Genomic DNA, 114842 nt, shown 5'->3' on the forward strand with positions numbered 1-114842 from the left:
AAATTCCTTGCTTTGTCTCGGGCAGCATCTGTTTCCATCCACTGCTCCATCTGCCCCTGTGCGGCCCTTACTCAGTCATCATCTCCTCACCCGAAGTAAACTGCCAATGCATGATTCAAGCCCTAACTCCCTACTAGCAGGAAGATAGGAAAGTAGGGTGTTTGAAATGGCTGCATCGTGGTCAATCTGGTTTCCCTCCAGTACTGACAAGTGACCCAGTCAGTGGCACATTCCATTCAGCCGGTGATTCCTATCGAAATTGAAGTCAGTCAGAATGCCTCCGTTGGCTTCAGCAGACTCATCCCATTTGACCCAAGTCCACTCACTCCAGTAGACTTCTTTCAACAAGGAAGTCAGGGAATTCCCTGGTGGTCCAGTGGTTAGGACTCAGCGCTTTCACTGCTTTCAGCTGCTGGGGCCCAGGTTTGAACCCTGATCAGGGAACTAAGATCCCCCAAGCCGAGCGGCATGGCCAAAAAGACAAAAATCAAGGAAGAAGTCGAAACTCTTGCCTAAGATAAAATGAAGGATTTCCTGTGGAGGACATTGATGCATATGATCACTCTTTTCACTCTGGTTCAGATAACTGCGTGTCAGCTGTGTGTAGACATGATTTCAGGAATATATCAAAGATACGATACCACTTTTTCTGGATACAAGCCCCTGCTTTTAAACGAATCAGTTTATTTCCGATGTCTGCTAAACTTACCATCTGGGCCCTTCCGATGCCCAAGAATATGGCACTCGGTGCAGTAAAAAGCAAGATGCAGATAATTGTTTCTGTATTATAGCAATAAAAACAAACTCATTTGCAAAACTACTAAATGATCTTCAAATGTGGAATGGTAATAAAAGGCAAGTCCGAAATATTCTCCAGCCCTTACAGTATAGTAGCAGATTCAGGGCAAGATTTCAAGTGTCATAGGACATGACATTCTCAGAACACTGCCTATAATTAGGCATAAAAGCTAGAAAAATTGGGCTTAAGTCTGAAAAAGATAGACTGTAGTATAAAAATATGTGTAATCTCTCTTGAATTACCAAACTTGCCTTCAAAAAAAGGGAAGAGATAATAAGTAAATGATATCCAGTCCTAAGATTCCAGAATAAAACACGTAGGCACACAAAGTTAAAGCTGTACATATACACAAACATGTTTGCAAAATGTGATGTATGGTTCATGCCTATGTATGGGCCACACTGAAACTGAGAATGTTATAAAGAAATTCCTCAGTTAGGGCTCAAATTCTCTTACATAAAAATTTTAAATAAATATATTAGTGATTCAGTTGGCCTCAAATAAATTCTTCCTGTTTGTCTTAGTATCATATAAAGGATAGAAGTTCACCTTGGATATAAGTGCTGTCCTCAAAGATAAACAGAAACAAAGTAGACAGACCTTTCCTGATTCTTATATTTAGCTGAAAGTTGCTGTTGTGGGACAGGGGTCTGCAGACTATACAGACAGTGCAGCCAAATCTGGCTTGGTGCCAATCTGTGTAAATAAAGATTTATTGGAATACAACCATGACTATTCATCTACATATTGTCTATGCTGCTTTTGAATAGTTGTGGCAGAGACCATATGACCCACAAAGCTAAAACTATTTATTATCTGGTCCTTTACAGAGAAGTTTGCAGGCCACTGCTGTTGTGTCAGCACATTCTGTGTTCTGTCTTTGGCTGAAATGGAGAAGTGCAAGCCACCAAATTTTACTTCCTTATGTATTGAATAATGATGAGAACTTTTTTGGAAAAAAATTAAAGTTTCTCATTCTCAGGTTCGCGACAGTCATTTTGCTTTAATCTAACCCTTTTGGCGTCCAACCCACTTGGTAGATTTAGCTCCTTCTCTGAATATTCTTAAAATCTCTACCAAGTGGAGAAGCCCAGTATGGGAAGAGAGATGAACATTTCTGAACCATCTATCAGGAGCTTCCACAGAGGGACTCCTCTTTTAAAACCCAGAACTCTGTGAGATGGGGTCATTTTTGCCATTCTTCTGAGGCTGTCTCCTGTTTTTAAACACTTGAGAAAGCCGAGAATCAGAGAGCTTAAGAAACTCAGCCAAGGTCACACAATAGCATAATAATATGCAGAGGCAGAATTGGAATCCAGGTCTGTCTGATTCCAATGCACATGCTCCTTCCAGCATACCTTGCTGCCTGATCAATGTATTCATTTATTCACTCAGTGAATAATCACTGAGCACTTTGGGGGTATCTGCTATGTTCAGTCATTATGTCAGACCCCGAGGACACAAAGATCACGAAAAACAATGAAGAGGAATTGACCAGGGTTACATTTCAAATAAGATTGATGTGACCTCCCACAGGTCAGAATCCTCTCAATCCATAATTTAATTTAAAAAATTAAGAGTATCCATATCCTTATGAAAGATAGTTCCATGATTATATCTTCCTAAAAGATGTAGTGTTGACTAGTTAGATTGTAACCCTGAAGTATAAGCATAATATATAGACTGTTGACATCATATCAGAGAAGTTGCCTGGCTCATGAATTAAAGCAATTTCTCAAACCAATTTAGTTTTTAAAAATCTAGATTACCTTTGAATTTCTATTAACCACAATACCAGACTTAATTCTGGTGTCCTGTTGGCATGGTACCCACCAGACAGTGATGACATACATAGTCACTATTCCCTAGTCTCTAACTTGGGTGTCTTTATTTCTTCAATGTAGTCTTGGGCAATTTTTTTTGGTCTAATGCTGAAGATATTGGAAGTTCATTTTACAATCTTGACAGAGCATCTTTAATTTCCAACAGCTGCTCTGGTTACTTAAGGGATGATTATATTATTTCTTTCCACTGAATCTTCATAGCTGTATGAAGCCTTTCATAGAATCCTCAAAGTGGTAAAAAAAAAAAAAGTATTATACACATTGCAACTCTAAATAGTGTTTTATATATAAATAGTGAAGATTCCAGTAGAAACAGCAAATGTGAATCTGTACTGGAACAAGTGACTGGTATGTGGTTTCACACAGTCAGAAAGGTTGTTTGTTTTAAAAAAGCAAGTAGGATGGGAATTCCCTGGCAATCCGGTGGTTAGGACTCGGCGCTTTCACTGCTGAGGGCCTGAGTTCAATCCCTGGTTGGGGAACTGAGACCCTGCAAGCCAGGTAGTGCAGCCAAAAAATAAAATAAAATTTAAATAAATAAATAAATAAGCAAGTAGGAGGCTCAACAGTGAATATGTGAAATCTGATCATCACTGCATCAGCAATCTACTGACCCCTAATGCTCAAGAGCTGTCTATCTTGAAACTGTCAAACAGTTGGCAGGAAGTTATCTATACATTTGTTATTCTCAAACTAAGCACAGTGACAGAACCACAGTTACAGGTAAACCAAATCCTCCCCACTCACCCCAGAATAAGTCACATATTCCAGTGTGAAACTGACCAATTATTAATTAATGGCTGAAAAAAAAGACTAAGGCTCTTGTGCAACACTCCACTTTGAACTCCTTACAGCAAAAACAGGAGTAAATATCTTGTAAAATCAACCACAGTAGTCAGGACAAAATTATGCCTAGAGACAAAGCAGAGACGGTTATTGGCAAAAGTCCTTACCAAATGACAGCATAGGAAGTCTCGTAAAATTGGTGGGACATACAAGAGGAAGGAGCAGCCTGTATTGTGTGTGTGTGCATGATAGAAGTTTCTTCAACTTAGATTGGGACAAAACACTGCAAAATGTAATCTAACTGTTGACACAAGTGTGGCACATACACAAGGGAGAAGCGCTCAATGACTTTCATGGAGCAGGAGGAGAGATTGTTTGGGCAGCTCTGTTGTAAACTAGAAAACAAGTGTTGGGTCGGGGCTAATGGAGCATCAGCCACACCTGAAGCAAAAAAGAGTATTTCTGTACAGTTCAGGGCCTGCTGCTGCAGGCCAGTCCATACACAGCTTTATTGACAGAGGTCAGGCAGTGGTCATCAACATGCCATCTGGTCGGGGTATCATGTCAGGTGAGCCACTGAAAATCACGAGCATGATCAAATCACAGCGACTTAGCCTCTGCCCTCTCGGCATGCTGTGAGAAGAAATCGGCAACAAGAATCTGTTTTTCATGATTTATATGAAACATACTCAAGTATGATAGCAGTCAAGAAGAGGTGTGCTTCCATTAAATTATGGAGAGGAGGATGAGGTTACAATAATGGTTTTTTCATGTCGCTGATAATGTAAAGAAAGACCTCTTCTGTGATTCCAAGTGGCAAGTGTCAGTGACATGCTTAGAGACGGTTGAGCTTCTAACCTCAAACCTCACAATTGTAAATATTGAAAATAAGATAGGGGAATTCCCTGGAAGTCCAGTGGTTAGGACTCTGTGCTTCCACTGCTGGGGGCTCGGGTTTGATCCCTGGTTGGGGAACTAAGATCCCACATGCTGTATGGTATGGTCAAAAAAAAAAAAAAAAAAAAAAGAAGGTATCAGAATTTCACAAGGAGGTTGAACTGTGGTACAAAAGACTCTATCACCAAGTAGGATTTTTTCCTCAACAATTATTTTCTTCATTCATCAGAGAAAGAAGTCAATATATTACTGAACCTGTTAAAAAGTCACATTCAAACACTGTGCCAGACCATGAAGAAATTCTTTCCTGGGCCAAGTCAATCAAGGGCGGAACAGGACTGCAGGCAGTGTTCCCTTCCAGGCTCAAACATTCACCCTCCTGGGATCCTAATGCAGTGTAACTGTCGGCCTAGCAGCCTTGGAGTACAGCCTTCAGTAAGAAATTGCTCCAATATCCAAACCAATTAACAGAGCTATCAATACACCTTCTGGTGTCCTGTGTGCCTAAAATTATGATTTAGTAGAAGAAAAGAGTTAGAAAAGAAAACAGCTGGAGAGTTAGCATGACCTACTATTCAAGCTGGCAGATATAGATACCTTAGTGAGGGAAAAAAAAAATACTCTTCTCCTAGGTGATCTGAAACTATTATTATTAATCTTGAGTTTTTAATGTCTTGCTTTGTAATATTTGAAAGTTGTGATGATTTTTTTGAACCTAAATTTGGTAAATGGTGTGATCCAAATTCCCATGAGTTGTCTAAATTTAAAAATAGAATAAATTCTCAAATAAGCATATTAAAAACAAACAAAAAGCAACTGCAGCATAGCTATTTTTGCATTATGAAAGCAGGGCAGCCATGGCTGCGTCTGGATAGCCATTGTTCTGTGTGTAGTCCTGTTCTTTGTTTTTCACACTTGTATAGAACTTTTCCAGTCTGAAATTTCAAGAATTTTGCAAGTGTTCCATGAATCTTTAGACCATCCCACTTACACTGAGAGTAGGTGGAGAACAGGAGACCCAGGGAAATGAAAGAGCCTCTTCTGTGTCAGAGAAGAGAATAAGGATGGGAAAAAAAATGTCCTAACTTTGTTCTGGTTCATTTTTAATAATGTCATTTCTTGCAGCATTTTAGCAACAAGAAAATTGGGGGAAAAAAAAAACAACCTTAGGGGTTTCCCTGGTGGCGCAGTGGTTGAGAATCTGCCTGCCAATGCAGGGGACATGGGTTCGAGCCCTGGTCTGGGAAGATCCCACATGCCGCGGAGCAACTAGGCCCGTGAGCCACAACTACTGAGCCTGCGTGTCTGGAGCTTGTGCTACACAACAAGAGAGGCCGCGACAGTGAGAGGCCCACGCACCGTGATGAAGAGTGACCCCCGCTCTCTGCAACTAGAGAAAGCCCACACACAGAAACGAAGACCCACCACAGACAAAAATAAACAAATAATTAAAAAAAACAAAAAACCAACCTTAAATGATCCCTAAGTTTCAGAGAAGGTAGAAAAATGTAGATTTTTTTAAAGCTATTTTCAGGAAAGCATTTAAAAATCACAATTATCTAACAAAGCAAAACTGATAATTATATAATTCCACAGCACTTGGCAGCAAGATAACTTTTGTTTAAAGGGACAGGCGGGATTCATTGTATTCCTTCCTGTCTACAGAACTTGGTGCCTCAGACCTCTAGAGATCTCTAGTGCAAAACAAGGTTAACATCAATCAAATGCCTTGCAGGAACAGACACTATCTTAGTCTTTAGGAAAACAAAAGTTGAAGAGTACAAATGGAAATTAATGGTAATGAAAAAGTCAAGACATGGTTGAAAGAAGGCTTTCTCTAAAAAATGAAAGCAAATGACACATAATCAGTGACAGAAGACCTGGTTCCCAGAAAGATGGCACTTCCTACACCTTGAACTTTAAGAAGGTATCAGCAGGTCTTTGGAAGAGGTGTTGGGACAGGAAGACTTGATTGAGAAGTGATGAGCACAGCAGGGAAACTGAGGCCCCAGGAGTGATGGAGACGTTTGGGAGTAAGATCAGAAAAGACAGAAGGGAGGCAGAAGGCAGAGCTCAAAGGACAGCATTTATTACCGCTCCCACGCCCCTGCCAGCCAGTTGTCCAAGCTCCTCCAGCACATGCCGCATCCTAGTTGACCAGATGACTAAAGCCTTTGGTCCCCTTCAGTCAGCCAGAACTTTCATCCCAGGCTCTGCTCTCTGTGACTTGACAACTGAGGCTAATGGTTCAACCAAACTCCTTCTTCCTCGAGTGGCTCAGAAAAGCTGATGCCGTAACCTGGTCTATGGGCTAAGTTGTGTCCCCCCTCCCCAGATTTGTGTGTTAAAATCCTAACCCCCAGTACCTCAGAATGTGACTGTGTTTAGAGAGAGGGTCTTTAAAGAGGTGATTAAGTTAAATGAGGTCATTAGGGTGGGCTCTAATCCAGTAGGATTGGTGTCCTTATAAGAAGAGGGAATTTGGACACAGACACGCACAGAGGGAGGACCATGTGTAGACACAGGGAGAAGACGGCCGTCTACAAGCCACGGAGAGAGGCCTCAGGAAAGACCAAACTGCCAACACCTTGATCTCAGACTTCGAGCCTCCAGAAGTGAGAATATACAATTTCATTGTTTAAGTCCTCCAATCTGTGGTACTTTCTTATGGCAGCCCCATATAAACAGACTAATATACCTGCTTATCATTAGTGGGGTGACAGCCCTAGCCAAGAAGGGCTCTAGTTCTCCTCTCCATATGTAGAAAAGGCAGCCGCCTCTGCAGTGCACACAACTCCCCCTGCCCCTCCCTGACGAACCTACCCCACACACCTACTCCTATCAGTGCAGGGTGAAAAAAGGGTGTGTAGACCCTTCAGATTGCAGGCTCTCACTTGATTTTTTAAAATATCTCCTGTAAAAAGGGTAGACAAACAGTGTTCATCCCTTGGCAAAGACTCTTTCTCAGATATATTTGCGGATTGCCATTCACTTGGACTAAACTGCGGTGGCTTCATTCCACCTGGACACCCCCAGTCAGCCTATGCACTTTTTCTTCCTTTGAGTTAAATACAAAGAAGGAACAGAAGGGATGAGAAATTCAGCCACATGCACCTTCTTCCTCCATGTCCTGGTCCCTATACACACACACACACACGCACACACACGCACGCACGTGTCCTGCCTACTCACAGCTGTGCCCTTGGGGCTAGGCCACATTCCCCCCTCCTGCGGCACAGACAGCCTGACAGACTAACATCTCCAGAGTCTACTTTTATTCTAATAGGATTTCTTCTTCTTTCAAAATTTTATCTGAAAGCCCTTGATAGGAGGAAGATTAAGAGTTCTTCCAGAAAATGCCTGAATTACAAACTCAGGTGTCCCTAAAAACTCTAACCTGACTTGGGTCCTTAAGAGCAGAGTTTTGATGAGCTGAGAGAATTGATGATCAAGGTCACCCATCCTGTGGTTGATTCCAAGGATTCCGATGTTTGGCATCAGGCACACTGCATCTTCTCCCTTTTGTCCAGCTGTTCAGACATCTCGCAGTACCAGAGGGAGGGATAAAGTGTTTCCCCCTCGCTCTAACCCAGAAGCTTTGAGTAAAACGGAAAAAGTCACCAACCAGGTCTGTTGTGTTTCCTCCTCTGTAAAGTCAGGAACATTCTACGTGAGAGGCTCTTTCCCTCCCTTGGATATGGCTGAGCCCTGTACTGGCCCCGGGGTCCCACTCCGGGGCCGATGAGACCAAAGACATGGTGGGAAAGAAGCCCTGAAGCTCTCACCCAGGGAAAGGAACTTTGTGAGCGGTGACAAAAACCAGATGCTCCCCCCACCGCTGCCAAATTAGCACCTGAAAGATCAGCAGTCAGAATGGTCAAAGGACCCCAGAAAATTGGAAACACGATGACATCTGCATGAAGGAAAACTGAAGGGAGGAGGAAATTGGTGGACTAGAAGATGGAAGAAAACTTTTTATTTCAAGAAAACTTCTACCCTTTTTATCTGTGTACAGTTCAAACAAACTTACCTGTGATCCCCACGGGCTAGTGCTGGAGAGGACAGTCCTGAGGGACAGGGCTAGATGGAGCTCTTAGAGCCTCAGTTCTCATCTGTGTGATGGGTGTGATCATGATATCTCCCTCATGGGGTTGCTGTGAGTACTCACTAGGGTGGTACCTGTATAAGCCACCACTGAAGTACTCACTTACTAAACGACAGCTGTTCTTGTTGCTGTTTGATCTGTCTCAAGCCCCATAGCTAGGTGAGTGTGTCCTTAGAGCTTAGGAAAGAAGCCAGGGAAGGCAGCAGGAAGATGCCATCATTTGGGAGACTCAAGGGCAAGGATGCTCTCGGGGAGTATCCTTGAATTAAGATTACTAAGAATAGGACATAGCAGGGTCAGGTGATAAAGTTCAAGGTGTAATCGATGGACAACCTTAGAAGCTGAGGTGCCCTCTTATTTACTGCTGGCTGCAGATGCACACCAGTTGGATGGGGATCAGTTGGATGAGAAGCATAGGACAGAGTTGATCTGTGAGGCCTCAAGGGGTGTCTTGAAGAGCATCCTTTCCTACTGGATTAGCATCACCTCTTAATATCGCTTTGTAAGCACCTGAGTCGATGGGGGTCAAATTCTTCTCTGACTGCCTCTTTGAGCAACAAATATCTGCCCTCCTGCACCTCTCTGTTTTGATCTCCATAAATATCTTTATTGTTTTTTGTGACCACACGTAGACTCCAAACTATTTTTAAAATCCCACTTACAGAGTACTCAAGATCACCATCAACAATTTGGAATTAAATTTTTGTTTTACAAAAGTGGGTTGAACCAAAGAGCCTCCTCTACATAGCTTGAGTTTTCAGGGGGCAACTGACCTTCGCCACATTTCCATCTTTCTAAAACCCGACCCATATTCACAATGTTCAGCCACACCCCAGCTGAATACTTGAGTTGTCTGCAATTTTGTGCTCTCCTGAGGCTCCAGAAGTAGACATTTATTTGGGCACTTGTAGGAATGTTTCGCTAATAGAAATCCCTAGGGAATTCCCTGGCAGTCCAGTGATTAGGGCTCTGTGCTTCCACTGCTGGGGGCATGGGTTCGATCCCTGGTCGGGGAACTAAGGTCCTGCAGGCCACAAGTCACGCCCCCCCCCCCAAAAAAATAAAAGAAAATCCCTGGGCTTCCCTGGTGGCGCAGTGGTTGAGAGTCTGCCTGCCGATGCAGGGGACACGGGTTCGTGCCCCGGCCCGGGAAGATCCCACATGCCGCAGAGCGGCTGGGCCCGTGAGCCATGGCTGCTGAGCCTGCGTGTCCGGAGCCTGTGCCCTGCAACGGGAGAGGCCACAACAGTGAGAGGCCCGCGTACCAAAAAAAAAAAAAAAAAAAAAAAAAAGCCCTAAAAGTAAAAATGCTGGTAATATACATACAATGGAATATTATTCAGCCTTAAAAGGGAAGGAAATTCTGCAATATGCTACAACATGGATGGACCTTGAAGACATTATGTTGAGTGAAATAAGCCAGTCACAAAAGGACGAATACTGTATGATTCCACTTCCCTGAGGTCCCTAGAGTAGTCAAAATCATAGACACAAACAGTGGAATGGAGGGTGCCAGAGGCTGGGCGGAGGGGAAGTGGGGAGTTGCTGTGCAATGGGTACAGAGTTTCAGTTTTGCAAAGTAAGAAAGTTCTGGAGATGGATGGTGATGGTGGGCACAACAGTGTGAATGTATTTAACACTGAAAAATGAAGACGGTAAATTGCGTGTTGTGTGTATTTTACCACAATTTAAAATGACAGCAATTAAAAAACAAAATGTAGGAATGCTGGGTCCAAAGTTGAATCCATTTTTAAACTTAACAGATACTGTTGGCATGGCCTCCAGGAAGGCCGTCCTGGTTTCGTTCCCGCTGCCATGGGTAAGCCCACCTCCTACAGCCTCATTAGGGCGGGTGTCGCCCATCTTTTCTCCACCATGATTTGGTTTTGGCAAACGGAATGGCAGAAAAATGGAAAAGAGGGCAGATATTGACTCTCAACTTGAAGTGTAAAAAGGGATGTTCATCTGGGGACTTCCCTGGCGGTCCAGTGGTTAAGACTCTGTGCTCCCACTGCAGCGGACATGGGTTCTATCCCTGGTCGGGGAACTAAGATTCCTGTATGCCGCGTGGCACAGCCAAAAAAAAAAAAAAAAGGGTGTTCACCTGCTTGGCCCCTCCAGACACTCTAGAGTAGCCACAAAGGAAACGTCTTGGGAGTTATTCTCATTCTCTTCCCCTATCCCACTCCCTAACCTTAAAATGACTCCAAATACCACAGGGTGGCTGACACAGTTGCCTGAAACAGCTGTCCTGCAGAATTACAAAAACTTGGGCTAAAAATAGTCACAGTCTCTAAAAAGGTTAGGCCCCTGGGAACAAAGCCCTCTCAGGAATGTCCCCACCTCCGTCCAGGCATCACAAAGCTGACCCAGCTCTGTCCCCAGAGCTCATCATCCTTCGTGACCACCCCTCCCTGCCCCGGAAATAGATGCCTGGAATCTTTTTTGCATTCTTGGTCCCACTAGGGAAGGGAGGCAGGGGAGGAGGGAAGATAATGTAATTACATGCAAGCTCCAAGCTTGTGTCATTATTTCCATTTTATAAATGCCTGAATGGGCTCAGAGATTTTAAATAACGTGTCTGAATGCCCATGGAGAGTAAAAGAAGCCAAATTTCAATCTTAGTGGCTCACTTCCAAGATCCCGTGATGACAGTTCTCCTTTTAGTGCAGCCCATCCTCCCACAAGGTCCTATCAGATGCTCAGGTCACATCACCACTGAGGAGGGTGAGATGCTGTGTCTTAAGCAGAGAACATAGGATTCTGAGTACAGTTAGGATTCTGCAGAACCGGGAGGCAGGTCTGTCAACAACAACCCACCTAAAGAACACCCAGTACCTGGCTGATGGCTTTCCCTCCCCCTTAGCAGGCGAGGAGACACATTTTTCTGGGCGGCGGGTGGGAGTGAGGCTCAGCTCTCTACTGCTGTTGGCAGGCCTGCTGTCCCTGCTGTGGTAAGGTGGGCGGGTCTGTCAAGTTCAACAGGGAGACCCCTCCGTGGACGTTCGACCTCTCGGCTGCTACGGGGGGCTGCTGGGTGGGGAGATGGCTCCTGGTGTCCCCACCTGCCTTGCACTCTACAGGCAGAATCCCCGAAGCATGTTTAGAGGGACAGGATCGGACAAAGACAGTCTCAGGGCTGAGGAAAGATACTTGCGGCAGAGGGAGAGCAACGTCACCTGCTGTGTTGATTTACCCAGCCTCTGGATCAGGAACTTAAGGACGACCCAGGAGTGGATTTCTGGCAACTACATGGTATCGATCTGGGAACACACTGCAGGCAACTCAGACCCTGAGTCAGCCTGTTGGAGACAGCCAGGGAGAAGTGAGTGAGTGAGTGAGTGAGTGAGTGAGTGAGTGAGTGAGTAAGTGTGTGTGTGTGTGTATGTGAGAGAGAGAGAGAGAGAGAGAGGAGAGGTTAGGCATTGAGATTAAGATGGTGTCACAGCTGGAGAACCCATGAATGCCAGATTCCCATCTTGCAAAAACCCTGAAGGAGACAGATGCATGAGGAGAAATGACCAGCACAAGAGGCACAATGCTGTGTTGTTATTAAATATCGTGCCCCAAACCTGCCACACCAGATCCCCAGTCCCTCGGGGGTGATGCCACATTCTAGCCCTCAGGGAGTGTGGACCGGGTCTGACTTGTCCCAGGCTATACAGCTCCTTGGGGCAGGACCAGGATTCAATTCCTGGTTTCCCATCTCCAAGGGAAATGTTCTTGTTATGGGGCACGGACAAGACCCCTTCCAGTCCACACCCTGCCTGCTTGGAAACACCCAAAGGGAAAGAATTTACACAGGCAGGCCCTCAAGAGATGGTGCAGTCAGCTGCAGCTGTGGGCCCCTGGATTTCTCAGTTTCAGAAGACACGGCAAGCTTCTGTCCACCAGCTGACCAGAAAGAACCTGCTCCATGATTTACCCCTTTACTCTCTAAGCAGAGATGAGAAATAAACAAGTGGAGAGAAATGTAAGAGAAATGATTTAACTTTATAAAAATGTGATAATACAGCAAGATTTGATTGTTTTTTTTTCTTGGCAAGCAAAGTTTATAAAAACACCTGGAATAAAAATTAGAACTATAAACTAATAAAAATTAGATACCATACATTTCAAGGAAACAGAGTCATTTAGAAAGACAATGAAGAAAAAAACAAAGAGCAGCCAAAGCAGCAGCAGCATGGGGAGAAGGCTGGTTCTGTGGTGATGATGAAACAGCGACGGACCAATGCGAGCCTGACCTTTGGCACCAGGCCGGGCTGAAGGGTGGGGGACAGGGAGGGAAGTGACCATGAGAGAGGCGGAAGAGCTTCCAGAAAGGGACATACCGATGGCTCAGTGGGCAGCAACGGCCTCCTGCAAACAGGCCCACGGCCCCTTCTTCTTCCCAGGCCTGCTGGCCACAGGGCAGTGATTCATGGCCGAATCCTTATGGATGGGCACCAAAAGGCTGGCTTCTCCTCTATCTACCTGTCCCCAACCTCCAGCTCTGCAGGTCCCGGTGCTCCCGTGGAGAGCTCAGTGGGGGAAAACTCATCGGAATGTCAAGCTAAGCTAGGACAGCTAACTTGCCAGGGAGACCCAAGGAAACTAGACGTAGAGGGCTACATACAAAACACTGTTTGGAATGTCTGCACCAGAGCCAAGGTAGAGTTGGGACAACCTTGGAGAGACAGGCTGGGAACCCCCTGCAACATCCCCCAGCCTTTCATTCTAGGGGGCTGGTCCTGAGGCCGGCCGCCCAGAAAACAACGGGGAATTCTTGACTACGTTCTGAGGTAGTCTAATCGCGACTTGCACGGGCAGCTGAGGATGGTCTCAAAAAATGGGGGGAAGGCAGGCAGAAATGTTGCCACCGAGAGAAAAGGCTAACATATATAGCAGAAGGATTTAAGCCACAGGTGGGCTCAGAGATGACCAGAGTGTGGCCTGGGGTCAGGGGTGGCCAGCAGCATGAACAGAGATGAGAGGATCCAGGGGCAGTGTTCCTGGGCCAGGGCAGTGGCAACACTGAGGCGAGGGATGTCCCTGCTACTTACTGACCAGTGTCATGGTGATGACCAGCCAGAGAACCTGGGGGCCTCGGGGGGAGGATCCCACTGTTCCCTCCAGCTATGACTCCTCTCGCCTGAGCCTCTTTTAGGGGGACCTAGTACTGCTGGACTTGAACTTGGAAAACACTTAAGAGGCCCCTGCTCTGAGGGAGCAGTCAGACCCTGAGCCACCACAGAGAGAGAAATAACAAGAATGATAAGCAAAGACATTGTTAGAGCCCTCCTGCCACTTCTTATGCTAATGTATATTCTTCTCCTCTGCCCCAGCACTCGGGATTCTAAGTCAGGATGGAACGGTCCTGAAGGTTTAGGAAGCAGCAGCCGTGTGAATGTTACTACTTTCTCTGCTTTGCACATTTCCGAAAACGCCTTCTGGGACGGAGCTCACCAAAGTCTTCCACTTCATTTTCGTAATCATCTTCTTGAACGACACCTGTTTAAAAAGCAAGACAACAGAAATGAAGTGCAGGATGGTGATCTTTTCCACTCTACTGCAACATATAACATCCTAGTAAAACCTGATGTCTCTGTAACCGTCGTTTTAAATTACAGAAAAAAAACCCCAGCCAGAGCCAAAGTAAACACCCTTCTCCAGAATGTTCTTTTACAGGCTAGTTCTTCTGGCCTTATTTTAGAGGCCCTTTAAATGAAAAATTTGTCAAACAAAGCCTAAAATCAACCACAGCCTTGAGTTGGTATCCCAGTTATATTCTCCTGTTTGAAACAATCACAAAAATCATAGTGTCAGAAGTGACTATAATCTAAAGATTTTTTATTGGCACAGACACTTGTGTCAAGTCCTTTCCAGTTTTCCCCAGCTCGGGGGTCTGGATTTTCCAGCAGCCTCTGGATTATGAGGACTCACAGAAGGGCAATCTGGGGCAGGTGAGATACTGGGAGGAAGAAGAAATAAGGTCTCCCCAAGAGGGGGAGACTTTCCAGATCAAATAGAACTCGGCAAGATAAGTCTGACTGTCAGGAAAGAAACCCAACTCACTATACACCAGCCTTAAACCCTCTGAAGGAAGATGTATGCAAGTTTCCCCAGTGATTTTATGTGTTTTGTTCACAAATTTGTTTTATATCCCCAAGCCCAGAACAGTACTGATACATTCTAGACACTCAATACATATTCATGGATTTACATGAATGGTTTGCACAGGCAAACATTTATCTAGGGATGGCTTTGCAACACTTTGCCCACCATGGGAGTAGTGACAGAGCATCACTGATAACAGCTCATGAGTGGCAAACATTTTTGGAAAAGCAACTGGCACAAGCCCTGAATAACAGCCCTCACAGTCAGATGGGGGAACCCAGCCACTCTATCACTATTGACTTGAGTCACTGGGGGCGGTGCTTCTAGATGGTGAGCGACCACTGCTCACATCACAGGCGGCCCTACTTCAGACTGACCTGGGAGCCAGCAGAATCAAGGACCACAAGACCCAGAGCATCACCCTGGGGTGAAGGACTCCTCACCTTCTTCCTTCAAGTGCAGCTCTGTTTTCCTCAGCCACTCCCGCGCATCCCTGACGGAATGGATCAGGACGCTGACCAGCCGAGCCATGACCTCCTCCGCTAGGGAACCAAAGAACGAGAGCTCTGAGTGAACGGGAGGCTGTAGGGACCAGGACACTCAGTACTAGAGCCAAAGCCCTCAGCTCCTGGGAGCTCGCCTCTGCTTTCCCTGTGGAGAGGGGCAGCATAAGACCACTGTCTGCCACCAGGAGCAGAAACCACAAGTAGATGCCAGCCTGATTACCAGTCCTGCCCGTCTGGAGACACTGCCAGTAGCAAGCCTTTCGAGGAAGCTTTTGTTCAAACTGTTATTATCTTAAACCAGAGTGTCTGAATTCTAGAATGATTTAAAAATATGCAATTTCACTGATTTTATACATAACTTTCATTCAGCATTGCTAAGAGGTAGTTAATAAGGATGTCAGAGGAAATCTGATTCACAGACCACATAAGAATTCTTATTAAAGGCTCACACTGGGTATGGTGTGAGGACCCTCCTAAAAGGAAGAGACCAGCTACACACGTCTAGATCTTAGTCAAGGGTTCAGCACATAGTAGGTGCTCAAGAAACGATCACTGAATGAATGAATCAGGGGACGTTTAAAGAGTTTCCTCAGACTTGAAACATTCCCCCTCTATCCTCTACATAGAATTGGTTAGCAAACACTTTTCTTGTCTGTTGTGCCAGGGGAAACCATCCTGACCCAAGATGATGACACATTGTTAACTGTGGGAGGGATGGTCCAAACAATGGGGCTTTGCTGTAACTGGAGAACGCATGGTCCTCACTTGTATTTCTGCTAATGCCAAGATTCCATCATCCCCAGGTCAGACATCACTACAAAGGACTGGAGTCGGACATGTGTTCTCAAAGCCCGGGTTCTGACACCATCTGCACCCCACTTCTGAGGGCCCTTACCACCAGCCCAGGCCTTCCGCCTGTAGAGGTCCTCCACCATGTCCGAGACCTTCTTGAGGTTCTCCTGGACCTTCCTCTGCAACACGTGGCTGTGCTCTTTGGAGCCCAGGTGGCTGCCGACCCACACGTTCTGCTCCATGTTCTGCACCACCAGCTTGCCTTCATCAATAGCGGGGTCCACCTTCTTGTGGAAAAAGTCTGAGTACTTCTGGTAGGCCGCTTGCTGCCTCTGGTGGCTTTGCAGGCGGATGTGCTGCTCGTAAGACTCATTGCTCCTCTCCCGACCTTGCTCGTCTTCCAGCTCGGCCCCGGAAAGGGCCACAGCCTCAGGAGCCGCTCCCTCAAATGCCTGATCAGGGCTGAAATAGTTCTCGGGCCCGCGGGTGAACTTCACCCCACACAGGTCGCACTGGGTCCTGTCCACATCGGCCTTTTTGAAGCTCCCAGCCCCGGGTTCTCTGCCCTCCTCCCTGAAGTGCTCGGCCTGGGCCCCCACCCTCCTCATCCAGCTGATGCACAGGGACACCACCAGGTACGCCCTCCGCAGCTTCCGCTGGATGAAGGCCTTCCGCTGCTTCTGCGACAGGATGGTGGCAAGGAGGTGGTCCCGGTCTTCCAAGGCCAGCTCCTCCATCTCGTCCTGACCAACCTCGCACTCGGGTTCGACAAAGCAGCCCATGGGGTCCACGGAGAACAGGCGGTTCAGTCTGACCTCCTCGTGGTAGAGGCCTCGGACCGTGGTCCCTTTGGCGTGCCCGGTGTCCCACTGCCAGTGGCAGTCCATCAGGTACTCTTCATCCCGCTCAAAGAGCAGGTCCTGCAGCGCCTCCGCCACAGATTTCACGTTGACCGCCAGCTGCACCCGCTTCACCACTCTGAGGAGCCTCTCGGGGACCTGACCTGGGAAGTCCATGCTCATCAGCTGCAGCCTGGCCTCAATCTCCTGGAAGTGGCTTGACAGAAGAGGCTTGCATGACGGCTGCAGCACCCCCTCAGTGTTCACGAGCATCACCAAGCACAGCACCAGGGTCCGCTCCGCCTCCCCGGATACCACGTAGTCAATTTCACTGAAGGCATCGAGCAGGACATTGAAGTTCTCGTTCTTGCGGCCGCAGAGCACCTTGACGAGGTAGGACAGGTGGAACCGGAAATCCTGAATGGCTCTGGTCACGTCCTTGGGTCTGTATTCCTGAATGATGGCGAACACATCCCCAGGCTCCCGGTCCTTCTTGCTGAACAGGAACTCCCAGTAGTGCAACAGCGCGATGTAGCTCTTGGGGAGGCACAGGACGGCGTTCTTCCAGAGGCGGGCCAGGACCGCCCCGCAGTGGACGAACTGGAGCTCCAGCAGGGCCACCGTGTTCCCAATGCTGGGGATGAGTGGCTCTTTGCACCTCTTGACAAGGACGTTCATGAAACGGAAAAAGCGCCTCTTGTAGTCTTCTGGGTTCCTGCACACGTAGAACTGGTGGATGGAATCCTCCAGCAGCCGGATGAAGCACAGGTGGGTCTTCTCCACGCTCTCCTCATCCTTGTTGGGCGTCAGCATGCCAAATTTCCCTTCTATTCCTTTCATCCTGCTGCCTCTCCCCCTGCCCCTTTCCTCTTTTTCAGCCTGGAGGGCTTTGAGTTCCTGGTTGTAGCGGTCCTCCTCCTGGTGGAGCAGCTTTTCAAGCTCATCAGGGTAGCTAGAAGAGAGAAGGAAAGCCTGCATGGCGCTCAGCCACAGGTCCGTGGACTCCCGGCGGCTTTGAGCCCTTTCGTTTTGAAATAGGACATGGATGTACTCTTTCAGAGCAGACCTGTAGGACCGGAAGGATCTGTAAAGTGGTTTCAGGACTTCTTTGCATGCCATGGGGTTTTCTGACAATACTCTCTGATGGAAATGCTTAGGGAAGAGGACATTCAGCAGGGATTTGCAAAGGCCATATTTATCCGGAGACAAAATATAATCGATTTCTTCAAGTTCTTCAGCTAAGACTTTAGGGAATACTTTTTTGGCTTCCAAAAGCAATCCGTTGATCGCCACCAGGTGTATTTTTGTCTGAACCAAACACTTGGCCTCATGACGCCGCAAAGGCTTGTGGAAATCTTCACAGTGTCCATCCTCGCATTTTAAGCCCACGATAAACTTCGTGCAGACGCCCAGGTAGGTCTTCCCAAGCAGGCTCTGTGTGATCTGACACAGCCTGCTCAGAAGGTGTTTGTTTAAGGCTAATTTCACCTGGTCCGTCAATATCAAGAAATGCTCTTTCGTTTTCTTCTCTCTCAAGTTCAAATCCAGGTCAGAAATGATTCTTGATATGGGTCCGGGGTTGTTTTGAGCTATCTGGCAGTACTTGGCATCCACCTGCGAAATCCCAAAAAACTCAAAGCAAGACTTGACCATCTCCTTCTCGGCGTTGTTGGTCACTCTTCTGAGGGCCCTGACCAGACTGAGAAGGACCTCCAGGCCCGCTGGAGCCAGGGCCAGGACATCTTCGGGCTGGGCCTCACAGTGGCTGGCGGCTTCGTAGAGTGCCTCCACTGCCCCTGCTGAGTGGTTGAGGGTGTCAAACCTCAGGAAGGCGTCCTTGAGCTTTGGAAAGTCTCTCAGGATCACCCCCTGCAGGAAGTGGGCCTCGGCGATGCCGGATGCCTGATTGGTCTGATGGCAGAGGTCCAGGGCTTCTCTGAGGATGGCCTTGGTGTGGTCGACATCGGAATCCCTGGCCACATTGAGGCGGGCGGCCGCCAGCAGACATGAGGCCTGGAAGTCCTTGTCGGCGGTGAGCCTGGCAGCCTCTAAGAGGCAGCCATGTTGCTTCATCAGCAGGGCGGCCTCTTCCCTCCGACCTTCCCTGTTGAGCAGGTCGGCAGCCTCTGCAAGCCGCTTCCGAGACTTCAGGAACACCAGCTGGTCTTCCGTGTCGAGCTTTGAGAGCACAGTCATCATCTCCTTCATCTTATTCGCGCTCAGGTACTTGGCTGCAGCTTCCAAGTAAAACTGGCTGGCTGAATAGGGGAGCTTGGAAATGGGATGGGTCTTGGCCCTTAGCATTTCTTCATACCTGCAATGACAGACAGACATCACCAGTGTCAACTCAGTATCACCCAACAGAAACTTTACAAAATGCAGCACAGAACAACTTATCATAAAATGACCACTTGTAGATAGGACCTGCAGAATAGGACCTAAAGTTATCCAGCATCTTTATCAAGGCTTCATTTTACACTGTTAAAATTAATTCTTTATTCCTTGAAGGAACCAAGCAATAGTATGCTTAATTAATGAAATATAGTGGCGTTGCAGAAAAAGAAAAAATACTAAAAACAAAAAACAAAAAAGAAACACACACACAAAAGAACAAACCCCTCCCAAAAGCCAAAAAAAGAATAAAAATAAAAAACAACAACAACAAAAATAAATAAACAAAAAAGAAAAAAAGAAATATAGTGGGGTTGCAACCTAGGCAAGTGACAATTACGCTGGAAAGTCAATCTGTAAGGCAGAAATTATGCATAGCCAAAATCATCCTTGAAAAAAATCCCTTAAACTTGCATAAAAGCTTGCTAATCACTTTGGGTACACAACCCTGTTGAGTCTGATACCTGATTAATGAGAAAGAGTGGAGATGGGGGCTGCAGACACACCAGCCATTACATCAATCTTCCTCTTATTAACCAACCTGTGACTTTTCTCTTTTGCCAGGAATGTATGCGGTTGAGTTAGTGTGAGATGAATGAAGCCCCGAAGTCCCCAAAGTCAAGCTCCTCTTGACTCTGCTGATCAAAGTGAGTATAACCCACATACGAATTTTCAAGGCACTGGGCCAATCCAATGAAACATGCTTACTTTTGAACTCTCACAGGAGACAAAACACATTTCCTCACAATCAGAGAGGTGCCCAGGGACCTCCTGCTGCCCCAGGGTCATCCCACAAATATCAGATCCCTTCGTATAACAGGCCCTCTGTGAAGGGGTGTAACTGAGGATGAGCCTCTCTTGTGAGCTTTGGCTGATGGAGTAGGGGGTATTTACAGCAAGTTTAAAAATTTTTTGGGACCTCCCTGGTGCTCCAGTGGTTAAGACTCCATGCTTCCACTGCAGGGGGCCTGGGTTCGATGTCTGGTCAGAGAACTAAGATTCCTCATGTCACGTGGCGTGGCCAAAGGAAAAAAAATTCTTAAACTAAGAAAATTTTCTTAGGTATTTTCTTTTCAAATCTAAAATGTCCTCATTACATTTTGAGTCAGGCCAGTTAGCAACTGAATTCTACATACATTATGTAGAGCATTCAAAAGACACTCAGAAAAATCAAGTGTGAGGCTCCAATTAATCCTGACGACATTAGATCTCAGCTCAACATATCATTAAAAAGAGTCAGTTGAATACCTCAGGAAAGCTGACAAAGATAAACAAAATTATGAGAGACCCCAAAAAAATGTTTCTGGGGAAAATCTATGATTATTCAATGCTCTCCTGGAAAAGTGAGAACAGATTAACTAAATAATTGAAAGCACAATAAAACCCTCTCAGGTGGTCTTGTCATATGGACTCACAAGGGAATTGGCCTGGTTGATTACTCAGCGTACAGAGCACCCAATCAATGTCACAGGGGGCACCCTGTTATGGATGACAATTTGTGTCCCCTAAAATTCATACGTTGAAGCCCTAACCCTTAGTGTGGTTGTATTTGGAGATGAGGCCTCTAAGGGAGTAATTAAGGTTAAATGAGGTCATAAGGGTGGAGCCTTGATCTAATAGGATTAGTGTCCTTATAAGAAGAGACAACAGGGAATTCCCTGGCAGTCCAGTGGTTAGGACTCTGTGCTTTCACTGCCGAGGCCCGGGTTCAATCCCTGGTCGAGGAACTAAGATCTCACAAGCCGCGCAGTGTGGCCAAACAAGAGAAAAGAAAAGTAAAAACAAAAAAACAAGAGACACCAGAGAGGGAGCTCTCTGTTGCCCACAATCTCTCTCTCCCTCCATGCTTAAACACCAGGGGAAGTCCACATGAGGACATAGCAAGAAGGCAGCTGTCTGCAAGCCAGGAAGAGAGCTCCCACCAGTAATCCAATTGACTAGAGCCTTGATCGTGGACTTCTAACCTCCAAAACTGTGAGAAAATAAATTTCTGTTGTTTAAGCCACCCGATCTATGGCATTTCATTATGGCAGCCTGAGCTGACTAATACATACACACTGTGTATATCTTCCACATAATGGAACCAAAGATCTGGATAAAGGAATATGCTCAATTACCAACCTTGGCACTAGACACCTTCTTTTCCATTTCCAAAAATAAAACTCAATTTCTTTATCTAGATGTTGGTTACACAAGTGTATTTACCTTGTGAAAATTACATGCTTTTAAAAAATATATGATATACTTTAATAAATGCTAACTTTAATATAAAGTGTGAACACCTGATCAATCATGTTCATTTTGTCACACGTATAATTTGGTAGAAAGCAAAGAAAATACAGAACTAAGCCACAGCCTACTTTTCCGTTACACTCCACCAGGAAGACCTCCAACAGGCATCAACCACATGCTGTTTCTAGATTCCTTGTCATCCATTAACCCCACCCATCTGCACTTCACCTTTGGCACATCAGTTAGGCTGAAGGCTCAAGGAGGCTCTACTGGGTCATGTATGAAACTTGTGTGTCCTACAACTGAGGGCATGTGTATATACATATCATACATATCATACACATATGTATCAGGGCCTGGCTGGGCATCTGCCAGTAAATCACGATGAAGCAGAATCCTGACCGCCCACTAGTGCTCTGACCTCTATCCATCCACACATCAGTGAAATCGTCAACTCAGCAGGTAAAGGTGGAGAGGACAGAACTATCAGTAAGCACGAAATTGCTGGGCATGTTATAGACACTCGTAACGCATCCTTCATCTTCTTGTGCCCCTTCTCCTCATGACGCTGTATTCAAGGAGTTCTTGACTCAGCACGGAGGCCACCACCCAAGTGGAAGGAGGGTGACGGGGTCAAGTCACTTCAGAAGAGCAAGACAATACCTCCTCAAGGAGCAACAGGAGGGCAGGGCTTGGGGGGATGTGGGGGAGAAAGGAAGAGAATAAAACCACTTACTTTTCCACTGCCACAGCAGCTTCTTCAAAAAGTTCCTCTTGGCAGTACATTTTGAGGGCTAGATCAAATTCCTGAATCTGCTCAAAGCACCTGAAAGCATCTTTGTAGCACTGGCTTCGCTTATAGAAGGAGGCGGCATCTCTTATCTAGGACAGAGTAAAATTTTACTCAGAGTATTTATAATATAACTTTTCATCTTCAAAGTAAACCAACACCATGGATAATAAAGAGGATGTTCCTATGTCTGCGGTTTATTAGAATCTAGTGAAAAACACTAAAACATAGGTAATTTAGGAAAACTACTGCTTTATAGGGAGAAAAATAAAGTGAAATCCCAACCTCACCATACACAAATGGAAGCTCCAGATGGGTTAAGGGTCTAAATGAGAAAGCTATTGGTGGAGAATGTATGAGAATATCTTTGTGACCTTGAGGCAAAGAAAGTCTTCAACAAAACTCAAAACACATGAACTTTGGGGGAGAAATTGATGGATTTGATTACAGTTGACCCTTGAACAACACAGGTTTGACCTGCACGGGTCCACTTACGCAAGGATTTTTTTTCGATAATAAATACTACAGTGTGACATGGTCTGCAGTTGGTTGAATTCCTGATATGAAACCAAGGATACAGAGGAACCTCGGCTATGGAGGGACAACTATAAGTTATATGTGGATTTTCAGCTGCACGAAGGGTCAGTGTCCCAACACCCGCACTGTTCAAGGGTGAGCTATACATCAAAACTGTTCAACAAAGAGCACATCAAATAAAGTTAACAGAGAGAAGACAAACATTAACATCTAGCCCAGCACTGTCAGACAGAGCCTTCTGTGAAGATGGAAATGTTCTGTATCTATCTATCCAATATGGTAGCCACTAGCCACGTGTGAACAGTGAGCACAGGAAATGTGTGGATAGTGTTAACCGAGGAACTGTATTTTTGATTTCATTTAATTAATGTTAATATAAATTGCCACATGTGGCCACTGGCTACTGTACTAGAGTGGGCAGGTCTAGAACATAAAATGGATTCCTGCAAACTCACGAAAAAGACTTTCCAGAAAATTAGGCAAAGGGTATGAACTGGCAGTTTGCAGTGGGGGGAACTTAAATGACTAACAAATAAACAAAGATGCTCAACCTTGCTAATAACCAGAGAAATGTAAATTAAAGCCACAGTGAGATACATCCATGAGGTCTGCAAAAATTAGAAAATCAGAACCCTCTGAATGTGGTCATGGATATGGGGCACAAGGTCCCCTCATGCACGGAGTGGTACAGCTGCTCTGGAAAGCAAAGTGGCTTTCAACTTTCACTTGGTGAAATTAAACACATGCACCCCCTGGGGTCAGCAAAACCACTCCTAGCAGTTCACAGCACTGGAAGGGGATGCGCTGTGTCATAGTACTTGTGTGTGGCAGCTGGGAGTTGGTGGCGACTCAGATGTTCACCACTAGGAAAATGGGTAAGTCAAACGCAGTGGATGCCCATTCTGGAACACGAACAGTGGTCAGAAACCTGGCCGGACCTTAACACCATAGCAGAGGGTGGAAAAAGTAGCAAACAGAACAAGATGCTATTTAGATAAGCTTAAAACAAATATGTACAGAGAATACAATACTATTTATTCTTCAGTTATGCACGTGGATGGGGACATATATTAACTGCATTGGAATGGTAGCCAACGAGAAGAGAATGGAAATGGCCATGAGGAGGAAGAGGATGAAGAATATAAAACGATGGTGGGTTTGCGTGAACAGAAGAGTATATTGCACTCCTCTTCCTCTCACGTTTCCTGCCCAGCTTATCAGTTAATCGCGTTGGCTTGGCTCTCCCAACATTTCCCAGACAGGACCCCTTCCTAGCCCCTCCACCACCATGGAGGCAATCCAAGCCATAGCATCTCAGCCTAAGCCACTGTTCACCCCTCCTAACTGGCCTTTCTGCTTCTACTTTTGCTGCCTACAGAGCTCTCCACAGAGCATCCCAATAATTCGTTTCATGTCACCCCTCCAATCAAAACCTTCCACTGGCTCCCCGTCAGCCCGGAACAAATCCAGTCCCTACCATGGACCACAAGGTCCTACCTGATTTGTTCCTGCCACACTCTCTGGCTCATTTTACCCGTTCGACCCCACTCACTCTGCTTTGGCCAAACTGGCTTCCTTGCTGTTTTTCAAACTCGCCCATACGCTCCCACCTTGGGGGCTTTTATCTGCAGTGTCCTCCGGAGGCAGCTGTTCTCATGGTCTCCCTGCAGAAGTCAGCTCCCTGACCCCGCCTACACCTAAAGCAGCAACGCTTGACACCCTCTCTCCCCTCCCCCAGCCCTCATCCCCGCTGACATCTTCTGTACTATTGGCTCTGTCACCTCTCTCCCACACTAGAAAGGAAAACTACAAAGGCAGAGGCCCCTGCTCTGCTGCCTGTTGGTTGCCACACGCCCACAGTGCCTGGTACACACTGGGGGGGCAGCGGGGGGGGGGCTACCTATTTGTTGAATATTTCACTTCCTAACTCGACTGGCTGCACCTGACATCCAAAGAGAAAACAGAATCAAAATGGAACAAAACAAAATGCATAAGCCAGACTCTCTACTAAATCTCAGCTGCGTTTTATTTAACAAGACAAGCTACACGAAATGCCAAAATACGAACAAGATCCAGGTGTGAGGTTCTTCTATGTCCAGAGACCTCACAGACCAGGGAGCTACTAGACCCATTTTGCCACATCAATCAAACCCCATAACCACAACCCCTAGCCACCTTTACCTCTCCTTGACAAGGCTGACTACTCAGAAGAAAACCCCCAGGGTGAACGCAGGCCCCCTTAGGTGCAAGTGTGCACCCAACTGGGTCGAGAGAGAGGAGGGCTGGCTCTAAGCAGGCCCCCTGCCTGGATCTCTGGGCTCCTGCCGCCCAGAGCAAGGGCCCTGAGAGGTTTCCAGGGAAACCAGTGTTGACCTCTGGAGAGGCAGGAAGCAGGCAAGGCAGAGGAATCCCTGAAAGGAAACCTTCTGCTCCCACAGCCACTTCACAAACCCTTCTCCCCAGGGTCAGCACACGTCTGGGGACTGTGAACAGGGAGGCGGTGTGGCCTAAGGATTTTGCAAAGGGTGGTCAACTTGAATCATACTGGCTAGTTTGGTGGGATGACCACAAGAGGTCTGATGCTGTCTGAGGGTTGAATATCCTGCCAGGGAGGGGCCTGAGCAAAGAAAGGGACCAGACTCTTCCCTAGCTGGGGCTCAGAGCTACTGGAATGTGCTGGCGAGAGAAGGCGGAAGGAGCTGGCACCGGTGGTCAACCCTGGGGATGTGAGGAAGGCCGGCAGCCTGTGTCTCCAGGACCAGGGAGGCCTCCATATCCTGAAGGCACTGAGGTCCTGGAGAAGGGAACGCGGGCCGGACATCTGGCCTGCTGGGCCCCACCCCGCTTTCAGAGGTGGAGCTCAGTGGGCCTCGGGGAGGCAAGGTGAGCAGACAAGGAAGGGGGCTCTGGCTCAGCCGGGATGGGCGCTGTCAGGCAAAGAGGGAAAAGCAACAGGTTCAGCCCTGTCCCCTGTCGCTGTCACTGCTTAGGGCCCAAGGGGGTGCCTTGGAGATGGAGGCCGGGGGACAAAGGAACATGGAGAGTTCAGAAACCATTTTAGTTCCCGGAATCTTATGACCCAAACTTCCTTCCCACACTGAAATCCCCATTCCACCCCCTTCTCCCACATGCTAACTAGTCACATCCCATACTAAACATGGGGCACGGAGGGCAGCCTTGGGACGGCCTTATCTTCTCTGACACTGACTTGGGGCCACACTTCAAACTTCCCAGGAAGTCCCACCCCCACCCAGCCCAATGCCCAGGGTGCTCTGAGGGTCCAGGAGTTCCTCCAGTTCACATACAGACATGAACAACCCCCTCCCTACTGGATGGTCATAACACCTGACGCAGGAGGAAATGCAGCAGCTGCAGCCAGGAACCCTATAGCAGTGCCCGTGGTGAGGACTAGATGGTTTGACGTCCAACCCACCATAACGGATATGGTAAAAATGAACTGCTTCGTATTATTTACGATAGCCAAGATATGGAAGCAACCTAAGTGTCCATCAGCAGAGGAATGGATAAAGAAGATGTGGTACATATATACAAGGGAATACTACTCAGCCATTTGCAGTAACATGGATGGTGAGTACTGTGCTAAGTGAAAAAAGTCAGACAGAGAAAGACAAACAGTGTATTGAATATTTGAAAGTTGCTAACAAAGTAGATCTTTTAAAATTTTTATTTATTTTTGTTTTATTATTTTTTATCGAAGTATAGTTCACTTACAATATTATATTAGTTTCAGGTATACAACACAGTTATTTGATATTTGTATAGATATTTGTATAGATAGATATTTGTAACGCTATACAAAGTTATTATAAAATACTGGCTATATTCCCTGTGCTGTACATTATATCCTGTACTTATTTATTTTACACCTGGTAGTTTGTACCTCTTAATCCTCTTCACTTATTTTGCCCCGACCTCCACTCCTCTCTGGGAACCACTGGTTTGTTCTCTGTATCAGTGAGTCTGCTCCTGTTTTGTCATCTTTGTTCATTTGCTTTATTTTTTAGATTCCACGTGTAAATGAAAACGATCTTAAATGTTCTCATCACAAGAAAAAAGATCATCACTATGTGTGGTGACGGACATTAACTAAACTTACTGCGGTGATCATTTTGCAATTTATGTATATATTGAATCATTATGCTGTACAACTAAAACCAATTTGATATTATACATCAATTATATCTCAATAAAAAGAAGAAAAATGAATCACTAAGAAAATCATCACCTCTCGGATGTCACAGCAATGCCAAATTGCCATAAAAATCTGTCTACTTTCCTCTTTGGAGTTTATCTTGTTGCGGATGATATGAGTCTGTGGCCTGTGCCAGCCTGCAGACCACACTGTGAGCCCTGTGCTCTGGACCAGAAACTCTGTCCACTAGCGCTTCTAGAACAATGGAAATGCTCTATCACAACATGCACTTGAGATGTGGCTAGTGAGACTGCGGAAGTGAATTTTTGACTTTATTACGTTTTAGTTAACCTAAATGTTTAATTAAGTAGCTACATGTGGCTAGTGGCTGCCAGATTGGTCAGTGCAGATCTAGAGTAATTGCTGGGACACAGAGAAACCACCATGTAACTGCCAGACCGTCCACCCAGGCTGACTCCAGACTGAACATGGAGAAAGAAAAGGCAGGAATATTCTAAAACCCGTCTTCCCTTTGATGTGAACATTTGGCCTCCCTGTGGTTAATAACGGATCGCAAACATTCGCAGACATGGACACGGACACACACACACACACACACACACACACACACACACACACACACACAGAGTCCCTGAAACCATCTAAATGTTTGAGCAGATGGAGGAAGAAGGGCCACCCACAGAGTTGACAGGGCCAACCTCTCCCTCTTGGGAGGACGGAAGCCCTTCCTGACACAGGCAGAGGGTGGGGGCCACCCTTCCATCTGCCCCACGGAGCCCAGTTCTCCTAGGAGCAGCTGTGGGCCAAACATACCTTTCCCAGCCTCTCGCATAGCTGGGCACACAGCTGGAACTCCTTGGCGTAGCTCAGACACTTAAGAGACAACTTTGGCTCCTTGCACTCCAGATACGTCTTGGCCAGTTCCAAATATTCCACCTGCTTTTCCCTGGGAGGGGGAAATAGAACAGAGTTTCCATGGAATATGATACCAGTAGATTGAACCGGCAGCTCTCTCTCATCAGAGCAAACCTGAAATGACCCTCGAGGCTCTTACTTGGGGCTGACTTTCTTGGATTTCATGTTCAGGGCGGTGCTGTGGGCCAGAGCCAGCTTCTCCTTTTCCAACGCACCTCCCTTTTGGAAACACTTGGCTGCAACCTGGAATAGACCAAAGGTTTCTGTTTCCAGCAAGGTCACGGAGGTGACACAGGAACAAGAGTTAAAGCACGCATTCCATGTTTGCACGGACAAAGCACTGGGTCTCACCCCAGCCAAATCCGAGAGGGAGGGGCAGGAAGGTGCTGAAACACTAAAGAAAACAGCCTCAATTGGGGCTGACATATACACATTGCTACATATAAAATAGATAACTAATGAGGACCTACTGTATAGCACAGGGAACTCTACTCAATACTCTGTAATGGCCTATATGGGAAAAGAATCTAAAAAAGAGTGGATATATGTGTGTGTATAACTTACTATGCTGTGTGCCTGAAACTAACACAACACTGTACATCAATTATACTCCAATAAAAATTTTTTAAAAAGAAAAGAGAAAACAGCCCCAGAGGATAAAGCCTAATTGTGTTACCAGCTAACACTTTGGACTCAAAGCTTCCCTTTGGAAACACCTAGGAGCCATGGAAAAGGCACACCAGACATATTTTTACAGGTCACCATAATAACACCCTCATCTGATCTTCAATAGCCGCGTGAGATGTTTCATCCTTCCCAATGTATTTGGTAAAAACCTCAGGTCAAGGACATGGAGAAACTGGCCCAAGGTTGCCCAGTGGCTTTTCTGTGCTCAACATAGGTCTCCTCTAGTTGGTAACAACCAAGGCTAGTGGGCAGTGTTGGTGGAGCAGCAGCAATGCACCTATTATGGTAGAAACGGGGACAGAGATGGTGTCCCAACACATCCCAGAAGATGACTGACCAGATCCTTGGCACATGCAGACCTGTATGTAGCAAATAGAAGATGGGCAGACAAGTGTCCCAGGGGAGTCAGCCTGCTCCCTGCTCCCCACCAGCAGAAAGCTGCTGACATCATGTCTCCAAGTACGGACTACAGGGCAGAAAGTTCATGTTCTGCCCAGCATGTAGAGATTAGGCCTCAGTGTGGGCAAGAGAAGGATTAAGTGGCACTTACTGATAACACAGACGGAACGGCATCTCTGCCCCCGGGCTCTCTGTTCCAGCCTCCTCAGCCCCGTGGGCCTCTCCTTTCATTCCTGTGACATGCGAAATGCTCCTTTCTGCCACAGGGCCTTTGCACACACTCTTCCCTCTGAGTGAAATGCTCTTCCATCCCTCCTCTGCCTGCTTAACTTCATTTACGCTACAGGTCTCAGATCAAGGCTCCCACTCAAAGTAGCCTTCCCTGGCCACACCGTCTAGGACAGGCGGTTCTGGAGGCAGCTTATTCACACGTGACATCAGGAACCGCCGGCACTGTGACCTTTTCTGTACACCTGTCCTGCCCACTGTCACATCCCCATGACCTAAATGCAACGCTGGGCCCACAGCTCCACAGGATATACTGAATGAATGGATCTCAAGGGTTTCCACTTGTACAGTGGTTCTGAGACACTTACTGACATGCAGCCAAAACCAGTAAACTTCCTGAGTCCCAAAGCCCTTTAGCGGAGTCAAAATAAAGTCAGGTGAGGAGGAGGCTTTTTGTAACATTGTCATGTGTGCTACTCCCCTCAAAAGACTTTAGATTCAAACATTCAAAAGGTATCTTTCAAGGGATAAAGAATTGGAAATCCATGGGCAATATGTATAACACCAGCTGTGTTCTGAAGCGAGAAAGGGAAAGACTTTATACGTTTCTAATTTCATACCCACACCTGCTGCCCACACCTGCTGCCCACATTGTCCCGCTCGACCCCCTCTCTGAAAAAAAAAAATCTTGGTTTTATAACAACAGCCAGGTGTTTAGTATTCCTTGCCAATTACAACAAGGATGGGCAGTGAATACAGTGCAGGACTCAGTCACCTTCTGCAGCTGCATATTTATGGAAACACTATCCCGACACGACTAAACACACGACAGTGCAAACTGTTTTCTCCTCCCTTACACCTGATTGCAGGGGTGACCACAGGCCTTCACCCCTCTCTGTATCCATCCTAGCCCCCTTAGGGAGCAACTCTGCAGCTTCCCCCATCGGGAGTGCAGCCTGTTCCCCATCCCTCCCGACAGAAGGATTCCTCAGCGGGCAGAGGCCAGGACCCTTCCTCTTCCTATGATCACACGCTGGCACTTGGCCAAAAGGCAGGCTTGTCATGACCGCATGGGGGTGGTGGGGAGCGGTGGGGTGCATGGCGGGTGACCTGATGTCACAGAAGGGGCAGCAGCACAAGTACCATGACCCCGACCCCCGCCCCGTCCTGGTGACAAATGCAGCGATGAGAAACCTGCTGGCGAGGCTTGACGAGGCCACAGGTCACCCACACCTCTCTCTCCTTACCTTCCAGCACTGGTGTTTAGCATAGTAATCTCCTTGGGTGATCCACTCCGCAGGGGTTGAGGTTTTAACAAACATGCTATCATCGAGGTCTAAAATGAAAGAGAAATGTGGGTTTGCTTCTCTGGGGATCCCTTCACTGAAACCTGTTGTTATGGGCTCTATTTTGTTCCCCTACACCCAGAATGTCAAGTGTTGAAGCCCTAACCCCCAGTCGCTCGGAATGTGACTGTATTTGGAGACAAGGGTCTTTAAAGAGGTGATTAAGGTAAAATGAGGTCATATGGGTGGGCCCTGATCCAAGAAGAGGAGATTAACACATATGAAGAGACACAGGGGGCTGACACAGAGAAAAGGCCATCTACAGCTAAGGAGAGAGGCCTCAGAAGACATCAAACCACTGACAGCTTTATCGATCTTAGCCTTCTAGGCTCCAGAACTGAGACAATAATTTCTGTTGTGTAAAGCCACCCAGTCTGTGGTATTTGTTATGGTGGCCTGAGCAAACGGACACACCTATGTTGTCTGTCTAGCGTTCATGTAAGGTAGCGTGTAGCTTACCAAGCCAGGTTGTGGTGGGTTTTGGGAGAAGGAGGTGGAGGTAAGGAAAGGTGCTGTGTGATTTTTGAACTTTGGTCTGCCTTCCTTTCCTAGAGATACGAATTAGAAGAGAGACAGCAAGTTCCAGCTCCTCCTTGAAAACCCAAGGCCATGAAGCTCTTGGCAAACTCCCATGCCGGGGCCTTAGCAAAGGGAAAGGGCGATAGGATGTGACAGTATTTCCAAAGCGGTCGGACACAGTCTGATTGGTGGACGTTGACTACTGCCGCCACCTGCTATTGGTTCCGTCTGTCAGCCTCAGCAGCTGGCGGTGACCGTGCTGGCCCCCCTTGCCGAGGACCCCCGAGCACCACCAGCGGTGCTGGGGGTGGGGGCGGAGGCGGAGGCGACACTCTCTGGGGATTCTGAGCCACAGCTTCATGAAACACACGAAAGGCTGAATATCAGGACGACGCGGAAGCCAAATCTGAGCCGGAAAGGTCAGGGTCCCCTCAGCCAACAGATGTCAACCAGAGGGGCCAGGCAGACAGGCCAGCTTTGTTTAGGTGGTGCAGAAACACACGCCGATCCTTGTAGCCCTCCGCACGCACTGTGTGCAGAGCTGACTTTGCAGCATCTTGTTCTGGTGCCGTGTGCACTGTGAGTGTCCAGCTGACATCTTATTCCCACAGCAAAGCCCCACACAGTATCTCTGTCTGGCCCGTGACCTCTACTGGTGCCGCGTTCAAGAGACCCCCAAATGCAAAGTCACCACACTCATCCCCAGCTCCCCAGAACAGTGAGAACAGATGCCCTCAAAGACTTTACTACGTGCAACTCGTAACTCACAATTAAGACGGGACTTTTTCTTGCATTCTTAATGCAAACAAGAGATAATATGAATTGTAATCCTTTTTCAGTTTGAATTTTTAAATTAAAAAAAAATCGTCAATCTTGATCTCTTATAACGGGTTGCCAGAACATACTGTGAGAATAAAAGGACTCGGAGCTGCGGGGAGGAATAAGAACCACCACGGTAGGCCAACGCGCTCGTTTTCCTTTTAGTAGGGGAAGTGGAGGCCCAGGGGGAGAAAGTGGTAGCTGAATTAAGTCCCATGGCTGCACAGGTGGAAAGTTCTAATGAGAAGCCAGGTTAACCCCAAGCCTTAGACTTTTCACATTACGGCACCACAGTCAGGTCCCAGGAATAGAGCTTCTAATCCTGGTCCCCAACTGAGCCACTGGCTGTAACCAGAAACAGTCTCCATAAAACTGGCTGGAAAATGCTCAGGAAACCAACAAACCTCTCTGCAGCCACAGAGCCGGGGCTTTCCCCCAGCTTTGGAGAAATTCACCATGGCCTGGAGCAGCCAACTCAACAGCTAACCCCCAAAAAACAGAACACTTTTCTCCTTCGTGAGGGCTGATTATTTATCTCCCAGTTATCCCATCAGGAGACCTTCATTCCATTTTTTAATTAGCTAGCTTTTGTAAATTATAAAAAACGATACATAATGATGTTGGTTTTCTTTTTTTAAACACTGCAAACAGCACAAAAATGGTGAAAAGTTAAAAAGAGGTCCACATCTAGTTAACAACCTCACACTCACTGGTCCCAGCACCAGAGGAGCCACTGCAGACACTTTCACCTTCATGGACACGTAAGTCATTTTTAGTTTCTTATCATTACAAACAGGGCTGTAATGAGTGCTCTCGTGCATGTTATCTTAGAGATTTTATAAAAGAGTATCTCTGGATAGATCCTTAGAAGTAGAATTACTGGGTCAAAAGGTATGTGCATTTTTTATTTTGATAGATATTGCCAAACAGCTGTCCAAAAGCCCACAGTTAATTTGTATTCTCCCAACAAAGCCTATTTTGTCTGTTCTTTGCCCATGATCCTTACCTTTTAGGACAAATAAAAGTTCTTCCCTGAAGGAGTTAACCCTCCCAATCTCATTACAACTTCAGTCTCCCACACACTTTAGCAATAAATAGGAACACTCATTTCTCAGAAGAATGTGGAAAGAAAGTGCTTTCCAAAAACTATACCCTTTACCTTTGGCCATAGAGCAGCTGAGAGTAACATGCTTTCTGTCCAACAGCCAGAATAGTTTAATGGGCGCTTACCTTTATTTTCATCCATTTTCACGACTTCGACAAAATTCCTTTTCATGAAATATTTGAAAGCAGGAGCCCGCTTCTCTGGGTTTTCGTCAAAGATCCAGAGGTTGACCCGAGCCCGGGTGATGGCTGTGTAGAGCTGCTTCAGCTCCCCGTTCAGGAGCTAAAGACAAGATCAGGACAAAGGCGTGAGCCTTCAGGCTACAATACAACGTGTCTCACTTCAACGGGCTTATTCTGATTTTGGAGAAATATTCAAAAAGTAAGTTTTATGAAGCATAGCCCAGGCCTGAGCAGGACGTGGGGAGCCTACTGCGGCTGCAGCACAGGGAAGCGAACTCTAGCGAGGGGGGCAGTGTTAGTACAGGCCCACCCTTGAATCTGCTGTACTTGTCCACTTTGAAATAATTATAGATCCCTAGGAGGTTACAAAGATACTGCAGAGAGGTCCCACGTACCTTTCACTCAGTTTACCCCAAAAGTCACATCCTACGCAATTACTGTAACTTATTTTTAAAAATTGGAGCAGTGGGAATTCCCTGGAGGTCCAGGGGTGAGGACTCCACACTTTCACTGGCAAGGGCCAGGGTTCACTCCCTGGTCAGGGAACTAAGATCCCACAAGCTGCACAGTGCGGCCAAAATTTAAAAAAAAAAAAAAAAAAAAAAAAATTGGAGCAGTCCCACGCTGCTATTGTGACTATTATTAGCACTATATTACTCCTGACCTACCCCATGACTGAGGACTCTGGGTATAAGGGGACTATGTCTTAGACCCAGGGAGGACCTCCTTGATTAAATCATGCACATTTCAAAACAACAACGGATTTGTGGCTACCCAGGGGTCTGCACGGCTTGGCGATGATTTAATATCTATGTACAGAGCCTTTCAGGTAGTTACAGAAATAGCCGGATAACTGCTCTTCTGTTTATTTGTTTTCTACTATGTAGGAGACATAAAACTAGGACAGTAGTTTCACCCAAAGCTTTTGGTTTTTGCTGGTTCGGTTTTCTGTGGCATTGCCCTCACTCTTGAGGCCTCTGTCGGCCTTCGTCGGTCTAGAACTCCACAGAGCTTTTTGGCTCTGGCCTACTTCTCGGTGATGTAGTGGGACGCCCAGGGGAAGGGAGACAGGGTCCCTTCACAGACAAGGCTGGAAGACAATGGTCTCCACTGACTACAGTCACGGACTTCACTTCTGAGTTCCCCATCAGCAATGTCAGAGTTTCTGAACAGAGCTCCAGAGGCGAACAGAAGGTGCCACCCTCCCCCTTCACCCCCTCCAACATCAAGCCTGGCTCTCTGCTGAGAAGAGAGGGTCGCCAGCGTTGAGCCGACCACATTCCCTTTCCCATCCTCCACCCCCCAGTGCTGACAGACAGGAAGACCCGCAGCACAGGCTCTGTCTTTAACCCCATCTTATCGGCCAAGCCCTGCTTATTGGCTCCCTGTCAAGCAAGCTCATGGACCCATGGCTGAGGACCCGTGGCTGATACTCACCTTGTACATTTCCAGATTCACCATGAGAGCCCTGCCCTGGGAGGAGCTGCATTTCTCTAGGGGCACCTCAATCAGCTGACGGCTTTCCTCTCTGGACTCAGAGGATGAAGGGGTAAATGAGGAAATGATCTTCCATTCCTTGTAAGCCTGAACAACAAAGACAAATGAAAGACCAGCAGAATATGCTTCTGCAGTGCACACGCAGCCTCCCTGGGCCTCACAGAGAACTGAGCCCCCTTTGCCTGGCACGGCGACCAGGCCTTCAGCACCAGCTGTGAGGAGGTGGACATCCTATGGCCTCAGAGTGGGGGTTGGGGCCCAGGTGGTGTAGGCAGGGATCAGGGCAGCTACTGAGAAGACCCCCAGACACTCAGCTAAGACGGCCAAGAAGCAGGCACATATGCTCACTTCTAGCATGAGTGTTTAGGGGCTGGAGGTTCCTATTGTTGAAAGAATGTCCACAAGCAGAATGGAGAGAGAAAACCAGTGTCCTCACCTCTTTTCACAATGTGTTTAAAAAATGCCACTTAGGGTCAGTCATTAAGACACATGTGATGCTTAGGGTGGTACCCACGGTGTCCATCCATGTTGTCACAAATGGCAAAATATCAACTCTATGGTGACAAACGGAAACTAAAATTTTTTTTTTAAGGTTCACTTTATTTTTCCTTCTTTCCTTCCTTCCTTCAATTTTTTGGCCACGCCACACAGCATGTGGGATCTTAGTTCCCTAAGTCCCAGAAACTAAATTTTTGGTGGTAAGCATGCTGTAGGCTATATAGAAGTAGAAATACAATCTTGTATTTCACGAGCGACTTATATAATGTTATAAACCAGTGTTGCCTCAATAAAAAATAAGTCTAAAAAATGTAAATACAAAATAATTTGTGTTAAGCTTTGGGTTTCATATGACTAAGAGTCACAAATAACCAAGATAATAAAAATATAATTACTGCTGTTACATGTGGATAGTTTAGCCATGTTTAGCTGAGTAATAAAGATGTAATAATTCATAAATTATTTTTACATCTATTCTATGAAATAGAGTCTTACCCTTATGTCAGCAAAATTACTAGTTGTGTTATAACGGAATTTTCACATAATTTGTGTTATATTAAATGCCCAGGATTAAGAGATGTAATTGCATTCAAAGTGTAAATAATTTGAAACATTTTCATTGAAAATATGAATGCTAGGAAATATAAGAATAAAGAATTAAAATTATTTTCTTATGATTAAAAAAAAAAGACACGTGACAAAATTTCCTAACCAAGTGATCCGATCAAGGATGGAGCTCGGGAATTCCTTGGCAGTCCAGTGGTTAGGACTCTGCACTTCCACTGCAGAGGGCCCAGGTTCAATCCCTGGTTGAGGAACTAATATCCTGCAAGCCACAAGACACCCCCACCGTCCCCCCAAAAAAAGGATGGAGTGAAATTCAGGAGCCGTGGGGTATGCTGTGCAAGGTGGACTCTGAGGTCAGATGGAACAAATTAAATCCCAATTTGTCCACTTATTATGTGACCTTGAACAAATGCCTCTTCTAGGTCTCATTTTCCTGTTCTGTAAAATGTGGATGACAGAACTAACCACATTTGTTGGAAAAATAAAAGGAGAAAATCAATGTCAAGTGTCTCTACAATGCTTGATAAAGAGTTGACATTTTAGCCATTTTCCCCTTTACCCAAATCAAACCACAAAACCACGGTGACTTGTAGATCAGGGTCTGTAAATTTTTTTGCTAAAGGGTCAGATGATAAATATTTTTGGCTTTGTGGGCTATATGGTCTCTATTGCAACTACTCTACTCTGCTACTGTAGAGCAAAAGCAGGTCTAGTCAACAGTAAATGAACGGGCAAGTGTGATGCAATGAAATGTTATCTTGTGACACTAAAATTGAATTTAATACTAAATTTTCACATGCCACAGGATATGATTTTCCTTTTGATTTTTTTAACCATTTAAAAATGTAAAAACCATTCTTAGCTCACAGGCAGTGAGCTAGGTTTGGCCCCCCAGGCCATGGTTTGCAGACCCTGGGGAGGCAAACGTGACCAGATTATACACAGTATCTAGAGTGAAGAATTCCCATGAAATTTCAGATTTCATACTTTATTGTGTGTCTTGGGGGAGTAGGTAATCAATTCTCCTATCCTTCAGTTTTTTATAAAATGGTGCTACTTGCCACCTGTGTATCTTTTCAAGGATGATGGAAAGGTGGAGTGGATACAGTTCATTACCTCCCTTCAGTTCCTCTATAATGTAAACTCTATAAACATTAGGTTAGGGACTTCCCTCGTGGCTCAGTGGTTAAGAATCTGCCTGCCAATGCAGGGGACATGGGTTTGAGCCCTGGTCCTGGAAGATCCCACATGCTGCAGAGCAACTAAGCCCATGCGCCACAACTACTGAGCCTGCGCTCTAGAGCTGGTGAGCTGCAACTACAGAGCCCACATGCCACAACTACTGAAGCCCGCACACCTAGAGCCCGGGCTCCGCAACAAAGACAAGCCACAGCAATGAGAAACCCATGCACCACAATGAAGAGTAGCAACCACTCTCCATAACTAGAGAAAGCCCGCATGCAGCAACGAAGACCCAAACACAGCCAAAACTAAATAATAAAATAAAATAAATTAATTTAAAAAACCACATTAGGTTAAATGCTTTAAACACTATCTATTAAATAAGAGTGGTTATGCTACTAACCAATTAGGGAATTAATTAATCTCTTCTCTCTGAGAAGAGATGTGAGTCATGTAATCAATTTTAGTAGTTGGAAGTTAAAAAAAAAATCTTCAGGACACATCTGTGACTATCTTTTCATCTTTGTAAAGCTGTTTACACACCTTAATTGTTTGCCAAAGAAAGCAGGCAAGAGACACACATGCTAACATCTGAGGAGGTTCGGCAGACAGCAGGAGGTGCAGGCTGCCTGAACTTGGAAGGGCCAGTGAAGCACCTGTATCTTTTTTTTTTTTTTTTTTTTTTTTTTGCGATACGCGGGCCTCTCACTGCTGCGGCCCCTCCCGTTGCGGAGCACAGGCTCCGGACGCGCAGGCTCAGCGGCCATGGCTCGCGGGCCCAGCGGCTCCGCGGCATGTGGCAACTTCCCGGACCGGGGCATGAACTCGTGTCCCCTGCATCGGCAGGCAGACTGTCAACCACTGCACCACCAGGGAAGCCCAAAGCACCTGTATCTTAAAACTGCTCGAAGGAGATGAAGAAGCTGCTCGTATGGCTCACGACTAACCTGTCTCCATGAATAAAACACATTTCACTCTCAAGACAGAGTCTCCTAGGAGAGAGCACATGTGTTTACGGCAAGAATATAGGCCTGCAGCACTCCCAGCAATAAAAGGAAGAAGCATCTAGAAGTCTTCCAGCTTCTTCTCTGGGGATTAATAATTATGAAGGAAAAGGACTTAGACTCTACCAGCAAGGCTTCTTTTGTGGGGCCTGTTCTCTAGGTTAGTTCAGCAACTCTTAAAAGTTGTGGTTTTGAAAGCCTCTCCTGTCCTGGTCACACATGAGTGTGAAGGAAGGGACTCCCCACTGGGGCAGAGTGTCAATGGCAAGGACCCCTCCAAGTTCCCATAGGAGGAGAGTTTGGAGGTGACCAGAGAATGACTGCCCCTCCCCCAAATGAGGCAAAATCCTACAAGAGAAGGCCTTGACATAACCATTCCTTGGTTCCTTTCTCATCTCAGAAGATGACCCTGGTGTTCATGTGGTTGAACAGGTAACAGTGAATCCTCTGAAGAGAAAAATCACAAGCCAGGGCAACAAGAAGGCACACACACACACACACACACACACAGCACCTGCCAGACACATAAACGGGGGTGGAAGCGGAGGCCAGGGATGGAGAGAGGAGTCCTCTACAGTCTCCCATGTCAAACAGCAAGTACTGTTCAGCAGCCTTCACCTGTCACCCCCAAAAGAAACCCCATGTGAGCAGCCAGACCACAGACGCATGGGGACTTCTGTGACCTCTGTTTTTCCTCTCCTTTGATTGTAGCATCTCCTTTCATTTGCTGACTGGTGCCTTTTGGTCCTGTGGTTGTAAATGATAAACTGAGGGTGTGCTTTGTGCTGGGGAATGCACGATTCCATTCCCTGGTAATTGGGAAGCATCACATCAGAAGTCTTTTTAGAATTCTCATTCTGTGTATAGGATGAAGCAGATGTTACCACAAGACTTAATTTGTGATTGTTTTAATTTCATGCAACTCACTGACCCATTGGTGGGAGCTTAGGGTCAAGGGATCCAGGATTGTGCCATTCCAGGGTCAACGTGAGAGAGAATTAAGTAGATTTTTCTTTCACAGAGTTGACCGCAAGTTACCGATCCATAAGTCCAGAGCTCCTGGAGCTTCTTACTAGCACAAGCATATAATTGGCACTTAATAAAGGACATGAACAACAAAGTCTTACCCTTTCCTCTTTTAGGAGAGCCTTGGTCCAACCATGACCAACGGATGTATTATGAGAGAAAAAAAGTTAGTCCTCGGAGATTAAAAATGGTTCCAGGATTAATGAGAGTGCATCTGATTTTATCAGAAAAGCCAATAGAAAAGGAGTGCACTTAAGGTATGGTAATGATATATTCATCGTGGAAGGTTCTGGAAGCCGATTTGCATGCAGGGTATTAAAAGGAAGGGAGTACAGTGGAAAGATCTTGAGATTTGGAACTCAAAGCATCTGAGCTCATCTCCGAACTCTGCCACCTACATTACGACTACAGGCAACTTATGTAACTTCCATGACCCTCAGCCTTATGTGTAGAATGAGGGTAATAAAAATACACACAACGTCAGAGGGTTGGTGGAGGGTAAATTGAGACAATGCCTTCAAAAAGCACTTTATAAACTGTAAAACATCCATAGCAATATTAGTCATAGGTATTATCGAGGCAAATGTGACATTTAAAAAAAGACCAGAAAAAAAAAAAAACCCAAAGGACTCCATTTAAAGGGTCAGTTCTGGGGCAGATTTTAAGGAGTCAAAGCTAACAGTGCTCATGACTTGGGTATGAAAACAGCCCCTTCAAGCATGCACTGTGCGCAGCGGGAAGTCTGCAACGGGGACCAGGGTACAGCCAGCTAAGTCCCCAAAGGAGACCCCACAGCATGGTCAGCAGCCAACCTGAGCCTCCACTGAAGACAGTGGTGAAGAGAAGGCAGTGGCTATGAAACTGAGGACAATGGCCTTGAGCTGGCAGCTCTATCTATAATGTACTGAGGTCGGGAAGAAAAACCATCACAAGGACTCAGGAGCCAAGTCAAAACAATGGGCTGGCACAGGGACTTCCCTGGTGGCACACTGGTTGAGAGTCCGCCTGCCGATGCAGGGGACACGGGTTCGTGCCCCGGTCCAGGAAGATCCCACATGCCGCGGAGCAGCTGGGCCCGTGAGCTATGGCCGCTGGGCCTGTGCGTCCGGAGCCTGTGCTCCGCAACGGGAGAAGCCACAACAGTGAGAGGCACGCATACTGCAAAAAAAAAAAAAAAAAAAAAAGGGCTGGCACAGAGGTCACTGGGGTCAGTCCGGGGACTCTTTTGCTGCCATTGTGGGCAAGGGTGGCAAGCCGTGGTAGCAAAACCATGCCTGGAGGGAGCTCAGGCAGGATGGCTGTTCTCGTCCCCTGCATTACCTGATCCTGTGGGCAGGAACCAAGGCTCATGTGTCTTCCCTCAGTTATCTCCCTATGAATGACCTTGCCCGGTTCTGTCCTCATAGGGTGGACACTGCTAACCTTGCCTTCATTTGTAAGGCTCTCCTTAGACCTTGCTCCAACTTGAGGATCCTTGGGAGTCAAGGATAACAGTAGCTAGTGAAAACCGGAGCTGGCGCTTGGGTACCAGGCATTCAGAAAAGATGAATACAAGAAAACAGGGAAGGGCAAGGCACGGGGACAGCCATCCCACAACACACTATGAAACAACCCACAGACATTGTCAAAAGCCGCATCCAAACACACAAAACCCCACACCAAATGGATGATGCTCCAAAAGAGAAACGGTCACCTGTGACAAACTCTCATCTACTCAGCTCCTAAATTCTCTTTCCTGGAGTGGAAGTAGAGCTCATACACACACATGCGCTGTGAGAAAAAGAATTCAGTATGACATACCTCAGAATCAGTGAAAAAGTTGTAAAGGAGGACGTCATCAAATTCTAGGCCTTTGGCTTCGTAAACTGTTAGCACAAGCGCTAATCCCAGCTCTTCTGGAATTTTCTCCTTTGCCATTTCATTGGCTACAAGGATTACCTAGGAAACAAAGGGGGATAGAAGAGAAAAAACTTCACATTGTACAAAGAGAAATCTAGTAAAGCTGAGTCTATTTCTGTGGGAGGCAAGTAATGTCTTTGAAAAGGAGCGGCCGTCGTGGTGGGAATATTAATAACACTTAGTCACTCACCCATCTCTGAAACTTCCTCGTTCTGGGACAGGGGCTACTGAATTCTACCTTGTGGAAGAACTCGGCTTCTCAAACCTTTTTGCAACTGCAAACTGCCTTTTATTTAATTTATTTATTTATTTTTTGCGGTACGCGGGCCTCTCACTGTTGTGGCCTCTCCCGTTGCGGAGCACAGGCGCCGGACCCGCAGGCCCAGTGGCCATGGCTCACGGGCCCAGCTGCTCCGCGGCATGTGGGATCTTCCCGGACCGGGGCACGAACCCGCGTCCCCTGCATCGGCAGGCGGACTCTCAACCACTGCGCCACCAGGGAAGCCCCTGCCTTTTATTTTAAAACATACAATCTCAAGAAACTCACCTGGTGGGCTCCAAATTCAATGGGCTGGGTTTTTCTTTTGTTGCCTCGAAGCAATATTGCCAAGTCACTTACACTACAGGACTCCAGGACAATTGGTCTGGGACCATCAAAGAGGCCAGAATCCCTTGGAAGGCGATCAAAAGATTCCGGAAAATAGAACTGAAGTAAATCTACCACTCCAGATGCCAGGTTGAGGATTCCTGGGATAAAAAAAAGTCAGATACTGTACAACACGCCAACATGGCTGGGGTTTTTGTTTTGTTTTGTTTTGTTTTGTTTTTGGCCACGCCGCACAGCTCGCGGGATCTCAGGTCCCTGACCAGGGACTGAACCCAGGCCACGGCAATGAAAGCCTGGAATCCTAACCAACTAGGCCGCCAGGGAACTCCCGTGCATTTTGTTTTCTTATTTTGGTTTTGCTTTGCTCCTGAGAAGCAGTATTGGTCCTGAGAGTACATACAATTGCAGCCAATTTCCAGATCCTGTTAGATTATCACTTTGGCTCCGAGCTGTATTACTCCGGGTACCACGGACAAAGGCAGAGATGTGTTTGCTGTCCTAAGAAGGTTTTGTAAATCTCATTCCTGGACTACATTCATGTGAGAGAAAATGACCTCATGAAGAAGAGTCAAGGCAGAAATGTAACTAAACACTTAGAGCTGTTAGAATGCTAATACAGGGGCTAATATACAGTTAAAAAACAAGAACTATCCTGTCCCCTGTCGTTGGTACTTAGAGCACTGGAAACAACATTACATGGTAAGAGCTGGATGTTAGGTGGGGCAGCAACCTCGACTTCCATTGCCGTTTTCCACCAGGTTTATACCCAGCAAAGAGAGGAGTATACTAAATAATTGTCAGAGCTGGATAAAGGATTTTCCAAAGAGCTTTCTCCCTGGGTCCCATTTTTGTCTAAGTGCTGAAGTAACACTGACAATGATGTCGACTAAACAAGAGGCACCTTCATAAAGATTAACCTGTTTAATTCTCACAACAGCCCCGTGAGACAGACCAGACAACCCCACTTTTACAAACAGGGACTCCAAGGTCCGAGAAGTTAGTAAACACCTCCAAAAGAAGCTGGACTGAATACAGATCATCCTGGGTCTCCCACTATTCTTAGGGGCCATGTGCTCTTTTCCCAACACCAGCTAGAATTCTATGAAATGGGCATATGTGTACCCATTGCTATTACCAAATAGTAAAGGGAAATTTTACTATCCAATGCTATTATTATTAACACTATGCAATATAAAGAAATCAAGAATACAAGTGGAAACTGTTGAATTTAAGCAGATCAGCTGCGACTGTGGTTCAGAGATGTACATTAACGAGAGGATCAGAAAAAAGCATGGAAGTGTTCATTTCAGTGAAAAACTGGAATCCACTTAAATGCCCTTCTAGGGAACTAGATAAAATTTTTTATACAAACATGCTCAAAGAATAAAAGATGGTTCACCTATAAAAAGCAATGAAGTACTGATACATGCTACAATATGGAAGAACCTTGAAAACATTGTGCTAAATGAAAGAAGGCAGACATAAAAGGTCACATATTGTGTGATTCTATTTATATGAAATGTCCAGAATAGGCAAATCCACAGAGACAGAAAGTAGATTGGTAGTTCACAGGGGTGAGCAGGGGACAGGGGTGAGGAGGGGATAAGGGTGACTGCTAACGGTTATGGGGTTTCTTTTGGGGGTGATAAAAATGTTCTGGAATTAGTGGTAATGGTTGCACAACCTTATGAATATATTAAAAAACCACTAAATTGCACATTTTAAACAGGTGAATGTTATGCTATGTGAATCTCAATTTAAAAAAGAATAAAAGATGGGGGGAAGTATTCACTAAATATTCATTAAATATTCACTAAATTATGATTGATTAAACAATGTTAATCAATCATAACATTGATTATGTAAATACACATAATCAATCAATAAATGTGTGTGATAAATGCATATTTGTATATGGCCAGTAAAGAGATCAGAAGGAAATGAAACAAAATGTGAGTAGTGAGTAGCCTTACAGGGGGCTTGAATTTTTTTTTTTTTAATGTTTTATGTGTTTTCTAGTCTCTCAAATCTAATACATATTATTGGGGCTTTTTCTGGTTTTGTACACAGAAACATTTATGCACAGTCTTCCCTCTATCCTGACAGGAGGTGGAAAATGGAGTTTATGTAGATTTCATCTGGGTGGGTTGCTTACTACATAAAAAAAAGAACAAAAAAACAACTGCTCACAGGACAATTCCCTTTGCCATACTCTATCTTGCTGATCATAAAGGCTGCTGCCCCAGACCAGTGGTGCTGAACCCACGTACACCATCAGAATAAGGGGCTCATTCAACTACTCATGCCAGGTCCCCTCTACAGAGTCCGACAACAAAAAAGGGGGTGCCATCTGGAGCTACCCCCTGGGGACAGAGAAATGTGAACGTCTTGGTCACCAAGCCCCCACACAGTGCCAGGTAGGGGAGGAGTTCAATATATGTTTCCTGAATGGATAAAATCTCGTATTTCCTGTTAAGAGCATAAACTTCTTTGTGCCAGTTTTTCCTACACAGCACAAGTAGAAAGTCATGGAAGAGCAAGAAGCTAAGCTGCTCAGACCCAGGCAGACCCTGTAATTGACGGGCAACATCAGGAAGACTGTGAGAGCCCTGGAAAGCTGGGCTGAGTTGTGTGGTGTATGCTACACTCTGGGAGGCCACCTGGCTTCTAATTGTTTTCTGAATCCTTGGCTAAACAAATCAGAATGTTAATCTACTTTTACATTGCAAGGGTGTTAAGAGTACCAATGTGTGTGTGTATGTGTATGTACGTGTGTGTGGCCTGTGTGCTTTCTCTTTTCACCAAACCATAGCCTACCTGAAATGCACCCAGAAAAAGAGAATCTATCAAAAACCTACAATAAGCACCAGACTTAAATGGTGAAATGTTAAAAAAATATTCACATTAACTTCAGGAACAACACACGGATGCCTGTTACTGTTTCTGTTTAAGGTCCTAACCAATAAAATATAATACAAAAAAGAAATGACAAGTATAGAAGAGAAGATCAAACCTGCCCTTACCTGCATAAAAATGTCAAAATCTAAATGGTAAATGTAGTAAGAGTGTTCAGCAAGATTCTGAGATATCAGATCAATACACAAGAACCAACAGCATCCCTCTATACCAGCAAGACACGGCTAGAAAATTTAAAAAGAGAAAAAAGGCACAGCCATGATAGTAACAAAAAGTATAAGGTTCCTGGGACAAATCTAACAGCTGTGTAAAATGTCTGGAGAAAATTATAGAATATTATTGAAGGCAGTAAAAAAAAATCTGAACAGAGAAATATGCCAAGGTCATGGTTCAGAAATCCCTACAATGTAAAAATGTGAATTCTTCCCAAAGAGTGAGAACTTCAATTCCAATCAAAATTACAAAGAGTCACTGGAGAAATTTGATAATATAGTAAATAAGACAGTGTGATAGTACAAAAATAGACAAATTAGACAAGTCAAAAAAAATAGTGAGCCCAGAAACAGACTCACAGATATTTGAAAAGGAAGAATTGCAAATGAGGGGAAAGGATGGACCATGAGGTAAATGGCATCAGCACAACTGTTTATCCCTATGGAAAAAAGGAAAATTAGATCACAGAAGCGTTATTTCAATAAAGACAATGTCACACTACACATACATTTTAAATTGAATCAATTAAATTTACCTAAATTTTGACACCTACCTAAATATAAGGAGCACAATTTAAAACCATTAGAAGACTATATAGGGGGTTACCTTAACCCCAGGTCAGAAGGATTTAAGTAAGACAATCATCAGACCACCGATGACCAGTTTCAAGATGACTGTCAGAGCTGACAGTGCCGTTTCTGCATGTAGCCTCCTCCCGCCCTCTATAAAAGCCTGGAGGGGTGGGATGGGGAGGGTGGGAGGGAGGGAGATGCATGAGGGAAGGGATGTGGGAACAGATGTATATGTATGACTGATTCACTCTGTTATAAAGCAGAAACTAATAAAAATAAATAAAATAAATAAAAAAATAAAAGCTCTTGCCCACTGATTGGCAGGGTCGGGGGAAGGGGAGTTGGCCTTGGGACGTGAATCTGACCCCCCAGCCCCGGGTTGCGGGTCTCTGAAATAAAGCAAACTTTCCTTTCCACCAACCTTGCCTCTTCATTGACTTTTTTTTTTTCCCCGGTACGCGGGCCTCTCACTGTTGTGGCCTCTCCCGTTGCGGAGCACAGGCTCCAGACGCGCAGGCTCAGCGGCCATGGCTCACGGGGCCCAGCCGCTCCGCGGCATGTGGGATCTTCGCGAACCAGGGCACGAACCCGTGTCCCCGGCATCGACAGGCAGACTCTCAACCACTGCGCCACCAGGGAAGCCCTTTATTGACTTTTGAGCAGCGAGCACCTGGACCCACTTGCAGGAAGTTTTTGACACCCAACGTGAGGATGTGCTCTCGCGATATCTGGCTTCCGGGGTTTTCCTGAGAAGAGCTGCTGCCCTGAAGAAGCACTGGGATGGCGGTGAGGAGCCCACTGCTCGTGGCTCACTGGATTCGGGAGGGGGATTTGGGGGGATGTTCCTAGCAGCTGCCCTAACCATTTGTTTCGGAGATCCTCCCTGTTTCCTCCCTGCTCGGCACTGGCTGCCAACATATGCTTTTCCTTGGTGCAACGGAAACATGCATCTGGACGAGCTGACGAGCTCCAAGACTGAGTAAGGGCACCGGTGGGCACATGGCAAACTTTTCTTTTGAGCATGAGGTGCTATTTGGGCATTTTGCCAGTTGGTTCTGACGTGTGTCTGACGTTGAGGACCATCTGTGTTGGGAAGTGTTTGTCTGGGACTCCGTATCGGTCATCCTCTCAGTGCATTTTTGACAGTTCTGCCTTCTGGTGTGTGTGTGTGTATTCCATTTGTGTGATTGGTATTCTTGTTGCTTTTTGTAAAATGGGAAATTCAGGTTCAATTCATTAAGAAAAATTTTGGCTATGAACCTATGACTAAGAAAAAGACGATTTTCTTTTTAACACTGTGGGCCAACAGTATTCTTCAGACCCCAGAGAAAATTGGTTAAGATGAAACTCTTCTGATACTCTAAACTGGTTCTTTTTTGCATATGCAGTTAGAGAAAGCTAGCTTGATAAAATACTGTTTTCAGAATTCTGACCCTGAGAGAACAAAAATATGCCTAGGAGAAAGCTTGAAGTTAACTCTTATCATGTCCTTGAAATACAAACACAGCCCACTTTGCCTGAGACTTCAGCCTTGGGTTAATTAGCAGAACTACAAAAGGTGTTTGGGTTCCTTAAACAGCATCTTGTACCACATTAAAGAGAAATTGTGCTCTGAGAAAAATATATGTTTTTAGAGTTTATGGAATATGTTATGTTCTTAAGCTTGCCAATCAGAAAATGCTGATATAAACAAACAGCTCAATTACTTGTTTCTTGGTTTTGTTAAGCTCTTTTAAGTTAAAAACTGTAATATGTAAAAATGATAAGGGAAGCATTTCAGTGTGTAAAGCAAGTAGGATATGCGTTGTCAGCAAGAGAAGTAAAAAAAACGAAAATATTTTTGTTGAGGGATAAAGGAAGAATAATTTTGCTGGAAAGTGGATAACAAAGTGTGGTGCAGTCATGAATTAGATTACTAACAGCACTGAGAAATGCATGGACTGCAGCTCCATGGTATCAACATGCAGAAATCCCAAAACATTATTACAAGCAAAATTACAAAGTTGCAGAGAGGTACATCTGGTATGAGTCCATTAAACAAAGTTTTTAAACATGTAAAATAATACTCTATGTTGTTCATGGACACATGCAGGACATAGGAGGTGAACTGGTGACCATTCTATAAACCACAAAGGAAGTATTCTTTGTGCCTCAGTTTCTTCCTTTGTAAAATGGGAATGATGTCTACCTTGTAGGGTTTTTGGGAGGATTAAAAACAGGTACCCATGGGGGTTCCCTAGTGGCCTAGTGGTTAGGATTCCAGGCTTTCACCCCCGTGGCCCAGGTTCAATCCCTGATCGGTGAACTAAGATTCCACAAGCTGCACAGCATGGTCAAAAAAAAAAAAAAAGCAGGTACCTATGTCAACTGCCTGGCATCCTGCCTGGCACAGGGAAGGGGCACACGTGAGGCACAAATTAAAAGCACCTGAGAGTGCATTATCTCCCACCACCTCCCGCCCCCACCCCCATCTTTTCTTGCTTCTCTTCAGAAGAAAAGCTGCTTTCTTTCAGGATTGATGACTTATAATTGACGTATTACTTTACATTTTAGAAGCAGGTGCTTCCAAAGTGCTTTAACAAAAGTTCTTAAGCAGTTTAAATGTTCCCCTGAAATGTTTTCATGTCATGGCCAACACCTTAAGCTGTAACTACTTAGAGGTTCATTTCCATTCAACCACAGCTTAAATCATCAACCTAAGAATGAGTAGTGATGACTACTGAACTTAATGGTTACCAAAGGGGGAAGGAGGAGGGGATAAACTAGGAGTTTGGGATTAACATATACACACTACTATATATAAAATAGATGACCAACAAGGACCTACTGTATAGCATAGGGAACTATACTCAACATCTTGTAATAATCCATAAGGGAAAAGAATCTGACAAAGAATATATATATATATATATATATACATATATATATATATATATATATATATAACTGAATCATTTTGCTGTACACCTGAAACTAACACAACATTGTAAATCAACTATACTACAATAAAAAAGAGAAAAAAGGGGAATTCCCTGGCAGTCCAGTGGTTAGGACTCTGCGCTCTCACTGCGGATGGCTCGGGTTCAATCCCTGGTCAGGGAACTAAGATCCCACAAGCCGAGTGGCCAAAAAAAAAAAAAAGAGAGAGAGAGAAAAGAATGAGTAGTGGCAAAAATCATAAGATCTCTTGTTCATGTGGGTAGTTACTAACAAACTCCAAAATATTATCCTTAGCTACAAGAACCCAACAAAAGCTAGGCCACAGCTTCAAAAGTAGCCCAAGGTCAGTGCCCAAGCACCTCCCCTGTAGGGAGAGCCCAAGGCCTGGACGTACCTGAGTGGGACCTGTAGTTCTGGTACAGCTGGTAGATCTTCTTGGGCTTGCGCACTGCATACCGCTTGTCCATGGTGTTCTTGCTGGCATAGTGGAACAGAGAGCGCAGATCACTGAAGCGGAAGGCCACGCCCTTCATGATGCTCTGAGCCGTGTCCCCGGTGAGGAACATGGCGTTGGGGTCATTGATACATTTCATCAGCAGCGCCAGCTCCGCTTGGGTGAAGTCCTGGATCTCATCACCATAGAGCTCATGGATGGACCATGGGAGCACCTTGAGCTTCGACAGCCTCCGGGACAGGTTGTATAGCACATCCTCTTCATCAAAGTACCCTTTCTGAGACCTGATCTGCTGATACAGGCAGAAGAGGCCATAGATCTCACTCCGGTCTTCCTTGAAATTGGGGCACCGCTTCCGCCCTAATTGCTTATATGCTTCTTCTGTGAGTCTCCCCTGGGGGCAGCTGAGGGCCTCAAAAGACCCCTTCAGAAAAGACTTTATTTCTTGCCAAATCAGGGCAGGGTTGTAGGAAGTTTTCCCTTTGATCATTTTGGGCCATATTTCATTGGCAAACACCTCAAATGTCACGTACACCCGGGGGTCACTGTCACATGGGCGTGTCTCCACAGTTGTTTCCTCCTCACCATAGTCCCCGTCTGCCTCAGCCTCCTCCTCATCTTCCTGCCAGTTGGTGACAGTCAACTCTTCCTGCATGGACCATCCTACGATGGATCTTTTCAAGCTGCCGTCTTCATTTCTCAGAAAAAATGGTTTGGGCAGAGAAGCATCAAGCAGGAGGAGCAGCTGCTTGGAAGTGACAAACAGAGGAAAGTTCTCATCCCGCAGGTCCTGGAGTTTGTGGACATTGGGTTCCAGTGGTTTGTAGTGACTGGTGGCCTTGGTAGACTTGGAAAGCTCAATGAAATTCCTCTGCACCTCCTGGCACAGGACGTGGTTCTTGGTCACGAAGATCTGATGTAAATGCTCCAGCTGGTGGGGCTGTTCTGGGGTGGGTCCTTCCACCCCTTGTTTGGGGTCCCCTGGCTCCCCACTGGCTCCCCCTGCACAGGCTTCACTCTCCTGCTCCTCTTCTAGGCTGTCCACTGTTTCCACCTCAGTGGGTCCTTCCTCCTCATCCTCGTCCTCCTCCTCCCCACCTGGACCCTCCTTTCCGGGCTCCAGTTCCAACCTTCGCTTCAGCCAGATCTGCCTGGCCAGCAGTGGGCTTCCCGCCTGCTCGGCTTTCTCCCAGTAACCGTGGAATTTCTTCCACAGCCTGTACAAGCAGCAAGTCGTCTTGCCGGTGCCGCTCCGCCCAATGAGGATGATGGTTTCCGGTGGCCTGGGGTTGAGGTCGATCACCGCGTACTCGAGCTCGCCCACCCGGAAGGGGTACTCCACCGTGCCCGTCGTGTCGTTGAGGATGTTGGAGGCCATGCTGGTGCTGAAGCTGTGGAACTTCATAATGTTATACTCTGTCTCCACCGCGCTGGCAGGGGGGAAGTACTCAGGATCCACGTGCGCCCCGCCTTTCTCGGCCTCCGTGTCCTCCACGTAGCAGCGGGGTATCCGCTTTTGGATTTTCATACTGGCGGACACCTGGTCCTTGTTGATACCCTTCAGCTTCTTGCGCAGGATGCAGGACAGGCCCCGGTTGTAGGCGCTGCAGATGGCCCTGATGGAGTCCGACAGTTTGCTGTGATCTAAGATGATGTCCCAGATCCGGATGATTTCCGTGTAGACCTGCCTCGCCTTCTCGGTGGGGTGCACGCTGTGCTCCGCAGCTATGATCTTCTCGGGGTTCTCGCTGCACCGCGGGGAGAAGTCAATGGCGAGCTCCCACAGCATCCGGGCCCCTTTGTCCAGCTTGGCCTCAAAGAGCTGGATGCTTCCTTTCAAGTTCTTCAGCCGCTTCCGCAGGCCCCTGGTCCATTCACCATTGCCGAGCTGCTGGATGGCAAGGATAATTTTCTTCTTCATGAACTTGGTCATGACCTTGCTGGACAGCTTCTTCAGCATCTCCGAAGTGCACTCGATCTCCCACGTCATGTTCTCGAAGTCCAGGAGGCAGGCCTCCATCTCCGGCACGTTCTGGTCGTCCTGGTCGTCGCTGCCCTCTGTCCCCCTGCGACCAGCAGGCACGAGCTGCGGGGTCCCGAGGCCTGCCTGCGCATGTCCCTCTGCAGCCTCAAGGACTGCGGGGTTGTTCCCGCTGCAGTCAGAGCCCCCCGCCCCCAGGGCGCCCTGTAGCTCCTGTTTCTCTCCTGCAGTGCCAGCTTCTGTCTCCAGAGGCTCGGAGTCCTGTGGACAGTCCTCCTGGAGGGACGGATCCAATTCCACCTGCTGAATCAAAGCCGTGATGTCCTGCACAAGGCGGTCTCTCTGTGAACAGGGCCTGGCAGCCCCGGGCTCTGGCCTCGTAGTCTGGGCATCCGGCAGGGTCTCCCAGCTTTCAGGGACCCCGGCTCTTCTGGGTGGGGCTCTTGCAGTGCCGCTGCAGGGCAGTGACTTGAAGGAGCCCTTGAGTGGAGCCGTGTGAGCCGGGGCTGCACAGCGCGGGGGCTTCCCTGGGTGGGCGGCAGTGTCCTGTCGGCCCCGGCGCCTGCTCTCCCCCAGGGCTTTGTTCCAGGCCAAGAGCAGTGCGTCGTTCTTCTTCACCCGGTGCCGGGCGTCTCTGCCTTCCTTGTTCTTCAGGTTGAGGTTGATGTCAAACTTCACCAGCAGATCTATCAGCTTCCCCATGCGCTTCAGCATGCCCTTCTGGAAGAGGATGTGCATCAGCGTGTTACCGCTGTTGTCCTGGATATTAGGGTTGAGGTAGTAAAACTCGGTGGGCTTGGACCAGAACAGATCCAGCAGGTGGCTGAGGAAGTTAAAACCGATGTCAGCTGAAAGACACAAAAGTCCTGTGAGTGCTGAACAGCTTTTCTGGGCAGCAGAGATGCCAGCCGGGGGTCCTCAGAACACAGACCTTCCCCAAGGATTTGATAACCCAGTGGTTCTCAACTGGGGGCGATTTGCTCCCCAATGGACAGGTGGCCGTATCTGGAAACATTTTTGATTGTCACAGTTTAGGAGGTGCTACTGGCATCTAGTGGGTGGAGGCCAGGGATGCTGGTAAATATCCTACAGTACACAAGACAGCGCCCCCAGCAAAGGATTTATCCTGCCCAACTGTCAATAGTGCTAAGGTGGAGAAACCCAGAAATCACCGTAAATATTCCAGTAAGAGCCTTTAGGTCAGGACCCTTGAAATGGTGTAAATAAATGGAAAGTATTTGCAGCTATGGACAGCCGATTCTTAAGTTTGGAACTTAAGAATCCTCCTCCATCAACCCACCCTGACTGTTCACCGTGATGGTCACTCCTTCCCATCAAGCTATGGGTGAGGGGCCAGGAGATATAGGCCTGGCCAAGAAATGGGCCTTTTCCAGATGGTTAGTTTTCCCAGTAGGAAAGACCAAGGAGCACAGCATCCATTCTAACACCCAGCTTCCTCCTCAAGAAAAAGACTGCTTACAAAGTAAAGGCCTACCTTTGATATCTAGAAAGATGTGGAGCGCGGCATGCAAAGGAGTGTCGCCTTCCGTGAGAGAAATGCTACGGGGGTCTGCACCCTTGGTCAAGAGGAAGAAGGCCAGCTCAAAGTCCCCGTGCTTCAGGCACATGGCAAGCGGCTGCTCCTGGCTGCCCTGGAGACCCTCGGGCGAGGCTGGGGGAGGCAGAGAGAAGGGCCCGGTGAGCAGCATCCCTGAGCCAAGGTCAGCAGGGCCCACCTGAAGGGGGCGGTACCGATTCTGCCCTTTATTCCAAATCAAGAGGGGGTGCTGACCTGACTTCTGAGAGCCTCCTGCCACGCCCCCTTTCTGGGAGGCAAGGGTTTCCCAGTGCCCTTGGAGGGAAAGCCTGCCCCCTTCAGGTGTCCTGTCCCTGGGCCTCACCTCCTCTGTCTCTCCATCTCCCTCTCCCACTCCGCCATGGAACCACCATCAGCACTGGAGTAGGGATGGCATGAACAACGGAACTCCCAGTGTTTGCCCAACACAGTCCTGGACATACACTCAGTGACCAGGACGTGAGCGTGCTTCCCACATCCTTTGCTTCTAGGAAGCTTCTTCCCGAGAATGCCCATCGGCCCTGATTTGCCACGTTCCCTGACACATCCCCACTGCCACATTACCTTCTTTTTAGCTCAGTCCACACCTCCCCTCTGCGCTGCAAGCTCCCTGACCTCCACCCCCTGAGGACTGCAGCCCTCCTGCATTGCCACCCACCGGCAGCCATATGTTCACTGTCCATCCTTGGGCCCTGGCACCTGACCCCAGAGAGGCCCTCAATAAGTGCTTGCTTCATCAGGAACAAAACAGGAATTCCCTAACCGCCATCGTTTCTGGGCAAAGGTAGTAACACTCCATGCAAGGAATGGGTTTGAAGACATAAACCACAGGCGGCCTTCCATCTATCTCCTGAAACCCGTGGGTAGAGCCAACGCCTGAAGGCGTTGTAAGTCACTTTGAGAGTTGGGACCAATGTGGCATCACTCCTTCTGAAGGTCATTTCCCCTTAAACGGCAAGGCAGGCGGAAAACCACACAGCCAAGGCGCTCCGCCAAGAGTCTGCATCCATGAATTCATTGAATATTCAAAACAGCTCTTAGAAAGGGGGACTAGTTTCATTCCCATTTTATAAATGAGGAGACCGAGGCATAAATAGCATGCCCAAGGCTAGTTAGTAGTGGCCTAAGTGGCGGGGGGGTAGTGGGGAGCGTAAGGAGGAGGTTAGTGCTTCCAGATTCGTTTTAAAATAAAACCTGATCCAGCAAGACTTGTGCACACGCCAGACATACATCCAGCCAAGTCTGATTGTGCCGATTAAAACAGCAGATGTTTCCACCCACCCATTATTTGGCTGTTTCTTTAAAAAACAAGCATCACAGGGCTTCCCTGGTGGCACAGTGGTAGAGAGTCCCCCTGCCGATGCAGGGGGCATGGGTTTGTGCACTGGTCCGGGAAGATCCCACATGCTGCGGAGCGGCTGGGCCTGTGAGCCATGGCCGCTGAGCCTGCACGTCCAGAGCCTGTGCTCCGCAACGGGAGAGGCCACAACTGTGAGAGGCCCGCGTACCGCAAAGAAAAAAAAAAAAAGAAAACAAAACCCCCCCCCCCAAAAAAACAAGCATCACAAATCCCAATCCAGGGATCAGAAAAGAATATCACAGAGTTTGACAAGGACCCATGCGGCATACTGAGTGCAGGGAAAAGTCCAGTCAGAGGTTGGGAGGAAATGACTGCTGTGGCTACACCAGGGCCCAGGCCCCCTCCACAGGCCTGAGGTTTCTTACACAAGAGAGAAAGGGAAGAATTCACAAAAATGCATCAACCCTATCACTGTTTCCAATGAGAAGATAGGGAGGAGGAAGAGAATGAGGCAGAATTTAAAGGAGTCTCTGAAATCAAGCGAAAAGCCCCATGAACTGCAGCACCTGGACTCCCCTAGGATGTCCCCCCGGTGCTGACTCAGCATCTGGGACTCACCTCCGTGGTCTATCAGGTGGCCCAGGAGCAGGGTCCTCCGCTGGTCCCAGGTGCTGAGGTGGGGGAGGATGGCACAGAGGTCGAGGTTCGAGAGGTCACAGTCTTTGATGAGACAGTCCCCAAACGGTGGCTCCCCGCTCACTTTGCGGGTCAGCAGCAGAAGCACTTCAGGCCATTTCTGTTTTTCCAGTAGAAACTTGATGAAGGCGTTGGCACAGTCACGGTCAATGTCATAGACCAGGTCGGGAGGGATTTCTTTCAAAAACAAGAACACACCACACTCCAGAAAAAGATTCACGTGATTTCTGTCCCCAGCCAAAACCCAACACACAGGGACATCATCACCCCAAGTTACGGATCAGTATTTTTAAGACGTGGGGAAACCATAAACAAGTACTTAGTTATTTGGGTCATGCTACTCAACCACGGGTGAACCTCAGTGTCAGCACTGATGTGTGAGCTTCTTGGGAAGGTTGGAAATACCCAAGGAGTGTAGAGTGCTAGCCAACAGAAAAGAGAAACATCTGTGGTATTTTAAATAGGATAGTATATGCAAATTCCAGGAGGCTGCATGAAAAACTAATAAAGAGGTTGCCTCTGAGGATGAGATTTAGAGACTGAAGTTCAGGGGTGGATGATCGACTTTTCACTGAAGAATGTTCTGTGTTGTTTGAATGTTTTACATGTAGATCATGACATTTATTTTTTAATCAATGTTTAAACAGATAGTAGAAAAGAATTTTAAGGTGCATAGAGCATCTTTGAACACTTCTGAAGGTTGTGAGAAACCTTACCTTGCCGAGAAGAAAGAAGGCGCAAGAACCTCTGAACCACTTCTTGCTTCAGAAATTTTTTCTGCAACAAGGGGCTTCCTGAATTCATGTATGTCACTAGCTGCTCAGAGGCCTTCCGGAAAATGTCGCCCTCGCTAGCTGGTGCCCCGCCATTGCTCAGTCCTGCAAAATACCCCCGAATGATGCTTGTGACTGCAGAGATCACAGCCCCGTAGATTGCAAGGATGACCACACCTCTCCACTCCTCTGTGGAGCCAGGAGACTTTGAATTGCCTGTTCTCCTCCCCGACCCTGACTCTGGCCTGGCTTCATGACCTGCTGTGACCAGGAGAATGCAGCAGATGTGATTTTTGTGCCAGTTCTGAGCCAGGGCCTCAAGAGGCCTTGTTTAGTTCTCTTCAGGTCCAGGCTAGATAAGAAACATCATAAAACAAAGAGGAATCAGTTCAGTTGTCCAAACTGAGCCCCATAGATGTGAAAAAGCCCAGCTAAGATCAGCAAGAAGCAGACACTTGAAGGAGTTCTGTTAAGGCTATGAGAACTGCCCAGCCTCAATGGCTGAGCTGCAGGATCATGAGCTAAATAAGTGCTTGTTGCTCTAAGCCACTAAGTTTGAGGGCTGTTTGTTATGCAGCAATGGATAACTGATACAACAGTTCAGGGAAGTGATGGCAGGAGGGTGGCTAACTGCAGCAGCAACATCCATCTACATGCCAGCCACCCATGCATCTAACTGGCAAGTGGAAAAAGCCAAGAGTAAGGAGCCACCTCTCTGGCCATAAGAGGGAAAACATTATCCCCTTGGTTCAATTTACTGAGAAAGTAGTCATGATTAGAAATCAACCACTGAAGAAAGGTTGAAAAAGGGCAAATGTTTTATTTGGTATCAGATTATACACTCAGAAAGCTCTCTTGGTTAAAATGGAATCCTACTGAACAGATAACTGGACATCTGTTTTCACACCCAATGAGATGGGCCTGGCCCACAGCATAAGTGCTATCATGTGATGAACAGGTGAACGCATGTTCAATGTCAAGTTCTAACAGAATAGGAACACTTTAGGGATGGAAAAATAAAAGCATCCCATTATCAGCCACGTCTCCCACAGCAGACCCTGAGGCAGGGATTTGTGTGCAAGTAGTTTATGAAGGAAGAGACCAGTGAGGGTGGGGGGGATCAGGTCAGGGTCGGGGAGGAACCAGGCAGGGTGTGAGCTCAGGCTGAGTCCCACGGGGTGGGGGTGGGGGTGTGCCTTGCCTGACCCCTGGGGGGATCTGGAGTGAGTCACACCTCAGAGCTGTGCCATCCAAGGCAAGAGAACCCGGGCTTTCAGATTCTCACCTCTTTCTGCCACTGGCCACAGCCTGCCTTGGGAGGATGTAAGTTCCCAGGCACTTCTGGTTTGAAGGAGCCTGAGCAAAACAGGCGCCATAAACCCATAGGCTGTTCTCCTTGAGAACGAGCCTTAGGTGCTGGCTTTGCAAAGTGAAGGCACACCAGGGAGCACACAACAATGGGAAAGGACCCAGGGGACCCAAGCAGAGTTCCGATGTCAGCTGCTTGCTTTCCGATACACACCTGGATCACCTTTCAACAGATCAGAGCACCGGAAACACACACTCCCACACACACACACCCCAACTTCTGGGGCAAACGCCCACTGCCCTCTGATCAAGAGACCTTCCGGTGCCAGATGGAAGCAAGAACTAACATTAACCCTAGCACTAACCTCCAGAGAAAAGGAAATGGAAAACCTTGGCAAAAGAAGACTATATCACCTCAGTGAGCTGCCTATTCTGAGGCAAAGAACATGAACTGTGTGGTGTAACAATGATCGACTAGCACCCCTGGGTTCGGCATCCCACCTTCATCCTAGAATGCCTATGAAGACACAGAAAACAGTGAAAACTCACGAATCAGGAAAATAGGACGCTTGGTAAAGGAGGAACTTCCTTCACCACCAGGCAGATGCAAACCTGCCACTTGTCCCCCTGCCTCATGCCTCAGGGCATCATTCCTCCACCAGGGCAGTTAGTTTAGTACAAAAGTCACTTGAAACTGAACAGAAATATACCAAGCTTGACAAAAGACACAATTAGATGCAGTTGTATACTAAAGGCATGGTTGTGTGGTTCAGAATAATTAAGAAGGTGGTCAGATCAGAGAAGGGTCCTGAAATCAGAGAAGAAACCAGAGAGTGATATATCAACAACATAAAAAAGCACAGAAGGAAAGGTGTGAAACACTGACAATGGTAGCCCTGAGTCAGCATCTCTGGGTAGGTACCGGTGATTTGTTTATTACTCTGAACTTGTCTGTTTTTTTTCTTTTTTTCCTAAATTTTCTGTAAGCTTAATAAGAGAGAAAAGAAACATCAGGATATAAAATTGCTTATACATGATAATCACAGGTTTTTAAAAAAAGATGACTACATAAGTACTGAACAGCAACCAAAAGACTGGATAAAAATATGCCAAGGTGTAATTACAATAAATTTTTGTTTTTATATAAAATGAAATTTTTACAAATTTTCTACAATGATCATATTTAGTAGATATATACAAGCAGATTTGAAATTAAAAATTAAAACTACAAGAGATCTTCCGAAGCTGCAAGCACTCAGAAGTGTTAGAAAATAGAAATAAATCATTTCAAAGAGATTTTGTTTTTGCATGAAATCTTCCTTTTGCGCTAAAAAAGGTGAAACTGGTAAGTTTTATTACATATATTTTATCAATTGAAATTTATGTAACCATCTCATTTTTATAAAAGAAAATAAAAATGTGTAACTATAAATGCATGGAATAAGAGTAAATGACTAAATCACAACTATACTAATTTTTTCAGGCAGGTGGGCTTATGCAGAATTAATATTTTCTTGTTTTCCTTTCCTACATTTTGTAAATTTTCTTTTTTAAAAAATAATCTATTGCTTTATAATGAGGAAAAAGTATCATCAATACCGCACATCTGCATTTACTGAAAACAGGGCATTGTGTGGTGCTGAGGGATTTGAGGATGACACACCATGGCCTCTGAGTCACAGGCTCCATTTATTTGGGAAACAGACACACACAGAAGGTTCGCGTCCTCTTAGTGCAGAGCTAGAGGCCCCTTAACAGAGCAGAAAGCAGCTGGCGCCCAGGGGAGGACCAGAGAGAAAGGCTTCAGAGGCTTGGATTCGTTCTTACTCTGAAAGGCCACGCACCAGTGAATCAGAGAAAATCACAAACAACGAGAAAAACAAAGACTCCAATCTTGTTGGTCTTGAGGACAGTCGAGCATCAGCTGCTGGAGAAGGTGGACATGCTGCCATCTAGTGGTGGCTGTGAGAGGCCGGGAAAGACAGGTAACCCTGACCACTCAGGTTCACACCCCCACCCTGCCCACTCCCCGTGGGGTCTGGCTTCCCCCAGCAGCTAGTGAGAAAGGCAGAATCAGCAGATATTTAAGATTCTATTATACCAGGAAACTGAAAAAAATCAAAACTTTAAAAACAAAAACAAAAGTGCATGACATGCTAAAGTCTACAGCATTCTAAGAATTAAGATTAGAATTAATGGGCCTCCCTGGTGGCGCAGTGGTTGAGAGTCCGCCTGCCGATGCAGGGGATACGGGTTCGTGCCCCGGTCTGGGAGGATCCCATATGCCGTGGAGCGGCTGGGCCCGTGAGCCATGGCCGCTGGGCCTGCGCATCCGGAGCCTGTGCTCCGCAACGGGAGAGGCCACAACAGTGAGAGGCCCGCATACCGCAAAAAAAAAAAAAAAAAAAAAAAAAAAAAAAAAGATTAGAATTAATGAACAATCAATTTGCAAGCGCATCAGCCATTTTCTACCATTCAATGGTGGTCCTTCTCTAAAAGCTTATTTTAAAACCTTGAAATTCATCGGCAGAGAAATCTGTTTGGTTAGTTTCAATTTCTCAAACAGTAGAAAGCATCCTGAAACTGAGGTTACAGGTATAAGCTCTCAGGAGGCCTCTCACAGTAAGTTATTAATTACACCACCTCACAGAATTACAATTCCTTAAAGCAGAAGTCATTTAAAAACTAAACATGGGGCTTCCCTGGTGGCGCAGTGGTTGAGAGTCCGCCTGCCTATGCAGGGGACACGGGTTCGTGCCCCGGTCTGGGAAGATCCCACATGCCACGGAGCGGCTGGGCCCGTGAGCCATGGCCACTGAGCCTGCGCGTCCAGAGCCTGTGCTCCGCAACAGGAGAGGCCACAACAGTGAGAGGCCCGCGTACCGCAAAAAAAACCCCAAAACACTAAACATGACATATCACAGCTTTAAAAGAACATCCCAGAAAAACAGGACTCTGCAAATACATTTATTCCCATGTTCTCACAGAAACAACAGGAGATATTTTAAATAAATGAATAAAAATTAAAACATAGATGGGGAAACAGGGGGCAGTGTTAAAGGAAAAGCAGCTTCAATCTCCCTCACATAAAACTTTCCTGATCCTGAAAATTGCCACGATCCCCAGCCTGGAAGGGTGCCTCCCAGTCTCCCCACCACACACACCCCATGTGCTGCCTACAACCTGCCGCCTACTCACCCATTCCAGTGGGGGAGTGTTTCTGGAGAAACACATCCAAATAACTTCAATAAATGCACACTAACCATCTATTAAGTATTCATAAGTCTAGTTGTTCATTCATAAATACAAACCATCCAAAGATCAGAAGATAAAATAGGAAAAGCAATAGCACAAAAGAGAAGCAAGAAGAGGGATCAACTAAGCCCCCCAAAAACATAAATAACTCACAGAAGAGAGGACAATGGTCTTTAAAAAAATTCTCACCATTCTTTTTTTTTTTTTTTTTTTGCGGTACGCGGTCCTCTCACTGTTGTGGCCTCTCCCGTTGCGGAGCACAGGCTCCGGACACGCAAGCTCCGGACGCGCAGGCTCAGCGGCCATGGGTCACAGGCCCAGCCGCCCCGCGGCATGTGGGATCCTCCCGGACTGGGGCACGAACCCATGTTCCCTGCATCGGCAGGCAGACTCTCAACCACCGCGCCACCAGGGAAGCCCATTCTCATCATTCTTAAAGGCCATTCAAGAAGAAGTGGCAAATGTCAATCAAGCACAAGTTGTCACAGGTAGGAAACAATCAGAGAACCAGAAAGAGTTCTTAGAAATGAAAACTGAGTTTCCAAATTTAAAAATGCAGTAGGCAAGCTGAATTATAAAAGGAAAAGCTAAAGTCCTAGTTAAAGATCTCGAAAGAAAATGTTAGGGAAAGTAGAGAGATGTTATAAATTCAGGAAGCTCATCCACGTGAAAGTGGTGACAAAGAGATGCTGGAAGTGAACGAAATTATAGAAAATAGTTTCTCTGAGCTAAAAAAAAGTTAGATTGAAAGAGGCCAGCGGGTACCAGACAAGAAGAATGAATAAGGACCCACATCTAGACACATCCCAGGGAAATTCCACAACTCTAAGGACAGAAAATTCTAAAAGGGAAAATGAATGAAACTGACATCTAATCAGTAACGGAGGCTAGAATACAAAGTTGTAAGGAAAGAGGTTTTACAGAGTATTTCATAAGTCTAAGAGACCCCAGATTGTCAGACACACCAGAAAACGCTGCCATTAAACTGTGACACGTCACTGATTGTGAAACACATTCCAGTTTCAAAGATGGCACAATGTGGGGGGAAAGTGCAACTGAGGATCGATAAAATACAATGCCTAACCTATCTGCAGACCAATTCTCAATCTAAGGATAAAGACATTTTCAAAAACACCATAAGTCTACTATGCATATCTCCTCCATGAAAAACTTACTGGAGTTGGTACCTAGCAGAGTAAGAGAAAAATCTAGACAGACAGTGTGAGCCACAAGAGCCACATATGAGCGCAAGAACTAAAAGAAGCATAATATATATGTGCTGGGGCTACCGTCTAAGTTAAAGTCTAAATAAAGTCTAAAAATATATGTGTGTACATACATATATACACATATACAATAATGTGTATGTATATGGTTCATCAAGCCAGGATGCTCAAAGAGTATCACATTTAAAGAGCAAAGTTTTCGGGGCATTTGGTGATTCTTTTTTATGGGTCCAACTATGCTACTATTTGTAGAAATCATACTACCATGTAAATGTGATTTAATGGTTTTCAATGTTCAGAATCAATCTATAGATGAAACACAGAAAACCCAGAGTTAAGGAATAGGATGTAAATGACAGAAATAACTTTACTAGACAAAATTCAACAACGAGGGCTGACTTGTTGCACTTTACCTTATACAGCAGTTAGTCCATATATGCCGTCCCAAACTGACAGATCAAAAAATAGAGCTATAGGGCTTCCCTGGTGGCGCAGTGGTTGAGGGTCCGCCTGCCGATGCAGGGGACACGGGTTCGTGCCCCGGTCCGGGAGGATCCCACACGCCATGGAGCGGCTGGGCCCGTGAGCCATGGACCCTGGGCCTGTGCGTCCGGAGCCTGTGCTCCGCAACGGGAGAGGCCACAACAGTGAGAGGCCCGCGTACCGCAAAAACGAAAAACTATACTTATAGCTCTATTTTTTTTTTTTTTTTTTTTTTTGCGTTACACGGGCCTCTCACTGTTGTGGCCTCTCCCGTTGCGGAATACAGGCTCAGGACGCGTAGGCTCAGCGGCCATGGCTCACGGGCCTAGCTGCTCCACGGCATGTGGGATCTTCCCGGACCGGGGAACGAACCCGTGTCCCCTGCATCGGCAGGCGGACTCCCAACCATTGCGCCACCAGGGAAGCCCTATAAGTATGGTTTTAATTGTTAGCTATGGTTGTTTCTGAAAAGTGGGCTTGATTTTTGTTATCTCATGTTCTGTCTGAATTTTTTCTTTCTTACTGTGTGCATGCATGGGAAAAAAAAAATCACCCTTACTGCCCACAGGTAGACTTGCCAAGTTTCCAGAAAGTGGTAGACACTCTCACAGTAAAAGTTGTCTCATTCTATCTTTCAAAAAAAGCAAACAAGGTTTCCAAAGATTGAGGGTGGTGGTGCTCACTTCCATCTTCATGTACCAAGAAAAGATAAACTGATTTATACCTGATGGCACAGAACCAGTTTTGCCCCCTCTAAAAAGTTAATTCCCTGGAAACTGTACCTGAGAGGTCCTTAGAACATGCTGCCAGCTTTGCCAAGTGACTGCTGATTTTCTCAATGGCTCTGAAGTTCTTGCTCCTCTTCAGGACATCCACGGCAGACTGGGACTGTCGATCCAGCAGAGTGGGGTCTGCCCCAAAGCTCAGGAGCATCTGCACATCGTCTGTTTGTCCTAAAGCAGGCCAAAGTGAGAAGCGGGGTGGGGTTTGTCATGGCTTCTTCCATAAGGAGACGTCCCCATGAGTGCACTTCCTCCCAGTTCCCGGCCTGAGCAGCCTGGGGCAAGGGGACCAGTGTCCCTCTCTGCTTATAGAAACTGACGGCCTTGGGCAATTCAGCCACGTCCCCAGAGCAAGGAGTCCTGTGTGGAGTGGGAAGGACAATAGCTTTCAAGAGGTTCAGAAGTGCGCTTCTCTCTACCTTTCTCCCTTCTCCTTGGCAGCAAGCAAGGAGAGGGGGAATCTGGTTACTAGGCAACAGTTACAGCTGTAAGGATGACAGCAAGCTGTGACTTCAGATTTCTTTATTCCCTAGAGAGGAAACAGAATATACTCCCAGAAAAAAAGCCTGTCTGAAGACAAGAGAAGAAAGTGGCAATTGTTTTTGCATCAGAGTCTTCTTGTCACTGTTTCAACCCTTGCACCTCCACCTCTGGCTGCCAGCTCCATTTGCTGCTTTGACGTGTCTATTTGCCAAGCATCAAGGTGTCTCTGTGATCACAGGTGCAACAGATTTCAGAATGTAACAGGTGTATCCCTGGAGGTACCAAGACTTATGTGAGCACAGAGGGTTAAAGGAATCAATGCCCAATTCCCAGCTTCCATACCCGTGCTTTCCTAAAATTCACCACCTTAACAAAGCACCTCCACTCCAGGTATCGTCCTGCTGGTGATGCTCTCCTTCCCCATCTCCCCAGTCACAACTGCTTTTCTCCCATTTTACAAAAATAAGACAAAATTAAAAAGTCATACTTCTTACCCATCAAGTACCTCACTGTGATAGGCAGAATTCTCAAACAGACCCTGAGATTCCCAACCCCTGGTGTACACACACCTTCTCCCAGTTACCCATTTAATACTAATCTAAACTCTGCTATGATGAGACTTTGCAAATGTATTTAAGGTCCCAAAGCAGTTGACCTTAAGATAGGGAGATTATCCTGGCCTGATCACATGAGCCCTAAAGGTCAAAGGTTTAGAGGTCAGAGACAGAAGAGGGCAGAGATTCAAAGTATGAGGAATCTGATGCGCAAGAAGTCTTCCCCTGCTGGCTTTGAAGACAGAGGAGGCCATAGGACAAAGAATGTGTGCGATCTGTAGAAGCTGACAGCCAGCAAGAAAACAGGACCTCTGTCCTACAACTACAAGGAACCGGATTCTGCCACGATCATGTGAGCTTGAAGGAAGGCCTGGAACTCCAGATGAGAATGCAGCCTCAGCCAGTACCTTGATTACAGTCTCAAGAGACACTGAGCAGAAAACTCAGTCAGATCATGTCAGACTACTAACCCACAGAGTTAGAGTATCATAATAAGCCACTAAGTTTACGGTGATTGGTTACATAGTATAGAGAACTCATGCAATTACCAAAGTATTGCCCCAAAGGAGGTGAAAGCTCCTGACCTCCAGAGTATCAACCTAAGGGAAAATTACATAGCTGCCAAGCCCCTTTTAAAAGGCACCATGACACATCCTTCTCTCACCTCCCTCCCAAATTACTTTTTTAACAATTACTTACAGAAAATTTAATATATTTATGTTGCTTTGGTGATCTCTGTAGTAATAATAATTTTGTAATAATTAAATCCAGAAAAAAATTAATGCTTAGAGTCTTAAACCACAGAAAGTTTTTTAAAATTTAAAGCTACGTAAGTACTTTTGCTCAAGAAGAGTATCACTGGATAAGACTTTCAAGGATAAAATATATTAGAGTAAACTTCTTTCTGAAAAGCAAACTGAAAATATGATCCAAAAAAAAAAAGGAATGCATAATTTGGTATTTTTGACTACTAAAGCCTGTCACGGATGGCACGGGTAAAGCGGTCAGTTGTGTGGGTTCCCAAGCACCTGAAGTCACTCCACCCACAGCACAGCTCTGAGTGGTGCTGCCACTTACGCTTGGCGAGGTACCCTGGGGAGTGGGCGGCAACCACGTGCAGGACAGTACGGCCATCCTCGTCCTTCTGGTTGATGTGACCTTTCCACTCGGGCTTGTAGTCCATTAACCACTTGAAAAGATGGTTTTCCCCTGAAGGAATGAGTTACTGATGTTATTTTCAACACACAGAAGAGCTGCAAAGCAAATCACTGTGCACCACACCGAGGGAACCCAAGGGGCATCCAACACACATTGTCACTTGCCACAAACAGGTGTGGAGACACAGAGTCTGTGCATTGAAAGGATGAGTCATATAAAGTTATTCATAGGAAACTTAAGTCAGATTCCCTAGAAGCAGAGCCTGAGACAGGGATTCTTGTACGTGTGATTTATTGACAGAGGGAGAAAGACGGGGAGGGAAGCAGGGCAGGGCAGGGGATGAAGGCAAGCAGAGATGTGGCCTCAGCTGAGTCGGCTTCAGCCTGATCCCACAGGGAGCTGTGGAGCAGGAACTGCACTACAGTGCTGACCCACCTTGAGGCAAGGGCACACCTTTTGTACCCCGGTGTCAATCAATCCAGAGCTACAGAACCGCCTCCAGAGAGGGAGATGGTGCCTATTGGCAAAGAGCAGCTCCCTGGCAAAGGAGGCAGCTGTGGTGCAGCAGGTGGTGCTGGGGGCACTGTTCATAAAGAGGACCTGGGCAGGGCAACAATCATTACCCCACTACATGACTATCAATAGGACAGAGATTTCAAACTCTTTCCCCAGACTCCTTCCTTGTAAGTCCTGGAAAGCCACATAATTCTGCCAACTCTGTGGACACCATTTGTCACCATGTCAGTTTTCCTCTGAGAGACGAATCGGGGATAAACTTGAAGTCTTGATCTCATCCACACCTGCCTCTAACCGCAGGAGCAAACTTAAAAAATAGACACAGAGAGGAATTGTGAATTTCATACCCAGAGGCACACCTAATTTGAAACTGGGAGGATTGGATCAGATTGCTTTTAATCAGACTTCATACTTTTAAATGTTTTATCCACTGTATAAGAGTGAAACCTTTTATGGATTCTCCAATAGATGAAATGTACAACAGGGCAAATCTGGCTGAAGTAAAGATGGGGGCTCAGGTCTTCAAGCCACTGGCCACCCCCACTCCCATCTTGAGGAGATGCTACAGCCTAAAAGAGGAAGACAGTGTAGACAAGTTCTCTTGGCTCCTTCTGGCTCTAAGATAGTGTGGGTCAGTGTCCAACAGTGAAGCTACATATGCTTAGAAAAGAAAAACAGACTTCTATCTAAAGTGTAAATGTGGATATTGTATGTGTGTGTGTTTTAATGATAAAAATATTTTAAAATTCAAATCCTATAGCCAGGTGGTGAAGACTAAAAAAAGAAAAATTGTATATACATATATGAAAATAGGATTCCTTTAAAAGAACCACAAGCAAACTGTATCAGCAATAGCCAGTGTTTCCCTTGGGGTTTCCCCCCTCCCACTCCCCACAGTAGTTGGTCCTCTAGTCAAGAGAAAATGAACTCGGAAAAAGACCATGGCTGCCTTTGCCACCGGGAGGAAACTCCCTCCACAGCTTCCCTGAGAGCTCTGTCCAGCAAAGGCTGTCTGTCCCAAGGCCTGTCCTTGAATCCCAGGGCTCCACTCTGCTGCCAGGATCTGTCTGAGAACACAGAATCCTTTCAGTGTGGGCCTCTAGCTATGAGGTCCCAGGAGAAGGAAAAATGATGCTGTTTCCCTGCTGCCTTCATTTATCTGAATGAACAAATCATGAACTATTCAAATCATCTGAATATTCCACATTCTGGTTTCACTTGAGCTAAGCGCAGTCCCTGAGGTCCGAGCTGGAGGGCAACGTGGAGGGCGTTCCATCAGGAGAGAACTCACTGGCCTGGATGCAGAGGCGCATGAGGGCATGCAGAGGGTACGGTCCTATGGTCTCGATGCTTGCACCCATGGAGATGAGCCACTGGACTAGCCTGGGCACCTGTTCCACTTTCTCATAAAGTCCGATGAAGACATATTTCTGGAAAAAAAAAACACAGGAAGAATTATGGCAGTTGCCATATCAATATGAAACTTCAAACTCCTTCCCCATAAAGTTTGGGGTTCTTTTTCTTCCAGTTTTATTGAGATATAGTTTGACATACAGCACTGTATATATTTAAGGTATATAGCAGAATGATTTGGCTTACCTACATCGTGAAATGGTGACCACAAGTTCAGTGAACATCCATCATCTCATATAGATACAACATTAAATTAAAAAAAGAAAAATTCTTTTTGTGATGAGAGTGCTCAGGATTTGCTCTCTCAACAACTTTCATATAGAACATACAGCCGTGTTCCTTATATTCATCATGTTGTACATGACATCCCTAGGACTTATTTATCATATAACTGAAGTGGTTACCTTTTGACCGCCTTCATCCAATTCCCCCTTCTCCCACCCCCCACCCATGAAGTTTAGAATCAGTAAAACCCTGATTAGCTGTGGCACCAGCCTAAGATTACTATAAATAACAAATTTGCAGTGAGATGGCTGAAGGGGAAGGTCCCAAACACCGCAGGCCGGAAGTGGCCTGACTTGAAACCGTATGTGTCAAGAAGCCACCTTACCTCAAAGAGACATTTCAGTGATAAATTTGGGACGTGGAGATTTCTCGGTAGCCGGTCTTTTCTCGCTGACAGAAGTAGAAATGACTGATGAAAGGGGAGAAACAGAAAAAGCTGGGACAATAATGGTCTCCACATGGGTTATTAGAACAAAATTAATCTTAAGCTTTAAAACACAGAAACAAAATAACAGAACAAGACACCCTCTAGCCCTGTCTCTTTTTTTAAGTCACCTGCCAAGCTCTTCAGCCTGAGCCATGATAACCAAAGTGTCTCTGTCTGGCAAACTTCCTGTTGGTGCTGAGAGCTAAGCTCTCTCCACCTTTCCTCAAAGCCTGCTGAGGACAGGAGCAGCCGATGGCAGGCAGCATTGGGACAGTACAGGAGCAGGGAGGTAAAGAAGTAATTTCCTGCAAAGTTCTTAAAGCTTAGCAAGTAGAAGAATCAAATCCTTTTGAAATAGCCCATCCCAATTAATTCTTTAGCACATTACTGCTATTTGGGGTCCATGAGACCCTATCGAGTGGTGTGCTGGGGCAGCTCCTATCAGTGAGAGCTCACTGTGCACATCTCTTCCCAAATCTGAGTCCTCCAGTCAACTTAGCAGCTTGAAATTGGCCGCTGAAATCGAGAAAATTTACACTACAGGAAACGGCAAATGCTGCAGATCACGACTTTTTTTTTTTTTCTCAGAAGGTCCGTTGTTAAAACACTGACCCTAAACTGAATCCCAGAGAAGTTAAGCACACAGAGAGGTCACACAGAGAGCAAATCCTGAGAGGCCCCTACTGGGATCATCCAGGTACGCCAGCTGGTCCAGGAGTTCTAGGCTTGGCATGGCCATGACTGGAGGCCCAGTCTCAGAATCCACATCCCTGACATATGTTCTTGTCCAGTGGGCGTGGCACCACAGGAACTCAGTCTACGGCTACATCTTGCTTCCAGCTTCTTTCAGTTTGATGCCCACTCTTAACTGCTCACCCTAAACAGATCCCACTGCCCAGACTCTCCCAGATGACAGGTTCAGGGCTCTGACAACCCTGATGGCTGGCCTGGCTTTTATAAGGTGCCTCCGTCTGCAGTGTTTGAAAATGGCCTAGGCTCCACTGCTGGTAGGATATGGGACCACCACTTGGGCTGGATTCCTGGGCCTCCATGGCTGGCTGGGTGATAGCCCGCCAGGAGCTACTGGGCTCCCACTCCCTCCCTCCCCACATAGACTACGGAGCTCTATTCACGTTCATCCCACGTGGGGAACAGGGGACGTAAAACATTCTTTCCTGGAGGCTGTAAAAGGAACTACTTTCCTGTTAATGAGGCCTAGGGCCTCCCATTCACAGATCTACCCTAACACTTGGAATCACAGAATTTTAGCACTTTTTAAAGCTAGAAAGATCTCTTAGTTTACCCATCTTATCGGAAAAGAGAAGATCCCAGATTTCTTGTTAACAGGGCCCCGGATTTCTGATTCCTGGTTCCCCAAGAGTGCAGCCTGCTTTCTGCCCCCTCACTGCCACCTTCTCGAGACTGTAATATGGGGATGTGCTTCTGGGAGCCCGTGGCCAGACTTTAGGGGGTTCCCATGAACTCCCTGAAGCTACACTCGTAATTGTGTGTATGTGTGTGTGCAAAGAGAGTCCCATCGATTTCATTAGATTCCCAATAGCACCTGTGACCTTCTCAAAAACCAAAGAATCCTGCATCCTACAGTCATCCAGCCTTCCTGGGTCCAGAGTCCTTACAGGCTGCCCTTGCTTTTGGTGACTTTTCTGGACTACCTGGCTTTAAAAAGCCTGCAGGCCCTTTCTAACCAAACTCCCAGCCTGGGCCAGCCCATTCTCAAGGGCGCTTATAGGCTGCCGTCAATGACAGCTACTACTCATTGGGCACTGAGCATACAGGCGCCAGGTGTTATTAAACCCCTTTGGCTCAGTGTCTGGCACACTGTAAACCCTCAATGAACATTATTATCAGGTGCTTTTGGTCCATTATTTCTAATCCTCACCTCAACGGGGAGGGAAAAGGTTTATATCCTGCAACTTCCAAATGAGGAAATGAGGCTCAGAGAGGAAGGAATTAGCCCAGACTAGACTGGGGAGGATTTGGATTCAGGGAGGCACCTGTGTGGCACTGAAGCCCAGTTTCCACAGTCCACTGGGCTCCTCCATCCTATGGATTCCTGGCTCTGGATTCAGGTCCTACAGCCTTGCTGCTACCTGAGGGTAACAGTCCCTTGAAATCATACAGCAACCCTCTGAGAAGCACAGGCACGTTATCAGGCCCTGGCTAGCAAATGCCGCATAAAGAGGATTATGAAGATGAATAGGCAATTGTTTATTTCCCTCATTCCACATCACCATTAGCATCTGGACTTTACACTTCTTTGATGACAGTGGAGACACAACAAAGAGTGAGGTTGCCACAAACTGTTTTCCTAGCTTAAAAAATGGAAACTGGCGAACTAATATATCTCGGTGACTTTTCATCTTTAATGAGGTTAAAGTTTAAAAGTTACTTTGGCATCAAGATAAGCAAGTACTAAATTATAATCCCCCAGTGCCAGCAGAAAGAAATCATTTAAGCAAGAATGTACTTTCCCCACAAGAGAGCCATCTCCTTTCACTTACATGCCATAATCCTTTCTTTGCCAACTTTTCCATTACAGATTGCCACACTTCAGTTGAGAATCCAGTAGTGAAAATATAATCAAAGCAGGGCAAGAAACTTTGCAAAACAATAGGGTCACCTGAAAGAAAGTTCCAGAATTTAGAAATTTTAACTTAGGGAAAGTCTAGAACATCTAGGAAAAGGTCCTCCAATTAAAACCACACATAGACAAATGATAAATTTAAGATATCAAAAAGAAAAGAGAACTGGGAATTCCCTGGTGGTCCAGGGGTTCGCACTCCATGCTTTCACTGCACGGGGCAAGGGTTCGATCCCTGGTCGGGGAACTAAGATCCTGCAAGCCGCGTAGTACAGCCAAAAAAAGAAAAAAAAAAAAGGAGGGGCCATATAGGGGTGGGGGAGTGGGAGGTACAAACTATTGGGTATCAGATAGACTCAAGGAAGTATTGTACAACATAGGGAACATAGTAATAACTGTAAATGGAAAGTAACCTTTAAAAACTGTATAAAAATTTTTAAAACTTTAGGGCTTCCCTGGTGGCACAGTGGTTGAGAGTCCGCCCGGGAGGATCCCACATGCCACAGAGCAGCTGGGCCCGTGAGCCATGGCCGCTGAGCCTGCGCATCCGGAGCCTGTGCTCCTCAACGGGAGAGGCCACAACAGGGAGAGGCCCGCGTACCGCAAAAAAAGAAAGAAAGAAAGAAAAAGAAAGAAAGAAAGAAAGAAAGAAAGAAAGAAAGAAAGAAAGAAAGAAAGAAAGAAAGAAAGGGGTGACAAATATCATTTTCATCCAACAGTGAGAAACTATGAGAAATGAGATCAAGCTTCGTGGCTTATCGTGCCGGTAGTTCATGACAAAACCAAGACGGGAACCCAGGTCAAGCAGCTCTTTGAGTCAATTTGCACTCTTTCAAGCTAGTGGCCTTTTGCATTTCATGACCCTGCAAACTCGTGGATGAGAACATCCAAGGCGACAGTTCACAGGCCAGAATAACATGGCACCTCTTCTAGGATTAGCAAGTCCCAAAAATGAGTAAATAGCAAAACAAACATATATTGTATAAAAAGGATACACAATTTTCATAAATACATTTTTCAAAATTTAGAAATTGGGCCATGGGCATAACATTCATCCTCCAAACAGGTATACTTTGGTAGAAAAGTCTGAGATGCATTACCCTAAGAAATCCTGTTAATTGACCCCCTCAGGATCCAGATTTCTTAGAGGGGCAGTCACCAAGAGACAGTTGTCTGGAATTCCCATAATTCTGGCCTGGCTTCTGACAGAACAGTGGCTTTTAAAAGACACAGAGAACAATGAGGAAGTATAGGGAATGGGTCAAGCCATCAGGTTCAGAGGAAAGGGAAGCAGGCTTTAGTCACTATCGGCAAAAGGCTGACGGGAAAGCTGCGACCCATTAGCACCTGTCTGGACACCTATTTCTCTGCCGGGAGACACAGCTGAGCCCACCTCTAACCCCTTCCCACCCACTGCCTGACACTGCTCTCTCCCCTTCTCTGTGCCGAACTTCCCAAAAATCTGTAGGATCCCATCCACAGAGCACAAAAGTTGCTTTCCCACAATTGCAATGGGAAGAGCTGGATCTATATCAGTTGAATCTATCGTCGGCAGTAATTTCCCCATTTCTGAAGCTGAGAGCATTTTCCAGCAATTCTAACATGTGTCATTGTTCACATTCTACCATCTCTAGAATCAGGGCATGTGCTGCTATCAATGCTGTCTCAATGGCAGAACATAAATTAGTGGTGCATCTTAAATTAGTGCAGTCTTAAATTTGACCAAACACAGTATTTGAAAACAACAGCCTGACCATTGTCAGAACTTTAGACTGCGCTGTGATAACCAGGGAAAGAGCTCCTTTGTCCCTGGCAGGGAGCATATTACATTGTGTTTCAGAATTGTCTATTTTTGCCAATTCCAGGCCACTGACAAAGCCATCTCACAGGCCAGGTCTTCAGACTAATAACCCAATAAGTGATGCAAACCGCCACCCCCCGCCCAACCTGGTGTGTCCCTCGTAGACTGTCAGCTTCCACAGGCCCCTCCCTCAGCCTTTTCAGATTGTTTTCATAGCAAACAGGAACATTTTCTCGACACACTGGAGAGATACATGCAAAAATCATGTAAAACACGTAGTATAAGCAGGGAGAAATCCCTATGGCTAGCAACACAGAAAACTTAAGAAGTTTGAAACAAAACTGGAAAATTGGGACAGCTTTAAGTGATTTGTGCAAAAAGACCCAGTTGTTTTCACAAAGGCCCCATACAACAAAGCTTCCCATGTGCTTTCTAGTGTAAAAACCAGTTTCATTCAAGCTACATAAATAAGCCACAAAGAAAAACACCCTGTAATTATCTCCCCAGAAACCTGAGTCCCCAGGAAGCTTTCAAAGAAATCACAAGCACTTTAAAAGAAAGAAAGAGGGCGGGCCCACCCCAGTCCTGACTTACTGCCCATCGTGGTGAAGACTCCCACCAAGAAATCAGCAACCTGGGTCTGGTCCTGGCTGCTTTGCACGAGTCGCAGACCCTTGAAAAACATGTGAGCAGCTTCATAAGGCTGGAGCAACTGCAGCAAGGAATAACCAGCTCGGTAGTATCCCTGCAACGAAGAAAAGCAAAACCGTTAACACACCCATCTTTTCTGACCTGCTGCTGAAGGCAAGATTGAGGCTGTGAGGAAACAGACTGCAGGAGTCTGACTTCTAGGTACATACAGATTTCTAACAAGCTCTGGATACAGGATTTCCACATTGTTCCTGCCATTTTTTAACTGGCAAGAAAATAATCCCTTTGGGCTTCCCTGGTGGCGCAGTGGTTGACAGTCAGCCTGCTGATGCAGGAGATGCGGGTTCGTGCCCCAGTCTGGGAAGATCCCACATGCCGCGGAGTGGCTGGGCCCGTGAGCCATGGCCGCTGAGCCTGCGCGTCCGGAGCCTGTGCTCCGCAACAGGAGAGGCCACAACAGGGAGAGGCCCGCATACCGTAAAAAAAAAAAAAAAAAAAATCCCTTTCAAGTCCATGACATGTACAGCATCTAACATAGGACCCAGAGAGAAGGGACCAGGCCTGGTTCCAATGACATGTGTGGTTTGTGTACTCATGCTTCAAATCGCAGCCTGGCCAAGAAGGGAGGAATGAACCAATCCTACGAATACAATGTTCTGGAAAAGAATGAAACTGTCGTGTCAGCACAGGAGTTGTTCCCTGCTCCTTTCAATCAAAGTAAACACAATTTCCAAAGGTAATGACAAGCACCGAGGTTTACCCAGCCCCACATTATAGGCAACATACACCAGAGGCCAAAAAATTTTTTTGGTTTCTGGAGAAAGAGGAAAATTACAATGATTAATACAAGAAAATGGTCAGTTTTGCCTGTATACAAACTGTCAAACTCTTGAGAAGGAACAAAATGATTCATACTGCTTTCCCCACTTTAACCATCAAAATGGATCAGTATCAAGAGCTACCAAAACAATTTTCTGTCTAAGATAACACAAGGTGTTCACCAACTGGGTTCATAAAAAAGCAAACACCTGAAATTCCACTTAATACCAAATCTCTGATTATTTACTTATTTGTTTTCACCATCATTTAAAAGTCTAAAATAGTAGATAACAATCAGAAAAAGGAAAGAAAAAAAGGTGTTGTGTTTTTTTCCCCCCCAACCAAGCAAGCTGGTACAGAATTTCCCATTTCTTTGCCTTCCTCAGTTCTAAGTTTCACCTCTTATTTTGGAGGAAGGTGAAGGGGATCAGAATACATCACCCCAAAATGTGACACTTTGGCATAAGGATTCTTTTGAGCTGAAGGCATCTGAGATTCAACAGATGCAGAAAGAAGCCTTCCTGGGACTTCCCTGGTGGCACAGTGGTTAAGACTCCACACTCCCAATGCAGGGGGCCGGGGTTCATTCCCTGGTTAGGTAACTAGATCCTACACGCATGCCACAACTAAGAGTTTGCACGCCACAACTAAGGAGCCCACCTGCCACAACTAAGGAGCCCACGTGCCGCAACTAAGGAGCCTGCCTGCTGCAACTAAAGACCCAGCACAACCAAAATTAGAAGCAGAAACTCCAAGAAATATAGATTGCCATAAATCCCCTCTCCCGGAGAATTCTTATGGCCACAAAGAAGACAGTGAAACTTGCAAACTGCAAAGAACATGAACAAACTATGAATTTTGGTGCAACTACATCAGAACAAAATGAGCTCCACCAGGATCTCCACTGGACTCCATCCGCCAAAAGGCCCGGCTGCACTCTCCCCTGCAAATGCCTTTCAACACTTGGCCACCGTCCTTCTTGCTCTTCTCCAGATACAGCACGCATGCTCTGTGCACATCTGTCTTAAGTGCAAAGGAAGTTGAATGAGAAGCACTCCTAGCATTTCCATTTTAAAAAGAAGGAAGGGAAGAAGGCAGATTAAGAGGAAGAGGCAGCAGCCGCAGCATCTGGCGGCCACCATACCTTCACGTAGGTTGGATCCCACTGGAGACACTCCTTGGCGGCCAGGTAGGCCTCGTTCCATTTCCGGAGGCTGTAAAACGCATTGGATTTGTTGCACAGCAGCACAGCCAAGTCCCTGGGGGGAACTCTGTGAGAAAGGACAAACTGGTGGTCAGTAAATAGTTCTTTCGTCCTGCAAATACAGAACCTTGAAGGCCACCACTCTGGTGCTGGTTGCTGCCATCGTGATAGGGTTTCAGCAGGAAGTGTCCCAATGATGCCTATGACATCTGACCCTCATAGCCTGGAAAGCCTGGGATGTTTGCAATGTCCCAATCTCCCTTCCTCACTCCCAAATCCTGTTCCCATCTTTTCGTGACAAATGTTCTCAACACCTTGGGTCTACCTCCTCCTGATCTCCACAGGTCTTTTTACCCTTTAGAGACCATTGGAGAAGATGCTGCGAAAGGATGGAGAGGATGGGAATTCCCCCCGAGCCCTCGCAGAGAACAGACACCGTGGGAGCCACCCCACATGCACGGAGGCAGAGCTCATCAGAACACACGACCACACTGTCCCCACGGGCCCTGCGAAAGATGCAGGATGAACGCTGTTCTACTACATAGGCAGGGCCATCCAAATGCGTGCAGAACCCAGGGCCAGAGTGCAAAAGGAGGCCCTCACACCATGTGGCTAATCCCTGTCTGATACAGTAGCCACAGGCCACGTGTAGCCAGTTAAATTAAAATTAATTAAAATTAAATAAAAATTAAAATTCAGTACCTTAGTTGTATTAGCCACCTGTTAAGTACTCAATAGCCAAATTCTCTACTATAGAACTTTTTTTTTTTTTTTGCGGTACACGAGCCTCTCACTGTTGTGGCCTCTCCCGTTGCGGAGCACAGGCTCCGGACACGCAGGCTCAGCGGCCATGGCTCACAGGCCCAGCCGCTCCGCCGCATGTGGGATCTTCCCAGACCGGGGCATGAACCCGTGTCCCCTGCATCGGCAGGCAGGCTCTCAACCACTGCACCACCAGGGAAGCCCTGGATACATTTTCATCATCACAGAAAGTCCTATTGGGCAGTGCTAGTGTAAGTATTTGAAGGCCATAACTCAAGCTTACAAATGTTCAATAAAATATCTTTTAGCCTTCTACTTCATGATAACTGAAAGGCAAGCTTCAAATTTAGAACACAGGCACTGTCAGGGCAGGGTGAGCCAAGCTGGCACCCCTGCCCACTCCCTCTTCTCTTTCCATCTCAGCCTTCATCCTGCACTGCAGAAGGCACAATCCCAAGCTCTGTCCACACTCCTGACCTTGGACAGCGCTCCAAAGAATGGACTGCAGGTAAGAGGCCTGTGTAGGCCCTAGGAGCAGGGTCCATGGACAGGAATTCCAGGGGCCTGGTACCCACAGTGTGGACGAAAGAGGAGGCAAGGGCTCTGGCTGGGTAAAGCCCCTGGCCCCAGACTCCCACCTGTGGGGAGGGTACAGATGGAGGACGGCCAAAGCAGGCCTGTAAAGCCTGGCAGGGCAGGGCCCCTCCTGCCTGGGTCTAGGGGGTCACACAGCTGCAAGGTTAGTGCTGAAACCAGGGTGCAAGAAGCAAAACACAAGATATACCATGAGGTCAACAGAAGCTCAAGTGCTGTTGCATTCAAGACACACAAGGTGGAAAAGCAAGGCTTATGCTTCTTTTTTTTATTGAATACTTTAACTGTAAAAATAATACAAACAGAAAAGTTAGTTAATATAGATACCCACAAAAATAAAGCAAAGCAAAAATCTCCTCTACTACGTCCCTACCCGTAGTGCTTGGTGTATCCGGCTCCTCTCACTGCCCATCATTCCCTCTCAGTGAAGCATGAGGACCCAGAAGCACAGAAGAAGCAGTGGGGCTGTCAGAGGGTAACTGACAATGGGGCCATGGCCACAGCATAGTAGTTGCCATGTGTCCTGCCCAGACACCCTGGCCAGTGCAGCCGACCCCAGCAGGAATGAGTGTTGGCTGCAGCTAGGGTCTCCTGACGCTCCGTTCTCCAGAGATTTATCCTCAGCCTAATGGGAGCTGCCTTCTCCCCAGAAAGCTACACCCCCGTTATGGACTGTGTCCCTCCCCCAACAAATTCATACATTGAGGCCCCAGCCCCCACAGTGATGGTATTTGGAGAGGGTGCCTTTGGGGAGGTGATTAGGTTTAGATGAAGTCAGGAGAGTGGGTCCCTCACAATAGGATTAGTGCCCTTATAAGAGATGGCAGAGGGTTTCCGTTCTCTCTCTCCACCATGCGAGGATGGATTGAGAATGTGGCTGGCTGCAAACCAGGAAGGGGGCACTTACCAGGAACTGAATTGGCCGCCACCTGGACCTTGGACTTCCCAGCCTCCAGAACTGTGAGGAATAAATTTCTGTTGTTGTTCCACCCTGTCAGTGGTAATTCGTTACTGCAGCCTGAGCTGACTAATCCAGCCCCACTTCCTAGGACAACCCCTGGGGCCAGACAACCTATGACCGGTGACTGACTGACATGGGAATTAAAAGGTCAGCCTCCTTGTCCTAAAGTGGGACGGCTCTGCAGTACAACTCAGGCTCCAGCGCTCCCCAGGGGATCAGGCTGCAGCTGACTCCAGCAGAGACACCATCCCTGCCCCATCCTGCTTCTCCCTCAGTCCCCTTCTCCTGAGAGCACCTGCTCAGTTAACCACAAGTCCCTAAACCCCTATGTCAGCTGGCAGCAGCAGGAAGGCAGTGATGGGCACGGGGAACTGTGTCAGGAAGGTCCCATGACAGGCGACATGTGAGGGTGCAGGTGTCCCGTTAGTGGTCACACAGCTTGTAAGTGGTGGCGCTGAGATCTGAGTACTCACAGTGTGGTCAGTCTATGGCCACAACCACGACACAACATTAACTTTTCAAGAAAGGTCAATGTTTTCCCCCAAATGAGGAGCTCTAGGCCCAGCTCTGACACAGCTCTGACCTGCACCAAGAGGGGGCAGAATGACAGAACTACACAGGCTCAGGCCAAGTACAGTCAATTCAAGTCCAGCTGGAGTGTAGACACCAAGGAGGGAGGAGGTGGGAGCCATGTGTCGGGAATTCAAGTCAGTGCCCCTCCTCGGTACACGTTTAGGCTGCATACACCCTACAAATGCCAACCTCTGCTTCCTCTCTACTACAGCTGTCCCCAGAGTATGATCTGGGAACCTCTGGGGGTCCCCAAGGTCATTTCAAGCAGTTCCCAAGGTCAAAATATCTTCACAATTGTAGTTGGCTGAATAATGGTTTCCAAATGATGTTTTTTTTGTTTTGAATTTTTATTTTTCTGTACCGCAGGTTCTTATTAATTATCCATTTAATACATATTAGTGTATATATGTCAAATAATGTTTTCTTTTATGGCAAAAGGAACTCTGGAGATGGGATTAATTTAAGGATCTTGAGAGGAGGAGATTATCCTGGATTACGATACAATCCCAGAGGTCCTTATAAGAGGGAGACTGAGAGAGCCGGCCACAGCAGAGGATAAGGAGATGTGACGACAGAAGCAGAAGCTGGAATGATGCGCTTTGAGGATGCAGGAAGGGACCACAAGCCACGGATACAGGCAGCCATTCGAGGGTAAAAGAGGCAAGGAAATGGAGTCTCCTCCACAAGGAACCAGCCCTGGTGACACCTTAATTTTAGCCTCGTAAGACTCCTTTTGGACCTCTGACCTCCAGAAGTGTAAGATAATAAATGTGTATTGTTTTAAGCCACTAAATTGGTGGTCATTTGTTAAAGCAGCAACAGGAAACTAATACAACAATACCAAGACAGTGTGTGCCTTTTTCACACTCATTCTCTCACACGTGGACAGGGAATTTTCCAGAGGCTACCTGGCGTGTGATATCACAACAGACTAAATGCAGAAGCAGGCGTGAGAAGACAGACATCTTCCATTGAGACAGACATTAAAGAGACTTGCGAAAATGTAAAACTCTTCTCACCAAATTTTTCATTTTGAAAAATAGTTATTTCTCATAAAAATGTTGCTTATGTTAACGTCATGGGTTTATTACTGCTATTTTAAAAAAGATGAATAAATACATATTTTAAATGTTTCTCAGTTTTGAGTTCTCATACGGGCTTTATTGATAGTTACAAACTACATCAACAAAAGCTCTTTGGGGTCCTCCCTGTAAGCAGTCGTGATCCTGAAATGTTTGGGAACAGGTCTGCTAGAAGTTGAAGGGGCAGTGGAAGAGGTGAGGCTTAGCTCCTGGTGGTGTGCCCTGCGGCCAGGGGGGTGATGGCACGGATAAACAAGATGAAATGAATGACAAGGGAGGGGCTTGGGGGCTTCAGTCATCCCAGGAACTCTGATCCTGGAACCAGACAGAAGGGGAAGTTTGTAACGTTTATCAACAGTCCGCTGCGTTTCACTTTCCGTTTCCTGAAATCCTCTAGTCTCAGAGCTAACACTGCAGAGAAGATAAATAGAAAGTGGGAGGAGAAAGGAAACAGAAACTAGGTGGTGTGGTAACAAATGAGAAAAAAACAAAAGGAAGAGAGTGAGTCCCCCTTTACTTAAAACAACAACAACAACAAACAAAAGGCAGGGAGAAAATCCAAACACTTACCCGCACCGGTATAAGTGCAGGAGAATCTGGATGGCTTCATCGTACTTTCTGATGGCCAAAGAGAAGTTCCCATTCTTAAGAACCTGGTTGCCAGATTCTTTCAACTGCTCAGCGTAAGCTATGGGGTCCATCCTGTGAGGAGACGGAGGAAAGGCTGGCTGCCCGCCTAAACAGGGCTCCTTCCTCTCCACATCTGCATCGCTGAGTCTGGAGAGGCAGGTTGTTCATCCTGGCCCCTCCCACCGGCCTAGGTTACACCCTGACCACACCCCTCACCACCGGGGAACCAGACTGGGTGTCTGCTCTGATGAGACGGTTTCTTCCTCAGTTCTCTTCTGACCTCAGGAGCAGCAGACAGAATGATTCCATTTATTCTGTGTTAATGACCAGCTAGGCTCTGAGCAAGGAGGCTGCTTCCATGCACAAGCCGACATAAAGCTGGCAGGTAGTGGCAGCTCTTCCCATAACCGCCACTTGCATTACTCTCTGATTTACCCATCACAGCAGCCCAGAAGGAGGCTCTGTCCTCAATGTTCAGATGAGGAAACTGAGGCTCAAAGAGGTTCAAGTCACTTGCCTAAGGATCTGCTAATGGCGTTCCCCGATTCTGACTCCAATTCCAAGTTTCTGCCCTTGACCCTGTCTTGCATCACCTACTCATACAAGGAGCTGACAATCCTTCCACTCTCTCAGAAGGAGGGAAAGGGGAGGGGAGGCACAGTCCTAAGGGCCTCAAGGGGCTAGGACACGGGGCCACCACCACTGCCTCTCCCACCCTCCTCTCTTCCTAAAAACACTAGTAAAATAAGCCTTGGAGTACTTGTCTCTGAGACCGCCGCTGCCTACTTACCTGTCTGCATCCCCCAGGAAGCACCTGCCTCTTTCATGACTCTTGTTTTATTTATTTTGTAATGCTGTGGCCTAACACAGAACGAGTACTTAAATATTTGTGGTGTAATGAATTTGAATGCCAGACTCAGACAGACTCTCTGTTACTGATTCTCTCTGGTGCGGCCTCTGGGTGGTTGGAGAGAAGGGCCTGGAGCCCTGCCCACCTGATGGGCCTCAGCAAGTGTTTGTTGAACCAAGGTAGTGGAGAGGAGAGGCCTTGGAGAGCCCTGAGAAGCAGCTGCCAACGAGGCAGGGAACAGGTGGGGGTCAGAGACTTCCATCACGTCATTTCATTCCTACAGTCCAGTGGTTAAGACTATGTGCTTCCACTGCAGGGGGCACAGGTTCGATCCCTGTTGGGGGAACTAAGATCCTGCATGCCGCACACTGTGGCCAAAAAACAGGTAGGGGTCAGAAGAGATGTCCCTTAGAATTTTCTCCTCCCAAGATGGTAGCAGCAAAGGCAAGGCAGTGGGGAGGGTCTTAAAAATGAGGACACTTCAGGTGGCTGCATAGGCCCTGCACCTGTGGGGTCATACAATTACCAAAGGCCTTCTCCACCAGCACAATTCTTGGATAGAGAATAATTCTTATTGTTCTTATTTCAAATCTTGTCCAGAGGCTTTGGGGCTGGGGAAGCAGACTCGAGCAGATAGAAGTGGTGGCTTATTTTAAACCCATGTGAGCTTATTGGGCTTTTGAACTGCATTCCTGCATTCCTCAGGCAGAGCTGTACCAGAATGAGGCATGTGATTACTAAACAAGTCAGAATATGAAATTCCACCTAGACTTTGCATTAAATAATCTCTCAATTTTATGGCTCACATTTATACAGAGATGACAGAGTAGAACATGAAAAAAATTTAAAGAATTGATTGAATAGAGAATAAAAACATGTTTCTCTTTCAAATATTGCAGGCCAGTGTGTCCAATAAATAATTTTAAACTGGCCATTTTTGGACAGCTAGAAAAAGGAAATGGCTGTAACAATTGACAAAGGGTTAATACCCCACCCCTTTTTGTTGGCCACACCACTCAGCTTGTGGGATCTTAGTTCCCCGACCAGGGATTGAACCCAGGCCCACGGCAGTGAAAGCGCTGAGTCTTAACCACTGGACCGCCAGGGAATTCCTGATACCCCTCTTTTATAAAATACCTTTTCACTGCAAGAAAGGACCAACAACCCTGACCAAAATGCGTAAGGCCCTAAACAGAAAATTCACAAAGGAATACAAGTAATTGCTAAATACACGGAGAGTGGATACCCAGCTCCACCGTCACTAGTAAGCAAAGAAATGAATAATTAAAATGACAAGGTACCACTGGGAAATACTTAAAAGAATGACCCCAAATGGTGGGAGCAGTCACAGCCTTTTTACAGGGTAAATACGCTACATCGCTGATATATTTTTAGCCTCATGGGTGTTTGCCACAGTGAAAAACCAGAAATAACCCTAAATATTCCATAATGTATAACGGATTTGAATTAGTTGTACAAGATCCATATGGTAGAACACCACACAGTTATTTTTAAAGTCATGTTGTAAAAGAACACTTAATGATAGGCTAAGTTAGTAAATGAAAGATATGGGCTACATAAAAAGGCGTATAATCCCAAATTAAATTTTAAACACATCTAATGTATTGAAAACATGCCAGAATGTTAATAGCCACACCATAGGGATTAGGCAGGGTTTTAATCTTCCTCCTCATGCTTTTCTGAATTTCCAGTTGCCCAAGAATGTGCCACCTTCATAATCAGACCATAAATGTTATTAAAATGAGACTCTTTAAGGGCTTAATTGAAGAATTCAAACCCAAAACCTTTCCACTGTACTTACAAATACAATAAAAACTATTCACGTCAGAAATTTTTTTTCATACTCCTCTAGAAACCAAGAGTGAGCTCTTAACGTTGTGAGTAGACATCAAATGTATTAATCCACTTACATCTCTATTTTTTCTTGGTGCAATCACGTGACAGGGGAAAGGGAGATTGCCAACCACAGGGAAGGCTTTTTGTTTCTCAGTAGGATTTATTTACAGTTACATCCTCATTGCAGGGGAGAATGCTTTATATCTCTGCCTTCGAATACTTAGGGCTCAGCTATTGAGTCTTCTTTTTAACAAGTGAGCAGTCTATTTATAGGATGAAACCGTTAAATACAAGTGGTAATAATTTACCATAATGTCAATACCCTTGAGAACAAATATGTAGTTAGCACCTGCTACATGCTTTACAACATCACGTCATTTCATTCTTACAAGAAGCCCCAGGAGGTGGGCTTGACTGTGTCCCCATTTGACACAATATGGCGAAACTGAAGCAAGGAGAGGTAAATGCCTTGCCATAGTCCCAGGGACAGTGGTAGTGCTGGAATCCAAACGTAGGTGGGCTGACTTTGGGAGCTCGACTCCACTCTGAAGAGCCAAGGCAGAAGCTAAACGGTCAGCAGGCAGTCAGACCCCTCAGAGTGTGACACTTGCTGGCACCGAGTGATCACACCCCTGCACTTTCTGTTTTGTCAGTGGGGCTAAAGCTAAAAGATTAGAACGTAAAGGCAGTTTCACAGGGGTAGAGTTGTCTTCTGCTCAGTTTCACTACGTCCCTAGGAGGATTCAAGGTCCAGTTGTTGGGAGGTGGCCAGGGCTGCCTGGCAACAATGCAGGAAGTAGATGCAAGAAAAATGCAAACGCACTGGGGAGGTTCTGAAACAAGCAAGTTTGAAACAAAGCAGATGCAGGTTGTTGTAGTTTTGTGTGGGGTGTGTGTGTGTGTGTGTGTGTGCACGTTTGTTTTGGTTATCGAAGGATAGTTGATTTACAATGTTGTATTAGTTTCAGGTGTACAGTAAAGTGATTGGGTTACACATATATATGTATATATCTTTTTTTTCAATTCTTTTCCATTATAGTTCCATTGTGTATATACACATGAAGTTTTCTATAACTGACTTGTAGGAGCAAAACTGAAAACTGGGGTGGGCTCGGGGCAGCTGAAAGGGGCAGAGAGACGCTTTTCCCTATCTCTTCTCTGGGTACGACGTGACATCCTAACAGCAAATGTGTTTACTTTTTTTGGTTCTGGTGGTGGTTTCTTTTTTTATTACAATTCTTTCAAAACACCCCAAAATTAGTGGATGATCCAAGATCAACTCTGGAAAGCTGGGTGCAGAGACAATTGTAGACTGAGGCCAGAGACAGCAATTCTTAAAACCGACTCCTTCCTGCTCCCCACAGGAAGGCGGGTACAGACAGTCTGGGATAAATATCAAAAGTCAGAACTCATTCTGGGGACTCCAATTTGTTTTCTTTGTTTTTCTTTCTTTTTCTCTTGGGGGAAGGGGTGCAATTTCCACGCTCCTTGCATTATCTTATTCCCACCTCTGAGCACCGTGCTGTCTTTCTATCCCACACAACATCTAACACATTGGGATGAATGGTATCTGCCATCAGGAGCTAAGTTCTCATGGAATTACTTCTGCACCACATTTCGGCATAGAACGTGGGGTCACAGGTTGCCATATATCCTCCGTTTAGTGGCCGCAGTAGTAGCTCACTGTTCCATAGCTTCCCCATAAATACACAACCTTAAGTTTCCATCATACTTATTCCCTTAAACAGAGCAAAGATGTGCAAAAGCAAGATACAAGTCAATTAAGCTGTTATTGACCTTGCGAAGCAAGCATAAAGAAGAAAAGGTTCTGACATGATTTCATGAAGCAGCTTGGTTTCTGTCTGAGGGGGACAGAATAGTTTTAGTCCACTATTCAAGTTTGATCCCTACTGTTCAGACCTGTCAATACAGCCAACTGAAAGTCCTGTTTCCCCTGATATTCATATTAAGACTCGATTCACCTCAGATTGACTCACTCCTGTCCTGCAACTAACCAGTACTTCAAAGCATGTTTTCTGTTAAATTCTCGATTACAAATGGAACATGTCACTAGGTGCAGAAAAGCAGAAGCAGGACTCCTGGGAAGTCAGTTATATTTACACTGCTTTACAATTTGATGTTTACAGGCTTAAATTAACACAGGACCAAAAAAAAAAAAAAACCCATATAAGCAGAAACAAAAACCTTGTATCTGTCCAACCTGAGGGAACAGACACAGATTTTCAAAGAAAAAACAGAGTAATAAGAAAAATTTTAACTAAAAAATGTAAGTATATATTACACATAAAAATCTCATAGAAACTTAAAAAAAATCTCCTTATAAAATAGCCACTAGCACTCTTAAAATTGCAAAACTGATATGGAAAAAACAAATAAAACTTTACTCAAAAAAAGTCTTGAATTTTAACTTTTAATACTCAACATTATTCTGTCTGGAGAAATTCACTATTATAAAATATCAAATCCTCTCTAAATTAATTAATGTATTTTCAACAAAATTCCAATTAAAAAACAGGATATTTAAAGAAATTAATGCAAGAATTCTCAAATTCATCTCAGAATACACAAGACAGAATAGCCAAGATATTCTTAACAAAAAGAAAAGTATCAAGAGAAAAACCTTCTCTAACATTTTTAAATGTATTTATAAAATTTAACTAATTTTTTTTTTGAGAGCATTAAAAATCGTAATTTTATTTTTGCAATGACTGTGTAACTAAAAACGATGGTATTTAAGAGCAAATATTGATATTTTACACAGCTATTTTTAAAAGCTAAGGGTTTCCCTAAAATATAGAGAAAAATTAAATCTTGTCTTTCTGAAAGGCTGATACACTCAACAAACTAAAATACTCCTATAAAGAGCAGCTTTATAATATCTATTAGAAACATTATTCTACCAAGACACTTCAGAACCAAATCTCAGTAATCTTCAGGGAAGATAGTAACACTGATTCCTGGATCATCATGATCATCATTGTCAAGTTCTTTATTATTTTCTTCAGTAATATATTTGCCACATGCTTTTTCTGGGTTTCTTTTTTTCTTGTGAGTATATGATGAGTTATTTTTCTCTTTGATTTTCTCTTTGGGATATGAGGTCATAGAAATAGTTTTTTTTTCCAAAGCATGTTGTAGGCAGTTGTAAAACCGACAGGTACATGAAATAATGCTCAATGTCACTAATCATCAGGGAAATGCAAATCAAAACCACAATGAGATATCACTTCACACCTGTCAGAACGGCAATTATCAAAAAAACAAAAGACAACAAGTGTTGGCAAGGATGTTGAGAAAAGGAAACCCTTGTATACTGTTGGTGGGAATGTAAAATGGTGCAGTTCCTGAGTGACTGTTTCTCCTTTATGCCTGTTGCTGGTAGTCACGTGTCCCACTATCCTCCATGGAGCTTCTTCCCCTTTATGCTCCATTTAGTACCCATTGCAGTCTGGCCTACTCTCATCAATTACTTGCATCATCTTAATTATTCGTGATAAGGCTTTCAATTCTCTTCTTGTTTTCCTCCATTTTTTGATTTGCTATCTTTATCAGGAAGTTGATATATTCCTCTGTCACCATCAGTTTTCCTTTATGGGTTAATGGAACTTCTAAGCCATGTGTGCTCCGGACAGCCAACATAGTCTTTCCTCTCTTTCCCACTGTTATGCCGGAGTTCCTGAAACCAGAATCTATTGCCACTGAATGCAGAATCTGTGCATCCTGCAACTGTCGACACCGCACATGAAGAACAAGTGGTTCAAATTTCAAAATGGCATCGCCATTCGCTTTCTTTAGGGCTACAATCACATCATCTTTCACACAGGGTTTGTGTGTAACCAGTAACCAGCAACAGTTTTGTTTCTGAACCTCAGAACCATTTATATCCCGGTCTAGGAGGATGATGCGGCCAGCGCAGGAACTGGTGGTGAAAAACTGTTCTCGCCCATTTAGGAGCTGCACAAGCTCTACCACATCCTCGTCCACACTGCCTTTCCGGCTGAGGTCCGCTTTGCTCAGACACTGCGCCTTCCATCTTCTGAACTCTGAGCTACGATCCATGCGACGAGGGAGTCAGGATCTGTACTTTCACGTTAGCCTCACCTTTTCCTGGGGGCAGCCATATTGAAGCCAGTGGTGGCCGGAAAGGTCCAAACTCCTTCCTTAACTAATTTTTAAAGTTTGATACTAACGTGAAAGCAAGCAGATCAGTGGAACAAAACAGAATATCCAGAAATAAACATACACTATAAAAGAATTCCATGTGTGAAAAAGGTAGCTTTTAAAATAGGGAAAGAATGAACCCGTTGGCACAACTGGTGAAATATCTGGAAAAGAAGTCAAATTGATAGGCCGAATAATAGACACACACACACACACACACACACACACACACACACCCTCGCCCAAGGATGTCCATGCCCCAATCTCCAGAACCTGTCAATGCATTGTGTAGCAAAAGGGCCTTTGTAGATGTAATCAAGATTACAGACTGTAATACAAGGCTATTATCCTGGATTGGGTGAGCCCAATCTAATTACATGAATCCTCTAAAGCAGAAAACCTTCTCTGGCTGGAGTCAGAAAGATGCTGGGGAAGAGGAAGGCAAGAGAGATGCAGCAGCAGATGTGAAACCCGAGAAAGACTAGCCCCATCACTTCATGCCTCGAAGATGGAGGGGAGGCATAGTGGGGAGGAATGCAGGTGGCCTTGGAAACAGAGAGAGGCTCCTGGGTGACAGGAAACAGGAACCTTGGTCCTATAGCTGCAAGGAACTGGATGCTGCCTACAACACGACTGAGCTTAGAAGAGGATTCTTGGGGAGTTCCCTGGTGGTACAGTGGATAAGACTCTGTGCTCCCAATGCATGGGGCCCGGGTTTGATCCCTAGTCAGGAAACTAAATCCCACATGCATGCCACAACTAAGGAGCCCTGGAGCCATAACTAAGGAGCCCACGTGCAGCAACTAAGGAGCCCATGTGCTACAACTAAGGAGCCGGTGAGCTGCAACTAAGGAGCCTGGCCGCCGCAACTAAGGAGCCAGAAAGCTGCAACTAAGAAGTCCATGTGCTGACACTAAGGAGCCCACGTGCTGCAACTAAGGAGCCCACCTGCCACAACTAAGACCCGGTGCAACCAAATAAATAAATAAATAATTTTTAAAAAAAGAAGAGGATTCTTGGCAGACCCTTCCCGTAAGAGCCCGGCCAGCCAATACCTTGATTTCAGCTTTGTAAAACCTGCTGCGCAAACCCGGATGTCTCACCTACAGACTGTGAGGTAATTAATCTGCATGATTTTCAGCCACTGTTCGTGGACATTTAATATGGTAGCCGTAGAAAACGAACACATCATATACCAAAATCCGTTTAAGTCAATGAAAAAAATGCTACTGTTAAAAAGACACTATGGCAGGGGCTTCCCTAGTGGTGCAGTGGTTAAGAATCCGCCTGCCAATGCAGGGGACACGGGTTCGAGCTCTGGTCTGGGAAGATCCACATGCTACAGAGCAACTAAGCCCGTGCACCACAACTACTGAGCCTGCGCTCTAGAGCCCATGAGCCACAACTACTGAGCCCGTGTGCCACAACTACTGAAGCCCGCGCGCCTACAGCCTGTGCTCCACAACAAGAGAAGCCACCGCAATGAGAAGCCCGCACACCACAACGAAGAGTAGCCCCCGCTCGCCACAACTAGAGAAGGCCCTCATGCGGTAACGAAGACCCAACGCAGCCAAATATAAATGAATAAAATAAATAAAAAAATTTAAATGTTAAAAAAAAAGGTTAAAAAATAAAAGACCCACAGCAATAAAAAGAAACTGCTGGCACAAACAGCAACGTAAAGAACCTCAAAAACATTATGTTAAGCAAGAGAAGCCAGACTCGGAAGACTATATACCGTGTGATTCCATTTGGCTGATGCTCTAGAACTGGCATATCTAAGAAAGCAGAAGAGTGGTTGCCTAGGGAAGGAGGGAGGACGACTGACTGGAAAGGGGGTGTGAGTGCACTTTCTGGGGGATGGAAATGTTCTCTACTGTGATTGGGATGGTGGTCACACAGGTATATACATTGGTTAAAGCTCATTGAACAGTACCCTTAAAATTTGTGCCTTTTATTAGATGCAAATATCTCATTTTTTTATACCAATGCTTTTAAAAAAAGCATTGAGAGAAAGAAACCACAGCTACAAACTTTAGATTATCTTCAACCGCTCCAGGAGGAAACTTGGTCAGATCTAATCAAGTGCCACATACATAGGGCCTTCGACCCAGCAGTTCCACTTCTGGGAATCAATGTTACAGACCGATTTCACACACAGGAAATGGTAGATGTACAATGTTATTCACTGTCAAATTGTTTACAATAATAAAAGACTGGGACCAGATTGAATGCCCATCAACAGAGGACTGGTTTAATAAATTATAGCGTAGCTCCCCCCTACAGTGAAGTATTACACAAGTTTTTAAAAAGAAAGAAAGAAAAAAAAAAGAAAGAAGATGCTTTGTATTTACTGATCTGGGATAATCTGCAAAATATATTTGCACAAAGCAAATGCAGAACAGTGTGTACATTATGTTCCATTTTGTGCAAAATTTTTAAAAGACGGAGGGGAGGGCTGAATAAGAATATATATTTGCAATTGCTTATATATGCATAAAGAAATTCTGGAAGGATGCACCAGAAATAAAATTATTTATCTTTATTGGGGTATGGGATGGAGGAGGGAGCGGGGAGACCTAATCCCGCCTTTTCATTGTAACCTTTTTGTATTTTTTGATTCTTGAATTACATAAATTCGAAAGGTTTTAATGCAATGAAAAAATTGTATGTAATCTTCACATTTGAGAAGGCCATTCTAATGATACCAAAAGCAGAAACCATACAGTGATAGCCATGAATTCATTAAAAATTTAAAACTTCTGTACATCAAAAAGCCCTGAAAACAGTTTAATAACACCCTAAGTAGCAAGATTATGGGTGGAGAATCACTCTCACATACAGCTAAAATGGCAAGATTAAGTGGTGCAGCATCTGTCTTCAGAAATGCACAAAATTCTCACACAGCCGCTCGGAATTTATTCTACAGACCTATTTCGTTCAAGTACATGAGGATGTTAATTGCCTCATTCTTTGTCAAAGCAAAAAGGATACAAATCTAAAAGTCCAACAAGTGGAGACGTTTATATAAAGAATGTACAGCTCAGTGGAGAACACTACAGTTGTTCAAAATATAAGGCTGGGCTTCCCTGGTGGCACAGTGGTTGAGAGTCCGCCTGCCGATGCAGGGGACATGGGTTCATGCCCTGGTCTGGGAGGATCCCACATGCCGCGGAGCAGCTGGGCCCGTGAGCCATGGCCGCTGAGCCAGTGCGTCCGGAGCCTGTGCTCCGCAACGGGAGAGGCTACAACAGTGAGAGGCCCGCGTACCGTAAAAAAAAAAAAGAAAAAGAAATGAGTAAGAGTGGTGATCTTTGAGGAGCGGATCTGAAAAAAATGGGGAAGATGCTCCTGAACTAGGAGAGTATACTTTTCTGTCAAGTCACCCAGTTTGTGGTTGCACAATGACTTCCTGCAGGCCTAGGAACATAATACAACACCTCTCTGAATATATTCCCAGAATTATATAAAGAGAAAGGATTTCAGAAAGTGAGATGGTTGGACTAAACTTTCCAGAGCAAGGAACCCCAGGCTCAGAGATTCGGGGGCCTGACCACAGTCACACTGGGGTAGGCACCAGGGGTGAGACCCGGGCTGACTCCTGCCCCGACCCAGCACCCTGGGCCACACTGCCTGTGGGTGGGCAGGAAAGCCAAGACCAGAACCTGGTCTTGCCCCCAGTTCAGGAAGGTTCAGGTTAGCAGTATGGGGCGTGGTGATCCCTGCAACATTTACAGAACCTTTGCTTTGTTTACCCAGCAAAGAGAAAATATTTTGTTAAAAACATAGCCCTGGGGCCATACAGAGTGAAGTAAGTCAGACAGAGAAGGACAAATATCGTATGATAGTGCTTATATGTGGAATCTAAAAAAACAGTACAAATGAACTTATTTGCAAAACAGAAATAGAGCTACAGATGTAGAAAACAATCTTGTGGTTACCAGGGGGGAAGGGGGGAAGGGATAAATTGGAAGATTGAGATTGATATATACACACTACTGTATATAAAATAGATAACTATTTTTTAACATCTTTATCGGAGCATAATTGCTTTAAAATGGTGTGTTAGTTTCTGCTGTGTAACAAAGTGAATCAGCTATACGTACACATATATCCCCATATCTCCTCTTGTGTCTCCCTCCCACTCTCCCTATCCTACCCCTCTAGGTGGTCACAAAGCACCGAGCTGATCTCCCTGTGCTATGCGGCTGCTTCCCACTAGCTATCTATTTTACGTTTGGTAGTGTATATATGTCCATGCCACTCTCTCACTTCGTCCCAGCTTATCCTTCCCCCTCCCCGTGTCCTCAAGTCCATTCTCTACATCTGCGTCTTTGTTCCTGTCCTGCCCCTAGGTTCTTCAGAACCTTTTTTTTTTTTAGATTCCATATATACGTGTTCACATATGGTATTTGTTTTCTCTTTCTGACTTATTCACTCTGTATGACAGATTCTAGGTCCATCCACCTCACTACAAATAACTCAATTTCGTTTCTTTTTATGGCTGAGTAATATTCCATTGTATATATGTGCCACATCTCCTTTATCCATTCATCTGTTGATGGACACTTAGGTTGCTTCCATGTCCTGGCTTAAAACAGATAAGTATTGATAATCAGGACCTACTGTATAGCACAGGGAACTCGACCCAACACTCTGTAATAACCTATATGGGAAAAGAATGTAAAAAGGAGTGGATATATATATATGTATAACTGATTCACTTTGCTGTACAGGAGAAACTAACACAACATTGTAAATCAACTATACTCCAATTGAAAAAAAAATATATATATATATATACACATACACACAAACATATATACATAGCCCTGAGGGGAGGGGGGGCAAAACCATAGCCCTAGGATTTGCCGGTTTTCACAGGGGTTCCCTGAAATTACCAGTTAAGCAGCTGAGAAAAATCTGTGATTCAAGGCCTTGAATGAAGGGTGAGAGGGATCAGCGGTGTCAACATCTGAAAATGGCCCCAAATCTTTCTCTACTGGGATTGCTCCTTTATTTATTTATTTTTTTTTTACTAACGACATGTTTTGATTTTTATTTCTTAGAGTTCAAATGTCCACTATTCACCTTGGTCTAAGCTTAAGGAACCATTCAAGGGGATACAATGCAGATGGGAGGAGAAAACAGAACCCTCACACAAGCTGTGCCGTGTTGCAATCAGGCTTCCATTTGAAAAATAATCTTCTCTATAGCTTTAAAGTGATAACTTCGTACCGGCAATGCTTCTTGTTTCAAACTGATTTTCTCTGGCTCTTCCTGAACACGTTCTGAGGAATCATCGACCTCTTCGATTTCTGAGGAGGAAGGACCCTCTACTGTCACAGTCACAGGAAATTCTGATGGACCTTTGTTAACATAGTTAAGTCTCTCTCTCTCAGAACTAGCCCATTTAGCTCCATGTTCCTTAGCGCACCCGACGCACTTACACAGCATTTATGAGCTTTACACAACTGGAAGGTCACATCTTTATTTCTTATCGCAGGAACAAGACTTCTGTAAACTTTATTTCTGACACAACCTGTCGCGCCAAGCCGTGGCTGGAAGAAGCTCTGGATACAGCTCAGAGGCAGAGGGTCCTCAGGATCGGCGTCCAGTCCACCCCGCGGAGGCAGTCGGCGTTAAGTCCAGCAGGCCCTCCCGCAGGGAAGCACGCACGGAGGGCAGAGGTACCGACTCCTGCAGCGCGCACAGGTCCTCAGAGCGCGAGGAGTCGGCCGTGCTGTCCGGCGCAGCTTCACCGAGCGATCATGGCCCGAATGCGGCCTCGGGGACGCTGACTGCGGATACGATGCCCACACCCGCCTGGGGACCCCGGTTCGCCTCCTGGCCCCTCGGGCGCCCACCGCCCGGCGGCTGTGGCCCCGCAGCGTGCGCAGGACCGGCGTCGCAGCCAGAAGACATAGGGCCACGGGCCCCAGCTAGGCCGGCCCCTCCATGCCGCGCTCCGGAGCCCCCGCATGGCCTGGTGTTGGCGTGGGCATCAACGCCCTCCGCACCGCGGGGCTGCGGTTTAAGCCTCCCAGCGGGCCCGTGGGGGCGGGGCCAGGATTGCTCCTTTGAAAGGATGGGCCCAAGTGCGTGGAGGGAGCCCCAGGGCCTCGACTGGGCTCTGGGTGCCAGACCTCCAGGCCAGAGAGTCCCCCTTCCTGGGAGGGTTTGGACTGGAACTTCGGGAAAAGTTCCTCTGGTGGCGGCCGCTCGGGTAGGAGACTCCAGAGGGGTCTGTGTGGCCTTACCCCCAACCCAGAGAAGAAACCACTCTGGGAGAAAGTTGACAGTTCCTATACCTGGAGAGAGGAGAGGGAGAGAAGGGCCTTCTGGGGGCCCACAAGTCCACATTCCCCTGCCTCTGAGGCCCAGCAGCAGCCCTGCACCTTCCCTAGTTGCCAAAGACAGCAGCAGCCTTTCAGAACTTTCCATCTTTGGCCTAAGTCGTTGGAGTTTTTTCTTTCATTCACTAGAAAGGAAGGAAGGGAGAATGGCTTGCCTAGTTCACCCCTCTCTACGACTTCGCGTTAGGCAAGCGTCCCTATCTGGGGTGCTGCCCCTCCCACCTGATGCCTCTGGTCACAGTACTCATGCCCGCAGGGCCTGAGGAGGCCTCAGAATCCTTTTGGCAACATTCATTCTAGGTGGCCACACTTTCATGCCCCAGATGAATCCTGTGTGCCATTCCTAGTTTGCATAACAAAGACTTGGGCCCAAATCAATTTGTGCATCCAAGCATGAACACCCAAAGTGCCCTACAGCAAGTCACTTTTTCCCCACCTCACCCTCAGCTTTGTCTCCCCTAAAGAGGCATGCAGGTCCCAGAGCAGGTGTCCCCAAGCTGGGTTCACACACACCCTCCAGAGACATCGCCCCCATCAGCCTGGATTGCTACCATATCGGCCTTGTAATCAGCGCTCCCTGCTCCACACTCACCCAGTTCCCGCTCAGCCTCCTCATCGCCATCAGCAAGACAGTCCCCAGATCCATCAGATCATGTGCTGTGCCCAGGTTAAAAAAGCCTCCAGGATCATGAATGAGGCCTCCTCCACCCCCACCTCCTCTCAAGCACAAGTTCCATGAAAGTTCCAAAGGACTTTCACATTCTGTGGCCCTTCTCCTCAGACACCTTCTCCCCTACACTCTACATCCCTGCAAACCTGTCAACTGCCATGCTCACCCCAGCTGAAGTCACCACTGCTGCTCTGAACGCCTCTGTGGCCCTGTGTGTAGCTTTTATAACCACTTAACACTCTGAGTTAGGATCTAATCATTCTTTCAACATGTATTTCCCCCATAACCTCGATATTGCAGGCCTTGTGCTAGGTCTCAAAAGCTCCATGCTAGACACTGTTTTTCTGCCTTTCCCCAGTAGCCTGAACCCTTAAGGCAGAAACTAAGTTTTACTAAGTTTTATTATTTCTGCAACTGAGGACTCAGCATTGTTGCCTGAATAAATGATTATCTGGCTTTCTTTACCTATCAGAAACAGATTAAGCGGGAGAAATGGGAGAGGAAGAAAGGTTTGGGGGGGCTTCATTTAAACTAGCCGATTTCACTGGTGGTTTGGCTTTCTGGCCATCTCCGTGAAAGCCAAGAAATGTCAATTGTTCCCTCGGAGAAGGACACAAATTTAACAAAAGCCAACCACACAAAGTACAAACCAGAAACAACCAGATGACTCCAACCAAAATAAAACTGCCAAAGCTGTTGGCAATTTGGGGAAAACAAAGGAGAAAGATGTTTACCCAAATTTATAAGCACCTGTTGAAAGTTCAATAGTCAGCAAACAGGGCCACGTATCACCTGTGAAATGATAGTCCCAGAGATTCAGAAATGCTAAAAGCAAAGAATAATTCTGTAGATCAGTGGTAGACTTTTGGAACTGACAAACAGTAACATTTGCACACACAGAAAAGAAATCAAAGGGAATCTAAATAAGGTTGCCAACTCCTTAATTTGCCAAATCAGAACATTTTTTTAAGTGTACCATCTTTATAAAGAAATAAATAAAGGTGTACCATCTGCTGTCCCCATAATTTCACAAGAGAAGGAGCATTTTAACTCCAATAAATAAATAAATAAATAGAAGGAAGAATGTAAACTCAGACTAAAGAAATTCATTCTCAAGGAAGGAAGAGCTAAGAGCTTTCCAGCACATTTTAGTCTTGGATAGAGTGCAGATGGTTTGGACCCTGAAAGGCAGATGTTCCAAGTACCTAAAACCACCAGGTCCCTGGAAGATGCTCAAGAAATATCGCTGAAGGGCCAAGATGGATGCATCTCAACTCCTGGCTCTGAAGTGGAGTCTCAATCACTTGACCTCCAAAGAGGAAGGCCATAAGGAGGCCCCCCCCTGCCAGTTGGTGGCTGGGGGTGGGCACAATTTCTCCTCCATGTGTGTCACAGATTGGCCATTTTGTACTGCTCAGTTCGAATGAGAGTAGTCCCAGGCAGCTGTGTGATAACAGGTAACATTCATGGAGCACTTACTATGTGCCAGGCCCTATGCTAAGCCCTTCTCAGACATTTTCTCATCAAATGTCCCTGACAATGCCAGTGAGGGAAGTATAATTATGATCCCAATTTTACAGATCAGAAAACAGGTTTAATCAAAGAAAAGGGGTGGGGGGGCTTCCCTAGTGGTGCAGTGGTTAAGAATCCACCTGCCAATGCAGGGGACACGGGTTCGAGCCCTGGTCCAGGACGATCCCACATGCCGCAGAGCAACTAGGCCCATGCACCACAACTACTGAGCCCGTGAGCCACAACTACTGAAGCCCGCGTACCACAACAAAGAGTAGCCCCCGCTTGCTGCAACTAGAGAAAGCCCGAGTGCAGCAGCAAAGACCCAACGCAGCCAAGAATAAAATAAATAAATTTATTTTAAAAAGGACAAAAAAAAAAAAAAGACAGGGGACTTCTCCAAACAAGGCACAAAGCCAAGTCTGATACCAAAATCTGTGTTCACAATACCCCAGAGAGATGAGGTGAACAAGCAGTCAGGGGGACTGGGGGAAACAGGAAGGGGGGCCTTGAAAATTAAAATCAAACCTGGAAAAAAGCGACCCTGAAAAGCTGGCATTCCACACTCTGCCCCAAGATAAATGAGGAAGTTACACATCGGCCAGCTCAGGCTGCTCGTAAGTCTTGACTCAGTATCTGTGCTAAATCCAGGCTGCCCAGCTACTGCCACAATCCCTTCATGTAGGCTTCCTGCTCTCCCTCAGAGCACCTGGGAGCTACAGATGGTTGTGAAGTTGGAGCAGCCCCTACAAGGGCATAAGCCCCACCCCCACCCCGCCCCCGTGACAGCCCATGAACAAAGCTGCTTTCTCATTTAGAGGAGAACTCAAGTTGGATAACAGCAGCCCAGTCACGCTCACCTCCGCATCCCTCCCCAAGCCCCTCTGTAATACTTTAGATGCAGATTAATGGCCTCTGTCCCACCTCCCACCCCTAAGACCACAGCAACCTGCTTTCCCCTCAGTCTGAAAGGCAAGACAAACCCAGCGGAGAGCCTGACACACCATCCACTGGGGCATGGGAAGGATCCAGAGGTGCCCAGGAGCTCCCCATAAATAAGAGTCTACAGGTGTCCCTGAAGGGCACCCCCTCGAAGGGAGATCCCTTAGCAGTGCTGGGGGGACCTGAGGTCTAGCGCAAGTTCTAACACCAGCTGACAGTTTCCTGAAACACAGGGCTTTGCACTTGGCCTTGAAAAAAATACGAACTTGGGCCGGGCTGAAAAGATGTGGTTCACCCACTCTCCCAGCCTTCTAAATAAAATACAAAGCTGTTACACACACACACACACACACACACACACACACACACACACCTTTCAACTTCCCTTTCCAGCCTTCTCCGTGTTGTAACCACATGATCCCAAATTCATCTGGCTCCCTCCCTGTCACATGCCTTTGCACAGCGTGTCACAGGGCCGGAGCCAGCACCACGGGGAGGATAGGAGTGTCTCTCCTCCTCACAGAAGAGAAAGTCCAGAAACCTGGGATCCAGTTCCACTGGGCCTCTCCCAGGCCTGGTGTCAGGTAGCCAATTCCCTTAACCCTGGGCCTCAGTTTCCTTAGTGCAAAACAGGGACAGTATCACCTACATGACTGGACTCCCTCTTTCCTCAGCCAGTCAACAAGTATTGAGCACCTCCTGTGTGCCAGGCACTCTGCTGGATGCTGGGACATGGGAATAAGCAGGACTGACCCAAATCTCTGCTGCCCTCATGAAGCTTACATTCTGGTGCAGATAAACCTGTACAATGGAGATTGCTTATAATATTTTTATGAGCATTAAATAAAATAATATATGAAATACACTTAATATAGAGCCTGGCACAGTCAACTGTTATTATTATTATTATTATTATTATTATTATTATATTGGTGCGTATAAGGCCTTTTGCTCACCACTATTCTTTTTTTTTTTTTTTTCCGAAAAAGCTTTTTTTTTTTTGCAGTACGCGGTATGCAGGCCTCTCACTGTTGTGGCCTCTCCCGTTGCGGAGCACAAGCTCCGGACGCGCAGGCTCAGCGGCCGTGGCTCACGGGCCCAGCCGCTCCGTGGCATGTGGGATCCTCCCGGACCGGGGCACGAACCCGTGTCCCCTGCATCGGCAGGCTGACTCTCAACCACTGCGCCACCAGGGAAGCCCCAACCACTATTCTTTAAAAAAAAAAAAAAAATTATTGAGATGTAACTGACATATAACCTTTTGTAAGTTTAAGGTGTACACTGTGATTTGATATTTATCTTTTTTTTTTGGCCCCTCCTCACAGCTTGTGGGACCTTAGTTCCCGGACCAGGGATCAAACCCACGCCCTCTGCACTGAAAGCATGGAGCCCTAACCACTGGACCCCCAGGGAATTCCCGATATTTATCTATTTCAATATGATTACCACCATAGCATTAGCTAATACCTATATATGACACACAGTATAATTTTTTTTGTGGTGAGAACAGTTAAGATCTGGTCTCCTGGCAACTTTGAGATTTACATACAATACTGTTGACTATAATCACTAGGCTGTGCATTAGGTCTCCAAAACTAGTAGTTGCCAAGATTGTACCCTTAAATGACAACTGCCGCGGCCGCGGCTCCTCCCTCACGGCCTCCTGCGCATGCCCGGTGGACGATGACGCCCTTCCCCCATAGAGGAGGACCCCTTTTCAGTCAGGGTTTAAAAGGAGCTGCGCTCCCCAGTTAGAACCTCCAAACACGCTCTCAAGGTCTTATTACCTCTAGTCTGTATGTAAGGAAACGGTGCTCACCATTATTCATAAGAAGCTTCCCTTTTTACCTGGAATGTCCCCTCTCCCTCCTGGCGCCCCTCAATCTGCCTGCCGGAAGTGCCCTCCATCAGTCCGGGCACAGCTCAAAGCTGACCTCCCAGACTTCGTCCTGGTAAGGATTCAGGATCTGGGAACCCTCCTGGAGGGCTTGTCTGCAGACCCTTTCTCACAGGACTGCCTGGCACTGCCTCTGTTCTGACCCCGTTAGCAGCGCCTAGGTCTTGGGTGTTTACACCCTCCATCGGCCAGTACGGGCCCTCAGGTATATGAGGAGAGAAACTGCCTTGGAAAACAGAAAAGCAAAAAGAGGTGAGATACTGACGGGAGAAGAAAGGGTATATTAGAGAGAAAGTCTGAGGCCAGATTACGGGGACCCTTAGTACCTGGACAGTGAGTTCAGACCCCAGACGCCAATAAGCCTTGGAAGTCACCAATTTTGGAGCCTCCAGGTGGAGTGGACTCTGATGGCAGAGGATGAGCTGGCCCGAGGGTGACCAAAGGAGACAGCCCCAGGGGCCGCAGGTGGACATGAAGGTCATCCCAGTTCAAGGCTGTGATCCGAGTATTTTTCACAGTAAGTCCAGCTGCTCAGTAGAGCACATAATTCTCTATATTTTCTGTTGTTGTGCAGTTTCCCCCAAAATGGCGTGGTTTCCTCTGAATATGCCACCCAATAATATGCCCCTCTGGCATAGTGATTATTTCGAATTAAAGGTACTTGACAAACGGCCAGTGCGAAAAGGACACTGTGACCCTCCTTTGTCCCCCTGGAAGCAGAAAATAAATTTCCCATGTGAAAGGCACCCTCCCTGTACCAGGAGGGTAGAAGGCATCCTTGTCACCAGAGACAGGGAATTTAGGGCCAAGAGGGCTGTGTAAACAAACCTTGTTACTTTTTCACCGATTTATTACCCCAAGCCCCTTTGTCTTTATTTTTTTTTCTGCTTTATAACAAATTTAATCAGTTATACATATACATATGTTCCCATATCCCCTCCCTTTTGCGTCTCCCTCCCACCCTCCCTATCCCACCCCTCCAGGCGGTCACAAAGCACCGAGCTGATCTCCCTGTGCTATGCGGCTGCTTCCCACTAGCTATCTACCTTACGTTTGGTAGTGTATATATGTCCATGCCACTCTCTCACTTTGTCCCAGCTTACCCTTCCCCCTCCCCATATCTTCAAGTCCATTCTCTAGTAGGTCTGTGTCTTTATTCCTGTCTTACCCCTATGTTCTTCATGACATTTTTGCCCCTTTGTCTTGTCAATGCTTCACAAATGTCTTGTTTCTTTGCCTAAAAGGTATAAAAGCTTCCTGTATTGGTCACTTCTTTGAATATCATATTTTTATGGGGCTCCCATATGCAGGAAATCAAATTTGTTTTTTTCCTGTTAATCTCTTATGTCAATTTAATTATTAGAACCAGCCAAAGAACATAGAAGAAGGGAACATTTTTCTGCCCCTACACCTTCAAAAGGTCATCACCATTTTCTAAGCCTAGCAATCCCGCCCCCTTTCCAAGTGCTGACCCCATTGATCGGAGGACTCAGTGCTTAAAAGATAAAAATATCTCAATCTAGATGTCATCGGAACTTCAAACACAGACATAGCTAAACCCAGATGTGGCTTGTCTCCAACACACACACAGGAGGTCCCACCAGCTCACCAGGCTCACGGAAGCTCAGACAAATGTGCCACGGGGGTGCAGGTGGGCACTGATGCTGACGTTCAACGGCCAGGCAAAAGATGGAGTAGATCAGGTAAGCTGGGTCAGGGGGTCAGAGGTAAGGCTCATTCACACTTCCAGATTTTCCACAAAATCAAGGAAACAAGGCAATGCTTACTTAGGAAATTTGAAACAAAGAAAAATGTCTGATCAGGCAGAATGGACAACCTCACTAACCAAAGAAAGAACACTGCTCTTGGTTTGGGCACTGTGAGATTTTGGGGTTCACAGGATGTCTGCTTACCTGGCTCAATACCTTTTTTTAAAAGTTTAAACCCAGGGAGGGACTCCCCTGGTGGTACAGGGGTTAAGACTCCATGCTCCCAATGCAGGGGGCCCGGGTTCGATCCCTGGTCAGGTAACTAGATCCCACATGCATGCCACAACTAAGAGTTTGCATGCCCCAACTAAGGAGCTCCGTGCTGCAACTAAGACCTGGCACAACCAAATAAATAAACAAATATTAAAAAACAAACAGGGAATTCCCTGCCAGTCCAGTGGTTAGGACACCACACTTTCACTGCTGAGGGCGCAGGTTCAATCCCTGGTCGGGGAACTAAGACCCCCACAAGCCATGTATCACGGCCAAAAATAAAAAATAAAAAAATAAAGTTTAAACCCAAATTTTCTCCCCACTCTTGCCACTGTCCACACCATCAATCTCAGCAGTAACGTAAAGTGTCATCTTTGCTAAAGAGACTGTCCATTTCCCCCAAAGTCTTCTTTCTTGTAAAGATTTCTCATAACAAAGATTTCTTGGCGTTAAGAACCTCAGGCTACACTTCAAGGAAACTTATACAAAAGCCAGGAGCCACGGTCAGCTGTGTCACTGACTGGAAACCCAGAGGCAGGGCACTGATTTGTCAGCTCCACTTCTTCATCTGGAAAGGCAGAGGAGAGCTTGTTCCTCGAGGTCAATAAAAGCAATGCCACACCATGACAATGACCAGAGGCCCACAACCCAACCCCACTTCAGTTTTTAAAAACATCCTTAGGGTCACTTACCTTTCCCACCCAAACATGGGGCTTGCAGGCTCTACTTTGGCTGCTAACAGAATCTTCATCCCAAGAAGCAAAAATAAAATAAGAAGAGGGTACACAGCATAGCCATGGGACTTCGGTAGCAAGTTCAGGAAAACAGGACTGGTCAGCAAAGAGAAGTTTAAGAATTCCACAAAGACAAAGTCTCTTTTTGGTCTAACCCCAGATCTACTACTAATTAGCTAAAATGACTACCAGGTGATGGGCCTCAGGCTCTTCATCTATAAAATATTCAGCCCTGCTCCTGACCCTGCTGTGAAATTCTGTGCAGAGACTTGAGTCCCCTTTCGAATTTATGAATCCAGAGCTTGTGGCAGCCTTTCAGCACTCTCCTTCCTTCTTCCTCAAAAAAAAAAAAAAAAGAAAAGAAAAAAGACATAATGGCAAGAAGCCATTACTCCCCTACCTCCCCAGCACTCACACCGCTCACACAAGACCCCACTCACTGTGCTTTTGGCAGGCGGCCAGCTTGGCGGGGCCAGACACATGGAGCCAGAGTAACCAGAAGTACCCTTCAGCCCGCCTTTGCAGCCACAACCTATAATACTCTCCTTACTCAAGTATGAATTTCCTTACTCAAGTTTGAATCTCAGCCTCCTTCATGTCTCCTCATCAACCAGCTCATCCCTTCCAAAGTTAGTTCCCAGGGAAATGCTGATGCTCTCTCCTCAGCCCCTCTGGGTGCCCCAAAGAAAGCTTGCCACCTAGAATTGGTTTGTCAGTCATCAAATCAAGTTAAGGGATTATGACTAGCTTTCTTAAAAAAACAGAAAATAGAATAGAAAATATCACTGTGCCTCTCCCTGTAGAGAGAATAAATATCCTGTGAAGCTCTTCTTGCAGTTTTGTACTTATAGATGTATGTGGGTGGGTGTGCTTCTCTACTGTGGATCTTGATCAGGAAAAGACTGAAAAGATCACAGGCCTGAAGCAGAGGGATCTGACCCTAGGGACGAATGCCACACACACCCATCCCACCTCCATGCCCTGTGGAGGATGCAAGGGCCAGCACAGGGTACTTAGAACTCAAGCATCCATCCTGCAATTCTACAAAACAGAGTTGACTACAAAACAGTTGAAACAAACTTCTGACTCTCCTACAAGGTAGTACTTCCTATAAAGCACAAAACAGTGTGAACTACAAAAGACCAAGCCATCCGGGTAACAGCCTTTCTTCAGAAAGGCGTCTTCCACCTTGGAGGCTCAGCACCAGGCAGGGAGCAGAACCTGGGTGCTGGGAACGAAAAGCCCTTGGCTCCCTGCTTTCTTCCCGAGTATAGACTGATTGGACCACAAGCAACTGGGCTGGGGACTAGAGGCCTCAGAGCCCCCCCATTCTCTCTCCTCTTTAAATTTTTGTTTTTTTTCAAATTGCACATCTCCCGAAAAATTTTCCCTAGGAAGCACCAAAGCTTGCAGCCTCCCAGAAACGCCCCCAGCTGGGAGCGGGGCTGCAGAAAGGCACAATTTCATCCGGGCTGCAAATGCTCTGGGCTCCTAGTGGGCGCGCGGCGAGGGGGCGGACTGCGCCTCCCAGGCTCCGGGCTCCCAGCCCGCGTTTGCAAACGCTCAGAAGCAGAAGCCTGGGCTTCTGGGGACTCTGCTTCTGAGCCCCGGGCCGCTACTGCAATCCCCTTCCCCCACTCGTTTAGCCGAGGACGGTGGGCCTTGAAGCCCCTTTCGGGCAAGCCCAGCTCACGATCCAGCAGGCTGGGGGAGAGGCCTGCCTGGAGCTGGAATCGCCAACCTCCTCCGGCCGGGAAGTGGCCAGCACTCTCCCAAGTTCCCCACAAATCCCGCCTCCCAGTCGCCTGCCAGCCCGAGGCGTGCCCCGGGGGCGCGTTCCGTGGTCTTTTCATTCGCGGCCCCGGGGTCCCTGGAAGGAGGCGGGAGGTGGGCCCGGGAGCCTCATCTTCGGTGCCCGGGTGGGGACGAGGCAGGCCGCACGCCGCCGCAGTCGCAGGGCGCGCCCCGTCCCCCTTCACCTGGAAAGCCGTAGCCGCGCCCCGCGCCCGATCCCGCGCAACAGGCCCGAGTCTGCACCTGGATGAGCGCTAGGGCAGCCAGCCCGGCCGCCGCCTCGGGGGTAGCCGGCCCCAGCGCGGGTCCGCCTCCTTCCGGGAAGAGGCGCGGGGCCCGGAAGGCGGAGGTGCCCCCCGCGCTTCCCGCGCCGCTACGCACCTGGTTGCCCGCGGGTCCCACATGGCCGGCGCCGCCGCCTCGGGAGCCGCTTCCCGGGGGACAGGCGCGGCGCGGGGGGGCTCCCCTGCTCGCAGTGGCTCGGCCCCCGGGCCCTGACGAGCGGGGTGTGGGTGCAGGGACCCCGGCGCCCGGCTGTGTGCAGCCGCAGACCTATTCCAAGTTCCCACGTAGTTGCGACGGCCCGAAAACTGTCACGTGCACGTCGCCGCTGGGTGGGAGGGGGTCTTCGTCACCGTGTGTTCAAAAGAGGCGTTTCGATGTATCCCATCTTGCGGGCGAGCGCTCCAATGGGGTGGCTCTCGGCCGCCTATGGAAAACGAGTGCTTCGAGCCGGTCACCACGAGAGACCGGGCGAGCATACAGCCCCCCTCCGACAGGTTTCGGTCACCGTGACTTCTCGCCCTAGCTGGGTCGCCGCGATTGTCGGGGGGACTGAGGAAATGGTAAGCCCACGGCCTTGGCCCGCCTCTGCCCCTGGCCTCCCGTCCCCGACAACAAAAAGCTAGGGGGACAAGGGGTCGATGCCCCTCGTGCCCAGCAGCTCCCACTTCCTATTTGCCTCCGTTGGGTCTTTCCTTGCACATGGAGTACTTACTGTGCGCTCGGCCCTCCATTGTAGGGGTGCTGGGGATTCGGGTGGGAAGAGGCCGGCGAGGCCGCCGACTTCTAGAAGCTCACTGGCTTTTTCATGGCGCCGGCAGAGGAGTGAACCTCTCACCGCAGGCGGGAATAGCAAGGAAACTCCTGGAAGGGCAGTGACGACCTAAGGAGTTGGGGGGCAGTTAGGACGACCTCAGGCTGTCATTGCCTCTTTGGTTGTTGGCGCAAAAAGCTGCACAGCCTCCTACCCACCGCCCCTGCTTGATCCTCAACTTCTCTGGGACTGGGATCACTTTCCTCCACGCCGGGGATCTGGCCCAATCAGAGAGCGGAGTCCGCCGCCCTCTCTTGGGCCGGGCTTTGGCCGACACTGCCTCCTGGTGGTTCTCCCACCCATCTGGGGGACCACCACACCAGACGGGCCCCGTGGAGCTTGAGAGAGAGGAACGGTAGTTTCCAATGAGGCAGGGAGGACTCTGTGACCCGTGGACACACCAAACGCACACAGCCTGCGTACTTCTCTGTGCTGCTTCCTCTGACTTTAAGAACTAGACTATCAGTCTAGCCAGTGTTCTCCGTGCTTCTGGAACTCACCTCCTCCCACTTCTTCTATGCATTAATCTCCCCATATACCACACTGCATCACTTCCAGTTCAAAAGCTTTCAGTGGCACCTCCATTGCCCTCTAGTAGCTGGGCATTTGAGCCCTTCACAATTTTACCCTATCCTTCCAGTCTTATCCTCCTCATACACACACTCTACCCCAGTGGTTCCCAAACTTGACTGCACACAGGAATCACCTGAGGGTCTCTGAAAAAATACTGATGTCGGGGAATTCTCTAGTGGTCCAGTGATTAGGACTCCATGCTTTCATTGCTGAGGGCCCAGGTGGGGGAATTAAGATCCTGCAAGTCCCCCGGCATGGCCAAAAAAAGAAAAAAGAAAAAAAAATACTGATGTCTGGCCCCTACTCCTACTTAATCTGATTTAATTGGTATGGGGTATGATATGGGCCTCAGGATTTTTAAAGGCTCCCCTGGTGATTATAACATGAAATAAATTTGGGAAACACTGTTAGTCTCCAAATCATTGGAGCTATTTGGCATTTCCCTGGCATCACTGGTCCTTTCACTTTTTAGAAAGTTGACATAACTTTTCTTCAGTGTTTTTCCCAACATCTCCCAGTTCTGTATTTAGGAAAGGCCCAAGCCACCTCTTCCAGCATGTCTCTCTCTCTCTCTCTCTCTCTCTCTCTCTCTTTTTTGCCAACTGCAAGGAGTCTCTTTTTCCAGAAGGACTAGTCAGGTTCTTACATAAAGGAGGGCAAGCCAGGAGATTGGTGAGTGCAGATGGTTTAAAAGGTGCCTCTAAACTTTGATGCTTTAACCAGTTTCCATAAACATCTCAGAGTCATACTTTTTCCTCTGTATCTTTTATCATAGTCTTCAAAACAGTCACATCAACTTAAAACAGTTCTCAAAAGTCATCTTTTAAAAAAAAATTGTTTCTTCTCTATTTTTTATCTGCTATTTTTATATTTTTATCAAAATTACTCATTCTCACAGTTAAAAGAGAATTCCCCCCTCCTACATGATCTATTCCCAGGGCAACCACTTTTACCTCTGTTAGCTGATCGTTTTGATGGCTGTGTTTGTGTCTCTAAATAACACTCTACTTCTTGTTATTGTTTTTTTTTTCCAGTTTTATGCATCATTGGGTAATTTTTTTTTTAGAATGTGCTTGTCTGAAAACCTTCACCCTCAATATAGTTTGGCTGGGTATAAAATTCTAGGTTGGAAATCATTTTCCTTCAGGACTTTGAAGCTATTACTTCAGTGACCACTAGCTTCCACTTCTGCTCTTGCAAATTCTGAAAACATCCAATTACTCATCTTATGTGACCTTTTTTTTTTAATTTTAAAAAGTCTAAAAAAGTCTTCTTTTTCTCCCCAATGTTTTGAAGTTGTACAATGATATTCTGTGATGCAAGCCTATTCATCCATCCACTGTATACTGAGTGAGTTCTTTCAGTCTTGAAACTCAAGCTCTTTGGTTCTTGGAAATTATCTTAAATAATTTTGTTATTTCTTCTCCTCCATTTCCCCTATTCTCTCTTTTAGGAAATCCTATTATTCAAATATTGGACTTCCAGGACTGATCTCTATGATGTAGTCCCCTGATTTTCAAATCACTTCTCTTCTATTTTCCATCTTTATGGGGTTTTGTTTTTTTGTTTCTTTTTTTTTTTTTTTGCGGTATGCGGGCCTCTCACTGTTGTGGCCTCTCCCATTGCGGAGCACAGGCTCCGGACGCACAGGCTCGGCGGCCATGGCTCACGGGACCAGCCGCTCCACGGCATCTGGGATCTTCCCGGACCGGGGCATGAACCCATGTCCCCTGCATTGGCAGGCGGACTCTCAACCACTGTGCTACCAGGGAAGCCCGGGGGTTTTGTTTTTTTGCTCTAATTTCTGAGAGCTTTCCTCAACTTTATCTTCTGATCCTTCTTAATGAAGTTTTTCGTTTTTTTTTTTTTAATTTCGATTTCACACTTTGATTTTTCCAAGAGCTCTTTCTTATTCTGTAAGCATTCCTTCGTTGGAGTACCCTGTTCTCTTTTCCATGGTTACATAACTTTTCTAATTTCCCTGCAGATATAGTAGTTTTTGTTTTCTCTACATAGGCTCTATTCTCCAGGTTCCTTTTTCTGTTTCTGTTTTTGGTTTTGTTTTCCTTGTTATGGATTTTCCTCAGATGGTTATCCACTCAGGATTAAGAATGAGGGAACCAGATGTACATTAATAGAGAATGATTGAATAAACCCCATGATATATTCACACCATAGAGAACTGTGCACTGAGTCATGAGGAGGATCTCTAGGATAAAACACAATGGGCTAGTGGGCAGAAAATACTGTTAAGTGGGAAAAAGTGTTTATAGTATACTACCTTTAGAGTAATAACAAGAGGTGGATATTTTTATGCATTTGCTTATATTTTCTGAAACAATGGAAGGAAAACCAAAAACTAAGACAAGTAGTTACTTATAAGGAGAAACAGAGTAGAGGGGAAAGATAGGGAAGCTAGGCTTCTTTAAATACACCTTGTTTTATAGTTTTGACTTTGAAACCATGGGAACCTTTAATATAATTGAAAAGTTAAATCTAATTTCTGAAGAGTAGTTCCTAAAATTGAAACCATACTGAGACAAATGAACTTAACTGTATATCAAGTGGGTAGCACAACCAAACAAAAATTATTTCAAGTGACTTTAAAACACAGTTTTGTTTACCAAAGGGATATACCCTAAGGGAAGGAAAGAATCAACAGAGAAATCTTGAATTTCATAGTCTTATTGTTACTAAGTAATATTGGAATGTTTTACAAACATTCTTAAAAACATGTATATAGAGATATTACTTGGAAATATTTTTATTACTCAGTAATGTGTATAAGTTAGAAGAAGCAAATAATCAATTATAGTAAATCATTCAGAATCAAGATTTTCAGTATAAGAGAAAATAAATACAAATATAAAATCAAAGAAGTTAGGGAAAATTCTATAATCTGAAAAGTAAATTGGAAATATCAGTATGAACTTGCAGTTTATTGTCTGGCTCTGTACATTCTATTCATCCTTGATGTGATGCATTATTGCTGGGTTTAATAACAGCATGCATCCCTGACACCCAGGAGGTGATCCCTAAACACCATTCCTTTCTATCAATACAAGGAGCCGGGACCCTTTAAAGAAAATCATTAATTCCATGTTGGGGGCAGAAATGTACAGGTTGATCCTGGGATACTTTGTTGTTCCAGAAAGCAAAGAAGCTATCACAGGGAATGAAAATGAAGAAAGTCTATGTGAATTATAGGATACCATCAGACAAAACAATGTGTTATTGGAGTCCTCAAAGGAGAAGAAAGGGAGAAAGGAGCAGAAAGCTTATTTAAATAAATAATGGCTGAGAACTTCCCAAATCTAGGGAGAGATTTGGACATCCAAGTTTATGAAGCTCATAGGTCCCCAAACAGATTCAGCCCAAAGAGATCTTCTCAAGACACACTGCAATATAACTGTCTAAAATCAAAGACAAAGGGAGAATTTTTAAAGCAGCAAGAGAAAAAAAAAATTCTCACATACAAAGGAACCCTCAACAGGCTATCAGCAGAAATTTTGCAGTCCAGGAGAGACTGGGATGATACATAAAAGTGCTGAAAGAAAAAATCCCAACCAAGAACACTTTACCCAGCAAAGCTGTCTGTCCTTTAGCAGCAAAGGAAAGATAAAGCCTTTGCCAGGCACACAAAAGCCAAGGGCGTTCATCGCCAATAGACCTGCCCTACAAGAAATGCTGAAAGGTATTCCTAAAGCCGAAATGAAAGGATGCTACTTAGGAATATGAAAATATAAAATAAAAGTAACTATATAATCAAGTTCAGACTACTTTAATACTGTAACATAGTGGTGTGTTAATCATTTAATTCTAGTATAAAGGTTAAAGAACAAAAGTATTAAAAATAACTACAGGGGACTTCCCTGGTGGTCCAGTGGTTAAGACTCCACATTTCCACTGCAGGGGGCACAGGTTCGATCCCTGGTTGGGGAACTAAGATCCTGCATGCTGCACAGCACGGCCAAAATAAATAAATAAATAAATAAATAAATAAATAAATAAATAAATAAATAAATAAATAACTACAGTTGACCCTTGAACAATGCAGGTGGTAGGGGCACTGACCCTCCGCATAGTCGAAAATCCACATATAACTTATAGTTGGCCCTCATATCCGAGGTTCCTGCATATCTGAGGTTCCTCCATATCCGAGGTTCTGCCTCCACATATTCAACCAACTGCAGATAGTGTAGTAGTATTTACTATGGAAAAAAGCCACGAACAAATGACCAATGGGTACGTGAAAAGGTGCTCAATGTCAATAATCATCAGGGAAATGCAAATCAAAGTTACAGTAAGATATCACCCCTCACCTGTTAGAATAGCTATCATCAGAAAGACAAGAGATAACAAGTGTTGGCAAGGATGTGGAGAAAAGGGAACCCTTGTGCAATGTTGGTGGGAATGTAAGGTGGTGCAGCCACCATGGAAAACAGTATGCAGTTTCCTCAAAAAACTTAAAAAGAGAACTGTATGATCCAGCAATTTCACTTCTGGATATTTATCCAAAGGGAATGAAATCAGTATGTTATAGAGATATCTGTACTCTCATTTTCCTTGCAGCATTATTCACAATAGCCAAGATAGGGAATGGATATAGAAAATGAGATAGATAGATAGATACATACATAGATAGAGTATAATGGAATAGTATTCAGCCATGAGAAAGAAGGAAATCTTACCATTTGCAAAAAACACAGATGAACCTAGAGGACATTATGCTAGGTGAAATAAGCTTCACAGAAAAAGACAAATACTGTATGATCTTAGTTATATGTGGAATCAAAAGTAAAAAAGCCAATCCGATAGAAACAGAGAGTAGAATGGTGGTTACCAGGGGCTAGAGATGGGGGAAATGGTGAGATGCTGGTCAAGGGATACAAGCCTCAGTAAGATGAATAAGTTCTGGCGATACAATGTATAGCATGATGACTATAACTAACTATACTGAACACTTGAGGAAATTCCCTGGTGGTCCAGTGGTTAGGACTCTGAGCTTTCACCGCCAAGGGCGCGGGTTCAATCCCTGTTCGGGGAACTAAGATTCCGTAAGCCAAGCAGCGTGGCCAAAAAAGAAAAGAAAAGAAGAGAAAGAAAACCCACAATGACCACTTGAAATTTGCTAACAGAATAGGTCTTAAACATTTTCACCACACACAAACAAACACACACACACACACACGGTGACTACATAAGGTGATGGATGTGTTCACTGTGGTAATCATTTCACAAAGTATGCATATATTAAATCATCATGTACACTTTAAATATAAACAATTTTATCTGTCAATTGTACCTCAATAGAGTGGGAGGGAAAAAAAAATTAATTTAAAAGAGCAGGAAAGTCACCTGGCAAGAGCATCCATGGGTCTCTCTCCTCCAAGTCTGTGCCTTGTCCCTTACTATCGTGTTTTCAGGGCCAGAGTCTTTTTTTTTTTTAATAGAAATGAAATAAGTATTCGTTTTATTAACTCACTAGGCTTAGACCTGTGTTTAACAAGCAAGCCTAGCAATAGCACCATGGTTAGACTATAGCCTGCTTTTCCAAGCCATCATTGTACAATTTATTAAGCAAACAAGGGATCAAATGTCTCTCATCCACCCAATGTGATCTTTTTGTACATACTCCTAATAAGCCCCATTTGGAACAGCTGAAAATCTTTTAGCAAAAGCTTTGAAGATGAGCTCATGAACTCAGTTAAAATTTCACCAGTTAAATTAAGACAAATGGAAGGAACTCAAATGAGTAGTTGCCCAATCAGAGCCCATTATTTCTAAGTCATCAGCCCATGTGCCCCGCCCTCCCAATAAATCCTTAAAACCTTGACTCAATTATTGAAAACCCACATGTAACAAAGTGAAAGGATTAATTTCCATTCCTCAATTTCTCAGCCCCAGGTTTAAAAAAAACAAAAAACAAAACCCAAACAGGTATTTAAGAAATACTTACCAAAATCAGATAGGAAAATTAAAGCCTGCATAGTTATGAATCAGAATTGTTGTACTACAACCAGGTTGCATACAATTACATCAGTTGGTTCTGTATACAATCTAGAACTGACTAGCACAAAATTTAGAATAGAAAGAGCTATAAGAAACAGGTTCCTAACTACAGAAGTTGTAAATTTCAAAAGGGTATGAAAAAACTAATGTAATTTCAGACTTTTCTCCCTTTACATTTCAAACAGATGTTCTGTAAAAATATATACAATTTTTACAGACGATTACACGTTTTTGTCTTAAAAACAGAATATTCCAGATTTGTAATTGAGCCTTAAGTCAAGTATTCTTGGCCATGACACTAGGCTAATAAACTAGGAATCACTCAAACCAAGCCAAAGGAGAACAGGTATAAACATCCTGAGCATTGGACTTTCTATTCAAGAAGCACATCTAGGAAAGCTAATTATAGAGGATAAAGCTTCCCTTCACATTCTGTTGTACAGTGTTGAGGCTTCTAGTCATAGGTTCTCTTACTTGTAGCTTAAAATACATTTTACACATAACGCTGGCGTTGTTAGTGCTTCTATTTTAACACTATAGAGGTTAATGGATTCAGTGGGCATATTTAATGAACTCTATGACTAACCTGGCTACTGGCCACTTTCCTGTTCTAGGCAAGGTAATTAAAGTCTCTCCACCCTACCGTCTTCACTAAATCTAAAAGTCCTCCTCCGTGGCCTCCCAAAGTTTGCCTGTTGCTGAAACTGAATTCCACTTCTTTCAGACAGTGACTCTTCAAGAGGGATTACTTTTCCCATGTATTTATTCCTGTTAGCCATAAGCCCCCTGCCACTTGCTTTTCTATGTTGCTAGAGTAGAACTCCTGGAGGTTATGGCCTGCACAGCTTGAAGTCCAACTTCATAAATACATCTGATTTCACAGCAGGCATATGTGGTTTTGGTGGCTGGAGTTGGTTAAGAGTCAATTATTGCACTTAAAAGGCTATCTTATTAGATACGCCAAACCAGCTCCTACTCCGGCAACACCTGCAAAAGCCAGCAGCACATTTCTGATGCCGCCTTCTAGGTCCTCTACATGGAAGAAGTCCACAAACCCATCCCAGCCTCTTTGTTTGACTAGCCAGTCTCGTTTTGTCCTTACGAGAACATCTGTGATGCTTTCTGCTAATGGTTCGATGCAGCTTTCTTGGTTTATACTCTTCAAGTGTTTGGCCACAAAGGCACCAAAAGAAATGAGAGTCACAATCCTGCCCCAGTTTGTTACTCCGTCACTGAAAACATGGACCATCACTCGAGACAAAGATTTGACATCGTCTTCGTTTTTGATGTCCAGTTTCCGAAGCATGCCTTGGAAGGCCGTCTCGTGGTTCCGTTGCACACCGTCCCCGACCCGTCGCAGGGTCTCTAACGCCTTCCGGCTGGCGGCCCCAGACCCGCCCAGTGGCTTCGCGTCCTTGGTGCCGGTTGCCTGCTCCCGGAGGTATCGAGAGATAATCTCCAGGGACTGCCGGTACAACTCGTCCTCCTCCTCCTCCTCTGATGGGGGCGGCGTCGAGGGGAGTGAGCCGTCCTTGCCCGAGCTGTTACTGGCCTCGCCGACCAACTCCAGCAAAGGCAGGACGGACGGCCGCTTCCCTAGAGGCTCCGGCTCGCACCTGTCCAGCTCCTCTTCGAGCGACATGATGGCGTCGGAGGCCGAGGATTCCATCTCTTCGGGCGGCGAGGCGCGGCGGGTGGGCGCGAAGAACAGCAGCCTGGCGGGGGTCGCGGTGACGTCGGGGCCCTCAGCGCCAATGGGCGAGGGCCGCGCGACCCTCCGGGCGTCGGGCGCGAGAGTGGCCGGGGGGCTCCGGCCGGCGCTTCCGCCAATCACCTCGCCGGTTTCCCCTCCCCCTACCTCTCGCCCGGCCGTGGCCTCCTTTCCCGCAGCCAAAAGCCGCCTCCCCGGAGCGGAGGCGCCGCTGCCGCTACCCGGTCCCAATCCGGCTCCCCCACAGTAGAGGTTGAGTCCGATTACTGCGTTTCTCTTGAGGCCGAACATCTCAAACCGCCGCCGCCGCCTACTGAGAAAAATGGGGGAGGCCCCAACTCCTATCTTGAAGAGCGGAAGTAATGAGTGCCAGGGCCAGAGTCTTGACCCACATATCTTTCTGCTTTTCACATGTGGTTGGTTGGTTGGTTGGTTGGTTGGTTGGTTGGTTGAAAGAATACAAGCTCTTTTCTCTTGAAAGTGTCCAAGAACTCATTTCAAATTGATTGATGATCTGGGGAATTAGGCAGGACAGAATCATCACTGTCAAAAACATCATGAACATGAATGACAATTGAGTCACTAGTGGCCACAATGGCCACTATACCAAATGAAGATACAGACCCAATCCACATAGCTAACCAAGTAAGAAAGACAAATATTTAGATAAAGTAGCAGGAACACAGAGTACATAAATAAATGTCAGCTGACTTTTTAAGGGAAGAGCTTATATAATGAGGAAGAACAATTTATTTTCACTCAACATTTATGTAGCACTATTTTTTTAAGTCTTTATGATAATGTAAATTTTTTTTAAGTCTTTATGATAATGTAAGTTGTTCTCAAGAGAGTCCCCTAAGAAGGATATTAATTAACTCCACTTTACAAGAAGGGAAATTAAAGAAATGAAAAGTTAACTGGTTTGTTGTACAACCAGTTGGTCAAAGGGCTGAGACTGTAGTCTCTAGAACACAGCTGATCTCAGAATGGACTTGGCTGTGCTTCTTGGACCCTGAGTTCAGTCCACCCTGGATTCTGGTGCTGAAGCATGATGTCATTGGAAACCGTTGGGGTTATCACCAATTCATTACACATTACATATGTCTAGAGATAGACAGGTCTACACAATAGGAAAAACCACTCCGAACCACGTTTCATTTCAACTTCAGTAGAGCTGAATCTTAGCATTCTGAGAGTACCAATTAAGTGTCATATATAACACTAATTTATCCTGATAACACAGGAGGAGGGGCAGTGTGGACTATGTACAGTCCAACCTCGAAACACACAGATATCTATGTCCTCATGCATATACGTACACCCACACTGAGAACTGCACATTCTCAGAAATAGGTACACAAAGAGTAAACCAAAGCACATGCTCATTCAAATCCATGCAGCTACACACACACACACATGCACGCACACACACTATACTCTGTCTTGGTTTCCCCACTCTGAGCATAGCTGTTCACATCTGAACCCACCAATGCTCCATTCAGACCTCTGCCCACAGCAGGAGCTGCTCCTTTCAGCCTCTGAGCCAACCCTGCAGGGGCAGGTATATACACAGTAGCCTTCATTCTCACAGTCCTGACCACTGACTACATCCACCTGGAAGGACCAATCCTGAAGTCTCCTATCCCCTTAGAACAGTGGTTCTCAACCAGGGATGAGTTTTCTCCCAGGAGACATTTTTACTTATCATAACTCAGTGAGAGAGGGAAGGGATGCTGCTAAACATCCTACAATGCATAGGTCAGTCCCCCACGACAAAGAATTACACAGCCCAAAATGTCAATAGTGCCAAGACTGGGAAAACTTGCCTTTGAAGAAACAGGGGACAACTGTCCTGCCCTCAGCAACTTGCTAATAAACCAGTTGGGGCTGCTTCCTCTGGGACAACTGGCCATGGTTTGTGCCACAAGATCCCAACCCTGGACACAGCTACTTGGACAAGGGTGGGCAGACACCTATCCCAATGGCAGCCATAGTCGACTGGCCAGTTCCCACTGAGCCCAACTGGTGAGAAAGCTGTTCCAACAGGGACCACAGCGATTTTCCGTACCAGACCATTTCTCAGCAATGTAAACTGGAGGCTAGAGTGGACGGCAGGGCAACTGGTAGTGCGCAAGAGATGAAAAATACTGAGAGAGAGCAGCAATATGGGCCAGATAGATCAGCCACATTTATCATCACTAATAAAACTAAACACCCCTGCCAGATCCAGTTGGCAAGCCGAGGCAAGCAGGGAGCTCCCCACACGTGGTTTGCCCTGACCTCTTGAACTCCAGACAGGCATGAGGAAATAATGTTGTTTTCAGGGGCTATTTTTGCAGCCTGATATGGCCTTGCTGCCCTCTTCCAGCTGGTAAACTCCAAAAGTCTCCGGATGACTCATCTCCATCCTCACTTCCCGTGGAAGCCTAAGCTGACCATCCACCAGCCCCACCTCCCCGTCTTCAGCACTTCCTGCTCACTGCCGCTTATTCTTTCTTACAGCCCTTACCACATTGTTTTATAACAGTTTACTTGTTATTTACCCCTGGTCAGCACATACCTTGAACCCTAGGATTTTATCTTGGTTCTGTGCTGCTAGCTCCCTGGCACTTAGTGACACAATGCTTGTGGAATGAATGAGTAAACAATACATGTCAGTAACTGAGACCCACGTCTCGAAGCTGCTGACTATAGTTCCAAGTAGGTATTTGTGACAATGAGTGTCTCATCTGAAGAGCTTAGGAGTGGGGCAAACAAAAAAAGTTCAGCAGGATTTTGCCAAAAAATTTGCAATTCAATGTGGAAACCGATTCTCCTATGGCAGAGGGAGGAGCAAAAGAAGAACAATCCAGAAATGAAACTGAAGGCTCAAAGCCCTGGTGGGCTGTGATGGTGAGGATGGCAGGGGGAAATGTTTAGACCGCAGGTGAAAGGCAGTGACTGTAATGGAAGGTTCTTAAAGGGGGACTGTGGGGTGAGGGTTGTGTAGGGACGACGGAGGTGGCGTCATGAGAGGAAGAAAGCTCTTGCAGCACCCTGATGACGGCCACCGCACTTGGGAAGGGGTTTGTTTCCTCCTTCGGTAGGAGCACCCTTGCTGCTTTGGAAATGCGCCACCGTGAGGCCGGAGCAAGCAGCTACACGTGGGCAGTGGACTCAGGATTTACCTCCATCAAGGGAAAACAACTCTGGCCCTGCACGCTTAGGGATGCAACTTCAGTGGCATCTAAATGTCATACACAGACTCCTCTTTACAGCAAGGTCAAGCAAAAGGAAGACCACACGCCACTCATCTCACAATCCATCATGCCCTTCACTGTAGGGACAGTGCTTTATTTATCTTTGCTTTACCACAGGACCTTACGCTCAGCGGGTGTTTTTTTTTTTGTTTTTTTTTTTAAATCTCTGCTTAGTGCATTTATATGAAGATGATGTCTTATAGCAAGTTTGTTTAAAGCTCCCAAAACAAGTGAAATAAGCCAGGCACCAAAGGACAAAGGTTGTATGATTCCACTTGTGTGAGCTACCTAGAACACTTAAATTCATAAAGACAAGGTAGAATAGTGGTTACCAGCCGCCGAGGGGAGAGGCGGAGGGGTAGTTGTTGTTAATGTGTATAGAGTTTCTGTTTGGAATGATGAAAAAGTTCTGAAATGAGATAGTGGTGATTGTGAATGTACTTTATGCCACTGAGTTGTACCTTTTAAAATGGCTAAAGTGCAAATTTTACATTATGTGTATTTTACCACAATTTAAAAAATGAAAGAATGGAATTCCCTGGCAGTCCAGTGGTTGAGACTCAGTACTTTCACTGCAATGGGCCCGGGTTTGATCCCTGGTTGGAGAAGTAGGATCCCACAAGCTGCACGGCATGGCCGAAAGAAAAAAGAAAGGAAGAAAGAAAGAAAGCTGGTTTCACTTTAGTAACATCATACAAAACAGAATTTAGGGGCTTCCCTAGTGGTGCAGTGGTTGAGAATCTGCCTGCCAATTCAGGGGACATGAGTTCGAGCCCTGATCTGGGAAGATCCCACATGCAGCGGAGCAACTAAGCACATGTGCCACAACTACTGAGCCTGTACTCTATAGCCCATGAGCCACAACTACTGAGCCTGCGCACCTAGAACCCGTGCTCCACAACAAGAGAAGCCACTGCAATGAGAAGCCCGCACGCCGCAACGAAGAGTAGCCCCCGCTCGCCTCAACGAGAGAAAACCCGGGTGGAGCAATGAAGACCCAATGCAGCCAAAACAAAAAACAAAAGAACAGAATTTAGGTCAAAAAGCATTAGAGACAACCACTTCATGCTGACAAAAGGTTCAAGTCATCAGGATGAATGAACAATTCTAAATGTGTACGTACCAAATAACTACCTCCATATGTGTAAAGCAAAAGTTGTCAGACTTTTTCTTCAAA

The 114842-nt window shown here is 46.2% G+C and overlaps 3 protein-coding genes across 5 annotated transcripts; all 3 read right to left on the bottom strand.

Annotated features, from left to right (window-relative positions):
- Window positions 1-12403: 12403 nt before the first annotated feature.
- On the bottom strand, window positions 12404-78383 carry TRANK1 (tetratricopeptide repeat and ankyrin repeat containing 1). Its single transcript, XM_081247296.1, has 23 exons — window positions 78199-78383; window positions 73597-73723; window positions 71577-71727; window positions 69102-69220; window positions 66478-66561; window positions 65746-65884; window positions 63858-63989; window positions 61744-61914; window positions 54633-54794; window positions 53839-54093; window positions 51840-52016; window positions 48304-51192; window positions 41209-41408; window positions 40563-40700; window positions 34426-34572; window positions 32932-33088; window positions 30265-30353; window positions 27843-27946; window positions 27602-27734; window positions 22024-22169; window positions 15929-18978; window positions 14971-15069; window positions 12404-13921 (listed from the first exon to the last, which is right to left on the bottom strand). Exons 1-23 carry the CDS (start codon window positions 78327-78329, stop codon window positions 13824-13826), a joined length of 8898 nt encoding a protein of 2965 aa, XP_081103422.1. The 5' UTR covers window positions 78330-78383; the 3' UTR covers window positions 12404-13823.
- Window positions 78384-83675: 5292 nt separating this feature from the next.
- LOC308624435 (tRNA wybutosine-synthesizing protein 3 homolog) lies at window positions 83676-85120 on the bottom strand. 2 transcript variants are annotated; one of them, XM_081247640.1, is made up of 2 exons: window positions 84490-85120; window positions 83676-84168 (listed from the first exon to the last, which is right to left on the bottom strand). In XM_081247640.1, the coding sequence occupies exons 1-2, from the start codon at window positions 85043-85045 to the stop codon at window positions 83909-83911; spliced, it is 816 nt and encodes a 271-aa protein (XP_081103766.1). In that variant the 5' UTR covers window positions 85046-85120; the 3' UTR covers window positions 83676-83908. The 2 variants fall into 2 exon arrangements, with proteins under 2 accessions (XP_081103766.1, XP_081103765.1); XM_081247639.1 differs by having other exon boundaries at window positions 84132-85120.
- A 24136-nt stretch (window positions 85121-109256) lies between these two features.
- LOC308623431 (induced myeloid leukemia cell differentiation protein Mcl-1 homolog) lies at window positions 109257-110775 on the bottom strand. 2 transcript variants are annotated; one of them, XM_081245798.1, is made up of 2 exons: window positions 110022-110775; window positions 109257-109773 (listed from the first exon to the last, which is right to left on the bottom strand). In XM_081245798.1, exons 1-2 carry the CDS (start codon window positions 110715-110717, stop codon window positions 109651-109653), a joined length of 819 nt encoding a protein of 272 aa, XP_081101924.1. In that variant the 5' UTR covers window positions 110718-110775; the 3' UTR covers window positions 109257-109650. The 2 variants fall into 2 exon arrangements, with proteins under 2 accessions (XP_081101924.1, XP_081101925.1); XM_081245799.1 differs by having other exon boundaries at window positions 109257-110775.
- Between the last annotated feature and the right edge of the window lie 4067 nt (window positions 110776-114842).

Source organism: Mesoplodon bidens (genome assembly GCF_964165515.1).
Source record: "Mesoplodon bidens genome assembly, chromosome: 10".
NCBI lineage: Eukaryota > Metazoa > Chordata > Mammalia > Artiodactyla > Ziphiidae > Mesoplodon > Mesoplodon bidens.

Bases quoted from the DNA above. Each gene is read 5' to 3' on its own strand.
- LOC308623431 (XM_081245799.1), bottom strand. From the start codon at position 110,717: ATGTTCGGCCTCAAGAGAAACGCAGTAATCGGACTCAACCTCTACTGT.
- LOC308624435 (XM_081247640.1), bottom strand. From the start codon at position 85,045: ATGGATCGTAGCTCAGAGTTCAGAAGATGGAAGGCGCAGTGTCTGAGC. The intron at 84,169-84,489 runs AAAGCCTTATCA...CCTGATGATTAG, and splicing joins GGAAAACAAGAAGAGAATTG to TGACATTGAGCATTATTTCA.
- TRANK1 (XM_081247296.1), bottom strand. From the start codon at position 78,329: ATGGACCCCATAGCTTACGCTGAGCAGTTGAAAGAATCTGGCAACCAG. The intron at 27,735-27,842 runs GTAAGAGCCTCG...TCCCCCTCCCAG, and splicing joins TCCAAGAAAGTCAGCCCCAA to GGAAAAGCAGGTGGAATATT. The intron at 13,922-14,970 runs GTGAGGAGTCCT...CTTTTTAAACAG, and splicing joins GCTGCACTTGAAGGAAGAAG to GTGTCGTTCAAGAAGATGAT.